Here is a 144,179-nt window from a genome sequence, read left to right on the forward strand (position 1 = left end):
AAGTGATCTGGGGGCCTGTCCACTAATTGCTAGCTAAAAGTTAACATTTCACTAGCTCCCGCTGAGAAGGTAATGGCCAGGCTTCACCCATGGAGCTTTATTATGAGAAGAGAGAGTGGCAAGTGGGGTAAGACGAATTTATCATCCCTGCACACGGTACCTCCAAACACACCTGTTTTTTTCTTAAACAGCTCCTTGTTTAGCATTCTTACAAAAGGCACAATAATGTTGGAGGATCAATGTAACATACTGTAAGTGATAAGAAGTACTAAATGTCAATATTATGACATTTTCAATATCATTCAGTCTATTAAAGGCCTGTTGTGTCCTGGAAGCTGTACTAAAGCCTACGGAAGATGCAAAGAAGAACAAGGAGTGAACCTTGGCCTCAAGAGATTTACAATATATTAAAACACCTAAGACACCAAATGGGAGTGCTTTTCAAAGAGTATTTCTTAGAATCACAGGTTGGTTACAAAAGGAGATTCTTAAGATCCAAAGTAGATGGGACCCAGGAATCTGCATTTAAACTAAGCCCTCCAGGTAATTCTGATCTATACTGTGGTTTGAGTAGCCTTGACCTGGAGCAAATGTAGGCTCTAAGCCTGGGGTATAAAGCCTTCAATTCTGTGTTACATAAGCAGGGTAGCCATATCTTGTAGAAGAGTGTCAAGGGATATTTGAAAGAAGTGTGCAGCCTGTAGGCCTCAAGATGAGAAATATGTGGCAGGTGTGTTTGCAAAGTGGGGAAATTAGCACTGGGAGGTAAAAAATAGCATGACCTTCATGGTGACCAGTGGAATAAATGAATATAATCCCAATGTTTATGGAACGTCTCGTTGAGTTACTGATGTATTCATCATTAGGGTTTAATCCTAATACTTTTTAGTATGCTGTCAGACCAGGGGGGGAAATCCAGAGGCTTGCATCTCCACAAATATTTATCAATGGATGTTTTGGGAATTAAAACATGCCAGGAAATAGGGGCAAAGCACACAAGTGCCTGTCTTTGTGTATGTAGGTTTCATAGATGGGGATATTCACTGGATAGAATAGTTGGTGACCTGTATTTATTTGGGGGTGTTCCTGTTTGTGATGTTGAAGGCTAATTCCTGGGGGAAGAAATTGTGAAATTTGCAAAGAAGAATTTACAGAGGGCCAGTGAGTAGACGGAGGAATGAATGTGTTGGGAGCAGGAGGCAGCTCGGGAAGCTTGGCAGTTGTTCTATTCCCTGGCTGTCTCCTTGGGGGAGTTTCTGTGGCAGAATCCAAGGCATGTTGTCCATCCTGGGATCAAAAGGCTGGGCAGGAGGTATAAGAATGTAAAGCCTAGAAGTAGACCTGTGGCCGAGCAGAATGGTCCCTGCTTTCTGTGACTAAGGAGGCTCAGAGAGTGCTCAATTTAAGCCTAGAGTGGAAATAGAGGAACTTGCTGGAAAGAAGCATGATCCTCTGGTGTTGCTGCAGGAGACTGGAAATGTGAGTACATGGAAGGAAATTGGTTCATGCTGAAAGCCCAAGTCCCGTTAACTGAATTGCAGAGAACAGTGTCTCTTAGCCTAGTCTTGAACCCTGAGATGTTCCTCCACTGCTTTTATGTGACTAGCCATGGGAAAAAGGAGAAATAGAGTCCTAGGCTGGGAGAGTGATAGACTGGGGTGGAAGTCTTTGGACAAATCCTTTTCTTATTCTCTAGGTAGTAATGGGCCATGAGTTGAGGAGTCAATATCAAGAACCCATAGGGGAAGACTTTGCTATGTGTTTGGGATTCTGCTTTTGGGATTTTTAAAATCCTGAGATGAGGGAACAGACTACTGTGAAGGCGTGATGGATCCTGTGAACTGACCTGTTTACTCTGTCCCTGAGACAGTTATAAATTGAATGCTATCCTGGCTGGAAAACAAAGGACACTTAGTTTGCCCTTTTCCTGGCCCCTGATTGGACACTTTGGCTCAAGGTAGACCACACTATTTTTGTTTAGTAGTTTCTCCAGGCTATTCTTTTTGTTACTGTAATAACTAGTTAAAGGTTGTGAAGCATGTTCTCTGACCTGCATTATAACTCTTGATCCATCTGCAGGGCACTGGGTAACCTCATCCTCCTGGTCCTGGGTTTCTTTTTGGCCCCAAGCAAGTGGTGAAGGGATGCTGGGCTCCATCACACCGGAGGTTCAATTTTGCATGGTGAGTAAACAAGCAGAGAAGGCTTAGAAGAATCCCTTTTCCAGGAGTACCTCGCAAGGCTGTTTTGAAGCAAGGCTGGAGCCCCAGAAAGCTGTTCCTTAGCTCCACAGTGGCAGCATCCCCTGTAGGAACCCCTCTGATCCTTTGTGACATTCTTGTTCATGGTCCTGTGAAACGGTGCTCTGTGGGAGACTCCAGTCTGCTAGGAGAGCTCCCTTATTCTCAGCACGGAGAGGGGGAAACCATGAAGTAAGGGACCTAATTTATTTTTCAACAACACAACACACCAGTGCATACTCTTCCAAGTAAGTGAGTGTGAGCCCTTTCAAAGTAGCTCCAAAGTGGAGTGAAAGTCCCCCCTTGCCCCTCTGTCATTTTCTCTGACTGAATTCAGTGAGGAAAAGTCTTTATGCTTGGAAGGTAAATTGATTCTCAAAGACCATCCACAGTCCTTAGGAGTCAGGTTCAGTAAATAAAGTAGGCCTGATTGTAATATCCTAATATTATTTTCTTCATGTAAAATGGCTCTGGAAGCAATGACAACAATAATGATTCCAAAAAACGGCAGCCCAGTTGAAATCATCCTTCAAGATGAATATTTTCATGACAATGTATAAGCCCCTTAGTAATGTGGCTAATTTATTTTTTAAACCTATTTCTCTATTTGCCAACTAATACTAAATTTATAGTTCTCAATGAGAATTGTTTTTTGTCTAAAACAAACTTTCCCTATTTATAAGGTTCTTTACACAAATAAGGTGATTAAAAAGATTGGCTTTGAAAAAACGAAAATGCAGTATGATTTTACTAGAATGAATGCTTTGGTTAGCACAACTATGATGGACTAACAGCTTTTCTTCACTACATGTTGATAGGGTGAGAAGATTTGAAACAAGCCTAATGTACGTTAGCTGGGACACTTACTATTAGTGACAAATACTAAGAGAGAGGCTCTACTTGAACAGGCTCAAACTTAACTTAAAAATTATTTCTGCCTGTAATGGACCTTTTAGTTGCCTGAGCAATTGAGTGCTTTAGATAACCCCCATACATATCAAGAACATTCTAAATTTTTTTTCCTTGGCATTTGGAAATTTCAAGTTAAGGATGTCTGCCCTTGCTCAAGTTACACACTCTTCAACTTGGGCAGTTCAGCAGAATTCAAAAGATAAGACGTGAATGAGTCTATCTATTCATGTCATCACACTTCGCTAAATTGCCAGGCTATTTGATGAGGGGATAGCTCAGTTCTCACTAAACTGCAACTGGGTTTGGCAGATCTTCAGCTGGAATCCACTGAGGTGCTCTCGTTTCTGAACACTAGACTGGGAAACCAGTTGTATTTTAAAAGCTCTGAGACCCCTTTAAATCTCTGTCCGTTTTGAGAGACCCATTGATTTATAGTAAAATATGAATGTAAGAGATGAACTTGTGGCATCATAACTAAGGGCTGTTGGCACTCTGGAAACTTGCTCAGAAGGTAATCAACATACAGCTAGAACCATAGTCTTAGTTTTTGCTGTAGTCAGTCAAGCAAAGGGGAACATTCTACTCAAAAACACATAAATAATTTTGTTTTTTTCTGTATTACGTTGAAACTTCAAATGGGCTTATAAATAGGAAGAGAAAATATTGCTAGATGGGTTGTATTCAGTAGTTATTTTTAAATAAAATAAAAAATTGTGGCTAAATCTATTGCCTAAAAACTGGGCTGTAAAATATGCAAATAGCCTGTATCTTTAAAGCCTTTTCTTTGAGATACAAATAAATGGTTTACAGTCCAAATTCTTCTTTAAGAGTTCAGTTTAATTCTTCAAATTCCTTAAGCTTGAGATAGGTTTTGCAGTTAAATACTCCTCATTTAAATGCTTAGTCAGAAGGGAGTATTATATATAGATTATATGGAATCTTAGCCTATTTACAAATAATGAATGCTACTGAAAATATTCTGTCATAGAGACACATGCATGTGTATGTCCATCACAGCACTATTCTCAATAGCGAAGACATGGAATCAATCTAAACAGCAGTGATATACCAGATAAAGAAAATGTGGTACAATAACACCATGAAGTATTATGCAACCATAAAAAAAAAAAAAAAAGATCATGTCCTTTGAAGAAACATGGATGGAGCTGGAGGTCATTATCTTTAGCAAACTAATTCAGCAACAGGAAACCTAATACCACACGTTCTCACATATAAGTGGGAGCTAAATGATGAGAACACATGGACACATTGAAGGGAACAGCACACACTAGGGCCTATCAGAGGATGGAGGGTGGGAGGAGGGAGAGGATCAGGAAAAATAACTAATGGGTACTAGGCTTAATACCTGGGTGATGAAATATTTTGTACAACAAACCCCCATGATGCAAGTTTACCTATATAACAAACCTGCACATGTACCCCTGAACTTAAAATAAAAGTTAAAAAAGGACATATTATACAAACGATGTCAAAGCAAGCTTTGAAACAAAAGTTACTCATGATCCCACTATCCCAGCATATTTTTTATTTGTATGTATTATCTTCCAATTATTATTCATGTACATTCATATGCTTATGTACTTGCAATCATATGCACCATTTTATAGTCTACATTTTCATTTAGGATATCTGTGACGGTTGTTGGCTATATTATTGAGAATATTCAAAAAATACAAGAAAAATAAACAGGATGTTTGAAACTCACAAGACATGTTAAGCACACATTGCTGTGTAAGCAAGTAGCTCATGTGATACAGGCCAAACTCACTAGCTGTGTTAGGCTTGCAGATAGTGAGGAAGCAAGCAGCCTGTGCAACGTGGGCAGAATTTACGTAGTGGGTATATGTTAAATATAGGTAGTGGGTAACCTGAAAGACATGTTAAAAATGGAATGGAATATATAATGGAACAAATAAGATGAATACTTTTAGATAAAGAAGAAACAGAAAGATGAAGTCATATGATTTGGTCACTTCTGGGATGACGACTATGCCATCCCTAAATTGGCACTCAATAGGAACATCCATTATACCCACTATGGGCCCATGTGTGCTTGGCCCCAAAAATGCAAATAAAAATCTATAGTTGCTCAGCAGACTGTTTGGCATGTTACAGCTATAACTCAGATCTCTGTGGAGTGTGAGCACATCTTAGCTCCAAGCACATTACATTTGCTGGGCCTCTTTGCTCAAACCTCATTTTGGGTCCTTATAACCATATCAGTAGCAGAGGAGACTCGCGTGGAGGAGAAAGAGACAAGGCATATGAACAATCGTGTAAGTAGGAATCAGGCAGTGTGGTCCTCCCAACTGGCTTATCTTTACCTTACCCTAAGTATGCTAACCTAGCCTGTCTAGTTCCCCTTACATCTTGCCATGTGTTTTAAATAAATTTAGTACATTGTGCAATATGAGCATGTTATTGCAAATATGTGAGTCTGTGACTCTTTCTATTCCATGACCTTGGGATAGCCTGCCCAGTAGTGTACTTGGAGGCTACCATATGACAAGGGCTAGCAAAGGAGCCGGGTAGCTTGAAGGGAGGAGAAAGAGAGTTATTAGGGTTTTAAACTGGGCTTAAGGGTATAAGTCAACTGAATAACATGAGACTGGCACTCATCTGAGGTCATTTGTGCCAAAGACCCTTGGCTCTGCAAGCCAAAAAGCGCCGACTAACCAACTGTTTGTTTTCCTATAATGGAGAAAGCCCAAGAGAAGGGAAAGAGGGAAGAGCTGTGTCCTAGAAGTTGTATCTTTAAAAAACAAAATGCTTCCATTAAAGTGTTGTAATTGAACTTACTTCAGAATAGACAGTGTGAACCAAGTGTGATTTGCTGGTTATAATAAACTAGGATAGATTAAACATTTGAAGTTATCTCCTAATCAGGAATGCATACTCTAGGGGTAGTAAGTGAGCATCTGAAAGACCCTAATTTGGAATTCATACCCAGAGGCCATTACCATAAGTAGACTTGAACTAGGCCCATCTAGATCTGCCTTAGAGAATTTGTTAATTCTTATAAGGGATGCTAGACATTTTTTATTGGGGAGCTGAATGACATTCTATTTATGTGTCTTGAGTAGAAATATTCAATTGCATGAACAGAAAACAGGACTCTGGTGAGTCCAAAAGCCTAATACCCTTTGGAGTGGTGGGATACTTGGTTTAGAGCTTCAGTCTAGTCCAGTGTTCTGCCACTTGATAGGTGCTTCTGTCACTTAATCAAAATAGAATATTAGCTTAATCGTGCCACTAGAATATGGCCACATCTACCTCAGGTAAACTTTTCATGGAAAGTGTTTGCTGACATGCTTAAAGGACAGAGAGGTGGGACCTCACCCGTTAAAAGAACAGATTACATGACTTTTTTTTGGCCTGGCTGTTAATAAATGTTTACATGTGTGCTGAAAGGTAGCTTGATACTTATTGTTATTATAATATATTGTCAAGAACTGTGACTGGTCTGAGACTTAACCCTACTTACAAGTTAACAAAGTGGTCTGCCATGGTTTCACGGATGTTGGTAGAAGACATGAGACTCTTCAGTCAGAGATAAAGGACAGTTTATCCCTCACAGCAAAAGCAGTAGCCAGAGTATTAGCATTTTTGTACCAGTTTCTCAAGCCTCAATCCCCAAAGTGTGATGGGAGGACCAGGTGACACCAATACATGGAGTGGATTATGTTACAGGAGATGACCCCTTCATTGAAGGAAACTGGATCTTATATATCTTATAATGGGAAGCAAACGCTGGAGAGAGACACTCTGTCTTCCAAGATTATTCACTATACAAACATTCTTGAAAAGTTAGTCCAGAATAAAGGCAGTCAATGTCTTGCTAACAAGACAGGCAGAAAGTGAGGGAATCGCGGAGAATTGTCTCTAAGTCCATTTTCTGTCGTTTATAACAGAATACCTTGAAACTGGGTAATTTATAAGAAATGAAATTTATTTCTTACTGTTCTGGAGGCTGGGAAGTCCAAGGTCAAGGAGGGACACCTAGTGAGAGCCTTCTTGCTGGTGGGGACTCTGCAGAGTCCTGAGGTGGTGCAGGGTATCACATAGTGAGGGGGTGGAGCATCTTTGTTCAAGTTTCTCTTCCTCTTCTTGCAAAGCCACCCATCCCACTCCCATGCTAAGCTATTTACCCATTAATCCATGAATGGATTCATCCACTCATAAAGGCAGGGCCCGCATGACCCAATCACCTCTTAAAGCGCTGCTTCTTAATATTGTCACGTTGTGGATTAAATTTTAATGTAAGTTTTGCAGGGGACAAATATGCAAACCATAGCCTAACATATAGGCTCTAGGAATGAGGTGCGAGGGAGAAGTCCTATTGCCTTCACCATCTCAAATCCCTGGAGACAACCAATATTCACCAAAAAGAATAAGAAAATTGTGAACAGCCAAATTGTTCCAGGCCCTCTGAGCAAAGGCAGCTGAAATCTCTCAGCAGAAGTGGTGGGAAGTCCCTGGCTGGGAACGTTCTGTTTGGTTCCCCTGCCTAGTTTGAGAATCCTACCCCCTTCCAATGCAGCAAATGGCTGTGAGGAGACTCCAGAGTCAGTTAGCTTTCCCTCATGAGGAAGCTTCAGGGCCAGGGGCAGGCCCTAAGCAAAGCTACCTTGGTTTCCTGGGCTAGGTCACTGGGCAAGAAGGCTAGCCCCTAGGGAGTAGACTTCCAGGCTCTTTGTACTGGATTTTCTGGATTCTGTTTGGTAGACTCAGATACAAACATATAATTATGTCACTGAAAAACGGTTTTACTGAAAAAGACAAAACATACAAAAGGAGTCTCAGTAAATAGAGTGTACAGAGAGTGAACAGAAATCTAAAGTGATGGGTTGGGGAAGTGGGGAAGGAGGCTTCGGGAGAAACTAACAAGCAAAACCAAACCATTTCTTGTCTAATCTTATGTGCCTAGCAAAGGTGCAAACGGAGCTATCAATACTGCAAAAGATAGCAATCATATTGATAAGCAGGGGTAAGCATGTTCTTGTTTTAAGCTTACTTTAGATATCTACCCCCTTAGGGACTGGTATCTTGGAAGAAGCAAGCAGGGCATTTGCCAAAGCTATCGCTTTCTAGATATTCAATACCTGGCTTTGGTAGAGCATGAAGGGGAACATTCCATCAGGGCAAGACTGAGATTAAGAAGTAGAGACCTGATGGAGAAACAGATCAGCGTTTTAACACACCTAGTCAACGGGAAATGAAAGGCTTCCCTAGCTGCCCCTTTAACTGCAAATTCTCAGGCCAACGGGGGGTGGTGGGGGGGTGGGGTGGGGAGGTGGGGCAAATGACAGAAGGGAGAGGCTCCACAAAACACCATTAAGCAGCTGCAAATTGAACCATTAATCTCTGTGATTCGGCTTAAAGGAAAACCAGTTCTCTAGTTGATGAAAATGCTGATAGGCTCCATGCTGGGAAAGTTCTGGTTAGAAGGGTGGCCCTCCCTTGGGGGAGCTCCAGGGACTGGTTGGGGGGATGGCAAGTCCCTGGCAGCACCCAAGCATTTTATTACAATTGCAAACGGGAATGCATGGTACTCCTTTGGAAACACTCTCCTGGAATTTGCAAATATTTTCAGCTCCAGCAACTTGATGGCTTTTCTTAGAAGCACCAGATGAGGAAAAGGGATCCTCTTCTGCCATGATAGTGCCCATTCTTTATGTTGAGCCCTGGGGAAGGGATTGGGAGTCTTGTCAAGTGAAATGTGGGCTATCGCACACTATCTGCAGGCTGCTGCCCACGGAGCACGGTCTGCCTGGGTCTTAAAGCAGATTGTCTTCTTCCCTCTCAGAGCTGGGACTGTTTGTGTAAGGGGTTGCTGGATATGGGGCTACTTTTGGGGCTCCAAGACTTCTCACAAAGGACGTTGCCTCTTTGGAGTCAAAAAAATTAATGGGGTCTCAGGCCTGCTTCAGAACATTCTTGGTATATAGTAATATCTAACAATGACCACCCACTGTCTATGTTCCAGCATCTGCTCTAAGTGCTTTATATGTATTAATTCCTTTGAATCCGCAAAACCTGTGTTCGGTATTGGACACTGACGCAGACACTTTAAGTCACTTGGTCAAGGTGATCCAGTTTAAAGAGGGTAGAACCAGCCTTTGAACCAGGCAGTGAGGTGTTAGCCTGGGGTATACCACTTCTCCTGGTGTGCACCCAACTGATAGTCACTGAATGGTAGGCTGCTGTGGCTGGCGAGGCCTCTGCCCTGCAGAGATTGCCCAGCCACAGCTTACCTGACCGTGTGGCTGTCTGCATGGTACCCACTTCTGCATCCGCTAGTCTGGGCTCTGTTCGCCAGTCTGGACGCTCTGATTCTCTGTCCAGCTGCTTTACTGGACTATTCTTATTATTATAGCCTCCAGTGCCTGTGTTCTATCTGCAGGGCTGGACTCCTTCCAGTGGGGAGGGAGGACAAGCTGTGAGCCCCTGGACACCACAGTTGTCCCTTCTTTGACGGTTAGCTGGGTGCTGCCCCACTGTGTCCTCAGCTCAGCTACTGAACCTGCTGTTGGCTCATGAAGCGTCAGAACTGCGCTGTGCTGGAGTGGAAAGAAGAAAGCTTTGGGGCCTGGTGAAATGGGATTGAACGCTATCTTCCCAATGGATCGGCTGTGTGGCCTTCATAAGGTCACTCCTCTTTCAATCAGGGCTTCCCTCGGAAGAAAAGATGAGCTAACCTTTATGAAAGCACTTGACACAGGACTTAGCACACAGTAGGCGATCAATAAATCTTAGCTCTCCCGCCCTGCCTTCTCCATGTGAAATACAGCTATTCAAAATAAAGAAGTGTTAGCCACAGGCCCTAGGAATTTTACGTGTTTGCTTAGTCCCCCAGGGGAGGAACTGTGAGTGTACATGGGGTCGATGTATGAGCGGGTAGAACTGGGCAGTGTATATACCAGGCCATTAATAATGATGTAGCTCATATGTTTGAAATTCAAGGATATGTTCATACAAGACCTGAGTATGTTTTTATAGCTCCACAAACCATTCATCCACCCCAGCATGACTTTTTTAGTGCCAGTTTTAGAATTTTGATGTTTTCTCTTTTCGCCTTAAAAAAGTGATTTACATTGCAGAGCAGTTTCTGGCCTTGGCGTGCTGTGGAGTTGGTGCCTGGACATTTCTTTTCTTTAACTGTTTATTAAGGATGAAGAATCTAGCTTGGAGATATCTTAAATCCTATGAATTTTGTCAAAAATTCAGCTCCAACTACTTTTTGAGCATAAAAAGAAAATAATTGGTTTTAAAATATGTACATAAATTTACACGTTGGGATCCCTGCCGAGACCTGGGGAGGAATTACGGGAATGTCGGAACCTGGAGAATTCCCAGAAAGGCTGGGATGAGGCGCTCCTGGGGCCCTTGAGGAAAGGCTGATCTGGGTGGGAGCATGAACCCAGCTTGGTTTAGGGTTTTCCAGGAAGCAAAGGCCTTCAGTGCTGTCTTTGGCAGTCCAGATAAAAGGATATTTCATTCATAACTAACTTCTATCTGAACCTGAGTATGCCATGGGAGAAAATTATGGCTTTGTGTTTTTTTGCCAAAGTGATTTGAATTCCATCCAGTTCTGTTACAATGAAAACTGCTCTCCTTGATTGGCTAGATGGTATATTTAACATTCTCGTTACTTGCAGGATCAGGAGCTGCCAAATTTGATCCTATCACTGTGATGTTGGTAACTACTGATGCTCCATTTTCCAGATAAAAAAATAGAAAAATATTTTGAAAAATGTGTAGAGCTATCTATAAACAAGAAGCTGACCTAAGACATACAGCTTTTGACCCCTTGAAGGTTTATTTATTTATTTCACGACTGTCCTCTCTAGCCCATTTGACTGCTGCTAATTTGGACATGGAGGCCAGTGACTTTACCACTGACAGCCAGCAGGACCGGCCTCATGGGCGTGTGACCTGTGTAGTAATCCACGGCCCCATCCTTAAAAGCAGCCCATACCTGGTTTAATGCTCTGCTGAGGATGTCTTGAAATTCTTAATACTTTTTGAAAAAGGGGCCTTGCATTTTCATTTTGCAACGGGCCCCCAAAATTATGTAGTTCGTCCTGATGGCCAGACTTACCCTGTTCATTTGCCTGCCTAGGTGGCAATTCCTTTCTTCCTTCCCTCCCTCTTTGGTCCATATCTGTCACTTTGGTGCCCCTTTGATGAGGAAGATGACTGTTTCACTTCTCACAGCCTCTATCTGCTATCTGGGAGGTTTGGCCAACTTGGGAAGGGTGAGGGCTGTGAGTGCACAATCTAGATTTGAGTGGATGGCAGAATGCTCTGATACTCAGGAACACATGGCACCTCTGCAGGGAACCTGTTGTGTGTCTTGGAGTGAAGACTAGAAGTGACTGTGTCGTCCACAGCTATGAAGATCTGTACGTCCACTTAGGAAGGTGTCAGAGTCGTGGGGATGGGAGTGGTCAGGGGCATTATTTTGAAAGTAAAAGTAAATAGAACGGGATGTTGAAACTGATGAAGCCTGAAAGCTGCAGTGAGTAAAGATCCATCTTGATTAAGTTGCACGTGCAGACAGGGTACATGAAGCCAGGCCTTTTCTCGTTATTTGTTCATATAGGCATACCCTTATTTTTTTTGGTGAGGCCCTTGTTGTTCCTTCATGCTGACGTGTAAGTAAAATTGCTCTGGGTCTCAAGATATAACTGTCTGTCATGCCTCCTTCAGAAAGGATTTTTGGGTAAAATGTCAGGGCCAGTTTGGATTTCACAGTGCCAGGAATCAAATTCCTGGTCAGTGTGTGAAGACTGAGGACTTTGGTCCCATAGTCACACATAAGTGCAAATGAATATGTAAGCACAACTGGATATCAGAGAAATCTGGATTACAGAAAGATGGACAATCGGGACTGAGCTAGGACTGCAGTTTGTAGAGCTAGTCAGAGGGGTGACTGGAGCTAAATCCAGTCTGCATCTGGAGGATGTGTCTGCCCCGAGGTATTGCCTTTTAAACATCCACACAAAGGGGCCAGGTGCGGTGCCTCTTGCCTGTAATCCCAGCACTTTGGGAGGCTGAGGCAGGCAGATCACTTGAGGTCAGGAGTTTTAAGACCAGCCTGGCCAACATGGTGAAACCCCGTTTCTACCAAAAAATACAAAAATTAGCCAGGCCTGGCCGGGCGTGGTGGCTCACGCCTGTAATCCCAGCACTTTGGGAGGTCAAGGTGGGTGGATCACAAGGTCAGGAGATTGAGACCACCCTGGCTAACATGGTGAAACCCTGTCTCTACTAAAAATACAAAAAAATTAGCTGGGCGTGGTGGCGGGTGCCTGTACTCCCAGCTCCTCAGGAGGCTGAGGCAGGAGAATGGCGTGAACTTGCAGTATTCGTGTTAGGGGGCAGAGCCTGCAGTGCGTTGAGATCGCGCCACTGCACTCCAGCCTGGGTGACAGAAAGAGACTCCGTCTCAAAAAAAAAAAAAAAAAAAAATTAGCCAGGCATGGTGCTGTGCATTTGTAATCTCAGCTACTCATGAGGCTGAGACAGGAGATTTTCTTGAACCCGGGCAATGGAAATTACACTGAGATGGCACTGCTGCACTCCAGCCTGGGTGGCAGAGTGAGACCCTGCTTCTAAAAAAAAAAGAAATTCACACACAGCCCTCAGAGAGATTCTTCATCTTGAATTCTACCATAGGATTTAATTAATTTTTTTCTGATTTTAAAGGCAAAAATTGAACTTTGTATAAAAGCTTGAAAATAAGTGAAAAAGAACAATAAAAATGTACTCATAATCTCAGAACCCAGTGATGATCATTGTCTTCTTTTTTTAAAGGATTTTGTAAAGGAGTCCATCCTCTGAGGCATTAAGGGATGACTTTATATACAAATTTTATGTCACATTAGCCTGTAAAAATTCGCCTCCTGTGTATGCGAATAGTCTTAAGAGATGAGTGTCTTATAAAAATGATTTTGTGTTTCTGCAAACTTGATTGTTATTGGAGTCCACGGAATTTCCTTTTTCTTTTTCTTCATTGTGGTGGAAAAAGATGTTCATTCGGTTTGGTCTCCTTGAAACTGAGAACTTACAAGTAAAAATCCACTCTCCTTTTTTTTTTTTTTAGGAGAGAAATTATTATTCAAGTGTTCAAATGAAGTTTTAACTGCGTATGCAGAGCCTCTTAAGCTAGTGGCCTTCCTGTGTTTGTCAAACTAAACTTTGGATTGTGATCGTGGAGAGTTTCCTGTGCTACTCTTATTAATAGATCCTGTGGATAAGGATCTCGCAGACCTATCTTTGAGTGGCCACTGTATTCGTGTTAGGGGGGAGAAGTGATTTTCATATGGTATGTTTTTTCCTTCTTTAGTTAAAAAATCATTAAAGCCTTTTGTGTTCATATGACTTGAAAGGCAAGGGGACCTATAGTTAACTTGAGAGTTAAATTATAACTTCTACCTTCTGTGTAAAGATAAAGACTCCTTTTTAAAAAAAATCAATGACCAAGTTGGTTGGGTGAGGGGTGTTTTCTCAAACCATCTGCTCTTTCTACTTTCACCTGCTATCCCTTTCAACCTTTAAAGAAAAAAAACTTGATGTGTGAATGTGGATGAAAATGACTATTTGGTTTTTGTTTTGTTTTGGAGTTCTAACGTTTATTCAATTTAATTCAGCCATCATTTCTGCATGGATAGACACCTACCTGATGAGGTGGAGGCGGGGGGAGAATGAAATCACAGGCAGAAGACCCACAGTGCCTGACCTAGAGGGGTGTTGCCGCTCCAGCTGGGTAAATGGAATCGTATTCCAAGACAGAAAGGATACAGTTGTTTACAATTTCCTTAACTGAGGAGCGTTTGACAGGGATGATAATAATATTAGGGTAACTGACTTCACTTGCAGTTCTTTTAAGGGTTAAAACTGAACCAGGGGCCTTTGTTAATAGACCTGGATCTATTGTAAAATTACGTCAGGTTTGTTGGGGCCACAAACATAAGGTCCTCTTTATCATTTTGGGGGTTTGGAAGCCAAACCAAGGGCCTTGGTCAGGATGGGTCCCAGGAACATCTAGGTTAATTCTTTCCCCACTCCTTTCACCTAAATTTCCCTAGAACTGTGCAGAGTGTGTATAGGCCTATGACTGACACCTCTGGGATGAGATGGGTCTCTAGTCCTGGCCCGTGGGTGCAGGTAGAGAGATCATAGTGACTGGCTGGGGCCACATCTTCTACTGGGCTCCTTGAAACTGCCACAAAGGGTAGGTCAGAAGTTCCTGACCATCGTTTTAAGTTCTGGTTGGTTTGACCCTTTTGGCTTCTTTGTCCATCTGATGAATGATCACCAAATTGTCACAAAACAGAAGCTAGACCTTCTTTGGAAGTATTATTTTGTTTTGCTTAGCATCCCTTTGGAGTGATAGCTTTCAATTTCTGGCAGGAGAAGTGAAACACAGATTAGATAGCTTGTGCCCATTTAGATAAAGTGTAAGGTTCATTGGGAGTTGGTACCTAAGCCTTTTCATTTAGAGACCTCCATCCTTAGCCTCTGAGCTTACAAGCCTTTTCTTAGCTCATAGGTCTTTTTAAATGTAATCAATGTGTTTCAGAAATGCTGCCTGAGAGAATTTATTTTTGTACAAAGCAATTATATTTTTATAGGCAACAGAGATGCTTTTTCTTTCAAAGAATCAAGTTGTACACTATTTTCTAAAAAGAGCTGTGAATCTCCATTTTATCCTGTACATCAAGTCTTTTCAAGTAGGAAATACATATTCATTAATAAGTAGGCTAACAATTGTGTATTAAAATGATAACAATGTATCTGATAATTATGTGTCTTTTGGAAAACAGATCTTTTCTGAATGGCACATTCTCATCTTGGAAGAAGATATTCTTTAAATGGCGTTTTGTTGTTGCTGCCCTCTGCTCTTTTGACAGACGGTTTTGCCGTGATTGGTAGTATTTTCCTATCACGTTCCATTTTCAAATGTTAATCATTAGTCATTCTTCATGACCTCTCCATGCAGCCGCCAGAATATAATTATTAAGGGCTGCCTACTTGTACAATGATGGGGAGGGGATCTGAGGGTTACAAATGGCCCAGGGTCATGTCCCAGGTCAAAAAAAGATGAAACGTTAGTCTAGTGATCAGCCCCTGGGTCCTGGGAAAGATAGGCCTCTAAGAGCCGTGGAAACTGAGAAGGAAGAGTGTCCGCTTGCACTCAGGGCTCTCAGAGCCCCCTTTGATTTGTTGCCCATTCCACATGATGTTTAGTAATAAACAGAGTTCAATGGCCAGAGTCTAGACAAACAAATCACGGCCTGGAAAACCCTGTGTTTTGATGACATGTTATGTCTTTACAGCATGTAGAGGAAGGAGCCAGCTTTGAAATTCTAATGCATGGTCTTTGTGAGCTTGCAGCAAATCAGAGAGGCTGAGTCGGGGAGTCAGACAATCAGGCCCTGCTCTGGCCAAATTAGAAGGCATTCCCCACTTTGTGGCTTGTGATTTTCCTGCTCTGTCTTCCTCCAGGCATTAGGAAGCTGTCGTGAACTTTAGTGAAATGTGAGAGGTTTAAATATTAATATTTCTGAAGCCCTCAGGGTAGACTCAACACCTGCTTTCCCTGCAGCAGCTGCCTTAAACAGTTTTCACTGGAGAGACCATTTTTCTCTTTAAACAAAATATTTTATCAAAGTTGGTTTTTAATTGAGCCAGGGCGCCTTTGTGTTCACTGGCTAGATTTATCTCTGCCATTTGGAGGGGAAGAGAAATCTCAGAGCTTCCTCGTTTACTCGCTCTTTCCTCCCTCACTCGGTCAATGGAAGTCCAGCATCAAACGGGGATGCCTTGGCAGGCTGGGTATTAGCAGCATAAAAGACAAACACTAAAATCTCATTGCTGTTGGGACGGAAACAGAAAAAATGCTAAGGAAGGGCTGAGCCTGCTGAGTTCCCTGTAAAATTATGCGTGGAGTGAAAACAGCAGCTTCTTCTTCTTCTTCTTCTTCTTTTTTTTTTTTTTTTGAACATGTGCTTCTTATAAATACAGTCCAGGATGATCCACTATGTATACAACAAAGCATGCTTAGAAAACGTGGCTGGTAGTATTTTTCTGTGAATGTATTTGAGCTATTTTCATTTTGAAATAATTCATTTCCAGCATGTACGAAGGGAGGTTCTTTTACAATTATTCAAATACATTTTTCTTTGCAGGCATTGAATTGTTTACTCGATGTTAATGGTTCCTTACAAATATTTACTGAATCTCTTTGTAAACTCTCCTCTAAATTAGACCAGAAGGTTCTAAACTCTAACTCCCCTCTGGTATCCAGCCTTTTAAGGTAATCTCTCTGCTGGTATCTGTACAATTAACTGAGAACATTTTAATAACAGGGAATAATAATTGCTGTTTGCTTATCAACGAGAGGAATTTCCCCCTTGTGAATTTACTTTTAGGAAGACTAGATTGTTGTGTAGCACACGGTGATGCTGATAAGGACTTTAATTACTGTGTGAGAGATTTTGGTGGATGGGGAACAGGAATTTGCAATGTTTTTGCTCGTATTTTATGGAGAATTGAGAATCTTAAATTTCTGTAATTGCTGAAAATGTGGGAACTGCTAGAGTAAAAGGTGTTTATATAGATAGCCATAAATCTACAAAATTGTTTATGTGTGCAACAAAGTGTGCAGAGATGAACAAAAGATCAGGTGATAAAAACCCAAAGCTTACGTTTTTTGCTACTCTTTTCAGAGCAAAAGCTTTGTCATGGACATAAATTAATTCCTCTACAGATTTTTCTTTTGAAATACTGTATTTTAATAGAATGTCTTTTCCTTATATATTTTTGTTAAGAAACAAAACATAGGCGGTCTATATATTAATTTAAATTTTAATTGCAACATGAAAGAACAATACCTGATTCTACTCTAACATTTACACCAGAGGTGACAATGTTCATGTTTTCAATAACTTAATGCCTTTGTTAATTAAGTTTCAGGGATCAAGAACTGTATTAAATAAGCTCAATTAATATATATGCATAAATGTATGTGTGATGCTAGAACTGCAATTAATGGAATAGAAACATATTAAAACTATTTCTACATTACTGCAAATATTCATCAGTTTAAACTCTGCAATTCAAGGGGTTCTTTGTCATCCTTTATGTGGGGAAGTAGATGCAACTCATGTAGCTACAGAATGTCAAAGGTAGGATATTTAAGAGTTCACTAGCCTGATCATATTAATTCATTCATTTCTATATTCATTCAACAAATGAAGGCCCACTGTGTGCTCAGTGCTGGCATCACCATAGTGAGTGAAGTAGACCAGCTCCCTCTCTCCAGAGGTGGATGTTGGGTAAAAGTGACATGATCAGATCTGCATTTTGAAAAGCTCAGCGTCATTTACTTTGAAGTTTTATAGATAATTATATAATTCAGGTAAACTACTGGAATAGAAACTTTTAATTCTAGGAAAATTTAAGGAGTGACGTATTTAGTGATGAACTATAAGTTTCTGAGAAGCTTTCTAATATTACAATGGGTTATATTGTTGTTGTGTGTTGCTGAAGTTGGAAAAGAATACTATAGATACTTCCCCCCGATCCACATTCTTTTTCTAGACTTATCTATTGTTCTGCTGAACATATAAATTCCAAAATGTTTGATGGCTTAATTAATAGTTAAATAATGCATAAGAATTCAAAAACAGTTGAACTTAATCTTTGCTTTGGCACCCCATTCTCCTTGGTAGCTCAAAATTTAATCTTCCAGACTCAAGGGAAACAGTCCACGTAGTGATGACCCAGTCAAATGATTTAGTCATTTGCAGGGTTCTGCTCTCCTCCCTTTCTTAGGGGTGGCATCTAAGTTTAAAGATGGGGAGGGGTTAGTGGCACTTGCAGAATGGGTTTGAGGAATCCTCTGGTTCTCTGGCCCAGGGTTGGCACTCTGCGAGGTGTTTTTGGCCCTTTGTTCTTTAAAGGCTATTGGCCTCAATCCCTCTGGATTGTGCTACTAGGTCCACATGGTCTGACTTAGTCCATTGGGGCTATTGTAAGTAAGCACCCAAAGTGGATGGTCTATAAATAACAGAAATTTATTTCTCAAAGTTCTGGAAGTTGGGAAGTCTAAGACCAAAGTGCTAGCAAATTTGATATCGGGGGAGGGCCCTCTTCCTGGTTCATAGACAGTGACTTCCTGCTGTCTGTGTCCTCACATGGCAGAAGGAAGAGGAAGTCTCTCTTGGGTCTTTTTTTTTTTTTTTTTTTGAGACAGAGTCTTGCTCTTGTCACCCAGGCTGGAGTACAGTGGTGCGATGTCGACTCACTGCAACTTCTGCCTCCTGGGTTCACGTCATTCTCCTGCCTCAGCCTCCCAGGTAGCTGGGATTACAGGCGCCCGGCACCACACCCAGCTAATTTTGGTATTTTTAGCAGAGATGGGGTTTCACCATGTTGGTCAGGCCAGTCTTGAACTCCTGACCTGAGGTAATATGCCCACCTTGGCCTCCCAAAGTGCCGGGATTACACATGTGAGCCACTAAGCCTGGCCTTGGGTCTTTTTTTTTTGGGACTTAATCCCAGTTATAAGAATTCTGTTCTCCGGATTTAATCACCTCTCAGAGGCCCTACCTTCTAATTCCATCACCTTGGGGGTTAGGATTTCAACATAGAAATTTTGAGGCAATACAAGCATTCAGATCATAGCGTCACCTCCACTTACCAGACCCCCACATTCTGCATTCATCTCGTTCCAATCATGAGACCCCTTCACATCTGTGGCCCTTTCTCTGGCTTTCTATAATCCGGTTGTGGGGGGAAGGACTCTCCACAGACACCTGACTTGCTCTTTCTGCTTCTTCCCGCTGGACCCTGGGGAATGAATTTGCTGCACAGGCCGTACTGCTCTGGGACCCTGGGATCTCCTTACTCAAGTTACCTGGGGCAGGGCATGGGGGTGGGGCATGGGGAATAGAGCAGGTAACTCTACTGCTATCCTGCTTCATTCTCAACACTCTACTCCCACTCAGAAAGATTTGTCATCTCCCCTCTCCCCAGTGGAGAGAAAATGATTTTCTAAACCATTATTCATGGATAAGCTTTATATAGCGATTCCTTCAGGGCTTTGGCTCTTGATATTCAAATCCAAGCTTTTAGACCTCAGACAGTCTTTTACTGTTAAAAAGCCTGGTTTTACAAATCAGAGGGTCTTGGTTTTCAAGATGATTGTCTCTACTATGAGTTTAAACAATTGTTATTTGGAAATGTGGTTGCTTTATTTGTTCTCACGTGTTTTGCCCTCTTCCTAAACATAAACTGCAGCCTCACAGTACAGTTTTAATGGGAAAATGGGAGGCAGGGTTTGTAGCGAAGGCCGTAAGAGAAGGAAGGTGAATGGGCGGTAATTAGAAAAATTTACAGGCCAGGCGCAGTGGCTCACACCTGTAATCTCAGCACTTTGGGAGGCTAAGGTGGGAGGATCACTTAAGCCCAGCAGTTTGAGACCAGCCTGGGCAACAAAGGGAGGCCCCATCTCTACAAAAAATTTTTTTAAATTTGCTGGGCATGGCTGCAGTGAGCTATGATCACACCACTGCAGCTCAGTCTGGACAACAGAGCAAGACACTATCTCAAACCAAATCAAACCAAACCAAACCAAACCAAACCAAACCAAACCAAACCAAACCAAACCAAATGAAAACCCCCCTCAAAACCCATCAATAGTGTTTCCCATTGTCAGCTCTGCTGTACTTAGAGGTGGAGCTACTTACTAGAAATTCTTTATTTTGTATTTATTCAGGGTGTGCCACACTCTTCAGAACCACTGTGATGTGCCAGTTGTTTTTGTTTACAACTTTCTTAGCAAGGTCTTTATTGAGGCCAGTTCTATATCTGACCAAAATTTATAACCTAATTTACCCTGAAAACTCTTCTTGCTTCTGCTTTCTATGCCTCTACAGTGGTTTTAAAATTTGCCAAGAGTGAAATCTCACCCTAAAGCCTTTTTCTTGAAAGTGATTCCTAACCCTGAGGAGTGGATGATTTAAATGACTCTTTAAAAATCATTACACAAAATGTAGGATGACAGGAGACGTGAACCGCCAGCCATGAAGCGGGGAACACAATGCCAGGATTTGTAAAAATGAGACTTTCTTGATTCAAACAAAATAACCATTACCAGATTACCACTGGGGGGCAAATAACCTGTTATCCCTACTGCATTTCAAGTCATTGGACACTCCACTCAGCTCCCTAATAACTCCACTCTGAAGAAAAACCAAATAGCAACTCTGTCTTGAGCATGCCTGGCTCAGAGTGGGTGTTTAGAAGCATCTGTTGACTGTCTGATGGCTTCTCACAGAGTGAGCAGAGCTCCTGGAGCTGTGAGCTTTCAGTGGGCATCATCCAACCACCTTGTTTTTCAGGGAAGAACCCAGGAGGCACTTGACATAGGAAACAGGACATGGGATCTTCTTCTATGAGACTAGTGTTAGCCGAACCTTGGCACCTGGATAATGTTTTGGAGATTATAGGAGAGAAAGCCCTGCTCTCCTCATTCTGTGGGACAAACTTTTTCTGGTGTCCCCAAGGATACAGAACCCTTCCCCATTACGGAACCCTATGCACAGCCTGTCCCCTACCCAGACCCCTATACAGAGCCCTTCGCATTTAGAACAAGCATGGAGACTGAATGACAAGTTACAAAACCAGCTACGGCCCAGGCTTGCAGCACTTGCTGCCTCTTTTGTTGAGAAACAATGCGGTCTAAAAGAGTAACCCTGAGTTCAGATGTTATCTCTGCTGTTTCTGCAGTGTTTTTTCAATAATAATAGTTTCTAAAAATATTTTCCAAATATGTAAAGTTACATGATCATATTGAATATGTTTCTTCAAACTATATGCTCCTCATCGTACATTTGTGAGTTGCCCATCCCATGGGGAATCACTGAATTAGAGTTTTATAATGGACCCCCACGCTCATCTGGAGTGGGAGCACATACTGCAGAATATTATTACATAATCAATCTGAATGTCATTACCATTCATTATCTTTAAACGCATATAGGAGACAGCTATATGCTTGGGGCACTGTCTAGATGGATCCACAGCCTTTGATTTCTGGCACCTTGCAAGTCAAGATGGTTCTGCAGTAGTCAGGCATGAAGGAACTGGTATATTGGCAAGATCAGATCGCAGTTAAGACCTTTTCATTGTACACAAGCATAGGGAAGGAATACTTGGGATCGTGTGGAACATATTGAGTAATGCAGAGAATGAGAATTGGGTGTGGAGATGGGTAGAGGTTAGTTAGTCTGGAAATTCTCAAAGGTGGTGATTGGATTTTGGGAGCTGCTCCAGAGAAGGGAAGGACATAGAGAGGGCTTGTCCAGCCAATTAAGGATAAATCCAAGTGGGGATGGAATAATCAGATAAGTCATGATCATTGGATCATGACTAATTTCAAAGGTTAGAAGATCCCTGGAGATCTTCTGATCCTACCAATGAATGAAATATTTTGCATCCATTTTGTTCTGGTTCTAGGCTACAAGGAGAAATAAGATAATTTCTGCTCTCCAGACGCCATCAATCCAGCATTTGTGTGTCAGAGTAAGTACAGTGCAGAGTGTAGTGTGTTCAGAGGAGGTGCACAGCTAGATGGAGGGGCAGGCCCTTGGGGAAGCTTCACAGAGAAAGAGACATTTACAGATGAGGAAACTGAGGCCCAGAGAGGCAAAATAAATTGTCCAAAAACACACAACAGAGGAGTAACAGAGCTGAGATCACAACCCAAACCCCCCATCCCTGGGCTATCATCCTTCCAGGAAATATTGCTGGTAGCTGTGGGTCTGTCTGAGGAAGGAAAAAAATCACAAGGAAGCAGAGAGCCATGAAACACACAGGGAGTGGCTCTGGGGTTTCCTGACAACAAATCTTGAGGTCGGGGCTTGGCTTAGGACACAGAAGACCTGCATTCTTAGGATCTCTTAGATGAAGCTGAGAATGAAGCCCATAATGGAGAGAGTTGAGAAATGAATTCCTGGTGACTTCATTTGACCCTTGAATCCAGCTATGTCTGAAGCCACTTCATGGTCTGAAGCCAGTTCTACCCATGTGTGATAAGGAAGCTTACAAACCTGAGTGGCCTCACCCTGGGAGACATTTTTGTATAATGATGATGGACTGGACTAATTATTAATGATTGGATGGGATTCCAGGAATGTGCTAGCCAGCATCTTTTGTAGTGGTATATTGTTTTGACTTAACAGATCTCTGTTAAAAAACCAGAGGGTAGACTATGATATTCTGAAATATATATTTGGTCTTTGTCCAATTTCCTGACACACAGACCTTAAAATCCTTGGAATCTCCAGAATAATAGGAGTATCTTTTGTATAGAATATCTTTCGCTCTCTTATTACAGAGCTGGTGTCTGGGAGCCCCTAGATGGCTTCAGGATGGGGACTGGTCACAGGAAAGACCAAGGCATGGTTAGAACATTGGGACTTTCATCTCCATCCCCAACCTCCATGAAAGGGAGATGGGTGGAAGGTTAGGTTGATCACCAATGACCAATGATTTAATCAATGGTGCCAGTGTAATGAAGCTTCCATAAAAACCCCGAAGAACTGGATTTGGAGAGCTTCTTGACAGTTGAATCTGTGGAGGTTCTTGGAGGGTGGTGCTCTTGGAGAGGGAAAAGAAGTTCCACATCTCTTCCCCATACCTCACCTTATGCGTCTCTTCTATCTGGCTATTCATCTGTATCCTTTGCAATATCCTTTATCATAAAATGATAAATGTAAGTAAGTGTCTTCCTGAGTTCTAAGAGCTGCTGTAGCAAATTAATCAAACTCAGGAAAGGAGCTGTGGAAACCCCCGATTTATAGGTGGTTGCTCAGAAGCTCAGGTAAAACAACCCGGGGCTTTTGATTGGCATCTGAAGTCGGGGGCAGTCTTGTGGGACTGAGCCCTCAACCTGGGGGATCTCATACCATCTCCAAGTAGACAATGTCAGAATTGAGTTAAATTAGGGGATACCCAGCTGGGATCAGCTGGAGAATTGCTTGGAGGGGAGAAATCCCCACACATTTTGGAGACCAGAGGTTACACAAGCATTCTGTAATGTGAGGGTAAAGTAAGAGAACCTGAGTTTCTTTGTTCTTCTATCATCAGACCATGGGATTTGGCTCCATTCAGTCTGAGTTTATGACATACTGCTCCAGAATCTTGATTAGTGCAATTGAACAGACGTGGCTGCCTTGACAGTGTTCCTCTTCCTGACGTTTTTCGTGGGCTGGCTGAAAGGACACTGTGGGAAGTTAATAGTCTCCCTATGGAGACTGTAGATGTAAAGATGGGGAAAGGAGGTTCGCAAGATGCTGAAGAGGATAAGAGCAACAACAATTGTTTAAATGTGGTTTTTGAAGACTCTCTGGACCAGAGGTAGCCTCAAGGCAGTCTTCTGGCAAAGTGCACTTCAGGAAAACTTGAAAAAACAAGTATGTCACCAAAGCAGTGGAAAATACCCACCCTGTGGTTTTAGGATTTGCTGTTCAAATTGTATGATAGCTAAAAATTCAGAGAGAGAATTAGTTAGGAGTCAGGCTGCCCATACATGCTATTCATGTAATTAGATGATGAGAAGAGAATTCTAAAAGCTTCCAATTCAATTTCCTTCATTTAGGATATTCTTATTTAATTATCTGTGATCCTAAGGGAACAGCCTGAGAAAGCGTTGAAAATATGGGGAACAAAGTGAAATAAGAAAATCTGAAAGTGATTGTAGTTACTCTAATGTACGTACTTTAGGATTTTAGTCAGAGAGATTCACAGCCCATTGGATCCCTTCACATTTCCTTGGTACACTAATAGAATCTGATTTCCTAGTGTCAGAATGAGAAATTCTGCATAACATCAGAAACACATATGTTTAGAGAAGCTGGAATGTGACCAAGTGTAAGCTGACTGCCCATCTGGCAGCTGGAAAGATGAACTAATTTGACTCTTGAGCCCCAAGTTTGGTATGAAATAGCAGGAAGAGCTGGACTAGAGAACATGACTGTAGACGGTGCTCTCACAGGGCGTCATGGGAGGAAATCACTGACTCTGCTGATTCTTTCTGAACAACCTGAGAGGCTTTGTTTAGTGTATCAGATGTTTTTAATTGATTTCAGTAGTTTCATCTCATTTCCTGGATGATCTAACTGCAGAGTGTGAGAGAGCAGAACAGGATGCCATCGTTGAGAAAAGCATTATTCGTGTCACTGGAGAGGAGATTTTTAGACAAAGGAACACCTAGGAGCATGCTCTTGAGACCGTTATCCTGATGGGTTGATGAGAGAAGTCACCAAGTCTCCAAGTCGGAGGACTTCTCTCCTTTAGCCTGAGAAAACTTGACTTCCAGGGTTGCCAGCCTGGTAATGATATGGGAGAAGAGTCTGTAATTCCCATGCCAGTGAGTGTCCTCCTTGAATCTGAGTGTCCAATTTCATTATACTGACTCATTTTTGAGCAAGAGACTCCTGAATATGTAATGTGGCACTATTCTTCTCTTCTATTATGTTGAGCTGTATGAAAGTGAAGATAGTAAACCTTCTTTTTCTAACTTCAGAAATGACAATTTCATATAGTCCAATCTAATATGTCAGCAAAACTCAGTAGTGGTGTGAAATATAGGGGTGCTTTATTCTTCATGAGACTGTTAACGGCCTGTTATTTTCACTTCCTATTGAGCTCTCTGAAATAAGACAAATTGAAGCTCCCTCTTGATTTCACACAGATGGGGCACCAGCTCTGCCCATTCATGCAGCACGATTAGTCTTCAGTGCCTGCCATGGCCCAGGTCCGCTGGACTTGATTTTCTGCTTCTCTGTTTGGGTAGCCAATGTCAGGTTCAGAGATTATGCTTTTGCTGCATGTCTGCTATTATTAACACAGAGAGCTGTCCAGTCATTCCCCACTTGTTTTTAAAGAGATCGTCGTGCTTTCCTTTATCTCTTTTTTTGGCAGAGGGTGGGAGGAAGGTTTTTTTTTTTTTTTTTTTTTTTTTTTTGTACAAAGCTTTTGCTCATATTTTATCTCAGCATCATCAAAAAATTACATGTAAAATACTCATGTAGCTGAATTTTTTTTTCTTTCAAACAGATATTTTCTGGCATTGCTGATGCATATATTGGATATTGTATCACAGCAACACAGCAATGCATATTATTTACTACTTATCCTGTAGCATATTAACTTTGTTCCCGTATCTATGCCTCTAGCATAAACATTAGGCAAAGTTTTTTCTCCATTAAAAAAATTTACGTTTACATTTACATTAAACTAGGAGATGTTACAAATCAACATAGACAATTATCTAACCATATTGCCCCCACCCCAAAAAAGTATACCTTTTGCCAGTATAAAAATAAGGTTCAAGTGGATTAAAGAGCTAAATATGAAAATCAAAACTTAGAAACTTTTAGAGAAAAAAGAGGGAAGATTAACATTTGAAGACATTGGAACAGAAAGGAATTTCTTAAGTGAAACATAAGGAACATATAACAAAGAAGATTTATACACCCGACTACATTAAAATTAGTAAACTTCTGCATGACAAAACACTGTAAATAGAGCTAAAAATAAAACTCACACTGGGAAATTTTTCCATTTCTAAAATTCCACAAACAATAGGTATCAAAAATATATGAGTGATTTCACACCAACAATTTTAAAAATGGGAAAAAGTATAAAGGGGCAGCTTGTAGAGAGGAAGGGCAAATGGTGAACAACAGGTGCAAAGACACTCAACCTCATGAGCGACCAAGGAAATGCAAATGAACTCAGCAGTAGGTACCATTTCATATCCACCGCACGGACAAACTTCAAAAGGTCTGCTAACACCAAGTGTTTGTCAAGGATCTAGGTAAATAGAAACTCATAGTCGTTGTTAGTAGAAGGCAGATTTTGTGGTATTCCTTTGTAGAGCCATTTGGTGATACCCAGTAAGTCCTCTAGGACTTAGTGATTTCACTTCTAAGTATGGTTATACATTGCTTAATGATGGGGATACATTCTGAGAAGTGTGTGGTTAGGTTGTGTGAACATCATAGAGTGTACTCACACAAACCTAGACAGTATAGCCTAATGCACACCTAGGCTATATGGTATTGCCTATTGCTCCCAGGCTACAAACCTGGATAGCGTGATACTGTACTGAACACTGTAGGCAACTGTAGCACAATGGTATTTGTGTACCTAGTCATATCTAAACATAGAAAAGGTACAATGTTACACTAGAAATATAGTATTCTTATTAATTTTTTTGTTTGAGACGGAGGAAATATGGTATTATTTTATAGGCCTAATGTCATATATGTGGTTTGTTGTTGACAAAATGTCATTATGTAGCGCATGACTGTATTTACTCTAAGGGTCTATCACAAAAGCTAAAGGAACTCTGTTTGTTACAGCAAAACAGTGGAACGGACCAAACTCTCTGGTGACTAGAGCAGGGGCTGGGCAAATTAAGCCTCCTGGGGTCAAATCCAGTCAACTCCCTCTTTGCACAGTTTGTGAATAGTTTTTACATTTTTATTGATGGATGGATTGATTGATTGATTGATTGAGACAGAGCCTTGCTGTGTCACCCAGGCTGGAGTGCAGTGGCTTGATGTTGGCTCACTGCAACCTCCACCTCTTGGGTTCAAGTAATTCTCCTGCCTCAGCCTCCTGAGTAGCTGGAATTACAGGTGTGTGCCACCATGTCCAGCTAATTTTTGTATTTTTAATAGAGACGGGGTTTCACCATGCTGGCCAGGCTGGTCTCGAACTCCTGACCTCAGGTGATCTGCCTACCTCAGCCTCCTAAAGTGCTGGGATTACAGGTGTGAGCAACTGCGCCTGGCCAGTTTTTACATTTTTAAGTGCTTAAAAATATCAGAGACAAATATTGTTTTATATTATGTAAAAATTTTATGAAATACAAATTTTAGTATCCACAGTAACGTTTTATTGGAACACAACCACACACATTCATGTAAGTATTGTACTGTGAGGGCCTTGAGGTTCTTCCGATGCATGCTGGAGTTTGAGGACCAATGGGATAGAGAAATGGATAGATTGTGGTATAGTCATACAACAGAATAGTATGCAGTAAAGGTATTAAATCTAAATGTATTAACATGACTAAACCTTGAAGTAAAAAAATTGCAAAAGGACATGTATAGTGATACTACTTTGTACTTCAAACATAATCATGTGGTTCAAAGATACATATATAAGTAGCAAAAGTTATGAAACATGCCCATGAATGATACATCTTAACTACAGAATAATGGTTACCTCTAAAACCAGAGGGAGGGGGAAGAATGAAGGAGGGGTTAGATTTTAGCTGTATTAATGTTTTATTCCTTAAAGGGACTCAAATTAAATATGACAAAACATTAATATCTGTTAAATATGAGTAGTGGATATGTGATATTTATTATAGGCTTGAAAAATTCATAATTAAAGATAAGAAAATTTTAAGCCACACCTTCTCACTGAAAAAATTAGAAATATAAAGAATATCAAATAATTAAATATTAAAAGTGATCTATAATCCTACCACCTGAAGATAATTACTAATAATATTTTGGTATTTTCCCTTTTAGTCTTTTTTTTAACCTATGCATAGTAAAATAATTTTCATCATATATTTATAATTTTGTATCTTTTTCTTTTTATTTAATATTGGCTCTTAAGAATTTTCCATGTAATTATTCTAATTTTTATAATAACCACATATACTTTATATTTATATAGCACTTTTCATAAATATACGCTTGCTATAAAAATTTGGAAAATAAAGTTTATAGAAAAGTGAAATTATCTGTCATTGCAGCACTTTGATGTAATAGTATTTTCTGTATATTTCTCTAGTCTTGATTGTTGTTTTATAGCTCTAATTTTTTTATTTAATGTATCATGAAAATTTCCTCCATGATAATTGTTCTAAAATGACTTTATTTTTTAAAAATTTATTTATTTACATATTTTTTGAGATAGAGTCTCTTGCTCTGTCACGCAGGCTGTAGTGCAGTGGTGTGATCTCGGCTCCCGGCAACCTCTGCCTCCCTGGCTCAAGCAATTCTCAGGAGACCTCATCCTCCCGAGTAGCTGAGATTACAGGTGCCTGCCACCATGCCCAACTAATTTTTTGTGTTTTAATAGAGATGGGGTTTCACCATGTTGCTGAGGGTGGTCTTGAACTCCTCAGCTCAGGCAATCTGCCGCCTTGGTCTCCCAAAGTGCTAGGATTCCAGGTGTGAGCCACTGCACCCGGCCTAAAACATGACTTTGAATGGCTCCATATAATTCTATTATATATGGATTAAGATATGCACACATTTAACGAATTTTCGTCTGTTACCCTTCATGTTCACTCTGCACACATCTGTGAACATGAGAGGGAAAACTGAGTAATCTATTGGCAACATCTGTGGGACCAGAGAGGGAACAGCCAGGCCTGAAGAATGTTGAAGGAAAGACCCCTGTGCTCTGAGGAATGGGTGGGAGGGGTGTTGCCCTTGATTCTCACCTAAAAAGGGCTCTATGTGGGTTGAAGGTGAATGCTTATCTTCCACCCTTACCTTCTTCGGGACTTAGGTATGTTCCTGGCTGACTTGCAGGGTAAACTTTTTGGGGCAACATACTGTGTAGTTCTCACCTTCCGTATTAAGGAGACAAGTGATAACTGTTGAGTGGTATAGGGGAGAAAGAATTTCTGGAAGCCTTCAGAAATGAAGACCCAGAGAAACTGAGAAATCTGTGTATTTTTATGCACAGTCATGCAGAAGTATGAATGAAAGACAAATGGGTATGATCTAATGGCAGTAAACGGAGAGGAACTTAGCAAGGCCTGTTTCTTCTCAGATTCTTCTCTGCATCCCTGTGTCTTTGTTCCTTTCCTCTGGGTATAGGGAGAACCTGTCTATGACGGTCTTATGATCTACTTTAGGGGAAGGCCAGAGAATTCTTTTATGGCCAGCTTCAAGGGAGAATGGCTGAAGAAAGTCAGAACATGCTTCTGCTGTTTTCTCAAATGCCAAGGTGCCATATTTTGGAGTTAGTGTGTTTTAAACCCCATCATTCCTTGTCTGAAACTTCCCCAAGAAGTTTTACAGTCCAGAAACTGGGCATTGGATTGTCCTACAAGTTACTGAACCTGTCTTTTAGTCGTGGGTATAGACAAGTTCAGCTAAACAGTTAACAGTTGTGTTTCATGTCAGGAGTTAGTGTGGCAGGTCGGCTTCCATTAGACTTAGACCTCTATATGGTCTGATCAATCAGGTATTTAAATGAGTCATTTCTATGAAAACAAAGAAAAACAAAAGCTAATGGTTAGAGCAAACTATAAACTCAGTTTCTGAATCCAGATGACAGATAGTCGAGAAGATTTCTAAATTTGAGCTTGAAGCATCTTCAGACGGAGTGAGGACAAGCAGGGGCACTCTGACAGATTTTTCTGGTTTGCAGTTTGAATATCATGAAGGTTGTCCATATGTAAGCTATTGTGGTGACTTCTCTGAAGTCTATATCAAGTCATCTAGCTTCAGTTCACAAGGCTTCAGGAAAGGGGCAGTTTTAATTTCAGTGACTCTATGTCAAAAGGGTGGGGAAACATTAGTCTGGAGAGTTGCAGCCAGATGTTGGAGGAAACTGTAAGAATTTAGAATCCAATCCAGTTTGCAGGTAAATAACAAAACCTCAAAAAACTATGAACAAGGCTAGAATCTAATAACAGCCACACTATAAATTTTTTCTGAAACATAATTTATTTCTCTGTGGTCATCCCCAGGTTTACCAAAGATAACCAAAGTAGATAAATTCACTTGCAAATTAAGTTTAGTCTCATTAAACTTGGCCTGTTTATATACATAAGTGTAGGAAGAGTAATGACTGACCATGTAGGCTCTGTTAAAGTTTGCTTTGCTGGAACTTTTCATAAGGAATCTCAGACTAGATTTTTAAAAGTCTTTTGAGGTTAAGAACCTCATCCAAGGACTTGGCCATCAGACTTCTGCAATACCTATAGTTTTGTTGAATTCCTCTCTTCTCAAAGTCCTCAAAATCTTCTGATGTTCCTCGGCCTGCCAGGAAGTGACATCCCTTACTCACCTGTAACTATGTAAGGGAACCATTTATAAGAACCATGTATGCAGGGTACCAGGTCAGTTTTTTTTCCCCTAAGAGGCTTTATTGGCACCATAAAATCAACCTTAGTTCCTTAAGTTGTCTGGTCACATCTGAAAATATGACATTCCAGTCAATGCCTTCAGAATATAACCAGTGTTTCCAACTGTATCCTGTACAAGGAGAATAGATTTTTATTAAACTTATATAAATAACTATGTTATTTATATAACATAGTTATTTATGTTACTCATATAAATATGTTATTTATATAATATAGCTATGTATATAAATGTTATTTATATAAAAATATAATCCCTGGTATCTTATAATCCCCTTTAACAATTTTGCAATGTTAACATCTCTGGGATGTGACTTACAGTCAAAGACTTTCTAGGGTCAATAAAAATCAAAGACTTTCTAGGGTCTTGGCTGAGCTGGTATCTTAAAGCTGTAGTTTTCAATCCTGGCTAATGCTTTCAATGTTAGAATCATCTGGAACACTAAAAAAAATCAGATACCTGGTCCTCACCTCAGAGATTATATTAAATTAATTGAGATGGGAGAACATGCATCTATATTTAAAAAGCCCCCAAGAGTTGAAACCATTGTTATTTATAGCCTTTAGTGGAAGGAAAAATTATAGTAATCAAAGACCAACTAAGGGTGACTCTTAATAAAGTTACGGGACAACTTGGCTTCCAACATTTAGAGAAGTTCAATAAGGTGTCCTAGACCTAGAAGAAAAAGCATTTGGCTTGGAATCAAAAGAGCTATTCTGGTTCCAGCAATTTCTAGTTTTATGACCTTAGGCAAGTGATGTTGTCTCTTCCAGACTGGGTTCCTTCCCTTGTTTAATAGCCATATACCTACTTCACAAGGTTGTTGTGAGAAATAAACGTGATAATGTAGTAACATACCTACCACATTTCATGACACATTTTTGGTGCCTATAAGCAGAGGTTTTCTTCCAAATATAAATTAAATTAAAAGTAGATTTATTGAGCCTGGAAGAAAAACAATAGAACTAAGTGTGGCTTATTTAAACCTTTTGAATATATTTCTAGTGTTTAGGTCCCCAGCTCACTTACATGATAAAAATAGAAGCAACAAAAGTATAAGGGCCAGTGTCAGCTTGGTTTCTCATTTTTTTTTTTTTTTCTCGAAAAATACTTAAAGGAATTGAGTGGAAAGAACCTATGCTAAGAAATACAAATTTACGTATCCAAAATGTTTCCAAATCCATCCAGCCAGATTTATAGAAGAAAGGGCTGGTTTTCCTTACAGCCAGTGATCACAAATGCTAATATGAAATGTGGGCAAATTTATATGACAGTACGGTAGGCCCCCCTTATCCCTAAGGCACATTCCAAGACCCCCAGAGAATGCCTGAAATCACAGATAGCACCAAACATTATAGCAGCGGTCACCGACCTTTTTGGCACCAGGAACTGGTTTTGTGGAAGATAATTTTTCCATGGATGGTGGAGTGGTTGCGGGGAGGGGTTGGTTTCAGGATGAAACTGTTCCATCTCATATCATCAGGAGTTACATTCTTACAAGGAGCGTGCAACCTAGATTCCTCACGTGTACAGTTCATAGTAGGGTTCATGCACCTATGAGAATCCAGTACCGCCTGATCTGACAGGAGGTGGAGCTTAGGCAGTAATGCTCACTGTCCCACTGTTCACCTCCTCCTGTGCAGCCCAGTTCCTGACAGGACACAGACCGGTGAGGGTCCCTAGCCCGGGAGCTGGGGACCCCTGCTATACAGGCTATATTTGTCCCATACATGCATATCTATGATAAAGTTTAATTTATAAAATAGACACAGTAAGAGATTAACAACAATAAAAGAAAACAATTAAAACAATATATTGTAATAAAAATTATGTGAATGTGCCCTCTCTCAAAATATCTTATTGTACTGTAAACCTGAGCAACCTCAGCACATGATTTTTTTTCTTTCCTTAAGTCAACAGCTTTCACCTTTTCATTTAAAGGAAGCACTTTACAGTTTCTTTTCGGCATGTCAGAATTGCCAGCATCACTACTCCTGGGCTTTGGGCCGTTACTAAGTAAAATAAGGGTTCCTTGAACACAGGCTCTGGGATACCGCAACAGTCAATGGGACAACCAGCTGGCTACTAAGCGACTGACAGGCAGGGAGTGCCGGTAGCGTGGATCTGTCGGACAGAGGGACCATTCCTGTCTCAGTCAGGATGGAGAGGGACAGCCCTGAGACTGTATCACACTACTCAGAATAGTACACCATTTAAAACTTATAAATTAATTATTTCTGGAATTTTCCATTTAATATTTTTGGACTGTGGTTGGGCATGGGTAACTGAAACTGCAAAAAGCAAAACAGTGGATGGGGCAGGGGGATGATGAGGACTTCTGTACCAACATAGACATTATTCTCCATTTTGGGGTTTGGTAAACAGTGTGCTTTAAATTGCATTAAATTTAATTTCTTTATGTATCATAACCGTTTCCTGTGTTTGCTGAAGAGATATGTAATAGTCCAGCCTTTTTCCACTCTGAGAAAAAATATTTTCCAGCTGCATTGCATTTCTGGAAATGGAATCAACCGTAACCACTGGCACCAAATATTTAGCAGTCTGGATGCTAGTGGAGAGAAAAAGGGAGGAGTTTGCACTGCTCTCAAATCGTCTTTGCCACAGGGCAGTTACTATAATGTGATATTCCTGTGCTCTGAATAGCCAAGTTTGCAGCGAAAGCCAACATCCCCAGTGCTCAGAGTCAAACCACAACCTGGAATTGTCATGCCCAGGAGGGCCTTCATCTTGGATGGGTAGGGAAAGCCCTTTTCCATGTATAGCCAATGCTTGATGATCTGCTTCTGTGGATAACTCACTTTATGGATTATTTACAGCAAATTTTAGGCCAAGCCTGGATCCTTTTCTCCCAACTGTCTTGCCACCCACTATGATCCTCTAAACTGTCTCGTCTACTCAGCTGATGTGTGCTGAGGAAATTGGTTTTAACGCCACCACCATGCTTGTATTTATTAAATGCCTATCATGTGCCAGACTTTTCATTAGGTCAAATCTCTATACAATTTTGTAACGTAAGTGGTATTATCTTATTTTCCAGAAAAGACAACAAGGATTTAGAGAGTTCAACATACTTGTCTAGGGTCACACACACATTTCAAAGCAGAGTAGAATGACTTCTAGGTTAACCACTCACTTTTGATAACTTGAGTCTTAGAAACTTCTCTATGGATGAGAGGAATCTGACATGACTTTTACCAATTTAGTGTGGTCAGTTTTAAACCAGTCTCTTTATACATGAAAAGCTAAAGGCATTTAGCAAGTAAATCAAATTCAAGCTGTGTAACAGATACTCTATGATTTTATATTGAGGTTTTTAAAAATAAAATCAGTTTGCTTAAGTGTCTTTATTGCTAGATATTATTACAGGGAGGATTACAAAAGTAGTTAATTTTTTTTGGCCAGGTGTGCTGGCTCCCGCCTGTAGTCCCAGCAGTTTGAGAGGCCGAGGCGGGCAGATTGCCTGGGGTCAAGAGTTTGAGACCAGCCTGGCCAACATGGTGAAACCCCGTCTCTACTAAAAATACAAAAATTAGCCAGGCATGGTGGCATGTGCCTGTAATCCCAGCGACTCGGGAGGCTGAGGCAAGAGGATCACTCGAACCTGGGAGGCAGAGGTTGCAGTAAGCTGAGATTTCACCACTGCACTCCAGCCTGGGTGACAGAGCAAGATGACTCTCTTGTTAATAGTTCTGTTTAAAGCCCATTACCTTTGCTCCTTGTCCTACTGTACACCCTCATTTCCATAGCAATAAGACAGCATGCAGAGGGGGCAGCCACTGGCTCTCGAGATAATGCAAATGCAGTGGAAAGTTCCACCTTGAAAGAAATCTGCAAATCCCTTTAGCATATGATAAACAACAAAGAAAGTGATGCTTTTTTGGGGAGACAGCTTATTTGGTTTTTGGAATGCGCTCATTTTTCTGACAGCTTCTCTGTCTTGTGCTATCTTTCTGGCCTTACTTTGTTGAGACCAAAATAAAATCATTAAAAAACAAAAATCCAACCTGACATTGCATGTGATTCCATGGCAGATGTAGTGATTTGTGCTTCCAGAGATAGATCTTGAGCAGAACGTTTCCAAAGCCTTTTAATTGTGCAATGAATTTGACTCTTTATTAAGTAAACTTGTTACCAGGATATAGCTGAAGAGTGAGATATTCCTCTGAAATAAAATTTCCCGAGTTTTTTTTTTTTTCTATTGAGGACCTTTGCTATTATTTTTCCTTGTATCTTGCTAAAAGATTTTTAATATACTCAAATGCTTAAGAGTATGTACTATTAGCCTATATGGCCTTAACTTAGGGAAATAAGATTTCCTTTATAGAATATTAGAAATAATGTGAATCTTTTTGGATTCACATTACTATTTTTGAGTACTTTCAAAATTGAGTTTCCCAAGAGGGATATCACTGCTGGAATATTCTGTCTTGAGATAGTCAACTGAATAGAATGAACAACATAGGCGTTTATTTTATATTTCAAAAATTCTAGGCCTGTTTTAAGTATCCACTCTTTGTATAACACAAAGCACAATGTAAACATCATGTATATCTTGTAGGAGTAAAAAGAATACAGAAATGGTGCTCCTGTAAAGTTGGGGGAAATGCCTGTATCACCTCACTTTGTGGCCAAATATAGTCACTCTTCACACCTATTCATTGCTATTATTTATAGGGATTGTTCTTAGATATCTTTCCCCTGGTTCAAAATTTCAAGTGATCAAGGATCGTAGAATCCATCTTTAAAATTGTCTAAAGGTAAGAATTAGACACCGTAACACCTCCTTTTAGGCATGCATATAGTGTAGCTGTCACATGTCAGCTGAATGCTCTCGAGTAACACCCTTCTCTTCGAGTGTTTTCGCATACAGCTTCCCGTGGAATCATGCTTGCATATGGGATTTCCACTCATAAGGCCCTGAGCCTTCCCCTTGAGTCACTCACTGCACGCTTTGCTCTACTGAATGAGGCCATTGGCCAGAAGATCTCAAGGTGTAGGTCTCTGGCCACCTGCAGCAGAATAACCTGGAGTACCTGGTACCTGTTAAAAATGCAGAGCCTCAAATCCAGACCTATGGACCCATTTCTGGGGATGAGGCATGATAATCTGAATTTTTAGTATGCTCCCTAATTATTATTGTTATTCCTGATGCTTAAGAAAGTTTCAGAACTGGCTCTCAGCTAAGGAATGTTGAGGGTGGGGGCTGTCTGGTGCGAAGAAAGCCTTCAGGTCTCCATATGCATAAGCAGCCATTAACACCTGCTCTTCTGTCTTCCCTGGTCACTGCACCAACCCCTCTGTGGGCCCTGCCCCTGAACCCATCATCTCCCTCCTCACCAGGTCTTAAACCCTTCTGGTTTCTTCTTGTAAGTTTTTTTCCTTAAAGTGTATAGAGAAATGATGTAATGTGTGAAGCAAATTAAATTGTGCATTACAAATTAACTCATTCCTTGACTTAGGAATGGGTGTGTGTGTTGGGGGACAAGCTGATGTGAGGGAGCGGGAGAGTTTTGTGCTTTTGTGCCAGGGCTCTGCCCTCATAGGATGACCTTGATCACACTGGTTCTTCCTGAATGGTGGGGGTGAAGGTGGGAGTGCAACAGCCAGGGATATTCCATGCAGGCGCTGATATGAAAACATTTCCATTTCCGTTCTTGATTTCGTAGCTTTCATTTTGCACAGTTTGCAGCTAGAATCACACATGATGGAGAGTTTTTCTGGTTATAAAAAAAAAACAGAAAAAAAGTGAGATGCACACTTAACTGGATATGATTTCAGGGCAGTATGGTTATCTCTCTAGTGGTTTGGTTCAGATCTATAAAAACCGCAGCTTGCATTTCCTGAGAATAAACCAAGTTGTGGCTATGGAAAAGTGACCCAGAAGCATTGATGGATATATGGAGAAACCTACTTGGGTAAAAAAAAAAATTCACCGACAATCCACAAGTGGATAATTTTGAGCTGATCTGATTTCTATGTAACCAACTAATGTATCTGAGGTAACATGAGATAAATAAAAGGGAAAACATTACCGCTGGTAGGAAGTTCCAAACTGGGGCCTGTCTCTGAGAATCACAGGTGAGACATTGTTACAGAGTTCTCTGTGGTCTGGGAATGTAGAGAGTCACACTGAGTGTGTGATATGGCTGTGTGGTAGTCACCTTTATTTTCTCTAGGTCTAGGCTGGCCCTGGATTCCCAGGCCTGGTAGCTAGAGTGATATCGAGTAAGTCACCACCCTCACCAGCCCAGGTTTGAAAACTGATAAAAGCTCTACCTTCACTTCTATGCATTCCTAGCCATCCTGTGCCAGAATTGAAATTGCTCTGGAAAATTCAGGGTCTCTAATAAGTGATTGGCAAGGCAGCACTTTTTCTGATACCATAGGGAGTAACAGCTTCCCAGATTGACCAGTTAACACATAGCAGAGATCACACCTTGTAAGAAGGAAAATTAGCAGGGAAATATTACTGACACTTAGGGGACAGGCAAGATCCAGGATGCAGGACTGATGGCAGCTAAATCCAGGTAGGGGAGGAGACAGTGGGAGAGCACCGGGTCTCTGTAGATGGGGAGGGCCATATGAAAAATGTGGAAAGTAAAAATGAGGGCAAGAAAGGATAGTAGTAATCTTGTTACTTGCAAATGATATATGGCTTTTCATAGCCATATGTTCTTTTGATCATTCTGATATGGGAGGGGGGCAGGGAAGTGCTGGGTAGAGAAAGGCGGGGTCCCTGAGGAGGGCTCCACCCTGGGGCCTGTGCCCACAGACCTAAGTGAGAACAGCACTCCTGTGTTCACGCCCAAATGTTGCATTTTCCAAGACCACCCTGGCCCATCATGCCCTGCATCCTGTGTCCATATAAACCTGAGACCTTAGTGGGCAGAAAAACAAGCGGCTGGACATTGAGAGGAGCAGAGGAACAGAGAGGCAGAGAGTGGCAGGGCGGCACAGCAGAGAAAGAGAGAAGAGGAGGGACATCTGGACACCAACAGGAGTTCAGCTGGGGTGGTCAGAGAAGAGTTCGCCTACTGGGGACTTGACTCCAGGGGAAGATCTCCTTCCCACTCTATCCCCTCCTTCCTTCTCCCCATCCATCTCGCTGAGAGCCACCTCCATTACTCAATAAGACCTTGCACTCATCCTTCCAGCCCACGTGTGATCCGATTCTTCTGATACAATGGGCAAGAACTCAGGCTGTCACACTGGTCCCCTGCCCTAGCAATAAGGCAGAGAGTCCATCGAACTGATTAACACAAGCCGTCTGCAGATGGCAAAGCTGAAAGAGCACACTGTAACATACGCTCACTTGACACTTGGGCTTCGGGAGTCACAGACACCCACCCCTAGATGCAGCCATGGGGCCAGAGCCCCAAAACACTCCCCGTGGCCTCTGCACCTGCCATCTGCATGCTTCCCCTACGGTTTTTTGTTTTTTTTTTTATACTTTAAGTTCTAGGGTACATGTGCACAACATGCAGGTTTGTTACATATGTATACATGTGCCATGTTGGTGTGCTGCACCCATTAACTCGTCGTTTACATTAGGTATATCTCCTAATGCTATCCCTCCCTGCTCCCCCCTCCCCACAATATGCCCCAGTGTGTGATACTCCCCTTCCTGTGTCCAAGTGATCTCATTGTTCAATTCCCACCTACGCGTGAGAACATGCGGTATTTGGTTTTCTGTTCTTGCGATAGTTTGCTGAGAATGATGGTTTCCAGCTGCATCCATGTCCCTACAAAGGACATGAACTCATCCTTTTTTATGGCTGCATAGTATTCCATGGTGTGTATGTGTCACTCCCCTAGGGGTTTGAGTGGTGGGGCAGTGAGCCACACCTCCGTCTAACATCCTGCGACGGGGATAAGGGAACCTTTCAATTCCAAGAGCCCTCAAAGTTTGAGGGTGGTTGTTATCCCCATTTTACAGCTGAAGATACTGAGCCCCAGAGAGGTAGTGACTAGCTAGGACTAGGAAGCGTATTTTTGTCTCTTGCTCCATTCTTAAATCTATATCTGTGTCTCCCACTCTGTGTTTTTGACTAATAGACTGAAAATAACCTCAAACTAACTCTGCCTACTTTATAATTTTGCCCCTAATTAGCCTGATCAGGGAATGAGAGGTTAGAGAAAGAGGCATACTTAACAGACTGGACATTTTGCCTAGGTTGACTTCTGCTAGATGATGTTCATGACTGATGGTGTTTGGTTAGGCTAAACTGCATAATGGTTCTTTAATGTGGGTAAGACAAGACCACCCAATTCACTTTTAACTGATGAAGCTGAAACCAGATCTTTAGAAATGAAAGGCATATGCATTAGCCTTGATAATAGATTTCCAGATGGCTGGAGTCATACCTCTGTCTCTGTCTTTGGCCAGTGATATTGACCGATAAACTGCTTTATGTCATTAGATCATGAGATATAGTGAGAGTGAATGTTACATGTAGATAATAGCCTTTATTCAGGATCTTTTATGAAACCATTTAATGTACAATCTGCTTAAAGCTCTCAGAGGGGAAATGTTCCGAGAAACCTTTCTAGGGTGAAAGTTTTTTATGTGATTTTTTTTTTTGAGAGGATAACACATACTAAAGTTAAGCAAGGTGTACTTAGAAGAAGGAAAAAGGTGAAGGCATTTGTGAGTGGTTTTGAACAGTGCTTGTAGCAAACAGCACTGCCTTTCCAAGCATCCTCTCCACAGATGTAATTTTGAAAGCAGTGTTATGAGTGACACACAAAAAGTAGAAGAATATCCTTATGTAACTGTCATTTGCTCGTGGAGAAGCATGATTATTTTCAACTCTGCTTTATGTAATGTAAATGTGTCTCCGAGAAGGTTATTCTCTGCTGTGAATTAATGTAGTCCATCTCAGAAGGGGTGATGAGTCGCCTGCAAGTAAATTTTGACATCCTGGGATGTTTCTTTGACATTGAATTTTGGGAGATTGATCTGGTTAAGGCTGGTAATTGTGCCTCCTTCCTTGTGGGCTGTGTGCATATTTGCATGGGAGGGAAATGAGTGCAAAGGCGGATGCAGAGTGCTCGCAGCACTTGGGAGTTGGCAGATGAACTCTTTTAGTGGTGGTTTTTTAAAAGTTGCTTTGAGTGGTCTGGGGAATACATTAATTTAATATCCTCTTCATATTCAGAATATGTAACACCGTTGTGAGAAATAAAACCCCAAGGTGAACAAGATTGAAAGTGAAGGCAGCACTCTAAGGAGGAAGCAAGCTGACTTGAATGGTGATGTAAACAGCCTTGGAGGCAGGAAAATGAAAAGTGCATCCCAGATATTTGTGTGTCTGTCACATTGGTGCTAGCAAGGGTGCAGAGATGTAAGAGATTTTACATCTTTACTGAGTCTGCAGCAAGAATCAGAATTGAAGGGCAAATGTGAGAAATGAGACAGTTTGTAGGTTTCCAAGAAAGATAGGGTGACAAAAATTGCCTGTCATTCCCATTTCAATACTTGTCATGCTGATCTGAAGAATAACATAACTGATCTAAAATTAGGACAAAATAAAAAATTTTGATAATGCATGGCTCTTGATTTCACAGCTTTCTCTTGCACAGTTTGTAGCTAGAATCATACATCATGAAGACTTTTTCTGGTTATAAAATAATAGCATCGAAATATTACAAATAACCATGCGAACTTTCTTTTAAATTTTGTTATCCATATAATTTAGACATAGATAAGTTTATGTAGTCATGGATGTTCTCTTAACCTCTCTTGTTTAATGGTTTTTATTTACAATATGGACAAAGCATCATTCATTCCTTCAACTCAACAAATATTCATTGAGTGCTTACTATGTGCAATGCTCTGTTCTGAGTGCTTTTCCAGGCTTATCTCCTCTAATTCACACAAACCTTAGGTCAATTCTCCAGAAATCAGACACTGAGGTGGAGACATATGATGTACATGCAGAAAGTCTGTTGGTGAATGCCTTTGTGATCAACACCTGTGGGGAGTAAAGGCAGTGAGACTGGGAGGCAGTGGGAGAGGAAGGAATTGCACTAAGACGTCACTGCAGCAAAGGTCTCAGCAGATCCCACTGGGTGCTTGAGCTGGGAAGGCCTTTGAGAGATGTATCTTCTTTTAATTTATCTTTTTTTTTTTTTTTTTTTTTTTTTTTTTTTTTGAGACTGAGTCTTGCTCTGTCGCCCAGGGTGGAGTACAGTGGCACAATCTTGGCTCACTGCAACCTTTGCCTCCTGGGTTCAAGCAATTCTCATGCCTCAGCCTCCGGAGCAGCTGGGGTTACAGGTGTGTGCCACCACGCCTGGCTAAGTTTTACATTTTTAGTAGAGATGAGGTTTCACCATGTTGGCCAGGCTGGCCTCAAACTCCTGACCTCATGATCTGCCCACCTCAGTCTCCCAAAGTGTTGGGATTACAGGCATGAGCCACCTCACCCACCTGAGAGTTGTATCTTCTTGAGGCAAAGAGAGTAGGCTTTTATACATTCCCATTCCCCACCCACACACCCCATCAATGGTCATTAGATATAGATGCCCCAGCAGAAGGTGTTACCATGGGGAAGACAATTTCTCATCAGCTGACAGCCATCACCTGTCAATATTTCTAGCAGTTGGGGATAGATGCAATAGCACTGAAGTGGGACTGTCTGGGCAGCCCCCCATAGCATTCAGTATGGTATTATCTCCATTTTTACACAAGAAAACAGAGACTCCTAGAGTTTAACCACATGCCCAAGGTCACACAGGTACTAAGTTGAGGTGTCATGATGAACCCCAGACAGTCTGATGACTCTCATGCATCTGTGTTGTACTCATAAGAGTAGACTAATATCCTGTAACAAATACCCTCTACACACACACACTGAAATCCAGGTGCTTAAAGAATAAGAAGTTGATTTTTAATGGCTCACACTTTGAGCTACTGTTTTGTCTCCTCTCAATCGCTGCAAACCAGATAAACTAGTACACAAAAAAGATAATTTTGAAGAGAGAAAAGTGCTCTGAAGAAAATGAAATGTATTAATGTTGAGTTAATATGTTGATGGCACTTTTACTTTCTGCCACCACCAGCTATCACACACACTGTGTGTGTATGGTGGAGACCACTAGTTCTCCCATTCTCCTACCTGGGAACACAGCTGATGTCATTACCCAGTTTCACTTGTAGTGATATGGGCCATTTCCCAGCCTGACAAACAGAGCCTCTATACATCCTTCTCCATGCTCCTTCCTTATGCCTGTGGGCTTTAGTGGCCAGAGTAGTCTCGGAAGCTGGTACAGAGTTATGGCTGCTGTGGTCCTGGCTCTCTCAGTGATTCCATAGAGCAGAGAGCCCTTGACCTAGAGTCTTCACCCTGGACTGCTACATGAGATAGTAAATGTATTCTTTAAGCCCCTGGATTTTAGTATGTCTGTGTAGCAGTATTTGTTACAGGATATGAGTTTAGTCTCATGAGTACTGTGTAGAAATTTATTTAAAATACTTTAGTATAAGCTGTATAAGGTATGAATAGTTATTACTAGGGTGGCATGATAATTTTATTTGTTGTCAACTTGGCTGGGACATAGTACACAGATATTGACTGAACATTATTCTGGATGTTTCTGTAAAGGTATTTCTGAATGAGATTAAAGTTTTAAAAGGTAGAGTTTGAGTAAAGCAGATTAGTATACATAATGTAGATGGACTCCATCCACTCAGTTGAAGGCCTACATAGAACAAAGACTGACGTCTTCCATCCAAGAAGGAATTTTGCTGGCAGATTGCCTTTGAGCTGCTTCTGTAACGTCATCTCTTCCTGGTTCATCAGCAGACTGCCTTCGGACTTGAACTCTAGCTCTTTCTTGAGTCTCCAGCCTGCTGGCCTACCCCATCAGATTTTGAACTCTCCAAGCTTCTGCAATTACATGAGCCAATTCTTTAAAATAAACCTCTCTCTGTCTCTCCGTATACATGACACACACGCGCATGACTCTTGGTTCTGTTTCTCTGGTAATCTCTGACTAATACAGGTAGTTGTTATCATTCAAAGCACCCAAGTGAGGGCTCTCTACTTCAGAGACAGATACAGCATCTTCATAAGATGTTATAGAAATCTATTCGAAAAGGTTTATTAATTAGCATAAAGAATAATATAAATACTTTTTAAAATTGGTGATACAGAGTGTATTAAAAAATGCTTGGCTGGCTAAAGAGATTTTTCAGACACCATTGCCCTTATCAGTATGACTTACGAGAATCTGTCAGGCGCAATAGCATTAGGCAGAGCTCTATTGGGCCAGGCCACATGTCCCCCTGCCCCACAGAGGACTCTACTGAGCCTGATCCAACTAGGAGTCTAGCTGATTCTTCTGTTAGAGTTTCCTTGTGCCTACCTCTGAGTGAGCCTCTCATGCAAGGAGTGTGCTGATGAGCCTGAGGACAAAGAAGAGAGACCTTACCCAGCTTTAAGGGACTGGCTGTATTGGCTATTTTTTTGTGTTTGTTTACTAATCAATATCATATAGGTGGCCCAATTTGATGTGAAAGTTGCTTTCATTCTAACCTAATGTGTCCTTTTTCACTTTTCCTCTCTGAAGGCTGTCACTGTTTACCTAAAGAACTGACCATTGTTGAGTGACGAGCTTGACTTAGATCAGTTCCCCCAGGAAGGAATTGAAGGAATTAAGGCAGCATAGAGCAGCATGGGCAAGAACATGGACGGTGGCTTTAAAGGACCTGGATTTGAGTCCCAGATCTGCTGCTTGTTAGTTGTATGGTCTTGGTCAACACATTCTTCCTTCTCACAGTTTCTTTAAGTACAGTCATCCTTCAGTTTCCACAGGGGATTGGTTCCAGGACCCTCATGGATACCAAAATATGTGGATACTCAAGTCCCTTATATAAAATAGTATTTGCATATAACCTACATATATCCTCCTATAGATTTTAAATAATCTCTAGATTATTTATGATACCTAATACAATATAAATAATATGTAAATAGTTGCTATATTGTATTTTTAATTTGTATTACGTTTACTGCTGTATTATTTTTAATTATTATTTTTTCCAAATATTTTTGATCTGCTCTTGATTGAATCTGTAGATGTGCAGCTTACAGATGTGAAGGACTGATTGTATGCATCTGTTGCCAGGGGCTGTTGGGAAGATCACATGAGTTAGTGTCCATGACGTTCTTAACATAGTGCCTAAATAAGTGTCCACAATAAGCACTAATATTACTATTGTTAAAGAGTGGTTCTGTATATTGGAGGCTTTTAGATAAATGAGGTTAAATCTTTTAAGCATTGTTACAAAAAGTGAAGAGTTTTCATAGATACATTCCTTACTTGGCTTCTTAATAAAGAGAGTGAACATTGAGAAAACAATCCTATTCTAAGTTTACATAAATGTTTACATATTCTATGTAAAAGTCCAGGTGTTTACTCCTAGGTATGAAGAGAGAGAAGTAAGCTAATTCTTTGAATTACCTTGAACAACATTTTCTGAGCTGTTTTGAGAGTTGTCACTGGCTGGGTGCAGTGGCTTACACCTGTAATCCCAGCACTTTGAGAGGCCGAGGCGGGTGAATCACTTGATGTCAGGAGTTTGAGACCAGCCTGGTCAATATGATGAAACCCCATCTCTACTAAAAATACAAAAATTAGCTGGGCATGGTGGTGTGCACCTGTAATTCCAGCTACTCAGGAGGCTAAGGCAGAAGAATTGCTTGAACCTGGGGGGTGGAGGTTGCAGTGAGCCAAGATCATGCCACTGCTCTCTAGCCTGGGCGACAGAATGAGACTGCCTCAAAAAAAAAAAAAAAAAAAAAAAAAAAAAAAAAAAAAAAAAAAAAAAAAAAAATTGAGAGAGAGAGAGAGAGTTGTTACTACGATTTTGGAGACCTCAGTGTTCTGTGTTCAAATAAGTTTGAGAAATACTGGCATATTCATCTGTTTAGGCTGCCATAAGAGAAACACTGTCTGCGTGGCTTAAACAATATAAATTTATTTTAAATTTATTTTATTTATTTTTTATCTGAAAAATTCAAGATCAAGGTACAGGCAGGGTTGGTTTCTGGTGAGGCCTCTTTTCTTGGCTTGAAGACGGCCACCTTCTTGCTATGTCCTCGCATGGCCTTTCCTCTGTGTGTGCACACTCCTGGTGTCTCTTCTTCTTATATGGACTCCAGTCCTGTTGGATTAGAGCCTTACCCTTAAGACCTTACTTAACCATTATTACCTCCTTAAGGGCCCTATCTACAAATAGTCACATTGAGGGTTAGGGCTTCAACCAATACATTTTGGGAAGATGCAATTCAGTCCATGACAAGTGAGTATGAAACAAAGATAAATGTTTGTTATAGGATTTTATTGTCCTAAAGAGACTCTCCAAGAGGACATATGTTATATAATGTTTCCCAAATGTATTTTTCTTTGAGATTACATTTTAATGTTTAAGAGTCACTTATTACAGATTTGGGAAAAACTAAACTATTGTGCTAATCCTGAGTGTGTGCCTTGGTGTGTGCTCAGAGAAGGCTGGAGCAGGCAGGACTGTTGGTTTCTGTGCAAAATATCCCAGTTTATCCTCACCTTCCAGTATTGGTTTTGATACTGGTTTTTATAGCCATCCCCACCAGGGCAGTGAGATGCCACTTTCTTTGCAATAGTGAGTATGTTGATCACAGCCTATCTTCTGTCATCTTGGCTGTTTTGGTTGCTACTCATGGTCAGATGCCCTTTCATGGCTCCCCTGGAAAGCTGAGGGTGTATGACATCTAAATATTAATAAGCGGTACACCATTGTATTTAGAAAGCAGTTCTTTCTCTCCCTGAAAAAAATGGTAATACTAAAATATTATGCTCTTGGATTGACATTGCTGTAATGTGATGTGCTCATTTGTATTCATGCAGAGCTTCAAAACAACTCTCCTAGCCTGCAGATTCTCCTAATTAAATAGCTGGAAAAAGCATCTACCATTATCTCATTTGAACTTACTGTAATTGCTTATTTCCTCCACTGCTTCTTCTTTTTAATGTATAAATAAAGCTTTAGGATTTTAATTTCCCTGTGACTCTTCTTTACCCATAAATACTACCCTTCTTGACATTTTTTTCATCAGTTCATGTAAAATAAAAGTTTATTGCATTATCTTTTAGATGCAATGTCAAAAGGCAAATTGCTGTAATTCTCCATTATGAAGGAATTATTATTAATAAATATTGTGATTCATTGCTACAAACATTAAAGCATATAATTTTCTCCTGTTAAGCTTCATTATTTAATACATGTGAAGCTTCCATATTATTTGGTGGTAGTATTTAGAAACACCATTCTCTGGAGGCAGGATATGTTTTAGAAATGTGGCCTCTGTAGTTGTGGAAACCACTTATTAGCTGTCAGAACTTGCATGATTTATTGAAATCTAGAGGTATCATTTTATGGATCTATAAAATGAGGCTATCTTATAATATTTTTTGGATTTGTGTAGTTGCAAGGATGATAAACTCATTCAAAGGAGTCTTAAAGGGAAGTTTTCTCCAAGAACGTAGTATCAATTGATCATTAATTGACTGAATGATTGATTCATTCAAAAATCTTGAGCACCCAATATATATCACAAGTACTGTTCTAGACACTGTAACTAGTGTCATGAACGAAAACAGGCAAAGTGCCTGCTCTCTCAGCGCTTAGCAGACGGGAGATGGATGGCATCTGCCAGGTGGTGATGAGCACTACAAAGATAATGAGGCAGGGTATGGGCAGGGCTGCTGCTACCCTTCATAACATTTTTGTGCAAATTAGGTACTTTACTGCTGAAAGATGTCTTAATTAATACACAAATCTTTGATGACTATGATGTGAATGGTGCCCCTGGAGTTGTGCAGTGCATATCCTGAAAGCCACATGGCAGCCCTTCAAGTGACAGAACCACTACAGCAAAAGTATTATTTTGCATAATGTAGTCAGGGAAGCCTTCTCTCATAGGGTGATATTTGAATAGGGATTTGAATGAATTAGAGAAAGAGCCTTACAGACATTTAGGGGACAAGCATCCCAGGTGGAAGAAACAATAAGTTCAAAGACCCTAAGGTGGGTGTGTGATTGGTGTGTTCAAGGAGCAGTGAGGGCACCCAGGGTAGCTGGATGTGAGTACGCAGCAGGGACTGGTATGAAATGAGAGCTGAGAGCTGAGGGTGGGAAGGGGAGTGGGACAGGGGTGGGCAGTGGGGCCACATCCTGTAAGGCTTCATAAGCCAAGATAAGAACTTGGTATTCTGAGGGAGATCAAAAGCAATGAGACGGTTTTAAGCAGAAATGACGCGCTCTGATTTGTGTTGGAGGCAAGCGGGGAGGCTAATTAGCAGACCATCCATGTAAATCAGGCGAGAGACATTATGGCCATGGTTTAGACTGGAGGGGTAGTAGTGCAGGTGGTGAAAAAGTAGCGGGACTTTGTATGTATTTCATAGCTAAAAGCCAACAGTTTGCCAACAAATAAAATAGGAGCGTGTGTGAGAGAGGAGTTTGGAAAGACACCCATGTTTTTGATCTGAGTGACTGCTAGGAAGGGTGGCCACTTACTGAATGGGGAAGACGTCAAGAGGAGCAGGCTTAAGTGGAAGATCAAGAGTCTGGTTTCCAACACATAGAAACGCCTGTTGGAAATCCAGATGGAGACCATGAGCAGACGGTTAGATGTAGGGGTCTGGAGATCAGGGAAGAAGACATTGGAACTAATGGAAACCAGGAACAACACAATACTGAGAGGGGCTCCATGGGATGGGAGTTGAAGGTTTACTTTATAGTTAAATCTACTTTCGGGATCAGGAGCAGAAGTGTTTTTCACACTGGGGCTCCTACACCACTAGGATCCAGTATGCTGATGTGTCATCTCTCTTCCCAAAGCAACTGAAGCTTTCTTTTTAAACTTTTAGCTCAAATTTCTAAGAGAGGAATTCTATGGGGCCCAGCTTATCTTTTACCCTTAGGACACAAACTGCTGACTGGTCATGGATCTGCTGCCTTTTGCTGAGGAGCCCATTCCCTGTCCAGTGAGCTGTGACTGCTGTTGCAACTGAGATCACAGGGTAGAAATATGGCTGCCTAGAAATATGGTGTGGACCGGGCAGTAATTCTTAGGAAGGAGTGGCTGATAGGCAGGAAATGGCTGAGATCTCCTGAATATGTTCTGTGTTACAGAGCTGTTATGAGACTAGAAGGGAATAACATGAGAAAATGCCTTGCTGAGTTTCAAACATTTTAATTCATGACCAGAGGGAAAACAACGAAGCAAAAGGGACACACGTTTTCATGCTTGAGGTATACAATCTATGATTAGGTTGTAATTATGGGGAAGAGGCACTTAGAGTTCTGCCTGGCATCCCGTTTGCTGTTTATCTTGCAAACATTTCATTCTTGAAATTCAGTTCAGAAGTGACCTTCCCAGGAAGGCTTTCCTGAGCACTCCATTAGTTGACACTATTTCTGGGTCATAAGTACCTCCTCCCCACACCAGAGGGTTTATAATGTTTTAAAAATTAAAAATATATTTTTCAGGCCAGGCATGGTGGCTCATGCCTGTAATCCTAGCACTCTGGGAGGCCTAGGTGGGCAGATCACTTGAGCCTAGGCGTTCAAGACCAGCCTGTGCAACATGGTGAAACTTCGTCTCTATTTAAAAAAAAAAAGTATTTTCAGCTTATAAAAGGACTCATATTCATTGTATTAATTCGGAAAATACAGACAAATATAAAGAAGTAAAAAGAAAAAAGGTACCCATAATCCCATTACTCAGAGATGGCAACTGTGTGACATTGTACACTACTTCTCCCACTCTTCCAAAGGAGAGAGAGAAATCACTCACGTCTACACAGACTTACAGGGCCATATCTTACTGTTGTTCTAAACTTTATTTAACCATTTCTCTATTTTGAGTGTTTAAATTGTTTCCAATTTTTGCAATTATAAATTATGCTACAATGAACTTTTTGTGTATAAATCTATTCACATTTGTGACTATTTCATTAGAGAAGATTTCTTGATGTAAAAATTGCTGAGTTAAAGTGTATGTACTTAAACGTTTAAGCATATATTTCAAAATTGTTTTCCAGAAAGACAACCCAATTTACCTTCCATAAACCAGCGGTTTATGAAAGTAGACATCTCTCTATACTTTTACTAGTACTTAATAGTGGTATCTCATTGTAGTTTTAATTTGCATACCTATGATAATTAGTGACTGGTAATTAGTAAGGTTATTTTTTAATATTTATTAACCAGATATATTTTCTCGAGAATTATCTAATTGCATATATCTGTCTTGCATTGGTTGCTACTGTTTTTCCCATTAATTTATAGCAACTCTTTACATATTAAGAATATTAAACCTTTATCACATTGTTTGAAAACTGATTTTCCTCTATTGTTTGATTTTAATTTTACCTAGAATATTTTCTGGTAGACAGATGTTTACATCATTTTATGTGCTCAAATGCAAATATCTATTTGTTAAATATGGGTGTTAAATATGTGAGTGTTTATGATACAACTCTTCATAAATAAAACAAATTTTAAGTCACACCTGCTCATTAAAGGTTTCTTTCGTTTATACTTAGAAAGCTATTGCATTTTCCCACTATTTCATGAAAAATTTATTTCTTTTCTCTTAGTTTGCTTCATATAGTGCTGTAATTAACACATCTATTTTCCTACTAGACTATAAATTAGAACTTTGAATCTCTGAGTCCATAATGTCTAGTAGATCCCATTAAATGCTTATTGTATAAATGAAAAAATAATCTCTTGGGGAGGAAGGATCATAAGAAGGATATGTGAGGTTGCAAGCTAAGTGTTGGCTACATCCTCATCCTGAGGCTGTGGGAATGATACAACTTAAAAATAGAACTTCTCAGCAGGCATGACTTGATGCAGATTTCATGGTAGACTTACTGAATCAGTCAGAATATTTGAGACCCCACAGTGAATATATACCAATCCCTTCCTTAAATGCATCCCTTTCCCAGGGTTAAATAGCATGAGCACCTTTGTTGATGATGCTGCCAAACAAATCAACAGTAAGGAAGACAAATATCACAGTGGCCACTCCCATTGCCAAACTCCCACGTTACTTAAGAATGGAAGCTAATTGTTTGACATGACATCTTTTCTTGCATCAATAAAGACTTCCGGGATTAGGCTTGTCTTCTGAAAAGAGGGTGAATTCCTTAAGGGACCTGGCCATGTTAATTTTACCCTATTATCTACAGTGTCCAGCAAATTGCTGAATGCATCATAGATGCTCTGTAAATACCAAGGGATTATAATTGTCTTTCTTTTGTAGATTGCTCTTCTTAGCAATTTTGCATAAAACAGGAGGACTTTTAAAAAATGTTTTCAGTTAAAAAAATGATATATGTATATTTTTAGACTTGGGGTCTTGCTGTGTTTCCCAGGCTAAAGTGCATCAGCTATTCACATTTGCAATCATAGTGTACTACAGCCCCGAACTCCTGGGCTCAAGCAATCCTCCTGCCTCAGCCTCCTGAGTAGCCGTTACTACAGGTGTCTACCACCTCACCAAGTGAAATGGGGAAACCACTGGGCCTCTCAAAGGTCATACTGAGCAGATGATAACAGCACCATGAAAAGCACCCAGCCCTTGGTAAGTTCACAAACCTTCATTCCATATCCCATGTTGAACTGCCCACCCTGCCTACCTCTGTGCCTGGCTTTTTTTTGTTTTGTTTTTAACCTAATGCTTTTTCATATTCAGTTGAGAGTACACTTTCTAAATATAATGTTAAATCTCAATGGAATACACAGGCTATTTTTAAAGCCTCATTTTGAATTCTTTTTTTTTTTTGAGACAGAGTCTCACCCTGTCGCCCAGGCTGGAGTGTAGTGGTGTGATCTTGGCTCACTGCAACCTCCGCCTCCCAGGTTCAAGGGATTCTCGTGCCTCAGCCTTCTGAGTAGCTAGGATTACAGGGGTGTGCCACCACACCCGGCCAATTTTTGTATTTTTAGTAGAGAGGGGGTTTCACTATGTTGTCAGACTGATCTCGAACTCCTGACCTCAGGTGATCCACCTGCCTCAGCCTCCCAAAGTGCTGGGATTATAGGTGTGAGCCACTGTACTTGGCCTCATTTTGAATTCTTATTTTTAAATACTGTCTATAAACATTTGGAATTTCTTTTCTTTTTTTTTTTTTTTGAGACGGAGTCTTGCTCTGTCGCCCGGGCTGGAGTGCAGCGGCCGGATCTCAGCTCACTGCAAGCTCCGCCTCCCGGGTTTACGCCATTCTCCTGCCTCAGCCTCCCGAGTAGCGGGGACTACAGGCGCCCGCCACCTCGCCCGGCTAGTTTTTTGTGTTTTTAGTAGAGACGGGGTTTCACCGTGTTAGCCAGGATGGTCTCGATCTCCTGACCTCGTGATCCGCCCGTCTCGGCCTCCCAAAGTGCTGGGATTACAGGCTTGAGCCACCGCGCCCGGCCGGAATTTCTTTTTTTTAAAAACAACCATGGCTCTCTTGGTTCTTCACAATGATACCAAGCATGCTTACGAGGTGGCCCTGGGGGCCCCTGGACCTTTGATGGAACAGATGAGAGGAAGAAGAGGCAGACAGCAATTCATGTTGCAGCTTACCTTGCTACTTTGTGTCTCAGATAAGATAGCTGTGTCTCCCTTAAATCTGTAAAATAGCTTTTTTTGGGTAAGCACTGCATCTTGCTATCTTTTTCTGCTCCAGGCTGGAGACAGATAACAGAACATTACAACAGACTGGAAAAATTAGGCAACACAGTGTGAGTAAAGCAATTTGGCAAAGCTAAGTAAAACGAGAAGGAAAGCTCTGTGGTCTGGCAGTTGTACGAAAGAGGTCTGACTTCCATGGGTCAGAAAAAGCCCCGGGCAGCACTATGTAGCTGCTTGGAAAGAGATTTTACTGTGAAATCAACAACTAGCTTTGTTGGATGATTATACCAAAAAAAAAAGAAAAAAAAAAAAAAAGCAAGTAATATATGCTTATGTACTAGCATGAGGTCCCAATAGAGAGCACTGAGATATTCATTGTTGACATCCTGTGCAGTTATTTACTTTTCCCAACAGCTGTTGTTTTCTTGGCTTTTCTATTTTCAGCCACAGGTGTAACTTTTTATGACCTTTTCTTCCATTTTTTTTTTTTATTATTGTGGTAAAATACACATGACCTAAAATTTACCATTCTGATGATTTTTTTTTTTTTTTTTTAGATAGAGTCTCGCTCTGTCATCCAGGCTGGAGTGCAGTGGTGCATTCTCGGCTCACTGCAACCTCTACCTCCCGGGTTCAAGTGATTCTCCTGCCTCAGCCACCTAAGTAGCTGGGATCACAGGCATCCGGCACAACACCTGGCTAATTTTGTATTTTTAGTAGAGATGGGGTTTCGCCACGTTGGCCAGGCTAGTCTCGAACTCCTTACCTCAGATGATCCACCTGCCTCGTTTTAAGTGCCCTGTTCAGTGATATTGAGTATGGTAAGTCCTCACTTAATGTTGTTGATAGGTTCTTGGAAACTATGACTTTAAGTGAAATGACCTATAATGTAGCCAGTTTAACATAAGTTAATTGATATAAACAAGAGTTAAGTTTCTAAATCATATTTCTGGTCACAAAAACATCACCAAACTTCTAATATTAAACACTTCTAATATTAAATGTTGAAGCAAATGTGAGCTATACATACATTTAAGAAAGAAAGATTAAAAGCAAGCAAAAATTATATATCCAATTTTTGGTGAATTGGTGAGTGACGGCAGTCGGAGCGATGGTGGGTTACATCAAGGTATAAATGTTTGCAAATCAAAAATTGTCTGGAGTACCTCCTATCACCACACAGTTCAAAAACAAGAACAAATAAGGCAGGCTTGCTGAATGCTTTTGTACAGCATTGTTTATTGTAGTTCATTTGTATGATTATCATATAAATTATAATTTTCTATTTTATAATAATTTGTAATCATTCATTCATTCATTCTTTCTCCAACCTGATTATTTCAGTTCAGGATCACGGGTGGCCGGAGCCTTTCCTGGCAGCTCAGGGCACAGGGTGGGAACTGACCTTGGACAGGATGCCCTCCCATTGCGGGGTGTACTCACACCCACACCCACTCATGCTGGGATCATTTAGACATACCAATAAACCTAACGTGCATATTTTCTGGACATGGGGAGGAGGCTGGAGTACCTGAGAAAACCCACACAGGTGCATGTGCAGACTCCACAAACAGTGACCCTAGCCAGGAATCAATATTTTCCTCATCAACATTGTGATGAAATGACTTTGATCAAAATGATCAAAGAATTCTTATTCAAGAACCTCCTGAATTATATTAGTCAGATTTCTCCAGAGAGACAGAACCAGTAGAATATCTGGAAGGGGCTTATTAGGGGGAACTGACTCATAACAATCACAGAGGGTGAGAAGTTCCACCACAGGTCGACTGCAAACTGGAGAACCAGAGAAGCCGGCAGCATGGCTCCATCCAAGTCCAAAGCCTCAGAACTGGGGAAGCCGACCGTGCAGCTCCAAGTCAGTCCTGACTGCCCTGGGGAGACTGCTGGCCAGTCCCAGAGTGCAAAGATGGAGGAACCTGAGTCTGATGTCCAAGGGCAGGAGAAAAAGCGTCTTACTCCTGAAGGGAGTGAGAAAGCAGACACGATGACTTCCCTGTCCTCTGCCTCTTGGTTCCAGCCAGGCCCCCAGCCAAAGTTATGTTAGGCAGGTCTTCCTCTCAGTCCAAAGCCTCCCACTTCAATCTCCTCTGGAAACATCCTCACAGGCGCCCAGAAGCAACACTTCATCCGCCACCTGGACATCCCTCAATCCAGTCCAGGTGACACCTAAAATTTACCCTCACAAGTACATTCATGGTTTAGTTGGATTTTTTGATACTAGAGTTTTCTCCTCAAGAGTTTTTGTCGTAGGCCCGTGGGGCAACTGGAGAGTGAAAATATTGGCACTTGGCATTGTATAAATTAGCCTGAAGCTTTTATTTGTGTTTAAAAATTTTGGACTAACTCAATTTGGATTTTATTTTTAAAGGGTATTGGTGGTGGTAACAGTTGTACAGCCAAAAATCAAACCTGGCTTTGTTATCAAATATGATGTTAAGGGAACTTCATTCATGTGACAATTCAGTTAAAACATCTTTGGAACCTCAGGAATCAAATGTTTGTCAGAAAATAAAGCTGGTTTTCCAAATTGGTATTCATTCCTGCACTGGGATCAATTTCCTGCTCATCTGACGTGTCTCCTAAAAACAGTGAGTGAAAACACATTGTCTTCCTATACCTCCCATGTTGGTCCTGGGACCAGTCACAGGATTTTAGGAAAGTTATATTCTGTCCTGTACCATGGTTCCTTCTGCAGATAATAGTAGCATTTTTCACATTACTGAAGAGCTGAAAGGAATCATGAGATCTATGAGACTGGCACAATAGAATTTTTAAAATTTCATGTGTGCTAAACCTGCTTTGTTCTTATAAAGTATCTTGTACACCAAGAGTTTTCAATACTTTCTGGATGTCGTGTATGTGTGTGTGTGAGTGTGTGTGTAAGGTTGTTGTGAATGTATGTCATTGCTTTAATGATCCATTTCCCCCTGTTTACTTAACTCCTAGTAGGAACACAGGTATTAAAACAAATGAAGCTGATATTCTTCACTGCTTGCTTGGTAGGAATTCTGTCTTGCCCTATGTAAATGATTATTTGCAAAACAATCTTACAATTGAGAAATAAAAAGAAGATCCAGGTAAGCCCCTGGACAGAGTTGTTTGTTGTTTCAGTAAGACATTTCAGAAGGTGTAGATTTCATTTTCCTGTCTAAGATTCTTGTTACTTTCCCATCTCCCATTCTTGTTACTTTCCCCTTTCCTCTCTTCTTTCTTTCCTCCTTTCTTTCTCTGGTGTTGAACATACTGCCTAGTTAATGTTGTCTTTCTTTGGCAAGTATCAATCTACTTTTTGGTCACACCGATCACACAGGTAACCGTTTCCTCGATTGGAGGTGTATTTATTGGTAAGATCTGAAAAGGGCTGCTCTGTCACATGCTCTGTTTATTACGTTTGCTGAGCTATAGCTAATACATAGAATTCTGCTTTTTGCATCTTGTTTAAATATTGCAGTTTGTGCTCCATAATATCCTGCACTTAAAGAACATGATTACTGCTAATTATCATTTAGAAAATTGTTTTTGCTTGATTAGAGATCTTAGCTATGTGTACTGAAATCTAGTGGGTCTTCATTATGTGCAGTATCTTCTATTCCATACTTGCTTAAATATTAATATATGGAAATTTAGCTTCATCTGTCTTACCTTTTGATGTCAGAAGCATAATCAGCATAATTGGCTTAGATTGTTTTTTCTCCTGTTTATATTTCATATTACCTAATGTCATTAGTGAGTTGACTACTGAGTGGGTAATCTGCATTTCAGAACTGCTTCTAGAGCACATTATTACCATTGATTTTGATTATTTTAATTCCCATTCACCCCAGGCAGGCCCTCAAGCTGTGCCATATTATTCAAAGAACTGCTTTCTTCCATTCTGGGAGCAAGTCTATTTCTGAAAACCCATCAGCATTCTTATAAATACTGATGTTTTTGCTTTGTCTAGTGGGCAACTTGATTTTCATAATATATGGGTGAGGATGGGTAGGTAGCTCAGAACTTGTGTGCCTTTCTTCTGAATGGCAGGTAACATGGTAGCCCCTGTTATGTATTTAGGATCTGGTATGGTAGAAAATAGAGTTAAATATGGAGGAGATTCTAAGTTCCTCACATAGAAACATTCTGATCCATGCCATCTAAGAGTAAAATACCAACACTTTCATGGTAATGTTGAGCTGGTGCCCATGAGGAAGCAGTGTCTGATCCTGCCTGCTTTCAGAGACTGAGCTGGATAACTGACCAGGGGCTCCCCATCCCTAGGACTCCTGTGTAATCTAACTGCTGGTACACAACAACTGCACCTCTCCTTCTCTTCCTAAGGCTTGCAGGTCTGCCTTTTGCCCGTGGAAAATAACGGCTGGACTGACTTAGGGATTGGGATCCAACTTCCTTTTGGTTTTTGAGTGTATTCCAAAACTAACTGTAAAAAGAACCCCACATTAAAGTCTAAGTTTGGCTATGGTCAGCCACAGATTCTGCTAACCCTCTGGCTGGGATACATACACTCGATTTTCCTGGTGGTGGTGATTAAAGTCATTTGTAGTTGTACAGAATCTTGAATGTTACGGCTATAAGAGAATTTAACAGCACCAGTATTCTACTTCTGTCTTTTTATAGACAAGAAAACAGAGGCCTGGAGAGGTGAATAATTGGCTGAGGTCACACAGCTACCAAGTGGCAGAGCTGAGTGGTAAAGAGTCCCCTCTGTTCAGACAGAGCTCTTTACTTCTTAATGGTACCTTGTTACTGGATGACATAGTGTAACAGCATATTGTACACATCTGCTGACCACCATGGTCAGTGTGGGTGATTGACATCTTTATATGTGTATATGTAGCCCAATGTGTTTTTCAGGCCAGAGACTTTTATGAGGGAAATGAGAATACAAAAATAATATAATTAAAAGCACTTGTATATGTGTCTACACACAAGTATATGTTAAGGGGATCAGCAGGGTTTTAAACCTGCTAAATTCTACTTCTGCCTGAATGTGACCTGAATCAGCAAATTAAAAAGTTGTGTTATGGTTTTCCAAAAAAAGCAGAACCAATAGGATATATATCTATATATATCCTAAATATATATATATGTTTATAGAAAAAAAGATTTATTATGAGGGATTAACTCATGCGATTATGGAGGCTGGGAAGATCTGCTGTCTGGAAGCTGGAGGGCCAGGAGAGCCAGTGGTGTAGTTTCAGTACCAATCCAAAGGCCTGAGAATGAGGGGTGCCAGTGCTATAACTTCCAGACCAAGTCTAAAGGCCCAGAACCCAGAGTGCCAAGGTCTACAGACGGGAGAGGATGAATGTCCCAGCCCAGGCAAAGAGAGCAAATTTGCCCATCCTCTGCCTTTTTGTTCTACTCAGACCCTCAACAGACTGGATGATGTCCACCCACCTTGGTGAGGGCAATCTTATTTATCCAGTCTACTGGTTCAAATGCCAATCTCTTCCAAAAACCCCCTCACAGACACACCCGGATATAATGTTTTACCAGCTATCTGGGCACCTCTTAGCCTCGTCAAGTTGACACATACAATTCACCATCACGAGTCTCCCTTTTCTTTTTCCTGTTAGGACAAGCTCTTTGTTCCTGTCGTGCTGGAGAAACACAGTAGACTGGTGCTCCCAGAAGGGACCACATGAGTGAGACCCAACCCCTGGTTAGCACTTTTCTTCACTAATTTGAACCAAGGATTTGGAAGTGGAGGCAGCTTTCTTGGGGAGACTGGAGGGGGAGAATTGGGTAGGACTTTTCTGTTTGAAGTTTCTGTAGTAATTAGTTTAGAACCTACCAAGGTGTAATTCCTGATGAATATTATTACTGAAGAGATTCTTAATTATCAAAGAGGTTTTAAAATGTTTTAACCAAGAAGCCTCCAGGGTGAATATTTTAGAATATGTGACATTAGTTAGCGTCCATAACCAGCAGTTCTTTTAACAGTTGCTTTAAGTTAATTTGGCCTCGTCAAAGGAGGCAAATAAAATTGAACCAGACAATATTTTACTGCACGTGTCTAGAAACAAAAATCTTAATCCTAAACAATCATTTCCTGATGTTTCCTTTTTGGGTCAGGACTCTCCTTGTTTTAATTTGTTGGTTTCTGGTATAGGGATGTGGGCTAATATCTTCCCTTCACAATTGTGTGTGAGAACCAGGTCCTCTGGTACACCTAAAATACACCCGCATCACACCACCTTCCTTTACGATTAGTTGAAAATGCAAGGCAAGTGGCTCAGTTGGCACTGAGTAAATCTTGAACCAGCTGGACATTTGGAGACTGAATTTTTGTATGAGTTGCCAGAGAACTTTCAAATTGAGTGGACTTGGATACTTAACAGACTAATTTACTTAAATGAAAAGGTCCAAAGGATAGACTTGGCTAGCAATTTCTTGATTTTTGAATTTCACTGACCAATAAAATTTCTAAAGTGATTTTGGAGACCAACATAGGATTATTAACATTTGTTCTTTGCCAAGTAAGAGCATTTACAAAGTACCAAAGCACCACCTACTATGAACAACTTACTATGGTGTCCTATTTTCATTTCACCAAAGACTGATAAAAACTGGCATTTGACAAATACTGAGCCAAGTGACCTTGTAAAGTCCCCTCTAGATATAGCATTGGCTTGCATTTAACTTATAATCCACTGTGACCCAAAGATCCTTTTCTTCCTTATTCATTTTTTCCCCTTCTAAGTAACTCCTTTTTTGCTTGAATCATCTTTCTTTCCCCCTGTCACCTGTCCCACCTTCTCCCGCTGGCTCTTCCTCCTCTCTTGTTCTCCAGTGTTTCCCAGGAACTTTCTCAAGGGTTGTGTCTCACCACACTGGGGTATCCCTGTTCAAGGGGCTGGTTTCCCTGTCTACTGGGCAGTGTTCTCAAACCTAGTGAGCATGCTTTTCTGTAAAATATTTATGCCATAGATTAAAATGGAAAATATTTTTGTTTTGCTGACATTGACCTATTCGTAGCTACTTCTTGGATATAATTCTCCAACTACCTATGTACCTACCAATAGTTTTGTGTTCTGAATATTTTTCTTATTAGTTACTCTTGTGTTATGTGAGACTTAATAAAAAAAAATCTTTTTTGAATCAAGATCTATTATGTCATTTGCTTCTCTTCAATCTACTGGGCCTATTACTCTGTCATAGAAATAGATTAATGAGCTGAAAATTTCACCAGAGCTTGTTTTCTCATGAAATTTGCTGATCTGTCTGCTTTTGTTTGGGCCAAAATTTACAGTAACTGTAACTCTGGTTGTTTTTCAACGTTTGGCTTTCCAGTTTCAATAAAATATTTCCAAAGTATGCAAGAGTGAAAGGAAATGAAACTATTTTCATAAATTATACAAATAAACCTGTTTTTGATACTCATAAAATCAGCTGGTTTGGCTTTTGGATAAAGGTTAAGTTAGTGCATTCCTCATTCAAATGACTTCTAGGGAACTATTTTATACAGTTAATATGAAACAAAACACACTTCTTTAATGAGTTATAGTCTTATATTCCAATCATCATGAAATATAAAGTATAGCAGGTATATAGTGGCATCTCAACTTAATTTATTTGCCCAGGTTTGAATGAGAGGACTAGATATCTTTTAGCTAATGAAAAAGAATACTAGGCCAGGAACAGCGGCTCATGCCTGTAATCCCAGCAGTTTGGGAGGCTGAGTTGGCAGATCACTTGAGTCCAGGAGTTAGAAACCAGCCTGGGTAACATGGGAAAACCCTGTCACTACAACAACAACAAAAAAATACACACGCACAAAATTAGCCAGGTGTGGTAGCAGATACATGTAGTTCCAGCTAGTTGGGAGGTTGAGGTGGGAGGATCATTTGAGCCTGGCCGTAAGCCAAGATCACGCCACTATGCTCAGCCTGGGTGGCAGATCATGTCTCAAGGAAACAAACAAACAAACAAACAAACACAAAAAAAACTACACAAATTCTTTAAACTTCAGATAGATATTTCTTTTTTTCTGTCTGTAAAATACGCAATAAAAGCCTCAGTTCATCAGGCACTATCATTTCTTAAAAACATTCTGACAGACATTTTTTCAGAGATGCCTTTGATATCTATGGAGTATTTAGGATCTTGTATGGTAGAAAATAGAGTTAAACATGGAGGAGATTCTAAGTTCTTCACATAGAAACATTCTGATCCATGCCATCTAAGAGTAAAATACCAACACTTTCATGGTAATGTTGAGCTCCTGGCTTAGCAGTTTGGATCTGAGCAGCAGAGTTCCAGGAGAGCATGTGGTTTTTTAAGTTCATATGGGTTATGTGTTTAAAGCATTGAGTGTGTATTGGCTACCGTGTAGGGCTCTGCCCTACCTCAGCAGTAGTGTAGTGGATGAAGTCCTTGTTATGGTTTGGATTTGTGTCCCCACCCAAATCTCATGTCGAGTTGTAATCCCCACATGTCAGGGGAGGAACCTGGTGGGAGGTGATTGGATCATAGGGGTGATTTTCCCCATTGCTGTTTTCTGTGATATTGAGTGGGTTCTCATGGGATCTGGTTGTTTAAAAGTGTGTGGCATTTCCCTTTTTTTCTCTCTCTCTCTCTTCCTCCCCCATGTAAGACATGCTTACTCAGTCTTAGGTAGTTCTTTATAGAAGTGTGAGAATGGACTAATACAGCACTGAACTTGCAATCCCCGGGTTCAAGTCCTGACAGCTCCTTACTAACTACTGACTTAAGAAGGTTCCTCTCTGAGCTACGGCCCCCTCATCAGGAGAATGGCAATACTCTATTCAAAGGGTTATCATGAAGATTAAATGATATAATGTGGATGAAAATATTTGATAAACTGTGGAGTTCTATACAATATCACATATTACAGTTGTGTTAACCCTGTTAGAAGCAGGTGTGGCTAAGAATTGATAGGGTTTAACTACACACATTCCTACCCTCGACATTCTCACCTATCAATGTATGGCAAGTCTGCCCCACCCCTCCTTTTCTGCCCTGCTATGTTGAATTGATAGCAGTTACAGGGCATCAGTCTTATCATGAAATTATATTAGGTCTTGTAATGTCTTGAAGGGACTCCAAGTCAGGATAGGTACAGGCCTAGGGTTCCAGAGGGTCGATAATTATTTTTACTCCAAATTGTGAGCTGATATATTTTTCAAGAACCAGAGGTAAGAAAGACTCAAAAGCAAGAACATGTCACCTGGTTGGAGGTGGAAGAGAGAAAATAACACCCTTGCGGCATCTGAGCATGAAGCCCTGACAGAATGGGGGGCATGTGAAGACCTATGCTTTGTTCTTGGCACTGAAGAGCCAGTCTCTTGGGCTCCTTGGCAGGAATGAACTGTAGCATCTGTTGGAGCGGAGAGAATATTTAAATGGAGTTAGTTTTGATTTCTCAGTTTCTTGTCACTAGGGCTGGGTAAGCCAGTAGTGCTCTATGTTTTCAGAAAGCTTTGACTTATTTTTCAAGCATTTTGGGTTTAGCTAAATTTTACATTTGTTTTGTCAGCTTTCTTTTCTTAATTATTAATATTAAACCCATGTGCATGAATCTGAATGGAAATTTAATAGCCATTTTTATATTTGTTTATACTTAGTTCATCCAAAAACTGTGTTGACTAAAAGCTGTTATATCTTATAAGAATTCCTTGAAATTCACAAGAATTTCTCTTTATAATATGTCACACTAATTTCACTCCTTATGTCCTCACTCCCTATACACAAAAAAATGGATTTGGGGATGGTTATGATGGAATCCCAATTCCAAATCCGTGATTCTTGTGACAAGGTCTGAACAACACAAGTGAGTTTTCACCATCTTTTTCACAGTTGACTTTGAGGCAGTTGTTTTGGTAAACCCCCAAATGAATTTTTTTTCTTTTATTTTCTTGTAAGACGAGGTCTCACTTTGTCACCCAGGCTGAGGTGCAGTGGCACCATCACACCTCACTGCAGCCTTGACCTCTCGGGCTCAAGCAACCCTCCCACGTCAGCCACCCAAATAGCTGGGACAACAGGTGCACACCATCATGCCCTGCTAATTTTTTTTTTTTTTTTTTTTTTTTTTTTGAGACAGAGTCTCACTCTGTCACCCAGGCTTGGAGTGCAATGGCGTGATCTCGGCTCACTGCAAACTCCTCCTCCTGGGTTCAAGAGATTCTTCTGCCTCAGTCTCCTGAGTAGCTGGGATTACCTGTGTGTACCACCATGCCCAGCTAATTTTTGTGTTTTTAGTAGAGATGGGGTTTCACCATGTTGGTCAGGCTGGTCTTGAACTCTTGACCTCATGATCTGCCTGCCTCAGCCTCCCAAAGTGCTAGGATTGCAGGTGTGAGCCACTGTGCCTGGCTAATTTTTGTATTTTTTTTTGTAGAGATGGTGTTTCACCATGTTGTTTAGTCTGCTCTTAAACTCCTGGGCTCAAACCATCTGCCTGCCTCAGCCTCCCAAAGTGCTAGGATTACAGGCGTGAGCCACTGCACCCGGCCTCCAAATGAACTTTTGACAAAGCACATGCTCTTTTAGAAAACGTTATTTCCCATCCCTAGGTCTTTCACACGGTTGTCAGACCTATGAAAAAGTAATTTCCATGACCCAGCATTTTCCCCCCAAGTACAGCACACAAATTGGCTCTGGGGAGTAGGAGATGAGTAAAAAGTAACGGTAATTTCCAAATAATTCTTATCTTCTCCTTGCCCAGTAACCCATCTGTGTCTCTCTTAGGTTTTGTATGGTACTAACTACACCAGCAATGTTGATATAAAGGAAAATGCATTATTTTGTTAATGATAGAATCATGGTATTATTTTGTTATGGTCACAAGGTACTATTCTATTCATAACAGTTTGTTCTTAGATGACAGCTGGAGTTGGACCTGGAGTTACTAATATTAGAGGTGGGGGTGGGAGAGGAAGGAGGTTTAGTGATGGTCCAGTTCTGGGCAGAGAGACCTTTATTACCAGAAGGTCTAAAATAATAAATGAAACAAATATAAACCTGGCCATATGGTAGATATGTAAATGAATTTGAATTAATACATTTAATCTTAAAGATTAAGCATTTTTATGCCTAAAGAATTATAAGCATTAAATTGAATTAAATAGCCAGAAAAATAGGACAGTTGTTTATTCTTAGGTTTTTCTCTCCTGCCCTTTGTGCACAGAACAGAACTGTGTCTCCTTGAACTGAGAATTAATTTTGTACTTTATCTCAGTTAATACAATTTTAAGTGTAAATATTGTACTTTAATGAGCATAAGATTGGAGGGTGGAAAAGGGATCCAAAATCATTAGATAGTTGGTCATAATTTATGAAGTTGTTTGCCTTAGAAGGTGCACTGTTTATTTTTTTATTTTTCTTTTGATAGAGACAGGGTCTCACTATGTTGTTCAGGCTGGTCTTGAACTCCTAGCCTTAGCAGATCCTCCCCCTTGGCCTCATAAAGTGCTGGGATTACAGGTGTGAGCCACTGCATCCAACCTGTTTTTATTTTTTAATTAAACCTTCTATTTTGAGATAACAGTAGATTTACATGCAGTTGTAATAAATAACAACAGAAAGAAAGGGCATTAACAAGATGGCTGATCAGAGGCACCCAGCACTCATCTCCTCCAAAGGCAAAACAACACATAGATAACTGCATATCAAATAGCGTGTCTAGGGGAGAACAGTGGAATTCAGCAATGAAGTGACAAACACCCTCCCTGTGGCTCTTCATATCATCTATTTCTTTACTGTGTCTATTTTCTTCACAAAACTTTTATGTTTCATTTGCTTCACCTGTGTTTGTAATTGCTCATTGAGGCATTTTATGATGGCTGCCTTAAAAATCTTTGTCAGATAAAGCTCTTTGACAGAGGTGTTAGATATCTCTGTCTACCCAATGTTGGCATCTTTTTATTGTCTTTTTAAATTCAGTTTAAGAACTTCCTGATTCTTGGTATCATGAGTGATTTTTGATGGAAACCTGGACATTTTGGGTCTTATGCTATGAGACTATGAATTTTAAACCTTGTGTTTTGTCTGGCTTCCTCTGCCACCACTCAAACAGGGAGAGGGGAGGAAGCACCTCATTATACCAGTCGATGGGGAGAGAAGTTGCTATAGTTTGGATGTTTGTTTCCCCAAACTTCATGTTGAAATTTGACCTGAGTGCTGGAGGTGGTTTCCCTACTGGGAAGTGTTTGGGTCATGGGTGTGGATCCCTCGTGAACAGACTGATGCTCTCCCCAGGATGGGGAGGTGAGTGAGTTCTCCCTCTGTTAGTTCCCGAGAGAGCTGTTTGTTAAAAATAGCCTGACACTTCTCTCCTCTCTTTCACTTCTTCTCTTACCATGGGATCTCTGCACATGTTGGCTCTACTTTGCCTCCCACCATGAGTGGAAGCAGCCTGAGGTTCTCAGCAGAAACAGATGCTGGCATCATGCTTCTTGTAAAGCCTGCATAATCATGAGCCAAATAAACCTCTTTTCTGTATAAATTACCCAGCTTCAGGTATTTTTTTATAGCAACACAAACACACTAAGCAGAAGTCTGGGTTCCTCACAGGCGTCTATTAATACTTGTTGGGGGGGGGGTCTCCTTGTGTTAGTCCATTTTGCATTGCTATAAAGGAATACCCAAGCCTGGGTAATTTATTAAGAAAAAGAGTTTATTTGGCTCAGGGTTCTGCGGGCTGTACAAGCATGGTGCTGGTATCTGCTCAGCTTCTAGTGAGGCTTCAGGAAGCTTTTACTCATGACGGAAGGTGAAGGGGGAGCAGGCATGTCACATGGCGAGAGAGGGAGTCAGAGAGAGAGGTGAGGAGATGCCAGGCTCCTTTTAACAACCAGCTCTCGAATGAACTAATAGAGGTGACAACTCACTCATATCCACGGGGGTGGCACCAAGCCATTCATGAAGGATCCATCCCCGTGATCCAATACCTCCAACTAGGCTCCACCTCCAACACTGAGGATCACGTTTCAACATGAGAGTTAGAGGGGGCAAACATCTAAACCATATCCCTCCTCATAATTGCTGGGCAGGCCTGGGAGCTCCAGCACCCCACCTGGCTTCTCTGACACTGCTTGGCTGGGAGGGGTAGTAGGCATGCTTTGTTATTCCTCCCTATGTGTCTTCCACTGACAGCACAGGAGGGGAGGTAGCCTTGTTACCACTTGTGACAATGGTAATGATGAGCATCCTGCCTCTCCACCAGGTCTATGACAGTAGTCTATCAGGGAAAGAGGAATGCCTTACTGTTGCCGAGTGAGGGTAGTAGTTCAAGTTCCCCATGTGGTCTCTATATTTTGGAGTAAGGGAGGGACATGTGAAAAATCAGCAGGGAAGAAAGTCCTGGTTCCCTTCTTAGTGCATGCTTGTCTTAGTCTGCTTTGTGTTGCTATAACAGAATATACAGACTGGGTAATTTATAAAGAAAATAAATTTATTTTTCACAATTTTAGGGGCTGGGAAATCCTTATAGGGGACCTTGAGTGGCCAGCATCTGGTGAGGGTTTCCTTATTAAGCTATCCCATGGTGTGAGGGCAAAGAGAGAGCAAAGAAAAGCAAGACCAGGAACTTGCAGCTTCAAGCCCATTGATAATCAGCATTAATCCATTTGTTAGGTTGGAACTCTCATGACCTAAACACCTCCCATTGGGCCCCAACTCCCAACACTGTTGGATTGGGGATTAAGTTTCCCACACCACCTGGGATGTGTGGATTCAAGCTATAGCAGCACCGCATAACAGCCTCCAGAGGGTAAAAATCTAGGCTTTCTCTAAGCCTTTGTTGGCATGGCTGAAGCGGGGGACGTATTTTTTCTGTGGTTGTATCAGGGTAGTTATTGTCTAAAAGTCTTCTGTCTTACAAGGCTGTCTGATTCCTAGTCTTTTGGCTAAAGTGAGCAAGCTTTTGTTGGGGTTTTGTTTTTGCTTTTGCTTTTTGCCTGTGATCAACGGCATTTATGGTTGTCAGCTTCTTTATCTCCAAGTCTTGGATATATGAGGCAAAAAGACATCCAAGGAAACTTCCCACCATCTTGTTTTTTCAGTCTCCCAACAGTTCCTAACAGTTCTGTCTTCTTTTCACCTTTTAGAGTCTTCTGTTTGTTTTAGATGTAACGGCCAGGCTTTTTTGTTGTACTTAGTGGGAGGAATAGGGAAAAGTATATCTACTCCACCTTCCCATGTTTACATTTTAAACAGAAAGGGAAAGATGAAATTGATGTCAGGGAAAAAAGTATGTTTTTCTTCCTATTGATTGGGAAACACAAGTTTTGTTTGTTTTTAACTGTCATTATTGAGTCAAACATTTAATAAAACTGTTATTGCCTTCCAAACTCCCTCTACAGCTACAAAAGCTTGCGTGTTTTATTTTTCACCAAGGTTGGTCATTTGTAGCTCTGCACATTTCAGCCAGCGCTAGCAGAGGAAAACACTGGAAGATAATGTCACAGCCTTTGGGAAGGCTCATATTTTCTGACAGCTCCCATTTCTTCTGCTGTCTGTGTCTTCACCCTTCATAGACATTGTAGTTTATCAGCAATTTTGTTTTATCTCCCAACACAGGAAAGGATTTTGCTTGGCAACACGTTTATCATGAATAACATTTCAGGTCCATTAAAAATGATTATTATTGCCAAAGCTCTATTTTGAAGACCGTTTTTTAACTCTGCTATTAGGTTTGCCTTGAAAACTTGCATTTACACATTCACACACACATACACACATGTGGAGGCTCCGACGTAAAAACTGGCAGTTAGCATTCACATTTTATTGAACCAATAAATTGTGAGTTTAACATTTTAGTCAAATTGAATGCCAAGTGTTTCATTTCAGGCTCTAGTGTCCATATTGACAGGACTTTAAATCTACTACGTGTGCATCTGGAGCTTGTTAGATGTTTATAGTTTGAATGGAGCCAAATGTCAATGGCACCTTTGGTCTATGGAGAGACCCAGTGAAGCAGGCAGTTACTCTGCCTCTGTGAGGTAGGAACAGGCACCAAAGGGCCAGCTCCTCACGGATTCACAGTGTGCAAGAAAGGCCTTGGCCAATAGGAGATTGGTTGGGTTTATAGTTACATGTTTCCTCATAATTCATCACCAAGGCACAAGAAATATGCTCACAGAGACATGCATGAGAGGTTCTACGATGGGAAGACAAGCATAGTCTCCCTGGATAACACTGTCTAATAGAATTTAATATGATGATGGAGTGTTCTGTATCTGTGCTGTTCAATATGCAGCCACTAACCACATGTGGCTACTGAGTATCTGAAATGTACCTAGTGCAATTTGTACCTAGTGCAATGGAATTTTTATTTATTTCATTGTAACTAGTTAAAAATTTAATTTTAACAGGCATATGTGACTATTGGTTGCTGTTTTGAACAACCTAACCATAAAGCCAAGCCAGATGTGAAGAAATACTAGAATTAAGTTGGTTTTTGTACCCATAATTACTCAGAGTGATGATATTTTATTCCATCCATCCATCCACCTCTGAAGTATACATTAAGCATTTCTATGGCAAGGCGTCATGATAACTGTGGAAGACACACAGGCACTCACTATTCTAAGCCCTCTTCCTGTTTCAAAACATCCTATTCAAATAAATTTCTCTAGACCCAGAACAATTCATCATGGAAACACACAACTGTGGCATTGGCATACCCATTTACATTTCACAGATGAGGGAATTAAGGTCCAGAGAGATTAAGTGTGAGTGATGATTTTCTAACAAAGACATATATTTGGAATACCTCCTGATCCATTTCTCCTTAGTATTCTGTTTCTCCTCCTTCACTCATAGCCTTTCTTCTTTTAAAGTTGAGTGTGAGTTTTGTTGGCCTTGGAGGGGGATGAAGGGGACAGCCTGGAATACAGGGATTTAGTGCATCTCCTGGGTTCCTTCCTGTCGGTGGCACCTTCCAAGGTAAATAATGTCCACTGCTCACTTTCCCAGCCTCCTTCATAGCTTGACATGGGCAGGACAGTCAGTTCAGACCAAAGTGACCTAAGGACACATTGCTGAGAGCTTTTGTGAAATAGGTCCTTCCTGATGAAAAGAGGGTCTCATGAGCAGAAACTTCTTTTTTTTTTTTTTTTCTATCCTTATTTGGATACTGAAAAGGGAGGCCTTGCTGCCACAGCCACTCTGTAGCCATTGATGAATCTCAGATCTATTATGCCAAGTCGAAGAAGACAAGGCTACATAATGGATGATTCCATGTATCTGTCATTCTTGCACAGGCAGACCCTCGGAAAGCTTGAGGAGGACTGGCCTACACAACAGTTTCCTTTAACTTCTGCCCCGAGTTCCATTCCCACTTAGATTTATAGCCAAGATGTCCCAATGTCCTTCGTGGGAGCCATCACTACTCACCTTTCACTAAAAGGACTCCCAGGCTGCATTAGGAAGGCAGAATGAGCTCATACCTGATTAATCAAAGAATAGCTTTTTAGCTCTCACTCTATGGTAAATAAAAAGCATTCTCAGAAATTTAATACAAAGCTTTCTTTCTTTTTTTAAATCTCTGAACAATCGAGCTTGTAATTTTTCTTCCCAATATGTTCCAAATCTCTCTGACTGCTGGAGAAATTGGATAACGATTCCCTTCTCTCCTCATTTTATCACGTATTGTTTTGTTCCAAATAGTTGGAAACAGCTGGATTTTTCATTCATCTGTGGGAACCTTGGAAATTGCCAAAGGCTGGCGACCAGCTTAGATGTGTGAAATGCGACATTGAGTTCCGGAAGAGACAGCACTGCAGCTCACACGGTATTGGTTCACGGCCTCCTGCGGAGGGATATTTGGCAGGAGGGGGTATCGTGTTTATCGGGGTGGTCATGCTCTCTTTTCTGGGAGAGAAAGTGAGGTCTCAGCTCCCATGCTGGCACCTGAATAATTAGGCCACTCCTCATGTTGGCGTGAGAATAACTAACCCATGTTGACATCGTAACCTAGTACTGGTGGGAAGGACTCAATATTGTTGGAAAGTACATTTCATCACAGGGAGAATAATCAGTTATTCTTGGCACTGCTGAGTTTGTTCTGAAATTGAGGCTAACTCACAAGGAAGATAAGCACACTTCTCCACCCGCTCCTTCTTCCGTAATGCTTTAGGCTCTATGAATTTATCAGCTCATGACACGGTATAGTCATGATTACTAGGTATGTGGATTTGAGAGTCTATGTGATCCTGTTGAGTTGTCTGGAAATTCAGTAATTCTATTATCTAAGAATATTTCCAAAGATGACAAGAGGCTACACAATCTGTTTTAAATGTAGGTGACCATTTTCCTGATCTATCAAGAAAGGATAATAGTGTAAAGTTGAGAAATCAGACCGAAACGGTTAATTGAATGTTTCCCTGTCTTTGAGGTGGTATTCAAACAAACTCTAACCAAGGCCCCATACCTTTCTGTCCCTATCTTTTTTTTTTTTTTTTTTTTTTCTGAGATGGAGTCTCACTCACTGTTGCTCAGGCTGGAGTGCAGTGGCGCGATCTGGGCTCACTGCAACCTCTGCCTCCCAGGTTCAAGCGATTCTTCTGCCTCAGCCTCCTGAGTAGCTGGGTTTATAAGCATGCACCATCATGCCCGGCTAATTTTTGTATTTTTCGTTGAGATGGGGTTTCACCATGTTACCTGGGCTGGTGTTGAACTCCTGACCTCAAGTGATCCTCCTGCCTTGGCCTCCCAAAGTGCTGAGATTACAGGCGTGAGCCACCGCGACTGGCCATTATCATAGATATGAATTTGTTTCTTTTTTTTTCTTTTCTGGAATTAAAGTTACTTTTAAAAAGATAGGAATTTATTAGAAAGATATGGTGTATGTCATGGAAGCTGGGGGCAAGCATCTAGAGGGACATGTACAGTGGGATAATTACTCTGTCTCACTGGGGCCATGTTTTCTCTCATCTCTGACTCTCTCTGCTGGCCTATTCCTTCTGCCTCTTACCAGAAAACTCCCTTTATTTTCTTTTGAACTCACATAGTTGCCCCAACTGCAACTTTATATCACTTCCCAGTTTCAGCATGCAAGAGAGACTGGCAAGACCCCTAAAGCCCCCTAAGACACCCTCTATTTCCAAGTGCAGTTTTCTTGGGGGCCTAGTCTTGACTTGGTTGCTCACTTCTGATTTAAATGACATGACTTGAGACCAGAGTCCCAGGGCCTGCTGTTCAATCAGAGGGGTAGGGTGATCACACTGTCTAAAAGAGACAAAGCCGGCAGGCAAATTGACCACCAGCAAACTCGCTACACTTCCCTGTAAATATTACAGTTACCAATATAAAGTACTAAATGAAAAGAATATTAAACACTGTTCAGAAAGAAAACTAGATTCTAATACAGCTTTGCTTTCTACCCCAGCAGCCGAAACAGACTGAGTGAATCAGGAGGGATCTGCATGACTGCATCAGGTGACCCCAGAAAGAAGGGACCCCGGAGTCTGTCTCTATCATCATTGACTCTGCAGTCACTCACAAAGCTGAATTCATCAAATAAGCTAAACCAGTTTAGTATGGCCATAGTATTCCTGATGATCAGGGTCTGTAGTGCTTGGGAAATTATTATCACCTAAGTTCAGGTGACTAAATGGCAGCCAATGTGCTGCTTTTAAGCTAGCATGGACCTTCCATAAACCAACAAGGAGAGTCTCCTTGTACAGAAAGGGAATGGAGACAGACTTAAGAAAGCTGTTTTCCAACTTAGAATCTGTCTGAGTGAACTTGCCTCTTTCAATAAATTTGTTGAAATAGCCTCATTGTTTCTTTTCATTTCAAAACATTAGCCTCTTCATTCATATGTTTTTTTTTCCGTTTGCACCTTTTCCCTGTTGTGAATCCGTATCATGCATTTGACAGAATAGGGGCTGCCTTTCCTTAACAGGTGTCCTTATTTGTCTGTCTATCTGCTCACATAGGTTGCTGTGTCACCAAGGAGGTAAATTTTATTCTCCCACCTTCCTTTAGAGACAGAATGGGGTTAAGAATCAGCCCATCCAGAGAGGCCAGATCCATCCAGCTGAGTGACAGAAGTTTGATGGTGGTAGGAAAGAATGTCACTGGTCAAGGGGAGAAGTTAGAGTTCAAGCATGGCAACGTGTGTAGGAAGCAGCAGTGGTGCAGTTTTGGGGAGAATAAGTGGAAACACAGACTGAGTGGACTCAAGGAGGAGATTTAGAATACAAAAATTAGATAGAACAGGTGTTCCCTGACCAGGCAAGGGTCCCTGACCTAGAGCAGGGTGTTTCTAGGGAATGTATAGGCTGCGTATAATCTCCTAATGCAGAATCCACCCTTTTAACTTGGTTTTCCTTCTATGTGTTATGAATTTATTAAGGGAGTGTTCTCTGGAGGAACTGGTATGGGAGTGGGAGAAGCGTGATAGCGAAGAGAAAGGCAGGAAAGAGTGCAATTTCAGGAAAAGTTCCCTGGAGAGTGACTTCAACCTGATCATGAAAGGAACTTGCAGGTCAGTTTGTTCAGCCCAAATTGACCTAGAGTGTTGGGCCTAGAGTGTGCCCAACCCAAGGCCAGGAATTCAGGTGTCCATACTCGTAATCCCTCCGTCATTGGCTAAGGGCTTTCCTCATAATTCTAGTTGGTTTTTTTTTTTTTTTTTTTTTTTTTGACAGAGTCTTGCTCTGTTGCCCAGGTTGGAATACAGTGGCACGATCTTGGCTCACTGCAACTTTTACCTCCTGGGTTCAAGTGATTCTTCTGCCTCAGTCCCCTGAGTGTCTGGGACTATAGTTGCACATCACCACACCCTGCTAATTTTTATATTTTTGGTAGAGATGGAGTTTCACCATATTGGCCAGACTGGTCTTGAACTCCTGACCTTGTGATCCACCTGCTTCGGTCTCCCAAAGTGTTGGGATTACAGACGTGAGCCACTGCGTCCAGCCTCTAGCTTGTTTTTAAGTCCACTGTAGAATCAGAGAGGACTGTCTATGAAAAAGCCACTTTGTCCAAGTAAGTGCTTTGGCCCTTAAAACTTGTTAACACAGGTTACATGGTTATTTCCTAGGACTGGCCAATTCATTCATTCATTCAACATACTTACGTGTAGTGCCTGCTATGCATGAGAATTGTGCCAGGCACAGGTGATACAAAAACAAATCAATATTGTCTCTTTTCCAAGTACCTGAGTAGTCAAAGAAATCCCAAATTCTTGTAATCATGGAGTTGTGAGAGCAAGATTCCCTTCTTATTACAGAAGTGCAGCTTTCTTGCCCACTGATTAAATTGTCACACAAAATCATCAGAGAACTGAATTGTCTCTTTTCTAGACTGTATTTTAAATAACATAGAGTGGATTTTCTTAGCCATCTTAATATACTTAAATTAACCTCAGACCTGAAGGACAAGTTTTCTTAAAAAATCAAGGTTTGGCTGGGCACGATGGCTCACATCTGTAATCCCAGCACTTTGGGAGGGTGAGGTAGGCAGATCACTTGAGGTCAGGTGTTTGAGACCAGCCTGGGCAACACAGTGAAACCCCATCTCTACTAAAAATACAAAAATCATCTGGGCATTGTGGCACACGCCTGTAGTCCCAGCTACTCGGGAGGCTGAGGCGGGAGAATCACTTGAACCCAGGAGGTGGAGGTTGCAGTAAGACAAGATTGTGCCACTGCACTCCAGCCTTGGTGACAGAGTGAGAAAAAGAAAAAAAAAGAAAAATCAAGCTTTGGGGAAAAAAAGAAGATATTAATTCTATATTTTGTTTGGTATAGCAATTCTCATAAAGTAATCTTTTCTTTTTGATTTTTTTGAAGAGTGGAATTTTTCTGCTGGATACTTCTGAATTGCCCTAATGTCTAATTTAAATAGGTATATTGGTAGATCAGTAGACAAAGAAATACATACTTAGTGAGCACTTACTATACATCAGGTACTATACTGGATACCAAGGACATATTTAATGCTACAGAAGACCCCCTGGAGGGTCCTTGTTAAGATTAGATTTGGAAAAAGCTTGTGAAAGTTTCCAGCTAATTTTAAAAAATGAAGTGTGTGTGTGTTTGTGTGTGTGTGTGTGTGAGAGAGAGAGAGAAAACCTATCAACAAAGCTGCCTTTGGGCTCTGTGTGTCTTCTACTATCTTATCCCCACTATGAATTCCTTTCAGTTGCAAAATCACAGTTGCTAATGCTATCAGCACACCACTTGGATCCCTTCACTCTGACCACTTCTGTGCACATCTGCCCAAATTCCAGCCTGCCAGCCTCAGGCTTTCTTTACCTAAGAGTTTTGCTGCCAACGACTATGGGGCGGTAAGAATGAGATGCTAGTAAGAGTTGTATCTTATCCGTACCAAGGCACAAGGAATACTGGCATTCCTCACCACAAGACTCCAAAGCAGAAAGGATTCTTAAAGTGCAGCTAGCAGATGGTGGCTGTAGATAGGGCAGGGTACTCCTTCCTTCTTCTGGGCTCCAAAAGAACATTTTCCATAGTATCATGTGAAGATCCAGGGTAGGGAAGAGAGATGACTGCTGAGAATACTGACAAATTCATTCTATACCCAATGTCATAAAAAAATAAGAGAAAGTAGAATAAATTTTGCTTTGGACAATAGACAGAAGGTTACTAAAATCAAGCCTGCACATACTTTATTGTGTTTTTCGGGGCAAGGTGTGGTGAGAGACATTGTGAAAAATTGGTGCTAAGCTATTTTTAAGATTGTAACCAGCCCTTTAATCTTTAAAAAATATTAATGATTATGGAAATGCCAAGAACAGCCCTAAAGAAAATGCTGATCACTAGGCACAATGTCTTTCGATCCCTTCCAGGCCAAACCTGAGGGCACTGAAGAGGGTTGGGGGAATGGCATCTTAATATTCTTAAAATAACTATTATCCTGAACTTGGTGTCTTCAAATCAAATAAAGATGAGTACAGCAAGGGAATAAACAATCAGATTAGTCAAGCAACCTAGATACAGTCTTTGCCTCTGACTATGAGACACAGAAACCTCTGTGTATTGTGGGTAAAATCAATCAGAGTCTGGTGGCATTGTCAGCTGGAGTCAGTTCTGTGTCCAAACTTAGACTGTATGTCTAGAATCTGTGTCTTAATGTAAATTGGCTTATGGCTCCGTCTCCCTCGGGCATAAGCTTCCATAGTCCAGATGGCAGGGTGACCCCGGTGGAAATAAACATATGGTAGGCTCTATCTGTCGCTCACAAAGGAAGAATAAGTACACTATTTGTAAGAGCCAATTAAACAGGAGTCAGTGCCACAAACAGTGGACATCTCTGACAATAGATTAACAGGAAAGTAAAACTTTGGAGTAAGGGCTATCGATAACTGGGGAGGAAAAAGCCTATCATTGGGATGCTGCATGTTGGTAGAAGGTGGGGGGAAAGGAGGGATATAAGAGGCGGTATCAAGGACTGGATATGAATTGTGCTTCGAAATTCTTCTATGGGAGAATTGTTGGCAATTGTTGTCAATTCCCTCATAGAAGACAGAACAGCTACTTGTCTTGTGGCTTTTGGTCAACTTCTGTATTCTTTGGAGAGTGATTGGCTTAGCTGGGGCTTCCCCAGGAGAAGATGCTAAGTCAAAGATCAAAGTACAAAGAGTGAATTTAGGGAACAGCGGTGGGAGAGTGGGGAAGTGAGACAGGAAAGTGAGAAGGTAGGCATTAAGGAGAGTGTCATCAAGCCAGCTACCACCCTGAGGGACTGGGAGTCAATCCCTCTGGGGAAGATCTGGCAGCTAGTGTGGAAAACACTCACTCAAAGTCATCCCACCTGAGGGGCAAGGGAGCACCAACTCTTTTTAGTCATGAGTTGAGGACTATTCATGAGGACATTAATTCCACAATACTTTGCTTGTCTCCAAAGCAGCAAAGTGGGCTTAGGCAACAAGAAAACACTCTTAAGTAAAGAAAGACTCATGCTGGCAGTTGAAATTTTGGTAGATGTTCTCAGAAATTTGGGTAGATGTGGTCAGGGCGAGTGGATACGGGTGGTGTGCTGATAGCATTAGCAACTGTGATTTTGCAACTGAAAGGAATTTATGGTGGGGATAGGACAGCAGAGGACATACACCCATATATTTATGTATATAAAAAGTATATCTGCATTTATTTGTTGTGGAAATGATACCTGAATGGTTGGAAATTGGCACAGAGAAGAATAGGAAAAGGTTATGGTTCTGTTTAAGAAAAAATAAGTAGTACTTAAGACGAAATAAGTTTCCTTCTTCCTGTTTCATCTGTACTGCTTTCACCCTTTTGGAAATGGGATGTAGCAAATGGAAGATGTTGTTCTTATGACCAAATATTATTTGAAGATAGAAATGCTAACAGGAATTATTTGGCAACGTGGAATTTGCTCTAAGCCGAACTGAAGCTTGTGATACATTTTGTGATAACATCATAGGCCACAAAAATCATGAAACCATGCTCACGAACTAGAGCTCATTGTGTCATGCCTATTATAGTTTTATTAGGCAACTTGCTACACTGAATTATAAAGAACAATATTAATTTATTGGGTTTACTTTATGAGCCATTTGCTATAAAGGAGAGTCTAACGAGCATCTTCCCTTGGTGTTGATTGTGTTCTTCTTTTCCCCGCAACATAAATGAGCATAAAACAATGTATTTTCCAATCTCACAGGAGGGAGAAAGTGAGGCAGAGAGGGCTGCATGGAGCAGAGTATCTTCAATTGTTTTATTGGGGATATGGAAATATTCATTCCATTAGGAGGTGTGTTTGAGTCAATGCCTCTTTTCCCTTCTGTGAGGGACAGAAATACGATGGTGCCATGTCGTAGTGCAGGGCCCCGGTCAGTGGCCAGTGAGATTTTCCTTGCTACAAGGAAGATTAGCTGTGTCACAAATATATTAATCCGTTTAAAAATACGGATGCAAATAGGAGAAAAGGAAACGCATAGGAGATAAAAATCTGAAAAAATTGGGGCCACATAAACTATTGTTGATATAATAAGAACTAAAGGTATGCTTGGGTGACTAAGACTTATGTAAAGACCAAAGCTGGTGACCAGCACTGCTCACAAAGATGAGTGCTTAGCTCTGAATGGCTTCTTTCAGGCTGGTTCTATCCATTATGAAATAAAACATATGGCATTATTTTGTAAATGTAGAATATACAGAATGCAATTTTATAATCAAGAATCAAATATTTTGAACGGAAAAGATGTTAAAAATTTTAACTTTCTGCCAGTGGAATCTTGGAAAGGCGACCTGGGAAAGTGGCTCTGCAGCTCCATAACCTCTTTGTCCTTCTGTTTCCTTCTCCATAAGGTGGAAATATCATAGAGCTATTTGTAAAATATTTAACAATGTCTGTCACATAGTAAACCCTACAAGTACTTATAGAATACAATACAAAAACCTTGATGGAAGCCCTTTTTATTATGCTCCTTCTGTATCTCAGAGAGTTTTCCAAACATTTAAATTCAACAAGTATGTATTGAGCACTCACCTGGACTGGACATGCGCCAGGTACTGGTCAGAATGAATTTTTGTGGTCTTTACCCTTCTGGGTGCTCATGAGCTAGCTCACAGCCTTTTCTTTTGTTAATTAGATTTTTAAAATACTTTGCAACAGTGATAAACATATGAAAAAGTATGAAGTGCAATATAAAGTTTTTTTCTTGACACATGTGAGAGTAAGTTGTCATAGAACGCCCATCGTTCCAGAGTACTTTAGAGTGTCCTTCCTACAAATAAAAATATTCTCCTCCATAACCACAGTACAATCTCTAAACTCATGACGGTCACAGGGGCACATTATTACCATCTAATCTTCCAACTCCATTCAAGTTTCAACACTGTCCTTGCAACGTTTTCTATAGCGAAAGGGTCCAGGTTGAGATTACATGTTGAATTATGTTGTGATATTTCTTTAGTCTCGTTGAGTCTAGACTACCACATCCTCAGTCTTCCCTTGATTTTCATGACCTTCACATGTTTGAAATACTGGCCAGATATTTTGTAGAATGTGCTTCAATTTGGGTTTGTCTGATAGTTCTTTCGTGATTAGATTCAGATTGTGCCTTTTTTTGGCAGCGATAAGAGAGGAGTGATTCTGTGTTCTATTCATTGTGTCTTATCAGATAGCACAAGATTTTACATTGTTCTCGGTTGATGATGGTCATTATGATCACTTGATTAGGGTAGTGTCTGCCAGGCTTTCCCACTGCAAAGCTATTCTTTTCTCTTTGTAATTTATAAGCATTTTGTTGGGGAGGTATTTTGAAACTATGTAAATACTCTGTTCCTCATCAAGCTTTCAATTTGTTTGTTTATTCATTTCAGAATAGACTATTTTATTCAATGAATTATAATCTGTTGCTATTATAATTTTTTGATGCTCAAATTATCCCTGATTTGGCCAGTGGAGACTAGTGAAGTGGGTCTCTGTGTCCCTTTGGCATTTCTACCTCACTCTTGTTTATTTATTTCTTTTTTCTTAAAAATTACACTTTAAGTTCTGAGAAACATGTTCAGAACGTGCAGGTTTGTTACATAGGTATATGTGTGCCATGGTGATTTGCTGCACCCATCAACCTGTCATCTACATTAGGTATTTCTCCTAGTTCTATCCATCCCCTACCCCCCTACCCCCTGATAGGTCCTGGTGTGTGATGTTCCCCTCCCTGTGTCCATGTGCTTTCATTGTTCAGCTCCCACTTATGAGTGAGAATATGTGGTGTTTGGTTTTCTGTTCCTGTGTTAGTTTGCTGAGAATGATGGCTTCCAGCTTCATCCATGTCCCTGCAAAGGACAAGAACTCATCCTTTTTTTATGGCTGCATAGTATTCCATGATGCATATGTGCCACATTTTCTTCATCCAGTCTATCATCGATGGGCATTTGGGTTTGTTCCAAGTCTTTGCTCTTGTTAATAGTGCTACAATAAACATACATGTACACGTGTCTTTATAGTAGAATGATTTATAATCCTTTATATATACCCAGTAATGGGATTGCTGGGTCAAATGGTATTTACGGTTCTAGATTCTTAAGGAATTGCCACACTGTCTTCCACAATAGTTGAACTAATTCACATTCCCACCAACAGTGTAAAAGCCTTCCTATTTCTTCCCATCTTCTTCAGCATCTGTTGTTTCCTGATTTTATAGTGATCACCATTCTAACTGGTGTGGGATGGTATCTCATTGTGGTTTTGATTTGCATTTCTCTAATGAAGAGTGATTATGAGCTTTTTTTCATGTTTGTGGGCTGCATAAATGTCTTCTTTTGAGAAGTGTCTGTTCATATCCTTCACCCACTTTTTGATAGGGCTGTTTTTTTCTTGTAAATTTGTTTAAGTTCTTTGTAGATTCTGGATATTAGTCCTTTGTCAGATGAATAGATTGTAAAAATTTTCTCCCATCCTGTAGGTTGCCTATTCACTCGGATGATAGTTTCTTTTGCTATGTAGAAGCTCTTTAGTTTAATTAGATCCCATTTGTCAATTTTGGCTTTTGTTGCCATTGTTTTTGGTGTTTTAGTAATGGAGTCTTTGCCCATGCCTATGTCCTGAATGGTATTACCCAGATTTTCTCCTAGGGTTTTCATGGTTTTAGGTTTTACATTTAAGTCTTCAATCCATCTTGAGTTAATTTTTGTATAAGGTGTAAGGAAGGGGTCCAGTTTCAGTTTTCTGCATATGGCTAGCCAGTTTTCTCAATACCATTTATTAAGTAGGGAATCCTTTCCCCATTGCTTGTTTTTGTCAGGTTTGTTGAAGATCAGATGGTTGTAGATGTGTGGCACTATTTCTGAGGCCTCTGTTCTGTTCCATTGGTCTATATATCTGTTTTGGTACCAACACCATGCTGTTTTGGTTACTGTAGCCTTGTAGTATACTTTGAAGTCAGGTAGCGTGATGCCTCCAACTTTGTTCTTTTTGCTTAGGATTGTCTTGACTATACGGGTTCTTTTTTGGTTCCATATGAAATTTAAAGTAGTTTTTTCTAATTCTGTGAAGAATGTCAGTGGTAGCTTGTTGGGGATAGCATTGAATCTATAAATTACTTTGGGTGGTATGGCCATTTTCACTATATTGATTCTTTCTATCCGTGAGCATGAATGTTTTTCCATTTGTTTGTGTCCTTTCTTGTTTCCTTGAGCAGTGGTTTGTAGATCTCCTTGAAGAGGCCTTCCACATTCCTTCTAAGTTGTATTCCTAGGTATTTTATCCTCTTTGTAGCAATCTTGAATGGGAGTTCACTCATGATTTGGCCCTCAGTTCGTCTATTATTGTTGTATAGGAATGCTTGTGATTTTTGCACATTGATTTCGTATCCTGAGACTTTGCTGAAGTTGCTTATCAGCTTAAGGAGACTTGGGGTTGAGACGATGGGGTTTTCTAAATATACAATCATGTCATCTGCAAACAGAGACAATTTGACTTCCTCTCTTCGTATTTGAATACCCTTGATTTCTTTCTCTTGCCTGATTGCCCTGGCCAGAACCTCCAATACTACGTTGAATATGAGTGGTGAGAGAGGGCATCCTTGTCTTGTGCCGGTTTTCAAAGGAAATGCTTCCAGCTTTTGCCCATTTAGTATGATATTGGCTATGGATTTATCATAAATAGCTCTTGTTATTTTGAGATATGTTCCATCAATACCTAGTTTATTGAGAGTTTTTAGCATAAAGGGGTGTTGAATTTTATCAAAGGCCTTTTCTGCATCTATTGAGAAAATCATGTGTTTTTTGTCATTGGTTCTGTTTGCACCCTCCCAATACTAAACCAGGAAGAAGTCAAATCTCTGAATAGACCAGTAACAGTTCTGAAATTGAGGCAGTAAACAATAGCCTACCAACCAAAATATAGCTCAGGACAAGATGGATTCACAGCCAAATTCTACCAGAGATACAAAGAGGGGCTGGTAGCATTCCTTCAAAAATGATTCCGAATAATAGAAAAAGAGGGACTCCTCCCTAACACATTTTATGAGGCCAGCATTGTCCTGATACCAAAACCTGGCAGAGACACAACAAAAAAAAAAGAAAAATTCAGGCCAATGTCCCTGATGAACATTGATGCAAAAATCCTCAATAAGAGACTGGCAAACCGAATCCAGCAGCACGTCAAAAAGCTTATTCACCACGATCAAGTTGGCTTCATCCCTGGGATGCAAGGCTGCTTCAACATACGCAAATCAATAAACGTAATTCATCACATAAACTCTTGTCTATTTCTACCTCATCTTCCTTGCTTTTTGGCATGATGAGAAATTGTACTCATCTTACACTTTCTTCCAGGTTTGAAATCAGCTGTTTCTCTAAGTAGGCTGATTTCCTTTAGTGAAGAAGAGTATTTAGAATACTGTGAATATCTGGGCACTAGGTGTGCTCGTTGCCACTGTGATGTCATTGCTCCCAGGTCCTAGCCATGGACAGAACTATATTTACTTCTATATTTATGTATGTATATTGAAAACTATTCATGCACATCAATATCCAATTCCAATCCAACAATACACAGGGTTCATTCTAGTTTTCTCCCTTTCTGTTATCCCTTAAATATCTGCTTAACCTCCTATATGTAACCTGTCTCCCAGCTCTGTTGCTACCCCTCTTCCTTGCATCCCTCTTCTATTGTAGCTGCCGGGGCTCTGACACCTCATACTCCCAGCTCCTTCCTTGCTGCATTTGTGCTCTGGCTTTTATCTCCCTGTGGATATCCCACTTACCTGGCTTGGGCTCCAAACCCCATGCCAGGCTGCCGTCCCACGTGAACTCGTTTCTCACCCTGCTCAGGCTTTCTGTCAGTCATTTTCAATCTGACTCCGAGCAGATTTTTAAAAGACTCCTCTTGGGTAGATATAAAATGAGTTTAAGCAACTAAACTCTGAAAAACAAACAAACAAACGAACAAACAAACAAACAAAAAAAACCCAAGCTCAAACCTATTTAATAACATGTATTACATTTTAAAATACGTAGATTAGAATACTAAAATAAAGGTTGTTGATTCTCTTCTCTTACACTTTAACCCTTTAAATGAAAACAAATGCTAGGGCTTAGCTGGGATATGTAGTAGTTGGCTGATGGGGAAGGAAGTGAAGATGATGCTGCCTTCTGGGCTGGCATCTACATAATGATTATACAAGACTAGGGTGAAGGAGGCAACGCGGAACAAGGACAGAAGAGGCAGCCTCTTTTCTGCCCTTATTTTATGATTTGTAATCTTGACTTGAGAACCAGATGTTCTGATTAAAGAATGAATGAGGACTGGGGACATAGCCAAGGTTTTAAAAAGAGGCAATGGACAAAAGATGCTTCTGGTAGACCAGGTGACGTCAGAAAGAAAATTAATCCAATTTGATGTAAGTGAATTTCCTCTTGAACCAGGATAGCAGGAAATGTAATCTTTCAGGAAAGATAGAGTTGGAGATTTCATTTTCTACTTATCACTTTTCCCATGCTAGAGAAACAGTTTTACTTCAAAGGAGCAGCCAAGGAGGTGTTTCCTGTAGGGTGAACAGATTTGCAGAGTGGGCTGGTGCTACTCCCTTGATGAGGAACCTCTGTGTGGGGCAGCCCATCTGGGGAATTAAATCGTTCTCTGGCCCTTGCCTGCTGGGTTGCAGGGCCTTAGTGATGGGGATTGGGGGTGGGGCACTCCTTAGTTCCTATGGCTAAATGAGTGCGCATAGCAGGATTGTCCCAAGCTTTGTTTAATGGCATTTCAATGGGGGAAAATGAAGATCCCAGAACAAAATCTCAAGTTGTTCTTGCTTTATCCTCCTCCTAAATGTGTGTATTTCTGAGCCGAAAGGCAAAGGAAGTAAAACTCCACCCACTTCTTCCCCATCTGACCATGTCAGATCCCAAGCATTTGTCTGCGCTCTAATTAAAGAGAAGCAGATTCTTGATTTCACCCCAGCTCTTGTCAGTACAGAGAGCTCTTAACTTTCCACATGGAAGTAGGGAAATGTAATTTTTGAGGAGAAGTGCTGATTTTTATTGGGCATGACTTAACTCAAGCTGAATCCCTGTTTTTTTTTTTTTTTTCTTTTTAAGAATAATCACTTCAAAATGATTAATGATGCCTGAAGCCTGACCAGTCTTACTTCCTGCGGTGAAATGTGGAACTTTTGTGCATGTCTGGGTTTGTAGGAGGGTGTGCACCAAACTCTAGCAAGAGATAGTTTCCCATACTGTACAAACAGTTGGGTCATTGTTCAGAAAAGCTGACGCTCTGAAGGAAACGTGCTACAGAGTGGTACCATATCCACAGTGGGGAGGGAAGGGCTTTGCTTCAGTTATGGAAGGGAAGTAAACTCATTTCCTTCTTAAGGTGCCAGAACAAGAGAGTTGCTGGGTCAGCGGGAACCTCATTCTGGCTTTTTTGTTGGTGGTGGTGGTAGGAGTTACAAACAATGAGGATGATGTCTTTGAAAACAGGTGGAATTTTTGAAGGGTCACAATAGAGGAATAGGTAGAACAAAGAGTCACATCCTGCTGGGATGCAACCATTCTACTGGACCTCTAGGCTGATGTGGGGGAACAGACTCCTCAGGGGAGTATCCAGCCCTTCCAGCGTTTCCCAGGAGCAGCCCTAGCCTGACTGCTGACTCCTCTTCATTGTGGACCCAGAACTGGTCTGCAGCAACTGCATTTAGCATTTTTGTGAATCCTGTTTGGAAAAGAGCATGGATGATGCTTATTTAGGAAAGCTAAAACTAAATACAGAATACTATTGATAGATTTTTTTTACAGGATTTTGGAAGTCTAATAATTGTGTCATGTATATGTTCTCCTACCTCCTTCCCCACTCCTCCATGCTATCCTTTGCGTTAATATTCTGAGAAGGGTGATTTGGTGAAATAGAATAGCAGACTGTCAGCTTTTCTTTTCTGGAGCTCTGAGGAAGCTCTATAGTGATCTTTCCCTCAATAAGTTGTTTTATAGAGAAGCTGAACTTTCCACTAAGGCAGAGTGCATGGGATAAAAGACTGGCTTAAGAGATACAAAGTCAGGAAGGGGAAAGGGATACTAGCAGAGCTCTGAGTGCTGAGGTTGGTGCGAGCCAGTGTGTGCCTGTGAGAATGCACATGTATGTGCAAGCCTTCTCTCTTCTGAACAAATTCATCCCAATAGGTCTCCATTTCCTCAGGACCCATAACATCACCCGCTTATGGGAGGGCTTTGAAGAACAGTGGGTGATAGCTGCAAAGAAATATTAAGGCATAAATTATTACTTCATGATTATCTTCTGTTAGAAAAGCCACATGTGAGACAAAACAAACAAAGAATTCCTCCCCAACCCCTACAAAATACAAAAAGTCTACACTGGCTGCTCCTGAGCTGAGCTGTTCTTAGGTTACGTTGTGTAAACCAGGCTCTCGATTGCAGAACTGCATTGGCATCAACTGTGTTAGAAACTGTAAGTAATTTTGGGCACAGTGCCCAACGGGTTGGAGCCAGGAGGACTGATCTTTATGTTAACAGGCAGAGCACCTGCCTGAGAAATCTGGGAACACAGGTTTTCTTCCCACGACACCTTCTTCACGCGAATTAATCTATTAGCTGGTATGTGTGTCAGTTCATTTAGGAGCATGTGTGCTGACAATTGGCTTCTGACTGTAAAATATGGTCTTGAGGGAGAAAATGATTAATTGCCTGCTTTAAAGTGTGTGTGTGTGTGTGTGTATGCATATGTGTATGTGTTTGATGACAGTCACTATTAGTATACATGTGTCTATAAAACTAAAGGCAAACTAAAGGTAAATAACCATTAAGACATTGAAATGCGTGAATAAGCAAATATAAAAGAAATAGGGCTGTGAACATCTCAAATAGGTCTTTACTATAATAAACATTTTTTGGGGGGGGTCTCTGTATCTTACTTTTAAAATGCTATATGTATTAGTAACCTCTTCATTCTCATCAATGTGATAAGAATGTAGGAATGGGATTACTTGGTCCCTTGTGGAAATCCAGACAAACAGACTAGATTATATAGTTTCCAAAATACAAAATGTAGGCCATTTATGGTTCTGAACTATTTTCCTAAATAAAGATATGGAAATAAGAAACAAAACAAAATTGCCATTGTTTCATTATAAAAAGGGCATTTTAACACAGAAAGCAGAAGTACATAGTCTCGATAAAGAGCAAAGCCTTGAGTTGAAGATATGTAATGTGATGAAAGGTCACTGCACTGCTTTTATCTTTCTCATTTTGCCGTGGATGGACATTTGGGAACCCCTCCTTTGTATTGGCACTCTGCATTAGAAATGTCATTATAGCAGTGGTGCTCAGAATTCAAGTGAAGATAAATGGGAACAGGAATGGCCAGTTTGAAGGCCAGTTTGCCCAGGATGGAGGTATGACAACACTCAGTAAGTGCCTAAGGCACTGCTAAGTACTTTATGCACATTGCTTCATTTAATTGCTGTCTAGTTTCCAGAAACCGGCCTGAGGATTCTAGTTTCCATTGGCACATGGTCCGTAGGCCAGCTACAGAGAGCTTTTGGAGAGTGGCTGTGACTAGTACTTTTAGAAAATTAACAATTGAGGAGTTGAGAAAACAAATTATTGCTGAGACAAAGAGGGTGGATGAGATGCTGGAAGAGGAAAATGGATCAGCTCAAAACTTAAAAATAAGGCCATCAGATGCTGCAGAGGGGGGAAAGGAGAGTGGGGAATGAGGAGCAGTCAGTAAGTTACGTGATGAGGAAATAATCGAGGTCAATAAAGCAGATCCAGGGGTAGGCTGGCAACAGAAATCAGCTTGCATATGGTGCAGATTGGGTTATGGGAAGTTTGATTAGATAGCTGTTCCAGAAGACAGCAGAATGATCATTTTTTCTTTTTAATTTATTTTTTTAATAGAAAGATTTGGACATTCTTTCAATCACTCAACAAACATTTATTGGGTGTCTACTAGTAAGGACTGTGCTAAGTGCTGAGGATTTAGACGTAAAAGGAACAACCTCTGCTCTTAAAGAGCTCTCAGTCTGGGAACTTTTTGAGGAAGTCTGAGGAACAGACAAGGCTAATTTCATGTGTTAAAAGCTCTGGGAGAGGAAAACCTGGGTCTCTTGCCATGCAGGGCAGAGAGTATTAATGATGCAGGAATTTTTTTTGACCCCTTCATCGGACTTGCAATAGGGGTGCTCCATTTACCAGGCCCACTGTGCTTAACCTTTTGCAGGAGGGAGTGTATGAGCAAGCGAGTGCAGGATCTGGCTGGATGCTTTGGGTGCTGGCAGGAGCAGGTTCCATGTGGCCACATGGTGGTGCCCAGGTGGGGGTGCCTGTGATCCCTGAAGCCCCAGAGGGCGTGTTACAATGCTCTCTTAGCTCTGCCATCTGTGGACAGCAGTGTGTTATCAGCTCAGTGGGCCCCTTGCCTCATCGTGTGGGGTGGCTGTCCTCTGCTAGCAAGGGCAAAGGGCCAGTGTGACAACCTTTTTTGAGTACTCACACTTGGTGGGTCCTGAGCTCTTGTTCAGTGACCAAGAAGAATTAGGTTGCAAGAACACTTGAAGGATGGTGGAGGCAGAGAATTTTTTTTTAGTGATGGAAGTGGCTCTCAGTGGAGAGAGGAGCTGGAGAGGGGACAGGATGAGCAGGTAATCTTCCCTGAAGTCTGGTTGTCTCCACATGGCTCTTCCCTGAAGTTAAGCTGTCTCTCCTCTGAAGTCCAGCCATCCCTCTGAAGCTAAGTCGCCTTTCTCCAGTCAAGATACTTCTCCCTCTCTACTACTGAGTCTGGGGTCTTTTTAGGCACAGGATAGGAGGTGGGGAAGGCCATAGGTAGTTTTGGAAAAGGCAAAATTTGATTGGTAAAAATACATTATTCAGAAAGAACCAGCTGGGTGCAGTGGCGCCCACCTATAATCTCAGCACTCTGAAGGCCGCGGTGGATGGATCACCAGAAAGAACCAATCAGGAGAGAGTGGGCAAACAGGGATAGAAGTTTCCACTTTGGGCTGTGGGTTTCAGGCTTTTTGGCTTGATGGTGGGGTTTTACCAGGGACCCACCCTTGTCTGCCTCTATCATTAACTTTCACTGAAGATGGCCAGTGGTTGGGAACAGCATCACAGAGGTCAATGCTGAGCTAGGCATTGAGGGATGATTAGGAGTTTTCTCGCAAAAAATGGAGGAATGGCCTTCCAGGCAGAGAAAACAGTGGGTGCAAAGGAATGGGGGGGATCTCAGTGAGCTTCATGGCTGGAGTAGAGAACACTATAAGTGTAGCAATGACACGGGAGGCACTCATGAGTTGCATTGCACACTATGCTGAGTAGTTTGGATTTCAACATACCAGTAGATCAAAGGGAAGCAGCCAGTTGAGCAAAGGCATAATATCCAAACAAGAGGGGATGTCACTGAGGGGAAGGGAGAGGAGCTGAATGAGGGTAAAAGTGTTTTTGAGGTGGGAAGGAGGAATGTGAAGGGAGTTGGTGAGGGTCAGCGTTGGTGTCCTCTGCACAGTAGCTGTTGAGGCCATCTGGCTGTGAGGAAGAGATGAAATTGGGAGGGGGTTTGGAGGAGGGTCCTGGGGAATTCTAAAGAGAAGTAAAAGGATTGCCATATTGTCATTATTTGAGATTCACAAAGACTTTCATTAGATATGTAACTGATTCTCATTGACACCATTGCCCCTACATCTGTTGTTCTGCTTTTAAATGAAGTGTGGTATTTCTTTCCAATATCCATTTTCTGCAAAGATATCAAGTGCCAGGCATGGTTGTTCTGAACAGGAGTCAAGGTGCATTGATTACGTATTCTCTGTCCTCTTGTTGAAACTTGTTTATATTTCATAGAGTCAGGCATCAACCATCAGGAAGGACTCTTTATGAAACACCAATCAGGACTACTGGTGGGAGCTTTTTAATAAAGAGGAAAATTAGGACAAGTATTTGAACTCATTAATGTGTATCATTAATGTGTAAATTTCTACCCAAATTTTTTTAATCTGAAAGAGAAGAATGGCAGAATAGTGTGGCTAGGTTAAATAGCACTGGTTCTGGAGTCCAGAGGCTGTGGTTTTTGACCAGGTCATACCATTAATAATCTGTGTAAGCTTGGGTGCAACTTCTTCTTGGTTCCAGTTTAGATTACATTTTTCCTTTTTTCCCCTCACACACCACAGTGATATAAATACTATTATGATAGGAGACTGTAGACTTTCAACACATGATTTTATAGATACCAAGAAATAATTTCAGGAAATAATTCTGAATTCTATTCCTATACCTAACTTACAAAGTGACATTGACTACTGTGTGTTTTATCAGTTTGTGAAAAGTTGAGTCTGCTCATGGGATTCCACCATAAGAGAAAAGGGACTAGAATATGAGAAGATCAGCATGTCAGAATCAGAGTCATTTGCCATGAGAACATTTTGGAGAAAGTAGAAATGGTAAAAGAAGCAGAGGCAGTATAGAAGACCTCTGATGTTTGATGTTATCCACATAATTTTAACATGTAATTTAGATGATTTGTGGCTAGTTTTCAGAAGATAAAGATTTATGAGTTCTTTCTTTGATAAAAATAAAAGGGGGAGATGAAGAAAAAAAAAACCCTTTTCACAGAGATAATGATACAATGATACAACCTATTTACACAAAGGCTTTTTTTTTAAAAAAGGAATTAACTACATGGTAGACAGAATAATGCCACCTTCCAGCCTCTTACTCCCCCTACCTCACTGCCCTTGCCAAGATGGCCATGTCCTGATCCCTGGAACCTGTGAATATTTTACCTTACAGGTCAAAGGGACTTTGCGGATGTGATCAAGTTAAAGATCTTGAGATGGGAGATTGGAGATTGATCACAGATTATTTGGGTGGGCCAAATGTAAGCATCTTATAAGGATCCTTCTAAAAGGAGTGTCAGAATCAGAAGATGATGAGAGCAGGGGAGAGAAGAAGGTGTGATGGTGGAAGCAGAGGTCAGAGTGATGCCATCACTGGACGGAGGCCCTGAACCAAAGCAGCGGATGGCCTCCAGAAACTGACAAAAGGCATGAAATCTCTGCAGGTCCTTCTGAAGGAATGCAGTCCTGTCGGCACTGGACACCTTGATTTTAGTCCCTTAAGATCTGTTTTTGGACTTCTGACCCCCAGAAGTCTAAGATAATAAAGTTGTATTGTTTTAAGTCATTTAAGCAGCAAGAGGAAACTAACACAAACATATTGAGTGGTCCTGATCCTCTGGGTTACATATCGCTCTTGCGTTACGAACTTCTCTGTGCCTTTAATTCACGTCAAACTTCTTTCTCTTGTAGCACTGGCCATTCTTTGTGTAACTGTCCCTTTAATTTTTTTGTTTCCTCACTAGACGTAAGCTCCCTGAGGGCAGTGAATTGGCCCTTTTTGTGTCTCAGTTCCGGGTGCAGAACTGAGTGTGAAGTAAGAACACAATCATGGATTAATAATGTGAACTAATCAAATCAATGCCAGATGGAGGATTTTCAAATGGATGAAAAGGATCACATGGATCAAAGGGAATCATGTCTGCTGCTTGGGCTTGGTAAGATCTGGGTGTCACTCTTTGAAGATACCAACTGAAGGTGAAAATGGCTTATGAGGGAATGTTAGGAAGTGTCCTTTTATCTTAGAACTCCTTGGTTCCAGCCATTTTCTTTTCTCCTTTTCTTCCCTTACACTGAAATCTGGCATGAATAGTTGGCTCCTGTGGTTGACTGAACCTGAATGGGCTGTGAGGCCCTCTGAGATGACCAGCTTAGGCAAAGTCTTTGCCAAGTCTCGTTGAGTTCATACAGCCTATTTGCTGGAATGATCCCCACGTGTACCAATCCACCTTTAATGCTCTGTGCTGGGTCTCTTGGGACTATAGACCTTCTGGAGACTCCATTTAACATCTGCTCTCTAGGCCTGGGCTTTGATCCAGCCTTCAGATGCTCATTGATCTCTGGGGCAAGGAGAGTCTTTTCTGTCTGGATGCTGGTTGCACCTCTTCAGTTTGTGGCCAAGTTCTTGTGAGACTTGTCATCTCCATGGGAGATATTTTAACAGAAACTGGGTTCTCACTAGGGATCTGCTTCCTATCTTTCCTGTCTGGCCTTGGCCAAGTTTCCCTAGAGGCTCCACTGTACATTCCGTAATTTTGGCTACTTTATATCAGCAACTCTTGGGTTCCTGTGCCTCAGGATCCTAAAGAAGGCCTGGTCCTCACTCCTACACAAATCCTGTCTGTCCTTTATCTGGGAACATCTATTTCATTTTTTCTCTTACTGTCCATCCTGGATATCTTTGTTTATCAAAGGAGCTCCCTTCAGTCTTCCCCAGCAGCCGTGGGTGGTCCTGAGACTTCTTTCTCCACCTAACCTGGCCATCTTTTCTCCTGCTACTGAATTGCTGTTTCATCCCATACATTCTCACGGTGAAGATAGCCTCCATCTTTTTTCAAAGAAGCCCCAGACATTTAAAAATTTATAAAATAAAGAAGTATTAAAGAAACAACATGAGTGTGTTCAGGCTGCAACTCTTGTCTTGCAACTCTACTGATTTGCCAGAGTTGGCTTAGCGAATGGAGATGGGGAGCTGCCCACTCTCTCTGTCACCAGACTAACCACAACCCTCAAAAATGCATTCTAGGTTGAAAGAATGGTCATCTTTGGATAGAGGAAGGCATTTCAATAAAGAAAATTAGAATAACATGGGGGCATATACCCCCAAAAATTGAAAGCAGGGACTTGGCAGATATCTGTACACCCAGGTTCATAGCAGGATTATTCACAACAGCCAAAGGTGGAAACAATCCAAATGTCCATCAACAGACATGGATAACAATGTCTAAATGGATAAACAAAATGTAATACAATAACATATTACTCATCCTTAAAAAGGAATGAAATTTTGATACATACTACATTGTGGATTAACCTTGAAGACATTACGATAACTAAAGTTAGCCAGACGTGAAGAGACAAATATTGTGTGAGTTTACTTATATGAGACACCCAGAATAGTCAAATCCTTAGAGACAAGAATTAGAATGGTAGTTACCAGGGGCTGGAGGAGGGGAGAATGTGAAGTTATTATTTCATAGGTGCAGAATTTTAGTTTGGGAAGATTAAAAAGTTGTGGAGATAAGTGGTGGTGGTAGTTGCATAATGATGTGAATGTACTTAATGCCACTTAGTTGTACACTTAAAAATGACTAAAAAGGGCTGGTCATGGTGGTTCATGCTTATAATCCCAGCACTTTGGGAAGCCAGTGTGAGAGGATCACTTGAGCCCAGGAATTTGAGACCAGTCTGGGCAACATAGCAAGACCTCATCTCTAGAAAAAAAAAAAAAATTAGCTGGCTGTGTGGCATGCCTCTGTGTTAGGAGGCTGAGGCAGGAGGAGCACTTGAGCCCAGTAGGCCAAGGCTGCAATAAGCTGCGGTTATGCCACTATACTCCAGCCTGGGCAACAGAGTGAGACCCTGTCTTAAAAAAACAAAAACAAAACAGGTTTAAGTGGTAAAAATTATGCTATGTATATTTTACCACAATAAGACATATATTATATCATGGAAACTGCAGTTTGGTGGTTTTTCCACTCTTCATATTCACTTTTTGGTCAAGAATCTGCATAAAAAAATCAAAAGATGTGCAGAAATTATTGGAAGAGATTGTCTATTGATGTAGTTTTCATTTGTGTGTCTTCTTTCCAAGTAATGGTGAGAAAATCTTATTTAAACAGCACTCAAGGACATTCTCCTACTAAGTAATTTTTTCCTGTGACTTTTGCACACTAATATACAAAAGAAAACATGCTTAATGAATCAAATGTGTATTTGCAATAGTTACCCAATAAGCTTGCTGATGGTGGCAACTATTTGTAGTTGTGCTGGGTAACCCAGATTTTGCAATTCATCCCCACACATTGAATAACACTTTTTGTCCTGGGATCTTTTACTTCACATAGGAAGTATGTGACCTCCAGGTACGACACACTCTGAAAGAGAGCTTTGCTTCAAACAAAGTAAGCGGTTGGATTCCTCTTCATTCAGGTAATTTTTGTGGCTGATAATTGTGTTGAATTTTTGAAAAACAAACACCACCTGCTTGTCCTGAGAATGAGAGTATGGGTGAAATGAATACAGATTTGATGGCCAGATGCCCTGAGCACTTGGTGGGCTTATAGGGTGATTTCTAGTGAGTCATTTTGCCTGCCTACAATGGTGCAGTAAGGGTTTGAAGTGGTCCACATGATACCTTCCAGGTCTTCCCAGGTGAATCCAGGTTACATTCCTTTTTCTAATTTGGGGTGCAGGCATGCTGAGAATGGAATCACCTCCTCTAGCATAATTTTAAATGAAAACAATATTAAACCATAAAAACTGTATGAGGAACTTCAATGAGATTCTAGTATTCTTGCTCTGATGACTAATTGGGAACAGTTTTGAAATATCAAATTGAAATGATCTCAAAGTGTCTAACTGATAGGGTTTGGATCTGTGTCCCCACCCAAATCTCATGTTAAATTTTAATCCTCAGTGTTGGAGGTGAGGCCTGGTGGGAGGTGATTTGATCATGGGGGCAGATTTCTCATGAATGGTTTAGCACCATCCCTCTTGGTACTGTCCTCATGATAGTGAGTTCTCATGAAATCTGATTGTTTAAAGGTGTGTTTAAAGCATCTCCCCGCTCACTGTCTTGCTCTTGCCAAGTGATATTTCTGCTTCCCCTTCACCTTCCACCATGACTGTAAGATTCCTAAGGCCTCCCCAGAAGTCAAGCAATGCTAGCATCAGGCTTCCTGTATGGCTGCAGAACCATGAGCCAATTAAACTTCTTTTCCTTATAAATTGCGCAGTCTCAGATATTTCTTTATAGCAATGAGAGAACAGCCTAGTATATCGACCTTCTTATTCTTCCCTTCCCCTTCCCTCCTCTTTCCTTCCCTTCCCTTCTCTTCCCCTTCCCTTCCTCTTCCCCTCTCCCTTTCCCTTTTCTTTCCTTCACTTCCCTTCCCCTCACTTCCCCCATCCTTTTCTCTCCCTTTCCCTCCCCTTCCCTCCCTTCCTCCTCTGCCTCCTTACCTCCCTTTTTTCCCTCCCTCCCTTCCTTCCCTTCTTCCTTATTTCCCCTTCTTTCTTCTTATCTTCGTCTTTCTTTGCTTTTGTTTTGCAATTCATGCACCCCAGTACTATTTATTTCACCTTTTGTGTAATCCAATGATGCAAAAAAAAAAAGCCGAATAAAACCCTATCTGTCCTACCATACTGTAATGTCTTCAGACAAAGATTATAGGTGGCTACAAGAATATATAATGGGAGATGTAGGAGGAGATGTAGGGAGTTGGCAATAAATGATTGGTCAAAGATATCTCAAAACGGAAAAGACAGGGAGGGTGTGGGGTCAACCCCCAGCCCCAGCTTTTTCTTTCTTGCCAATACCCCTCCCCAACTGCTGCACGCAAAGCCTGAACTCTGACCTCTCCTAGGAGAAAATGGATGGGAACCAAAAAGAGAACAGGAAGTGATGTCATGCATATGCTTTCTCTTTGGGACAGGCAGGCTGTGTGGGTGGTGCTGAGGTCCTGTAGTTTTCTGTTGGAGACACCTTGTCTCTGAAGAGCCAGACAGTTGCATGAGGCTGGAAGGTAGAGATCCCACGAGCTTCCTCCCTGGGGCTGTTGTTATTAGACCCAGAACTGGGAGGAAGAGGACCCTGCAGTTTCTTTCTAGGTTGTTCATATGACTCAGATTGGCCTGATAGGATAAAGGGAAGACATGCTGTCCCTGAGCAAAGATGATGTATTTGACAGGGCCTTTTCCTGATAACCTGGAAGTGTAGGTTAGCTTGAAGTAATGAAAAACTCCTCTGGTAGCATGTGAAGTATTGCTAAATATCAATCATGGTACTAAGTTATATCTTTTAGCCCAGCTAAGTGTTTTTATTATATCATTTCTTTTTCAACTTCTGATACACTGCTATTTCCGTTGTTTTAAACATGTGAGACAGGTAATATTATTATTATCCCTGTTAAAAGATAAACTGAGGCATATTAAAATTTTGAAGAGTTTATTTGAACAGACTGGGATTCTTGAATCAGGCAGCTCCAGACTGCAGACGGTTTGGGGCTGCAACAAAGAGGGGTTGGGCGAGGCTTTTATAAGCAAAACTAGGAAGCAAGGCAAAGAAAATATTTGACTGGTTAAAGTGGAGCAATAACCTCCAAGTCCATAGTTAGAAGATAGTTGTTGGTTTCTAATTGGTGAAGTCCATATTTAGAGGCTAGTTGGCAGTTTCTGATTGGGAAAACATAGGTTTCACTTTCTCAGATATGGCAGTTCACATTGAGTTGAGTTTGGGTTCGCTTACATGGGAACCTGGCACTAGGGCTACCTCAGTCTAATGGTTTCCCAATTAATTATTTCAATGTTCCATTTTAGATATTGAAACTGTCATAAGAAGTTATTTGCTTAAAGACAAGGTGACTAAGGGGCAGTACTTACTACCTCCTTTCTTTACTCTTTCAACACTGTTGATTCTTATATTTTACTTAGAAATAACTCTGTGTGACAGGAAACAAAGTAAAATCTTATTTGAAAACCATCTCAGGGAATTTGCTGCAGGTAGAACAGAGAGAACAGTGGTCTTCTCTGAGCCAAGCTAATTGCCAGCTTCAGTAGGCAGTCCTTCCCACAGCCTGGCTACTTTGATGGCTTAAAACAGGCATGTTATAATTTAATTGGCATGAGGGAGTGAGAGTAAAAAGAAACCGTGTTGAGGTGTGGGCTTCTTGAGGTGACATGGAGATATATAAAGTTTTTTTTTCTTTTAATGGTGTTTTAGTTTGGTCAATAATACAGGTTGAGCAATTTTGCATTCTGAATAACAGGAGAAGCCAACAGTCTAGTGTTAACTGAGGACACAGAGCTACCAGTGCCAGTGACAATGGCAGATGAGAACCACCGGCTGAAGGGATGCCACCTTAGGGCTCCAGGGGACCCAGACCCCAGTGGGAAGCACTCTCTGGCTGGGCCAATTGTTCTCTGCTCCTTCCCTGACTCTCTGCTCTGTGCTCTGGAGCCTGGACCTTGAGGACTGCATCTCCTGGGCCCCCTATCTTCTGGTTAGTTTTGGCCAGTGGAAGATGCCAGCAAGAGCCTGACAGGCAGGTGTGCAGACAGCTTGGGTTATTTCTTCTGTATTTGCTCCCTGCTCTGGGGATGCGTCTACAGAAGTTGCTGTCTCCTCTTCAAAGACAGCTCTACCGGGCTGCCCCTCCTCCAGGACTCCAGTGCAAAATGGACTCGGGTATCACAATTTCTCCTGTATATCCCTTCAGCCTCAGGTCTTGTAATGGCTTCAGCTGTTGCTGGTCCAAAGGTTCCTCCCATCCATGGTTCATCTACCTCTTGCCGTATCCCACTAAGCCGTCCCTTCATTGTCACCTCTCCATTCACTCCACCTGAGGTTGACATCTATTATTTTTTGCCAGGACCTTGTGTGCTTCTCAAATGGAATGTGCATAGGAGTTGCATGGGGATCTGATTAGATGGAGGCTCTGATTCAGTAAGTTTGGGGTGGGGCCCAAGACACTGAATTTCCAAGAAGCACCCAGGTGATGCTGAGGCTACTGGTCTATGGACCTTACTTTCCTACTCACTGTATGGTCAGAATTGCTGGTAAATATGGCCCAAGAAATATAAAAGTTGAGCCTCATTACAAAACACTGTAAGTAAAAATGTAGGCTTCCCCTTATCCTGAGAGTCAGGAACAGTTTTTTGTAAAAACAACAAAAAGCAGAAGACATTTTGCTGTTCAAGTTTGGCTCTCCACTCCCACCCTCCCCTGTGTGTGTGTGTGTGTGTGTGTGTATTATAAACGTAGGCAATTGAGGGATTTCCAGGTTCACTAATGGTTGAATGATTGTGGATCATTTTAGAAAATCTGAGCCTGAACACAGAAACAGGAAGGGTGGTATGGAGATATAGAGCTTGTTTTTTTCTTTTTTCTTTTAAACCAGGGGCAGATTAAGGCCCATAGGCCAAAGCCAGCGTGTCATCTGTAGTTGTAAATAAAGCTTTATTGGAACACAGCCATGATCATTTGCTTTAAGTATTATCTATGGCTGCTTTTGCCCTAAGTCGGCAGAGTTGAGTTGTTACAACGAAGACTACGTGGCCATAAAGCTTAAAATGTTGACTACCTGGCCTTTTACAGAAGAAGATTGCTGATCCCTGGCTTAGGTTATTGTGCAAAGTTTCTCGATAATTAAGATCTTTGAGCAAAAAAGAGTCTTAGGAATCATCTTGTCTCACTTCACAGATGAGGAAATGGATAGTCACATTCTCCCTGCCAGCTTCAATCTGTATTTTTAAAAGACACAAGGAAAAAACTGGAGGGAATCTGGAGGAAAAAAAACCCAAGTATTACACGTCCTTTGAGAAAAACCAAACTCTAATGATAGAAGCTGAAAAACAATAGATGTGACAATAATTACTTCTAAGTTATTAGAGAAGCAGGCCGAACTGTTATTCTCCATTTCCACATAGGAAAGGTTTTTCCAACTTTAAATGGGTCAGATGTTGGAATTATACTTCCAAGGGAGGCCAGGGCCTGGATATCTTTAAAACAGATAGGAACAGCTGCTCAAAATGACTTAGGCTAAGATAGATGATATTTCCCAGGCAGCACCCAAACTTGCCATTCATTCCTTCACTACCAAACAGTCAGGAGGAAGTGAGGAGGCCCAAGACAGGATTCAGGCAATTAGGCACGTGCTCTCACACACACAGAGGACTCTATTCTCTACACCTCTGGCCATGTTAAAAATCATCTCGAGGCTAATGAGACGTCAAACATTTATGTAAGCACTCATCAACTGGGGTGAAGGATGCCTTTGAGCTTAGTAATTCTGGGAATAGAATGATGGTATTAATACCTTAGGCCCTTTAAAAATATCTTTAGTAATAATTTGTAGCCCTTGTAGATACGGGAAGAAAATGTGCAAAATTTTGATTTGTCATAGTACATGTCATGGGCTGAGGCAGTCATTGCTAATGAAAGTCAGCTACAAAATTATTGGACTTTTTTTGTGTAAAATCTTGCTTTGGGATGCTTTAAGCTCTTGGGAGACTCACCTCTCTCTAGACTAAATAGAGAATGCACAGTTCTCTTGTTTTAATTGTGATCTCTGAAGATGTAAGAACTATACAGTAATTTGTGTATTTTCAATCCTTAGTGCAGCCTTGAACACTATAGGTACAGAATAAATGTTTATTTCTTTTATTGGGGTGGGGATAGAGTATATAGCAGGTATACATTAAATTATAGTATTGAGTCTCTCAGAAAAGCAAGAAAAGAGATCACGGTGAGCTACCAAGTATGGACAATGAAGACAATTACATTGGCTCTGAGAAAATGTGCTTCTTGGTCTCAGGCACTCCTGCCCTTCCCCGGGTGTATCAAGGTCAGTCTGGTTTAGATCTGCTGACAGGTAGCAATTGCCTAAGCAGTACATTTCTGTTAATTCACACTGAGATCTTGACAATAATGTTTGGAATTTATATTGAGTCTTTCATCTTTGAAGTTCAATGTTCTAACTCTAATCTTTATGACTTCCTTGTGAGGTAGGAACTAGCAAGTTGCTTTTATTTTATTTTTACAGGTGGAGGTGGGGAATGTGATGGACATATAGGTTCAAGGACCTGCTTAAGGGCTGTGAATGAGTCAGGGCCAGGGTGGGAATGGAACTGGACATTTTGTAGCCCAAATAAGCAATAAAATATTTCTTATTTTTTTTCTCCCAGTGAAAAGTTGGGTAAATGCAGTATGCCTTAAAAAAAAATCCTTAGGAGAAATACATTTGCAATGAATCTTATGTAGCTTGTTTCAAATATGTTTAGAGTCAGAGAGATGGAAATCAAAGAAACTGCAAAGTCTATATTTTCTAAAATTTCTTCTAAAGCACTCATAAGGTCCTTGGTTTAATTGTTGGATTTCATTTGAAGCTTAGAATATAGTCATCATCCCTACTTTACCATTCAGCCCAGCTTTTCTTCCCAGATTCCCAGCTGATCTTCCTTCTTTAAAGTAACTATTAAACTGTCTCTGTTTCAACTCACAGGCTCATTATGTCTTGGTGATCATCATTCAAACCTAAGGCTTAGGCATATACCTTTTCTCTGATCCTAATACAGTCCCTGAAGATCGACTCAGCAACGACAGTTGAAAAATGCAAGGCTTTATAATTGAAATATGATGATTATTGGGAGGACAATATAGAGTTGCAATACTATTTAAAAACTAGTCTTTGTAAACAATAATAAAACTTAAGGTGATTAATCAGACAGATGGAATAATACACGTTAGGTAAACAAATAATATCAGTTTCCTTGACACATCTTATTAGCATTTATCAAGTAGTTAATAGTCCCCAAACTCTTGACAGTTAATTAATAGAACATCCTTTGTAGATAATTAAATATTCTGATCTGAGCTTTGCAGAGGAGATACACCAAGTGGCTCCATGACTTGACCAGAAGGCAAGATGGGACGCTGCGGTTGGACTGGGCATTGGAAGACAGGAAGGCAGGGTTGGACTGGGCATTCAATAAAACCCTGTCCTTTCAGAAAGATAATGTTGAGAGCACTGCTCTTCAAACTTTATTCTCTTTCACAGTTGCAAATTAAAATCCAAGCAAGAAGAAGAGCTATTTTAATTTTAACAAGTTTATATTTAATCAAAATAGAAATGTAGTTAATTTACATCAGAATTAATCCTTGCCTGCTGCCAGCCTTATTCGTGAAGCAGATTGCCGCTTACACTGGGTGATTTCAGAGGTACAGGAACTTCTCTGCTCCTTCCCCTCAAGGATGCTTATGATCCTTTGACATTTAAGTGTATTTGCCTGAGGTAAGACTTTGTACCAAAGAACATCTTGTTAGATGGCCTAGAGTAACAATAAGATCTTGGAAAAATGGGACCCATCTTGTTGCAGCCAGAAAACATTGTCTAGTAGACATAGTTTCCGTCCCTGATGGCCATTATGCCATGTTATAGATGTGAGGTGTTGCAAAAAGTATTTTAAGATAAAAGGAACCATTTCTATCTTTGACTAACTCATTCTATGGCATTTCTTCCCCTCAAAAAACTTCTTATTAAATGATATTTTACATTGATAACACAGATAGATTAAAACAGATTTCGTAGAAACAAAGCATGTATTGAATCAAGATATAGGAAATATATTAAGGTTTTAGATTAGTAACAGGAGATGATTATTTTCTATATTGAGAAAAACATGAAAATTTAAGAGACCTTCTTGTCCTACAGCTATTTCTACTCAAAGGCTCTTTACATTGCTATACTTTAAAAAATGTCAACAAAAAGTCTTATGTGATATAAAACAACCTTGGAGACAGAATTCTGTGAAAAGATCCTGACCTTAGTAAATACAAGATTTCTTAAATTATTATTTTCTGCAGAGTGGGTTGCTTTTAAAAATTCAATTCCTGTAATATCAAGAAAAATATGTTCACTTTGATCATTTCTGACCATACAATGACAGGAATAATATTGGCTAATTCTCAAGGGTCAGCCATCGTTCTAAGAGTTTTACATTTCTACCACAGTTAATCTTCATGATAATCTTATAAAGAAGGTAATGTTATTATCATCCTCATTTTGCAGACAAGAAAACTGAGACTCAGATTAAAAAGTATTGACAAAGCCATATGACTAGTACATGGAGAAGTCAGGATTTGAACTTGGGTAATCCAGCACAAGAGCTGTTCATAGCAATCACCTAAGCAACTGCCAAGAGGGAGGCCTTTGGTCCTGGGGTGAGGTATTAAAAGCACATCACACAATAATGGGAAGTTTTAAGGAAGGCATTCCTAGTGACGAAAATCAAACAGAATTTGAGTATAAATCAAACAGGCTTTGAGTATAAAATATTTACAATAAGAATAATGACTTACGGTCAGAGATAATACTTTGACTTAAGTTTATTATGAAGTGTAAATGATTGGTTTGAGATTCTTTCATTAAAGCTGGCTTTGACAGTCAAAACAAGAGAGAAGAGGGAACATTAGCAGAATGATGAAGGCAGTGTCATCATGCTCTCCCTAGACCTGGACACCTGATACTCTGCTTTAAAACGCATAAGATCTGTCTAAGTCAGTGCTCCTACTTTTAACGTACATGCACTATGTTCAACTGTGTTGAAGACAGTTTCAAATTCTTGCATCCTATACCTCTCTGATGTAATAATGATCGTTGTATTTGAAATGAACTGTAATCAGTTATTAAGAGCTTATTTTAACCATCCTTTTTTAAAACTGCAGAGATAGACTTTTGAAAGGAAAAAACTACCCTGAAGTAGAAGCTGGGTAGAATTTGAAAGCGAGCCCAGTTGGCGTCTCACTGTTTAAGTCTTATCTATTAGAGCCAGGGATGAAAGGCAGAAAGACCAGTCAGTCTCTTTCCTGTTTGTTTATTTCCTGGCCCTCTTGTCCTGTCTGCAGCTTTGCCCCCAGAGCTCCTCATCTGTATTTATTTTCCATCTGCTTCCTGCTCTCTAGACAGTCTGAGACAGTCTGCTCACCAGCCAGCAGTTCAGACAGAGAGGTATAAATATTGTAAAGTGCACAAAGACCGTGCTAGGCAGGGAGGGACAACGAGCAGACATAAAGATGCTGGCATTGCAGAGAGATTGTTTTAGGTGGGATTAAGAAGCGATGTTCTTTGGAGTTAGGCAAGACTGCTACCCATGCTGGAAGATGAGCTCAGGCTTCATGGTGGGAAGGCTACTGGGGACATGTGTTCGCTTCATTTCAGAAGGAGTTTGTGATGAAGCCTATTGTTTTCCTCTCTTCTGCAGCTATTTCTTACGGTCCTTTACAGCAGACCGTATTATCTGAGCCAGCTCTAAAGGGATTTTTGTGGTTGTTTTGTTTTAGTCTTTGGTCATTTTGACCAGTGGTTTCAGACTTCTGGATATCACAGACTTAGTTCTAAAAAAAGCTAAAAATATACATAAATAAAAGCAAATCTCTGTGTGTGTAAAGGGAGGGGGCAGATCGCTTTAGGGTTGCCAGTTTTCATTTGTGCCAAGAAAGGATATTGAAAAAAAAAGATGATCATCTCTTCTCATTGCTTGTCCTACGAAAGGACAATATACCCCTAAAGAGTGGGAAGCAGCACCATCCTTCCCAGGAAACGGTGCTCAGCAACTTTAAACCCATACGTATGTTTAGAAAGATACATGTAAAAATTTTAAATGTAGAAAAATCATAAAGTAAAATTTTAGTTTATCATGCCACCTTCTAGATACTTGTTTTATTGCAAGTTTATCAGCTTAAAGATTTCTGCTCTACAATATGAAGGAGAGCCCAAATGTTCAGCTTCTGGGAGTGACATTTTAAAATCACATTCAGTGCTAAAAATCCATTCTCCCATAATTACGTTGATGCAGATGAAAACATCATTTCTGGTGTTACTTCACTGCATTTGGAATATCCTGGGCAGGGCAATACTTGCAGGTGCCAGAGGCTATGAAATAATTTGGAACTACCTTCACATTGGGAATACTTAGATTCCACATTTGTTAAGTGGGGTGGTGGGGGGTGCTGGTGGTAGTCACTGAATAGAGGAAGGTCAGAGATGGAAAACTGGTAGAACTCAGTTTTGCTTTGACTGATCTGAGCAATTAAATGTTGCCCCCAGCCCTGAAAACCCTACTCTACAAATCCAAAATCCTCTAGTTAGCAGAATCTGTTCTCCTATGAAGACAACAGAGAGACATATGTTGTTATTTGAACATGCTCTCAGAGGGCTGCGCAGTCCCACCTATGAGGGAAAATACAGTTTTCTTGGTTACTTCAGTTTTAGCGATTTTAAGAGCTCCTGTGTTATCATAGGTTGACACCAAGGAAAGGTGTTTTATTGACCCACTCTTTACCAGGGCCCGTATCGTCTGTGAGCCAAGAGAAGTGGACAAACAGCGGCTTCCCCCACCCACTACTTCCTCTACCCCCTCCCTGGGTTGGGGGGAGCAGGAAGCAATAGACAGCATGTCTCGGCAGTGGGGAGAGGTGAAGGGATCAGGGAGGTCTGTAAGAGACAGGGTCACACAGTGTGGCCTACAGCAGAGCAGAAAATACTTGATCTGGAAGAAATTGATCCGAGAGGGAGGTTGCAGCTCCCATCTGCTTTGGCCCTAAACCAGAACTGGGGAGTGACTGATTTAGATACAACTTAGTTGCTATGGGTTGAGTTGTATCCCCTGAAATATTATATATTGAAGTCCTAACACTCAGTACTTCAGAATGTGGCCTTACTTGGGACTAGTCATTGCAGATGTACTTAGTCAAGTTGAGGCAGGTGCGGTCATGCCTTTGACCTTGTTTTCTGGGCAATCGGTGGCCATCCTTTTCATTTTTTATTGCTGCTTCTAGGTGCTCTGCTTGCCTGGCTATAAAATGTCTCTAGACCAGAAGGATACTCTGGGAATTGGCAAGAAAAAATGAGCACTACTCTCTCTACTATTCGTTAGAATTCACAGCTGTACCAAGAGACACTTTTGATTGGTCTAAAGGTCACCCAGGACAAATGTAGAGCACTGTAAATGAACTTTGAGTTCTCATGGTAGTTGATCCTGGGAGAATATTGCAGGCATAGTATGATTAACTGAAGTTCCCATGAGTCTAGCAATAGGTTCAAATAAATGGGAAGAAAAAACTGCGCTCAGAGTTGCTCCTTTTTCCTAGGAATTTTTTTTTTTTAATGGATGCATTAATTGGACTTAACCCAGATGCAAAGCTTATGAATTTAAGAGTATGGCAAACCTTGGTTGATTTCCTGAACATGCCTGGGAGCGATATCCTTGTTATCCTTGTTCTCTAGAAAGGCACGTGAGGCAGGAAGGTGGATACTGCATGAACTCAGTGTGCCATGCTGCCAGAGTCAAGTTTCCTAAACAGGTTTTCTTCCATTCTTCATGCTTTCAATTGTTCTTCTCAGTGCCTAATGGAGACACAGCAAGTGCAGAAGTGAGAGTTAAGTGGGAGGAGGAGGACAAAGTCAGAGTGGATTGTTAGACCAAGACGCAGGCTTTGGAAGTATCCAGGGGTAACTGACAACGTGGCTCCATCTTTCTCTGAGGTTAGCATCTTTAATTATTAAACACAGAAGCTTCATCAACATTTGGACTCCTTGGAGACAACCAGCAATTATCTCAAATTCTGTTCCCACTGCCACCCCTCCTCAACTTCAAAGGAAACTCATTACCAGGCCCCAAATTCTTCAAATTACTTTCCCATCATCTTAAATGATGTTTATAAGTAGTTCATAATGAGAGTCTAATCTCACCCTTCAGATTACTAAAGAAGCTCACAGTAGATAGACTGTGATAAAATTATTTCAAGTCAGGGTGATTATCTTTGGATCATTCTTCACAAGAAGATTTTATTCACTGGTTTGTTAAAATTTTAGAAGATATTTTATGTACATATATTTACAAAAATAATTTATACAAACTTCTTCCAGACTTTTATTTGCAAATTGACATCCAAATGAGACTTCTTTTCAAAATGCAATATTTTATGTCTTGCTGATGAGTCATTAAGAAACATATTAAATTGTAATGAATGTAATGAGCTTGTCTTTGAGGTTGCCAGTAAAATATAGTCTTTGTTTTCTAGAAGATTATCAACTATGTCTTTGTTTTCTAGAAGACTGTATTTCATGTAACAGAGATCAAGACGTGCCTGAGATTTCAAACCTATATTCATAGTCAGAAAGCCTAATTCATTAATTTGAAAAGTGTTCCTATTTTGGTTTATCCTTGACATCAACAAAAGAAAAAAAAGTAAACAGAAAATAGGCAGGTAGAAATGGATATGAAGTTGTCAGGTGTCATATTTTGTTAACCAGGATGTTTTTCAGTGACTATTTCCATTATTATTTCTTAAAAATTTAAATAGATACTAGATGGTTAAAGTAGATGCTAAGATTTTTTTTTTTCTGGAAATCATCTTTATATTGAACAAAAGATTCATAAGTACATCAGACTGCCCTTGCCTTCCTGAAGTCTTTCTTCTTCTCTACCTCTTGTTTCCCTTCCTCACAGTTGCCTGCATTCTCAGACAGGCTCTCCCCTCTGGCAGTGAGGTATCTATTGGCAGCTAATCATTGTGTCCTTCCAGGCTGCAAAGGAGCAGATGGCCTTGGGGGAAGGTATGTGAGGGGGAGAAGCAGGAGTCTGCCTTTAAGAATTTCAAGATTTACAGCGACAGATAGCTACTGAGTAACAATTACAATTATGATACAAAGTGATATGATCAGTTAGGATATGCAGAGGTTGCAATGGCAGCATGAGGAAAAGGTATCTGATACAACCGGAGGAAGCCTAAGAACATTAAGTGGCATCCATCAGACAGACAAATTTGCAGAGTGGGTAGACCCCGGGGAGTTGTCAATAGCATGATGCCCACTACACGTGTAAAAAAGATAGTTAGGCAGTAAGTAGACGGAGCGATGGATTGATGGATAGATAGAATCTATAGCTCAGCTTTTTGTAGATCCCATCCTCAGAGGATCCTTGCATCCTGACGCAATCTCCTCATGCTTATGGTAGTTCTCTTATGCTTTACTTCTTGTTCTAATTCTATATAAAGTCAGAAAAGTCATTTGGGGAGACAGAAGCTGGGAAAGGTTGTACTTTACACAACTGGAAAAACTGCGATTAAAAAAGTTTTAAAAGATGGTATAATACCCATAAATCCTTGTGCATTTCTGAATATATCTGATTACCTGTTTAGGATCAGGCAACATAATCAAAATGGAAACATTGCTATGTGAACACGTTATTTTTTATCCCTGAACTTATGGCACTAAAGACTAAATCACTGGATACAGATAGGAAATGCAGAAGTGCTTTAGAAGCATAAAAGACTACTCCCAAGGAGGAAGTCAAAAGACATTCAAAAGGGAGAAAGGCAGACACAGGTAAACAAGGTAAAAGGCAGGTGGAGGGCAGTCATCATTTCTCCCTATCCTCTGACTGCTCATGTGTGAGCAGCCTACTATGGTCCTGGGCAGCCCAACTAAAAGGGGCGTTGTAAACAGATAGGAGGCCCAAATAGATGAAGTGGAAGGAAACATAGAATGGAAAGAGGTGAGAAATCTTGTCTGGCAAATAAATTATAAAGTAGTTGATGATTCGTTTCTCTAACAGTGCGTTTAACTGAGGTAATCCTACTGTGATTCTTGCTATGGGGTCCCCATTCTACAGTAGAGAACAGCAGCCATCACAGGTCACTTCTTAGCCACTGCAAATAATTCAACCCAAAGAGCCCCAGTTACAGAGACATAGGCAAGAAGGAAGAGTAAAGTGTGTTTGCATCGTGCACAGACAGTAGTATCATTAGCATGATTATTGTTTGAGGAAAACCAAACAGAGCAAGAAGAGCCTGTATTTTTTCACTCTTTATGGAATGCTTTGCTAAATACAGACACAATTGTAAATCCTTGTGCTTCTAGGACATTTCATTTTGTTTGGATCCTACTGGTTTCCTGACCGGTCAGAGAAACCTCTTGCAGTCTGTGAATTAAAACACAGTATCACCTCCCTAATTGGTCCTGATGGTTGTAAAGAGCTGTTCGAATTCCCAAAAGGGCCTGAATAGCAAAAGAAATGTAATTCTATTACTTTAATGCCTCTGTAGTAACTCAACTAATGGCTATAAAATGTTGCCAACAGGGGGCCCCTAGGGACTTGGAATTATCGTTTTATCAAAAAACATTAATGGACGTTTGTATATAGAAGATTAAAAGAAAAATGTACTACATGGCTAAATTCTATATAGATAAGATTAATTTGTTTAAAATAAGCATATTGGTTGAAGAGGAAAATACATCCTGCTACATAGTTAGACACAGTCCACTCCTACATGAAATTTGAAAATTTCCTCTTCTTCCCCAATGTTTAAGATATTTACATTACTTTTCTTAAGCCCTTTTGGGGATCGTCAGGTTCTTCAAACTCCACCTTCTTTCTTATTGCAGAACACAAAATATTACCCCGTTTCTCTTTCTTCCACCAATAATCCACTCCATGACTTTGTTGTGTTCTTCCCAATAGGGTCTGTGGAGTAGGTTTTCATCTAACCTATTCCTCATGTTCTCTGAAGACAAATGTGCAATCTCTTGTCATGTATTGATTTTGAAACAGACAATAGCTGAAATTGCAAATGTGGGAAAGTTATGAAAGTTCAGACACATAAAGTTATTCAGATCCCAACCCCAAATACCTTATTTTCTCAAACAGCTCTCATAAGCTCTCTAATAATGTTCTTTTTTTCCTCCCTCAATTAATCTAGGGGTCCTCAAGGAGAGGTTTGCAAGTGTCCCCAGGCCCTCCTGCCTAGGCATCTGAGCTGTCCCAGGCTACAGCTCCTCTTTCCTGTTCTCCAACCAGGAGTCACTCTTGCTGAGTGTATTAGGCTTGTCGGGCAGGGCGGGCTCAGTTGTGATCACTGAGTGCCAGTGTTAGCCATGGCCTCTGGCAGAGTCAGGAAGAAGGGCTCCCGTCCTTTTGTGTCACACTGTGTTAGATGTGGGACATGAGCCCAGTGGTCTAAAGCAGCTATTGAAACAGTTGCTCAAGTTTTGTTATGGTGCCTCTCCCGAGGACCTAACATGTGGCCTGAGGGACTGGGCTGGGCATTGAGTAGTGACCACTAGCTCCATGTAGATTCCTCCTACACCTTCTTTGAATTCTAACATTTTGTTACTCAGCCCTATTCCTGGCTTCTTCCTCTCTTAGAATGAGCTGTCTCCTGGGGATACCTGCGTCTTCCCTGAGAGTGGAATTTTGCCTGGTACACCACTAGACGGTAATGTGCCCAGATCATACACTTTCCAGCATCAGGTACAACGCTGGCTTGTTCCCAAGAGGCTGCTCATTCCCAATGCACTAGACCTCCATCTGGCCCAAGCCACTAGCTTAGGCCCAGAGAGGCCTGGACCCTGCAAGTGGATGGCAGAAAGCCAGGCTCAAGCTGAGATCCTCTGCACAGCGATGGTCTCTGTTTCCTCATTTTGAAATAGTAATGGAAGACCTGGCTGTTGGCCCTCTGTTGTTCATTTTCTTTCTGAGTATAGGGGTCACCAAACTCTTCCGAGATAAAAAATATACATTTTGAAATATTGAGTTTTGACTCTCTGTGAAGGCCTGCAGGGGGATGTCAGGGATACCTGAATGGTTGCTGTCTGTTGCCTTTGGCCTCTGCTGTGTCACAGCCATGACCCTGCTTGGGCATTACTGGACAAATCTCAGAAGCATAGTCTTCTACCGATTCCTGGTTATCTTGTGACAGATTCAGAATTTAGTGTGATCTGAGTTGATAAGATTTTCCTAATTTCAACTTTCACATCAAGATGGTATGCAGCAAATTATATGTGATAATTATTAAGGATAGAGCAGATTTCAGCTTTGCGACTAGAAAAATACAATCCAGGCTATTCATATTTGAAAAATCTTGAGAAATTTTCTCCTGTGCAGAAGAAACCAACTTCAGAAGTCATGAACGTGTTAGACAAAGATAAGAGCCAAATCTAAGCTCAATAAAATATTTACTCTGACAGCTGTCAAGTTTGCATTTGTTTAGAACCTGAAGTTATCTGTCAGTTGTCTGTGAAATTCACTGCTTTGGCTTTCAGCTCCCCAGATTCTCTTCTATTTGTTACCATTTTTTTCTAGCTTCCTTTCTTCAAAATTCACCCACCATCTCTCATAGCCCCACTCCCATTGTGATTTCATCTTTCCCTGTGTCCTCAGAGGTTTCAGCAATCCAGCAAGACAGTGTACAATCCAGCAAGGTTGTACAGTGCTTGGTGCCATGGAGCATTTTTTACAGCAGGTTCTGTAAAGTTGACTGTAGATGTAAAGCAACCTTTACATCCTATCTGAAGCGAGTTGATGTATGAGTCAATGTTTGGTAAGTACTCAGAGATCCTTACATTAAATGCAAGATCCAAGTGCACCGTATTATTGCTTCACTTTATTTGTCTTTTGTAAAGCACCTGGTACCATGACAATATTCACTAAATAAATAATAAATGAAACACACTTCCTTCTCTGTTTTAATAATGTACTATTCATGCAATTTTTTTCTCAGAACAAAGAATCATTGTAGGAAGTTGCTCTGACAATATTAGGCTGATATCTTATTGCAGGCAGAATGAAGAGATAAAATGGCATGACACAGGAAAACTGATAAAGTTTCTTTTCAAAACAAAGGAGAACAAGGCAATAACACAAAATATGATAAGCCAATAAATGATTCAATGGAATTAATACAAATACGAATGTAGTTCCTTTGATATTTTAATGCTTCTCTCAGTTATAGAACAATACCCACATGCCCAGAGGAAAATTCAAATTATAGTTTCTTGATCAATTCTATGTTGTTTTTCTTAAAAGAAAAATCTGTTGTCTTCTCTGTTATGATTCTGTCCTTAGAGAATCATGCCAGAGATGTTTAACAGAGAGCAGAATCATTGCCAAACATTTCTAGTGGGAACTGAGCTACCAAATATTTCCCTCAAATTATAGAAAATTGCCATTTGTAAAGTCCACATTATATTTAGCTTCTTAATTTAGGATTAAACATCTGTAACTTATTGTTAGAACATCCGGAGAGTTTGCAAAATTCTATAATAGGAATATTGTCTCTTTCTTTAGTCCCATGGTGTCTCCAAAGAAAGTTGTTTTGGTCCCATTTGTAAAGATTTACTGATGGTCAAAGGAACCACTATGTAATTTTAGAGTAAAAAATTGCAATGTAGTGTTGACATGTTTTCACCCCAAATTGCCACGAGTTGACCAAGGAGTCTGATAGTGGTCACTGTTTAAGCTGCCTCATGTACCCCAGCTGGGATCCAGTGAAACAGAAAGGGCAACTTTATCTCTCACTCCTTGGGCATCAGCTGGAGACCAAGATGCTGCAGTAACACAAGCCTTGGAGGAATTTAGGAATGGCCACGATTTCCCCCTGTAGGCTCCACCAACAGTCATCTAGGAAATAGTATGACTTATTCTTAAAACATTAAAGAATGGACAGTGATCTTTTAATGACTAAATTTAGCCAAGGGGCTTAGAATTTCTGAAGGATCAAGGGAAATGTAATAGAACTTGAGTCTTGCATTTACAAGCTTTTCAGATTAGCTTTAGTTCAGTTTCTTCAAATATGGTCAAGGAAAACTTCTGAGAAGACACCACATTGAAGCTGAGCTTTGAAGGATGATGAAGAAGACATAGGAATAAAATTCAAGAGGAGGTTTTCTGGCTAAAGGAGTAGAGTGGGTGAAGCAAAGAAGTGGGAAGGGACATGTGGGCTTAAATATTCGTCAGAGCTCCCCAGTGGCCCTGGAGGTACAGATGAGGCTAGAAACATGTTACAACACTCTGTTCTCCCAAATTATTGGCATTGATGTTATTTTCCCTGGAAAGGCTTATCTGACACTGGAGCAAGTGCCCTTTCTCTGCTTCTAGAACCCTCTGCCTTTGCTCCAATTTAGTTCTTAGAGCAATATATGCATTTATTTATTTTTTCTTATTTGACTTCCTCTCTGTTTTAAGTTCTTTAGAGAAGGGTCCTTGTCTTCACCACTTCTGCCTTCTTACTGCCCTAGACAATGCTTGATAGGTGCTCAACGAATATTTTTTGAACTGAATAAACAATGCAAGCTGTTCCTTAAATGCTGCTTTAAAATGTTTTAAATTTTGTTCAAAGGCCTTAGACTAATTGTTTTAAAGGCATAAACTAATGTATTAATAATGAATGTGAATATATTTTATAGTTAAACTATTAAAATGAACTTACTCTAGACCATTATAGAGAGAACAGAATGCAATACCAGATGAGTATCTTTTGGATCCACCTGAAGGATTTCAGCTGTCAAATTGTTAAAGTACCTCTTTATAAAGGAGTTTAATCTATGTGATAAATTGCTTATATAAGGGACTATTCAGATAGCAGTACAGTAAGTCCTCACCTAACATTGTTGACAGGTACTTGGAAACTGCAACGATAAGCAAAATAGTGTATAATGAAATTTTACCATAGGCTAAATGATATAAACAAGAATTAAGTTCCTACAGCATATTTTTGGTCTCAAAACATCAAACTTCTAAATAAACACCAAAATACTTTGGATATTAAACATTGAAATAAATTTGAGTTATACATAGATTTAAGAAAGATTAATACAAACAAGCAAGATCATTGTTCAACTGCTTATTCCAGTTCAGGGTCGACAGTGGTCAGAGCCTATCCCAGCAGCTTGGGGCACAGGGCAGACACCAACCCTAACGGGACACTTTCCCATTACAGGATGCACTCACCCACACTCACTCAGGGACAATTTAGACACACCAATGAACTGAATGTGCCTATTTTGGGGATGCAGGAAGAAACTGCAGGACCCTGAGAGAACTCATACAGACATGGGGAGAGCATGCAAACTCTACAAAGACAGCGGCCCTGGGCAGGAATCTATTTTTTCCCTTCTCATCAACGTTATAATGAAATAATATTGAATGAAACATTATTTGAGGACCTGCTGTGGAAGTGGGTAGAGTCCTTATAATCTGCTTGGGAAAGACTGTGTTGGAGAGAACTAGGACATGGGGTCAGAAAACATGAGACAGCTCTGGAAATGGCTGTGGGAACCTGAGAAAGCTATGCAATCCCTGATCTTCAATTTCATATCTGCACACTAAAAAACAGCACATCAGCTCTGCTTGGTTTGCAGAGTTGGGAAGATAAATTAAGATAATGTAGACATGAGATAATAAACTACAAAGAATTCTCCTTTTTCTTACCATAATGGTGCAAGAAACAAGTTGAATTGATATACCAAATCCCAGGATGTTTTTTATTCACAAGTTCAATAACATATTCCAGACCTTAGGACTTTTGATTTGATATGGAATCCATTGATTGTACCCTCACCTCTTTCTAACCTGATAAGGAAAGGAATATAAATCACCAGCAGAGACCAAGATGCTGCAGTGACACAAGTCTTAGAGGAATTTAGGAATGGCCATGATTCCCCCCTGTAGGCTCCACTAACAGTCAACTAGGAAATAGTATGACTTATTCTTAAAACATTAAATAATGGACGGTGATCTTTTAATGACTAAATTAAGCTGAGGGGCTTAGAATTTCTGAAGGATCAAGGGAAATGTAACAGAACTCGAGTCTTGTATTTACAAGTTTTTCAGATTAGCTTTAGTTCAGTTTTTTCAAATATGGTCAAGGAAAGCTTCTGAGAAGACACCACATTAAAGCTGAACTTTGAAGGATGATGAAGATGATATAGGAATAAAATTCAAGAGAAGGTTTTCTGGCTCAAGGAGTAGAGTGGGTAAATGTAGGGTTATAAAAGTTTATCCTTGGCAGAACACTGTATACGCTCTGGTATTTAACACCAAATCTCAGAGTCAGATTCAGACTCCAGGTAGTTTTTATGTACAGCTTATTAATAACTGCATAGAAATATCCAATGGCAGGTTCTGGCCACAGTTATGTTGAGTGCTGGCGGGACAGATGAGTTCTATTCTCCAGAACATTTCTCCCATTTTCTGCTCCTTTCCAGGCTGTCAGGGGGTGGCTTTTACCAACATGCTGAAAGGCCTGGCCAGTTTTCCTTCAATGCTGCTCAGACTAGGTTACAGGGAGGGTTGGCGTGTTCACCAACTCTATTTCTACACTGACTGTTCTGACAAAATTTAAACCTGATAGGGATTTGTCACTCCCTGGTGGCCCTTTGCCTTGGTTTATGACAGGCTTATTATCCTTGATCTTCCAAACCCAGGGAGTAGAGGATAGGTGTTTGATTTCATATACCAGGTACTATTGACTTTAATTATCTTCTTGAAATCAGTCCAGCATGCAGGGATGAGGAACTGAAGTCCCAAATCACCCTGTAGTTTGGACAGTCTCTAAAACCACAATGTGCATATAAAGCTTAGTTATGCACTATTTGTCAGGAAAATGCCATATTTTGCTGAGTTGTGATTTTCTGATATGCCCCATTTTAAATTAGACCTTTTCGTGTGTGTGGCAGATTTATAATTCTGATAGAGAAATAGCTATAAAATATAAAATATATAACCAGCCAGGGCTGGAACACAGCCATATAATTTCTCCATTTGCTCTGCTGAAATTGGTCATATGTAAATCCTCTTCTTTGCTTGGTGGCAGGGTCCATGGATGGGAAAACTGGAAGAACATTGTAGAGTGGGAGTTAGTCATATCATGTTTAACAGCATTGAGAGTCAAATATTTTTTCTCAATTTCAAATAATTTCTCTCTTAAATTTTGGTTAGTTACTTGGGTCCTGCTTAGTATATCGTTTAGTTCAGTCAACTGTGGAATTAGAGCTTGATAAAAAAATATATAGCCAGGTGGCCAGACACTGTGGCTCATGCCTGTAATCCCAGCACTTTGGGAGGCCGAGATGGGTGGATCATGATGTCAAGAGATTGAGACCATCCTGGCCAACATGGTGAAAACCCATCTCTACTAAAAATACAAAAATTAGCTGGGCATGATGGCATGCACCTATAGTCCCAGCTACTTGGGAGACTGAGGCAGGAGAATTGCTTGAACCCGGGAGGCAGAGGTTGCAGTGAGCTGAGATCGCACCACTGAACTCTAGCCTGGTGACAGAGCAAGACTCTGTCTCAAAATATATATATATATGTGTGTGTGTGTGTGTGTGTGTGTGTATATATATATATATATATATATTAAAATGGTGATATCTGTCCTATCAGCCTCATGGCCAGGGAGGGGATTCTATGGTGGGAGGGTGTAGGGGGTAGGGTGTATGAAATAGAAGGCTCTCCAGAGACTGTGATGTTCTATAACTGTAGTGTATTGTCATCACTCGGCCCACAAATACAGATATTTGAGAAACTGATAAAATGCTGTTGAAAAGAAGGCATTGTGTTGTGCCCAGAGACATCCCGTGGCTCATGGGGAGAGGATCGCCATCATGGGCTGACATATGGACCTCAACTTATAGGCCCCCATGGGGACAGAAGTCATGACCTCGATTTTGGAGATTGGTTCAGTGTAGGAAACACATTCAAAAGTCTTCCATGTATAAATTCAGAGAAAGTGATGAGCAAAAACGTTAGAAGCCGGTAGAGTGATGATTAGACATGCATTTATTTGCTTTACTTTAATGTGGGGTTTTAAAAAACCGGTATACTCTAACAACTTTTTCAAGATGCCCATCCCAACTTAAACCATTCATTTCCTCTTTCTTTATCTCTTACACTCCAACTGTGGAGCAGCCTGTGGCTTAGCCGGCAGCCAGGCATGGAATGGGGGTCGGGGGTGTGGATGTGGGAATGAGTGTGCCTGTCTTGGAAGCTGGAGTCCGGGGCTTGAGTCTAGACTGCACCTCCACTGAGTAACTCGGAAATCATGGACTATCTCATCAATGCAGTTTGCCTACTTCACTGAGTTATTGTGAAGCTCTAAGCAAAAGCTCTACAGAAACTGTAGACTCAGCCATGTAAACTATTTTTATTATTACTGTGTACATCAATGTGCATGAATGTGTGTTTATCAATGAAATAAGCAGAAAGGAGAAAAGACGCCATATTACATTTTTACAAATTGGCTGCCTAATTTGCGTCTTAGTTAAGCACATGTCAGAATGCTTGGCTGCCTAGTTGTGGTTGTGAAGGATGTGTCTAGAAGTTACTGATCAAAATACATCCAGGAGCTCTGCCCTGGCTGCAGAAAGGGAGGCAATCTTCCACTGGTGATTTTCACATTTTATATTGAGCAAAAATAACTCTTTTCAAAAGTCTGTTTGATTGTCAAGAAGCTTTTCAAAAACATCTTCTGTAGGAACAAAAAGACGAAACCTTCCTGCCTGCCCACTTCTGCCCATAGGCTCTCTCTCTCAGTTATTTCTTCCCCTCCTCCTACGTGCTTTCTACCCCATTCTTCCTTTCCTACACGCCTGCTTACTGTGTATTTGCAGTCCAGAAGAGGCAGCTGCCCACACAGATGAATTCAGTGGGTCAAGGGAGACACTGTATCCATAGGAACCTGAAAAGAGCCAGGCAGCCTCTGCTGTCCAACCCATGTGTTTGTGGTGTGGCCAGACTGGTTGATGAAGGAGTTTTGCTCCAGTTATGACACTTAGGAATAGACAGGGCAGAAACTTCCAGCTTTGATCCAGACCCTGGGATGTAAAATGTGCCCAGCGGGAGCCACTGTGGGCAGCTGTCAATCACTTCCTCTTAACCCGCTCCTGGGATCCTGCCTCTGGCTCCAAGCTGAACACTCCCAGCCCCTGGCCAGGCTGGCTATAGTAGGTAAACTAGAAGAAAACCTGAACTGGGAGCTTATTCTTTCATTCCACAATGATCAAACATGTACTAAACACCAGATACTGTGTAATAGTATATAGTAGTAATAGAGGAAATAGTATATAATAGTAATAGAGGAAAACCCAAATAAATAAGATATGGTTCTTCCTTTTAAGAAGTTGACGGTTGAATGGGAAAGACAGAAATGTACACAAATAATTATAATGTGTGACAAGTGCTAATTCAGGACCAAGCACTGTGGGAACCACTGGAGGAAGTCACAACCTCTGCCCAGATGCTGGGAAGGCATAAGAGAGGTGTTTTTTGGCCAGAGTTGTGAAAGATGACTCAGATTCTTCTACATGGAGGAGATAAGCATGGACATTTCAGGCACAGGAATTTGCAAGAAGAAAGGCAGGGAACCAGGAGGATGTTCGAGGAATTGTGAGTGTCCAATGTGGCCGAGGCAGAGTCTTCAGTGCGGGTGGGTGGGGCAAATGAGAGGGGACTGGTTGAATGAGTCAGTTTGGAAAGGGGCTTGAGAGCAGTGCTAACGGGATTGAATGGAAAAAGAAGCCAAGGCAGATATTTTAAAAATACCTTTCATAATGAAAATCTAAGCCTGCAGAAAGTCCACTGCCGGTATTTATGCTAGTGACATCATCAAGTCTGTGTTTTGGATGGGAGCTCTGGGGCAGTGTGGAAATGTACTGTTGAGGGAGGATGGAGAAGCTGAGTCAGGGAGGTCCATTAGATGGCTGTTGAAAAGCTATAAGAAAGAGGCTATGAGAAGCCACAGTAAGGCAGAGTCAGGAGGACTGAGGAGGAGCAGCTTAGTGGGGTGTTAGACATAGTAAGGCCCCAACTGGTTGGGGAGAATGGTTTGGGAGTCAGCAATGTTCTAACTTAATGGATGAGGTGGAGGAATAGGAGTGTGAGTAACCCATCTGGGGAGCCCAAGCCCAGGAGGAAGCTGCTGGGGAGGATGGGAGAGCTTCCGACTCTACTTTCCACTTAAGACAGCAGTTCTTTGTCAGCTGTTGAGTTCAAGGGCTCTGAGTTGGGAAAGGCCAGGGGCTGAGTTCAGCAGGCCTGTGTCTTGGGACTAACCTTTAAAATATTTGAAAGCAGCTATTTAGCCCTCCCTTGGCTTTCTTATCACTAGAATAAAGCCATCTCAATTCCTTTAATCTTCCTTCCAGGGCCTTCAGTAATTTGGGTTGATCTGTATTATTCCTCTCACTTAAAATGCAAAGCCCCAGGGTAAGATAATACATGAATATTTCTCAAGTTATAGATGTAATTATATTTTTTATGTTTGTTGTGTACTCCTAAGTGAATATTACTTTAATTCCCAGCTTTAACACTTTATACTTATTAAATATCTTCTTTTGCTAAGAAAAGTTTAAAATTTTTAATTTATTGTTTTTCACCTGCTCACCAACTATTTCATCCCAACAATATGCTTATCAGCCCTCCCCTTGGTAATCAATGTCTTCTCAGGAGCCCCTGTGGTGAGCTTCCTCTTCTCATGACCTATTATTACAGAATTGCTACATTGACATTGAAAGCAATGGCAAAAACTGCAATTACTTTTGCACCAACCTAAATTTGGGTAAAGTTCCAGACTCTGATTTCATTAAGGAAGGACATCCCCCTGGCCAAACATCAAATGAAGGAACAAACACAGCCTGTCAGTACAGTGGTGGTCTGGGGAAGTCTTCTAGGAGGTCCAAAGACTGAGTTTGCGCTGGAAGAAGGACTGTGCTGGTATCTTGGAGTTCTTTGTCAACACAGAGAGAAAACAGCACACACTCTTAACGATGTTGCAGTTGGAAAGCATTGACTGAACAGTATCTGGCCTAATCATTTTAGGCCTTCTGAATACCCTGCCTGACAGGTGAAAGAAAAAGACATGGAAATTTTAGGAAGTCCTGAGTTTCATTCAAAGATATTAATGAAGATATTCCCCAACCCAGAGAATCCTTAATAGTTGGTCCCGCAGGTTACAGCTTGGAGGAGTCTCCTTTCAGCCAGCCTTGCTCCTTCCAGAATGGTGCTGTCACTGACTCAAAGCCTCCTGGGCCAGAAGAAGGTGCCTAAGAAGCACCTCCTGGGTCAGAAGAAGTTTCCTCCCCTGGGTCTTGCTACCTCCCTGGGCTCTACCAGCTCAACAAGGCCAAATTCCTTCGCCACATGGCCTTGGCATTCTGCTGGTTCCCTGGCACCTTTCCCTTTGCTGTCCAGGATTCTTTGGTGCCTTCACTTTCTTTTTTCCTTTCTCCTTTCCTACAGCCAGGCTTTCTCATATAAACCATGTAACTCAGAAATATATATATTTTTAATTCTCCCAAGGATGATAAGTATCACTCTAGTTTATAGAAGTTAATTCATTTGATACAATGGGCATTAAGGCTTAATTCTACCATGGCAGTTTGGTTGAGAAAAACTGTTGGGACTATGGAATATTTTTCCACCCTGGGAGTGGAGAAACTCTAGTCCCCTCAGTCCCACTTCTGTCACTGATGACATTTGTCTCAAATATTCTGATTTTGTTGGGAATTCTCTCTGATCTATTAATACCAAGGGCTTAGGTTTTTATAAATGTTAGGGAGAAAGAGACTCTCAGTGTTCCTCCCATGCAAACTCCTGCCCTGATGCAATGGGCTCAGGATTGTACATCGGGGAATTGCTTGAATTGAGGAAGGACCAAAGAGGAGAAATACTAAGGGAGAAGAGGGTCAAGAGATTGTCTTCTTATTACCTTTAGATGACAGCTATCTTAAAATACATCAAGGTCTAATAAGTGAGACAAGAAGTAGTAGGCTTGTCATACTTCAAAAGATACATGTGTTAAAGTTAAAATACTAGTTACTGAAACTGATGCCTCTCAAATTTCAGTCACTAAACAAAATAAACATTTATTTCTTGTGCACATCACAGGGAGGATGGGGATGGGGGTGTGTCTCTCTTCCACACAGTCATTCAGGGATCTAGGTTTCCTCATCTTGGCCTTGCCCTCTCCCTGCCTCCAAAGTCCCTTGCATTCAACTGGCATATGAGAAAAGAGCAAGGATCACATGTGGGAGGATTTTATGGACCAAACTTGGTGAGGTATGTAACACCTGGCCCACATTCCACAGGTCAGAGGCAGTTATCTGGCTCCAGCCAACTGCAAAGGAGCCTGGAAAAGGTAATCCAGCTGTGTGTCCATGAAGAGGAAGAGGATGTGGGTGTTGATGGTAGCCAAAGTTTGGATGTTTGAGGATCATAGATTTTGGTTCAAAATGAGATGCTAATTACTTGTGAAAATTAATAGGCTCAATGGCAGGCAACCTCATGAAGTAATATGCTTGTTGTTACTAGAATGTTGGTTGCAGAACAAATTCCTGCCATTTCCACTTTGGAGTCATGTAATTACAGTTCCCAAACAGCATAGCAATTCTTCCTACTCTTTTATTTCCACTTTCCCTGTGGTGCAAAATGTTTGGTTTATATTACTGACCAAAGAGTGGGCCACATGGTTTTACCTCTTCTGGGGAAGGTCTTTTTAATTTTTCTCTTTTTTCTTTTCTATGATTACAAGCTGGAGTATGAATGTTTAGGTGGCCTTGGTGGTCAGCAGGCGGGGCCCAGGGGAGCTCTGTGTGTGGGGAGGGTAAGCCTGCTCATTGCTGGTATACATGCCTCTGGGGACAAAAGTTATCATGGTCCTTTCACATCAATAGAGCATAAGTAAAGGAGAGCATAATTACCATAAGGGTAACATTCCAGGATCCTAGTATTTTAACATTGGAAGATATATTAGAATTCATAGAGTCGAACCCTTTGTGTGCTAAATTTGAAAAGGAACAGAGGGGTCAAATCCTTTGTCCTCAGGGTTATACAGCTAGAATGGACAACACACAGTTAGAATCTGGGCCTCCTGGCTCCTAGGCTTCAGCTCCAGCTTGCTCCTCTCACCAACAAAATGTCAGGATTTTCCTGTCTTGAGGATATTGGTTGGTGCAAAAGTAATTGCGCTTTTAGCTGTTAAAAGTAGTATCAAAAACTATAATTACTTTTACACCAACCTACAAGTATTATTCAATCAACCTTGTCCAGATCCTGGTTAGAACCATATAGAGACCCGGAGCCATGGGAGGCGGGAGACAGGAGATTTGGTTCTGCTCCCAGCTCTGTGTGACCTTGGCTGTGTGGAAGGCCCTTAGGTTCCTCAGATATAACCCAAATAATTTGATTAGATCAGTGGTTTTCAAATGATTTTCATATAGGGAGGCCCAGTGTCTTCTGGAGCTCCCTTAGTAGCTATTTTGGCGAACAGGAATGGAGTTTTGTTGACTTTCATTAGAAGTTTCCATGACTTTAAATGGTTTGGAAACTCCTGGAGGAGATAGTCTCTGAGGTTCTTCCTGTCTTTAAAATTTTATGTCTCTTCTAAGTATACTTCATGCATTTCATAATTAAGGTACTTCATAGAGAAGCTGTTTAATTCATGAAAGAAGACACAAAGCTTTGAGTTGTTCAAAAACAAACCAAGGTTTTCTGTTTGTCACAGTTGCAGATTCAAATGCCTTTGGGATCAAGCAGGTAATCTAAAGGAGGAAGGACTGTGTCATGGACTGAGTGTGTCTCCCCCAAATTCACTTGTTAAAGTGCTAACCCTAGTACCTCAGAATACGACTGCATTTGGAGATAGGGTCTTGAAAGAGGTGATTAAGTTAATGCAGATTCTTTGGATAGGCCGCAATCTGTATAACTGATATCCTTATGAGAAGAGGGAATTTGGATGCAGGCATGCACAGAGGGAAGATCATGTGAAGACATGGGAAGAAGAGAGCCATCTACAAGCCAAGGAGAGAGGCCTCAGAATGAAACCAACCCTGGCGACACCTTGATCTTGGACTTCTAGCTGCCAGAACTGTGAGGAAATAAATTTCAGCTGTTGAAGCCACATAATCTGTGGTGCTTGGCTACAGCCGCCCTAGCAAACTAACACAGAAAGGTGTGTGTATGCATGTCAAGGAATGGGGAGTTGGAGGGACCCCGGCAGTTCTGAGTGAGCTCATCTCGGTTGAAAGGGGAAGGTGCTCTTCAGCTGGGCTGATTGTTGCCATCTGGGAATATTGGCTCAGAGGTGCCAGATGTTCTGAATTTTCAAGTGAGGCAAGACATTTTTTTTAAATGTGAAATTTCTCAATTGTTAAGATATATGACATGGGCAAATAAAACATGTCTGTGGGCTGAAGTTGACCCACAGACCACTAGTCTGTGACCCCAGGTTTGAGGAAACAATTTAAGTGACCTCATGAAGCAGGACGTAACTAGAGAGTAAACATTAAGAGCTGGAATACTGAATTAGAAGCCAGGACACCTGGCTGGCTTTCATGGCTAGACTATCTTGCTGTTAGACCTCGAGCCAGACCTCAATTCCCATTCATGTCAGATGAGGAGGCTGAACTCCCTCCCAGCAGAGGCCATCGGAGATTTCAAGTCTGAGTGCCATATTCTATAAACATCAGAGAATTATGGCCAAGATAATTACTCTCCACCTGGCTATTTCTAAGAATAAGTGTCTGATTTTCTAAAGTCAAAAAGAAAGAGATGGAATGGAATTAAATATTTAAGTACACAGGAGTAGATAAAATATCCCCATGTCTCAGAAAAGGCTACTCAAACTGGGAAAAAACAAAACAACAACAACAACAACAGCAGCAAGAAAACAGGAGAAATTGCTTCAAATGACTGTCATTAGAAATATTGGCAAAAGAGAATAAGAACTTCTGCCGTTCCTTATCAAAACCTGCTATATGAAGCTGTGTTCCTTTGCTCTTGTATTGGAATTGTCACTGCAGGGTTTTCTTGGCTCATTTTTTTTTTTTTGGTCAGCATTCCAAGGACAAGGTATGGTAGACATGAACTAATAATAATAATGACTGAGCCCTTACTATTTGCCAGGCACTTTACATATACAGGCATTTCTTCTATAACATAAAATTACACTTTCTAAAAAACGTTGCTGTCTGCAAAACTTGGCATAAAAAATAATAGGACCTATGGGAAAAATAGGGCCAAGGTAGACCATTCAAATCTCATGCAACTGTGATTAAGGAAAGCAATCACTGCTACCTGGGGAGATCGTTTGGACCACCTTGGCAGCAGCTGAGAGGCTAGAAGCCCCCACATGGGTATTAAAATGCACAAAAGCAATAAAGATGAAAAGCTGGTAACCCTTTAATTAGACTGGCACTGGCAGGGTCTGGGACAGGGCAATGGAAATGTAGCTTGGAGTCACAGGGCTGTTGTTAAGGAGCACACAGGAAGCCAGACAACCTTCCACAAGCTGAGAGCTCACGAGGCTGGAGGTGCACCTACCTGAGGAGGTAGCCCTGGTGGCAGGTACTCATTTAAACATTTCCTGGAATACAGCAAAAAGATTTCAGCTGCTGTTGCAGCAGCCAAACCTCAAGCCTTTTCCTTCCCATTGAAGGTTATGGTTCTACACCTGCTATCTCAGGACTTCTTGGTTAGTAAAAATTACCTACGAAATTATGGAAACCAGTGCAGTTTTCATATTATACTGATGTCATTTCTCCGTGATCAATCTCTGATGGGCTAATTCATACTGTGGAAATGGTAGCAGAACAGAATGTATTATCTTATTTAATTCTCACAATTCTATGAGGTATTGGAGGGAGCGGTGGTTTCCACATTAACATGCATCAGAATGACCTGGAGGACTTGTCAAAACAGATCCTGCTGTTCTATACCCAGAGTTTCTGATTCAGTAGGTCTGGGGTGGAGCCCAAGAATTTGCACTTCTAAGAAGTTCTCATAAGGTACTGATGTTGCTGGCTGGGGGACCACATTTTGAGAACTACTGTATTACAGGAAACTGATAATGGGCAAGATTTTATGACTTGCCCAAGATTGCTGCGGGAATGGACCCAAGGCAGGCCTAAAACTTGGGCCTAATGAGGGTACTAAGCATGAGAAATAGACCTTTTATGACCTATAAACACTTAGGAATGTGCTGAGGTTGGTTTCAGTAGTTACTTGCACCTAGTTAGCAGGCAAGTATGCAGCTTGGGCAACTGGAGGGATGGGTTTGTGGTCAGCAGCAGCTGTATATTTTCATGGGGACTGGGAGACCTGGGGGGTCTATACCTCCACCTGCTGGCATGCTGTGTGGTCTCCTGTTTTGTAAGACATGTCCCTTAGTTTCTGTATCACCTGCTGTTTAGGAATTTACTCCTGGTGTGTGTCTGTTAGAGTCCCACCACCCGTCACATGACCTTTCCCTGGAGGCAGCCAGCAGGCACCCGGCCCCAGGATCTCTGACTCTAGCACCCAGGAACTCTTGACTCTCGCACCTGTGTCCTCCCCTGCTATGGTCTGAACGTTTGTGTCCTTTCAAAATTCACATGTTGAAATCCTAACCCCCTGTGAGGAGGTGGGGCCTTGTGGGAGGTGATTAGGTCACCAGGGCCCAGCCTTATGAAGTAGGCCCAAGGGAGCGTCTTTGTTCCTTGCATCATATTAGGACACAGTTGGAAGGGGCCATGTATGAGCCAGCAAACAGGTCCTCACCAGACACCAAATCTGCCCATGCCTTGATCTTGGACTTTGCAGCCTCCATGACTGAGAAATAGATGTTTGTTGTTTCTAAGCCACCTGGTCTATGGTACTTTGTTGCAATAGCCCAAACAGACTAAGACATCCCCCGGCTGGTTGCAGTGCTCCCTGGAGACTTTTGTGAGAGCTTCCCAAAAGAGAGAAGGGAGTTTCCCTCTGACTGGCTTATACCCCCATTGAGTGTGACTTGCTTCAGGGAGACATGAGACAAGGTATTCGAGTGTGGTCGCTCTGTGCGCTTACCAGATCTCTCAGTAACTGACTTTGCTTACTTTGTTTTTCAGGTTGTAAAATTCATGGGGCAAAGGTGGTATAGAGTAATGATAGGAACAAGAATGCTGTCCATTTTTACTGTGAAAAAACTCCCTATTTCAGAAAGGTATATATTAGGGTTGTGAGGTTGTAGGCTGAATTAAGATTGGAAGAAACTCGTTGATTATTATTAAATGCCTCTCGATATTTCAGAAGACATTCCCCCACCCTGAAAGTATGTGATAGAAAGAGCTATGGAGTTAGGCAATGTGTGATTTGAGTTGTGTGATAATGGGAAAGTTACTTGTTTAGTCAAAGCCTCTGTTTCCACTTCCATCAAGTGGGATAATAATATGTACTTCACTAGGTTATTGGGAGGAGAAATGACCACCAGTACTGCAGATATGTTTCTGATACCCACAGCTTCCTGAGCAGGGTATAGATTAGCTATATCTTTGGTTTCCCTGAGGTAACACAACGGACCCAATAAAGTTCTTATAAAATGTGTTGTTCTCAATTTTGCACTTGCTTTGAAAGAACCAGAAACTGAGGTGTGGTGCCATCTTGAGAAGACAGAAGCAGAAGCCTGCCAGAAACTGGCTTGGTTGAAACTCTGGTTCAAAGCATCAGGAAGCTCGCCATTTTCCCTAACTTCTCACTAACATATATACAAAGTGATTTTTTAAAAAGATAACATGTACAACACTGAAAAATGAAAAATGACTAACAACCAAATTCCAGCATTTTGAAGAAACTGACGTTAATTCTAAGCCAGATGGAGAGAACCAAGAATAACCGGTGTAGCTTTCCTCATATGTCATACCTCTCCTTTGCCTCCCCGATTTGAAGACCTGATGCCTATATCAAACAGAAAACTTTCCAGTTTTGTGAGGAGAGCAGAGTGCCTCTCTTTACATTTCTCCCACAGCCACCTGCCCCTCTGCCTCTTGTCCCCACTCAGGCTGCCTTCCTGTCATATTTAGACCAAGACCCCAAATCTCAGAAAAAAGGTGATCAGGAAGTAGTGGTGGGCTGACAACGGTCCAAGGCCTGTGAATGGGATGGATACACCCTTGAACAATCCCCTCCCCTTGAGAGTGAGTGGAAACTGTAACTGACTTCTAGCCAGTTGAGTACGGTGAAGGTGATGGATGTCACTCCTGTGATTATGTTACATTATCTAAGAATTGTCCAAGTGGGCTGTAACGAGAGATTCTTTTGCTGGCCTTGAAGAAGTAGGCTGCCATATCATGAGTGGACCTGGGAGAGGGCCACATGCAAGGAACAGAGGGGTCCTCTAGATGCTGAGAGCAGCCCTGGCTGACAGCCAGCAAGAAAGCAGGAACCTCCATTCCACAGCTGCAAGAACTGAATTCTGCCAGCAACCCCATGAGCTTCGAAGAGGATCTCAAGACCCAGAAAGAAATGGGTCTCAAGCCAACACCTTGATAGCACCCTTGTGAGACTCTGAGCAGAGGACCCAGCTAGGCCATCTTCAGACTCCTGCCCTCCAGAGATTGTGAGATAATAAATGTGTGTTGTTTTAATTTGCTAAGCCTGTGGTCATTTGTTATGCAGAAAAAAATAAACAAAAAAACCAGTACAATGAGTTATAGTCTTCATGATGTAAGTATTGTGGCAGGAAATAAATAAACTCCCAGGAAGCAGAGCATGCTGGAAATGAGAATGATTAAATGGTTTCTCTGGAAGCAGAAACCAGATAGTGGAGGTCAGGGGAAGGTGCCACCTCAAGAAGACTGAAGGAAAGTCTGTGGGAAGTGAAACTTTGCCTGAGAGCAATAGATATACAAACCTGTCTTACAACTGTAAATCTGATAAAGAGATTCCAACACCCTGCCTGTGACCAAACAAGGGGTGAGAAGGGCCAGAGAAAATCAACTTTTCACAAACTTACCAAGAAATATCCAGGAACAATAGGAAAAGAAACTTACAAAATCCTAATGTGAGACTAAAGAGAAGCCTTCCTATTGAAAATATTAAGTTCTTTTTCTATAGTTTAATCTATAATTTAATGCCATCCCAATAAAAATCTTAATGGCATTTTATTTGGAATTTGACCAAATAATTCTAAATTATTCAGAAGAATAATCCCTTAAGAATAGCTAATATATTTTTGAAAAGAATAATAATGAGGGCGTCTTTTTGCCTTATCATAAAATTAAACCCGTCTTAAATTCATAATGATTATAATGTATATAGTATCAGCTCAGGAATAGGAAGGCGGGCTAATGGAACTCAACATAAGCCAGAACATACCCAAGGCTATGTATGTACCCTTGTGTATTTGTGTTGTTTTGGTATACAATAAGAATATTATTTCTAATCAGTTAAAAAAAAAAAGACTGGATAAATCTATAAATGGTGTTGGGAAGAATGATCAACCAATTGGTACAAACCATTTATATCACTACCTCATACATGACACACACACACACACACACATTCAATCAATTAATAATTATGTTAAATTAAGTTTAGCTCAAAGCTATCTCCTTACCTATGAGACTTTTGGCCTAAAGTTTCCTCCATACATAGTGAACTGAAACCCAGCTGGATGTGTAAACAGACTGCAACCTACTCTTGTACAAATCACCAAGCTTTAGCCAACGAAAGGCAGCTGATAGTTCATACCAGGTTCAAATAAGGCAAACACAGAGCTGTAACCAATCAGGCTGTTTCTGACATCACTTTTCAATTCTGTCTGTAAATTCTCTTTGATCACATGCAATGCTGGAGTGTCTCTGAGTCTATTCTGGTGGTGGGGGAGGTGCCTATTTGCAAACCGTTCTTTGCTCAATTAAACTCTGTTAAATTTAATTTGTCTATAATTTTCCTTTTAACAATTATAAAAGATAAAAATGTATAGGTTAAATAAAATATGAATGAATAATTTTGGTGTTTTTGGGGGTAGAAAAATCATTTCCAAGCAAGATACCAAAGCCAAGAATCATTTAAAAAAAAAATGACTGTTATAGTTGATCTCACAAACAATGAGAACTTCTATGTGTCATAAAATTTCACAAAAATCTTGAAAGGCAAACAAATAGAGGGGAAAAAAATGTGACATAAATGCCAGGTGTTGTTAAGCTTTGAGCTTTTACTAATCAGTTAGAAAAAAATAACCAGTTGAAAAAATGAGCCAAGGCTAAAAAGAGGCAACCACAAAATACAGCAGCCCATGTGTTTGCTTAGCTCTGCATACTTTTCTTTTCCCCCAGAAATTGTGATTTCTCGGGCTTCCAGGAACAGCACTGTTGGGGCACTGCACTGCTCCCCAGCCTCACTGTATTTTTCAGGAGCTGTCCAGTACCAATCATCTTTCTGTCAAGGCTGGTTTTCCTACACATTACCCAGGAATTTCCAGTAAATGACTAGACCATCCTTCTATTAAATGATATCGCTAAATGGAGATTTTATACCCCTCCACAATTTCACCCTAAAGAATGGATCAATTACTAAAGCCTATTTTATTAAAATAATTATATTTCAAAGTAGATATGGCTTTATCTTTTTATGATTATGAAAGCAATTCACACTTCTTGTAAAAACATTCCTGTTTTTCAGAAAGATATAAAGAAAACAGCAAAAATACCCTTCTCTTGTTGTCCAAAGATAACTTCTGTTTTTTTGTGTGTGTACACATTAATGCACATACATTCATGTGAGCATGTGTTTACTTATATTTTTATAAAAATGAGATCATACTTTCTTCCCAGTTCAACCTTATATCATATCTTCCCTCGTCAGTAAATGTAGATGTACCTCATCATTTTAAATGAATGCTTATTATTTTTCAAAATGAATATGCTGTAATTAATTTAACCAGTCTCCTACTGATAAAATTTAGGTTTTTTTTTTTTTTTTCTTAACCATTATCAAGAGCTCTGTAATTGACTCTTTATGCATATTTTTGGCCATGTGTCTGGCTATTTCCTAAGAATAAGTTCCTAGGACAGAGATGATTAGTCAGTTGTCCTAAGGGAAGAAAGAACCAGACAAGATAATTTGATGCAACAGTAAACTATGATATTTGAGGAAGAGAAGAGATACTGAGTTGATCACAGTCACTATCACTTGAATCTGTGCCCAGCCCAGCCCTGTGGCCATATGTTTGGGTCCTAGGGAGAGGAGGTGCTAGCTGCACTGTTTTCAGACCCTTGAGACAGTGGGTGCATAAAGGAGAGAGGGTTGCTCCTCCAGCTCTGATCCAAGCCATTATGTAGCACCGGGTCAAGCCAGAGCAGGGGCAACCCCAGTGGGATGGGGATTGTTTGTATGCACTTTTCTGGACTTCTTGGGGACTCCCAGAAACACAAAGCAGAGGCTGGTAGAGACATGTGCCAGGGAAGTTTGAGTCATTCCTTTTGCATGATTCTATCTATACGTAGCAGCAGGGAAGGCCTGGAGAAATTCAGTTTATACTATGGTTACTTGTGGGTATAAACCAACTCTGTATGCTTAATGCTATGAGAATACTGAATGTACACTCTATTTTTAAGCACGTACACAAGCCTTGTCCTTTCTGTCATTTTACAATCTTAGTACCTTGGGGCTTGTTTTGTCTCACCTGTTGTGTACTCATAGCCAAAGTCAGGCCTCTTGGATTCTCTTGACAGCCATTTGCCAACTCAGCCATATGTCACTTAAGTTCTTTCACCTCTTTGTTTAAAATTGGGTATGCAATAGGTTCTCTCAAATGAAGTCTTTCAGTAATTTATAACCATATAGAGATTATGGTTTTTTTCTTTATTCCCACTTCCTAGCACAGTGCCTTCCCACAGTTCAAGGGAATCGGGTATTGAACAATGAAGAGTAACCCAAAATCCAAAGTAGGGGAGTGTGGCAGACACTGTCTATTGTCATCCAACACTCATTCCCCTTCCTGCCCACTCTCCTTTCTCATTAAAAAAAAGTCTAATTTATTCAGGAGCTGGGTAGAGGCTCATTACTTTCAGCCTTCTTTCCAGGCTCCCAATATAAAGCATGATTAGTTAAAACCAGTAACCATCATCTCACTTTGCTTGGCCTTTCGTTGGGTGAAGGATGAGGGTGTGATCCTGTTTTGGCTGCTAGTGAGATGTAAAGGACAGTCCAGTGAGGTGAGTGTATTTTCCCAAATGGAAAAAGGCAAAATCCCCCAAGAAGGCATTTTTCTCCTACACCTTCTACCTCCCTGGAATGGGGAGGTACTATCTAAAACAGCAAGGACCATGACATGGTAGGCATGAGGATTCTAAGATGATGGATCAGTGGAATTGAGAGTCCCTGGGTCCCTGAGGGCATAGAGAGCAACTGAACCCCCCAGCAGTTGCTTTTCTCCATACTTGCTGCTCAGTGAGAAAAATGAATTCCTACTTTTTTGTTTGTTTGTTTGAGATGGAGTCTCCCTCTGTCATCCAGGCTGGAGTGCAGTGGTACAATCTCAGCTCACTGTAACCTCCACCTTCTGGCTTCAAACAATTCTCCTGCCTCAGCCTCTGAAGTTGCTGGGATTACAGGCATGCACCACTATGCCTGGCTAATTTTTCTATTTTTAGTAAAGACAGGGTTTCCCCATGTTGGTCAGGCTGCTCCCCAGCTCCTGACCTGACCTCAGGTGATCTGCCAATCTTGTCCTTCCAAAGTGCTGGATAACAGGTGTGAACTACCACACCTGACCACATGAATTCCTATTTTTAAGAGTCACTCTCAGTTGGGTTTTCTGTTACTTGCCACCAAAGCATTCCTAAGTGATATCTAGAATAAATAAAACAAGAGTGATGTGACTATCAAGGAGCATATACTCTGGAGACAGAGTTGCTGTTTTGAATCAAGTTATTTTATTTGCTAGTTAATTTGAGACTTTGGCTGTGTTAGCCTCTCTGTGCCTCAGTTTCTCCATCTGTAAGATAGAGACAATAATAGCACCTACTTAATAGACTGTGCATGATAGTCCAGAATAAATCCCAAAATGTCAGCTTGACTTCTTTTTGCAGCTATCACAATATACAGATATCAAGTTGGAAAATTATACCTATTTTTGATAAAAGAATGTAATGCATTTTTTAACACATCATTTGAAGTAAACTTGGATTGGGAAATGGTTTGTAAATTTTTTTAGCCCTTCTCATATTTATTGTGGCCAAATGTAAAATTGTTAGTCTCTGGGATGGCCTAGAATAAATATTTATGGTTTTCCACTCACATAAAACAAAAGAGTAGAGCTATTCCACATGTGTCTTAGACTTAGTTGGCTCTAAGGAGTGAAACTCCACCTTCATAACTATAACTCCTACCAAGTTTGTATTTCTTTATGTGCCCATCTTTCCTCTTATATTATTCCTTTATATTATTCCTTTATATAAAAGGAATAATAATTATATTATTCCTTCCTAAGTTTCTATTTTTTTCTCAGAAAGTTTTGAAATCTGATGGAGTTTGCATTTCTGCCTCTTTCTTCTAGTTGTCTTTTTAAGAAAACCAACAAACAATGGTTTATGTTAATGAGGTGTCAAGAGAAATACAAAGGAAGCAGATACCAGTCTTTGCTCTTCTACTGTTTATAGTATTGTATATCAGGGTATGAAGTCACCTGGTGTTCTGCTTTTACAGGAGGGTTTATTAAGTATGAGGCATTGGGCATTCATATCATGGTTGGCCCTGAAACTTGGAGATATTCCTCTGCCACTGCTGAAGAGCAGGTGGTTACTGAAAGAGAACAAGGGGAAGGCCCATTTAAAATCGGGTCTCAAATACATTTGAATACCTTTGGAATTGTTTGTTTGTCCGGGCTTCTGATTTCAAGTGAGTTGTATGTGTTTGTCAGGTAACACTATGGCAATGGGAGCGTTAAATTAAGAGGTAAATAGGACATTCTATCTGTGGGTGCTGCCCTCTTGACTTGGAGGAGACAGGCAGGTCTGATTCTGGCACATTTGGGAATATGGGAGCAAACACATGCCAACTCCTCCAGGCTGCTAATCTTAGCTTGGATGTCGTTTGCCTCAGGCAGCCACAAGGATTTATTAAGCCCCCATGTGGGGCATGGCGTTGGTTTAAGCACTCAGATTCTGTTGAGGTTCCAGCTTTGGAATTCAATCTTACACTTTTGCTTGAGGTAATAAAACATTCACAGTAACCTCATTCTTCTGTAATGCTCTGATGATGACTAAAGAAAAAATCATTCCAGTGAGCCAACATTAGGTATACCATCCTCTGGCACAAATAATCAGGAAAGAGGTATTTAAATAGAGCAGAACCACATTAGTTTGAAATTCAACGACCTGAAACCAGGCAGTCAGAGATGGAATCAGAGAATGTGAGAATCGGAAGGTAATTTAGTGATCACCTAGACCACTGGTTCCCAAACGTTAGCATGCATTGTGATCACCTGGTGGGCTTGTCAAAATAGAGACTGCTGGACCCTATGCCTACAAACTATAATTTGGTAGGTCTTGGGCCTATCCGAGAATTAATAACTTAATTGGGTTGGATCCAAGAATTTGCATTGCTAACCATAGGGCATAGAGATGCCACTGGTTTGGCTACCTCATCTTGAGAGCCACTGAATTAGAGGACTCCTGTACTTTACCAGTAAGGAAGCTGGAATGGAAAAGTTGATGAACTGTTCAAGGTAACAGTGCAGAAAATGAAAGGGCCAAGGCTAAATCTAGTTCTTCTGAGTTCAGGTTCGTTGTTCTTATTTCTGTTCCACCACTCATGACATAAATTTACTATGTCTACAATAACATATATTTTCTTATAATAGGAAACTCCCAAAATCTTTGCACTCCCACTTGGTATCAATTGACTTTGGGAAGTCATGTAACCACTCTACTGTTTCAGTTTCTGTAAAGTGGGAAAAATAATAATAATTGTAATAATAGGATGACAATCCTGTCTGATATGATGGTTGTGAGGATTGACATACAATATTATAGCTATATAGGTATATATGTCAAATATTTATAAAGTTCCTAGAATAGTGCTTTGCAAACTGCTATTATTGTTACTAAATATTAACTATTTCTAATTATTTTGAAAATATTTTATATTACCAAGATTTCACTCTATCTGGTCAAACTGGTTGATACAAGAATAGTACAGGTGTCTAAGAGAAAAAAAGTCAGAATATGGCTAATCCCAAAACAGATGATTTAAAATAATTGGATATTAGAGTGAGTGTGATATTCTAAATTATCTCCTCCAGCCTCTCTTCCTATGTAGGAAACAGAGAAGTCACAGAGAAATTAAGCGATGTGTCTAAGCTTTTATAGCTAATTAGCCATACTGCAGTTCTATAACTCAGTTTAATCCTATGCTAGTCAATATTTTTGAATGTAGCATTATAATATTGTCTTAGTCCACTTTCTTTTGCTCATAAGAGAATACCCGAGACTGGATAATTTATAAGAAACACAATTAATTTTTTATAGTTCCGAAGGTGGGGAAGTCCAAGGTTGAAGGGTCATATCTTATGACAGCCTTCTTGCTGAGACCCCGCAGAGTTCCAAGGTGGCATAGGGCATCACATGGTGAAGGAGCTGAGCACGCTGGCTCATGTCTCTTTCTCTTTTTATAAAACCACCAGTCCCACTCCTGTAATAAACCATTATTCCATTAACCTGAAAATCCATTAATCCACGAATGGCTCTACCCTCATGGTCCGATCACCTTTTAAAGGCGTCACCTCTCAATACTGCCACATTCGGAATTAAGTTTTCAACATGATTTTTAGAGGGGACCTTTAAACCGTAATGAATATCTTCTTACAGTTTTGTCTCTATTTCCTAGTGCTATGAATTCAGCTGAACTGTAGAGCTGACAACATACCACTGCTTCAGTATCTTGTCCTGTTTGTTCTGAATGCTTTTTCCCCAGTGCTTTATTGTTGTTGCTGTTGTTGTTGTTCCTGCATAGGGCAAAATGAGATGCCTTTATTTCTATTAAGTTTCAAAAATACTCAGAAGGATATGTGAAGCTATTTCCTACCTGCATATTATTCTCCTGTGTTTCCCCTGAAGCCTTCCATGTCTTGAGATGAGTCAATGCCTTGGAAAGCAAATTATTATTCAGTTTAAAAATCAAGACTCATTTAAAGTATCTAAATTCCAATTTGGACAGCAAAAGGTTAATAGTGCATAGAAAAAAATTCCAGCAGCCCACAAATCTAAGCATAATTATGTATGAACATGAGGCTTTTATTGCTGTCAAAATTAATCACTTTTCAACTTCCAGCTGTTAAAACCCTTCTGGCAGTTCTCCAAGCAATTCCCCTACAGTTACTTTTCCTTCAATTAATTTCTGGTGCAGTTCACAGGCTCCTGTTACATAAGAAGCAACTGAAAAGTTGACTTCTCGGGCTTTCTTTCTTTTTCCTTCCTTTCTTCCTTTGCTTAAAACTAGAAAACGACAGAATATGAAGCTTACTACTTTTACTCTTTCAGCTTGACTCTTAAAATCTAGAAACAAGCAGTGTGGAATTAAAGTATTAATGTTTATTATAAAGCACTTTATGTGTGTGAAGTGATTTGTAATAATTTTTATTAGCCATTTCTTTCCACTGTCCTCTGAGGTACATGAATGTTGTCATGTTTGCACTCTACAGCCCCACCCACTTTTCTCCCCCAGAAACTTTGCAGGAAATGGAATTTACAAATCTTCAGCACTGGGTTTAACCCCAATGGTATGCAGCATTTATTTCTGGGATGGTGGTTACCTTCGCCACTCCCGTAGGCATACAGGTTTGTTGTGGTGGGAATTGTCTCAGAAGGAGAAGCCATGAGGTGCTTGAAGTTGCCCAGTAGCCTCAAAGCTCTCATGGTGGACTGCACCCCCAATCCCTATTCTAGAAGCAGCTGCCAAGAGACTGGTTGAGTTCTGAAGGGCAGAGGCCTATGGCAAACTATGCCATTGTGTTGGATAAATGATCACAGTGTATGATTGTATGAAAGTCTGCATCTTTGCATTTGCTTGGCACAGACCGAGTGTTTGCACATGAGTACTGGGTCAGATGTGCTGTCTTTCCAGTCTTCCTGGGATTCCAGAGGAATAGTCCTTGCATCCTTTCTCACTGCTGTAGAGATCGGAATGAAGGCTGAAGCTGTGCTTCCTAGGGACGGGGAGTTCTAATTCCTCTCACCTTGCCTGTGATATCAGGGCATGTGCTCCTCCACATCTGAGTGAGTTGAGCCAGTTTCATTTCCCTGGTTTGTCTCTCCCAGATCCCTCCAAAGTTGCCTGCCCTCTTCACATCTGGGGTGGAGGGCGCCTTCCCTGGGCACCCTCCTCCTCATCCACCCTGCTTCATGCTGTTCCATAATTGCACGTTAAAATGCTGTAATGAACAGATGCTTCTAGTGTGTAGTCTCTTTGTAATTTCTGCTATCATCCTCCATTTTCATGCAAAATTAACATATTTCCAGATGCTGATTCCTGAGCCTTTCTACCTGATAGTGACAGGGCATGAGGTCTGAAACTGGGCAAGGGGCAGAGGTAAAAGGTAAAGAGGTCTTGCCTATTAAAAAAAATGTAAGAATGCAGCAAATACCTTGTAGTGCCTGTTTGTTTTATCATGAATATGCAGTTCTGTGCTACCCTATATTTATGTGGTTGGGAGGAGAGACTGCAGATACAGAGGAAATCTTCATTCCATTCTTATCATCCAGACTCTAAAGTGGCTTGTCATTGAAAATCTGGGCTTTGAAAATTCAAGGCTGTCATAATTTAGGCTATGGAGCAAGATTTCTTGCCCAAACAGGAGTCTTGCTGGTCAGTGGGTCGGGGAGTGATTTGTGTGAATTTATCTCAGCACAAGGCCCCTGAGGCTGGTTTCTAGACTGCCTTGGTTAAAAATAGGCTGCTGATGAAATCGCATCCTAGCTCAAATCTAGCCCAAGGAAATGGCTCAAGGCCCCAGCACCTTACTGGAATATGGAGCAGAGAAAGATTCACCAAGAAGTCATCAGATTGTCCCTTTACTACAGTTTGCACTGCAGTGAAAAATCTGTGTCAACCTCTCCCTCCTCCTTTGAAAATTAGCTGGTTAGCTTCTCCTAGGACTGCATTGATTGACTCCAGTCAGGGTAATTTGGACAAAAATTACTGAGCCCCGAACTGATGGCCTAGAGTGAACTGAGTCAGGATTAAAACTTTCTCTGAGTCTGAAGACCAGAGGCCAAGACTCTTCCTTTAGGAAGCTGCCAAGACATCTAAGGGACAGGCTGGAGATCATGTTGAGAGCACCAAGGCCAGGAAGGACTGCTGACGAAGTTTTGCCTTTCTGTTCAGTATTTAATGTACTTCCTATTTGTAAGACATTCCTTAAAAATTGCCACAGGCACAGTTTTTGTTAATTGACTTACATAACATGCGTGAATATTATTTTTCACTTAAAACACCTTTTTGTACATTATGTGCTTGTTTCCTTAATTGGATACTTTGTGGGTGGTTTGGCTAGATTTGGTGTTCCCTAGACCTGTAGATTCTATCATTCAAACTCCAAACATCTCATCAAACTCTATCAAGTGTAAATTAAAAACAAATATGTATGCAGTCAACAAGTTGGGGAGAAGAAGTTCTGTTTGGCGTTAGAGTCACTTTGCAGTTGGCAAAATACAGTTACAGTAATTTATATTGCTCTTATTCCATCTGCTTTCTGGCTTAAAATGTCCTAGATTGCCTCAAACTCTGTATATGCAATATTTTCCATTTATAAAATTTTCCTGCATAATCCATTTTATTTTTCAGAGAACTTTTGAAAAACAACATTGGTTAGTTTCACATTTCTAGAGCCAAGTTTTATGTGATATGATTTTTAATCTTATAAATGGATGATAAAGCCTGAAGAGATAATCCAGGGAAACTTCTAGAAAGTAAATGTTTGTCCCATGGACTCAGTGCAAATTCTGCCAACAAATGAATAGTTCACAGCAGCTGGACTTTGTAGAGGCAGAGCCCACGTAGTCTCAAGTAAATTCCTTCTGAGGCCTGCAGCTTTCTACTCCCACCCCCTGGTTATGCTTAAATACTTTCTGCCTCCATGTCTCTTTGGAACTTTGAATTTTTTTTTTGGAGCCATGGAGGCATGAGTGTTTATAAATTATCTTCTTCACTACTCAATTATGAAAGGGCGGGTAGAAATGAGTGCACATGGTAAAGATTATAGGAAAACACATAAGTTTCAAAGTCTCTATGATTCTGGGATAGGGGAATGGAGGTGAGGGGATAGTAGCCGGTCCTGGGATTTGACACTCCTGTCTATTCATTTGCCAGGAGTTACACTCACCCACTTCTGTGTACAGTATTAGGGAGGGAAGGTAGGGATGGAAATCATAGAGTAAAGAGGCTCATCAATTCCAGCCACATCACCTGAGTTTTCAAGTGATAAATAGGATTGTTTGGAAGGCATTGGCAGGCTCTTTTCATGGCATAAGGTACTATTTAGAAGAAAATGATTCGAAGTTCTCTTCTTAGTTGAGAAATATTTGCAAAGATTTTCTGTTTTGCCTCTTTCAACATATAACACTATTAATTAGTTTAGTTTTGTTGTTGTTGTTGTTTGTTTGTTTCCTGAAACAGGGTCTCACTCTGTCACCCAGGCTGGAGTGCAGTGGCACAATCCTGGCTCACTGCAGCCTTGAACTCCCTGTCTCAGGTGATCCTCCCACCTCACCCTCCAGAGTAGCTGGGACTACAGGCATGTGCCACCATGCCCGGCTAATTTTTTTTTGTATGTATTTTTTGTGGAGCCGGGGTTTCACCATGTTGCCCAGGCTGGTCTCAAACTCCTGGGCTCAAGTGATCTGCTGGGCTCGGTCTCCTAAAGTGCTAGGATTAGAGGTGTGAGCCACTACACTGGGTCCACTAGTTTAGCTTTTATCCTACAAAACTCTCTTCAGTTGAATTATAACAATGCCTTACATTTGAATTCTACTGTCTAATTTTCACAGACATTATTTCATTCAATACTCCTGTGATCAAGACTTTTTTTTTTTTTTTTTTTTTTGATACGGAGTTTCACTCTTGTTGCCCAGGCTGGATTGCAAAGGTGTGTCCACCTCACGGGTTCAAGTGATTCTCCTGCCTCAGCCTCCCAAGTAGCTGAGATTACAGGCTCCCACCACCACACCCAGCTAATTTTGTATGTTTAGTAGAGACAGGTTTTTGCCGTGTTGGCCAGGCTGATCTCCAACTCCTGACCTCAGGTGATCCGCCCACCTTGACCTGCCAAAGTGCTGGGATTATAGGCGTGAACCTCTGTGCCCAGCCCTGTGATCAAGACTTAATTGGAGCCGGAAAGGAAGGTATCATTAATTCACTGCTTTGGGCATGGAAATTAAGAGAAAAGTAACTTGTCCATGGTCACAGGGCAAGTTGGTGGCAAAGTGGGGACTGGAGCCAAAGTCTCCTGGCTCCTAGTACAGTGTTTTCTATTGGAAAAAGCAGTGTTTAGTGATGCGTATTAGCTTCACATTGGCATCCTTCATGAAGATGGTAACATCTCTAGTCCGTCAGGAGGGAGGTACATTGTGCTTTCCTCAGTAGATACTCACATGTAGGTTGTTCTTCAGTTTGTAACTGCCCACAGCACCTGTTATGCCAGGTTATTCTTACCTTGCCTGATGGATTTTCTGAACAATCCATAACCTTTGCTAGAAAGAAGACTGCACATATTCTATTTCTGGAGCCTCACCAGTCTGCCAGCAGTACTCAGGTCCCCAAGGTACCTACCTATTTCAAGTTGCTTGAAGCTGTGCTCCTGGGCACCTGGGAAGTGCGTTGGACCCCTAGAATGTACCTGCCCTGGCTAATACTTAACACAAAAGTTGCCTCGTTACTACTGTCCTTTTCTCCTTATCAGCTCAGTACCCAGGGAGGTGTTCAGGCCTGGACATTGCTCCGCAAATGATAGCTTGGCTTCCTTCCAGGAGCTTTCGTTGTTACCGTCTTATTGGCTGTTATTTGGAAAGCTTAGAGGTGAGGCTGGTTTAACAGGTCAAGGGTCACTGTGAAATATCTCAGTTTTGCTGCCCTGTAAAAACAGAATACGTTCTCTGATTTTGACTATGGTAAGGAGCTTGATGCTGGATTGATGCTAGAACAACTTCAAGGAAGTGCTGGCTTTCCTGAAGGTACAAAGAGTTGAAGCTATCACCATTTAGCTTTTAGATAAGCTGCACATTTTGTTCTTCCCTCCTGCTCAATTGCCAGAGTTTAATAAGGATGCCTTAGAATATATACTCTTTCCTTGCAATTTAAATCAATCACCCATTAATTGACACATAAACCTCTCTAGAAAGAGCTCATCTTCTTGGTTTTTGGGAATGTGACCTGGTTCTCTGCTCAGGTATAGGGTCACCTTTATTCTCTCTGTATTTCCCAAGCTTTAGGTAAAATTTCTAACCAGGGTCTTCAGCTCTATTTAATTCATGTCAGAGGCTTCTAGTCTCCTTTAGATCTTTTCCTTTCTCCCTCCAAACTTCAATTTGAAAATGAATTCCTAATGCAACAATATTAAGGCTGGGGCCTTTAGGAGGTGATTAGATCATGAAGGCTCTGCCCTCATGAATGGAATTCGTGCCTTTATACAAGCGCTTGAGGGAGTCTATTTGTCCCTTTTCGCCCTTCCATCATGTGAGAACACAGCATTTACTCCTTCTGCCACATGAGTTTGCAGCAAAAAGGCTCTTACCAGACAGTAAATGCTGGTGTTTTTATCTTGGACTCCCCAGCCTCCAGAACTGTAAGAAACAAATTTCTGTTTTTTATAAATTACCAAGTCTAAGGTATCTTGTTGTAGTAGCAGAAATAGACAAAGTCTCATGCATAGACTGAGTGCTTTCCAGCTGCTCAAAATTATTTGCTGAGCAGTCCTAACTGGGTTCGTGTTTGATAGCATCTGTGGGTCATTACAAGGTTCTTTCCCTCTCAAAATTCTCCTAACTTCTCTTGGAAGCCCTGCCCTTTCTGTTTGTAATAAACAACTTCTCTTTTTTAAAAAATAGCCATTATGATGATTACTATCAACACTATTATACCAACACCATTACCTCCTACTCTTTGCCAAGCCGCGAGAACACACGAAAAGACGAAAAGGCTCTCTGCCCTGGGAGAGTTTCTAATCTGGGTTCAGGAATATCAACAGTATTGATCACAAGTCAATTCCTGTGATTTGGAAATAGGAATAGGAAATATAAGAATAGGAAATATAAGGAAGTTATTTATTTATATATTTTTATTTTTTTACATCTCCCAAGTCTCCATCATTCACAGAAAGACAGGAAATATAAGAGCATGATGCCTTAGCCCATGGTACTTTTGAAAGGCCAATGAGGAGATGTTCAGAAAACGTAGGGACCCTTAAAAAATCATATCACATCAATGGGTGTCCACAAAAGCCTACCTTTAACCTCTTCTCTATCACCTGTTTCCAACTGATGGCCCTGTGATCATCCATAGTGAAACCACACAGGGTGTACTTGGGGGTGGCCTTGTTTGTTGCGGGGGTGATTCTGTGAGTGTTGCTGTAGCTCACCCTAAATTACTCATGTCCATCCTAAAGCACAGTGGAAGAGATGTACATGACTATCAGACCAGAGCTTCTGCCAAGCAGAGGCAGGATGCAACAAGACACATGAAAGCAGAAATCTTCCTGTTTCTGTAACATTTCCAGCTGGAAAACCAATCAGAGCCACACATTCCAGCTACACTTGGGAAACACTGAAATATCCAAGTAGTAATCACCTAGGTATGTTGCTAACTGGAACTCAAAATAATTCTGGGGTTGCCACTGCCATGTGCCTTATAGGCTTCCAATTACCTGTGCTCACTTCTCTCTTTTCTCCAAGACCAATTATTGGGGGAATTTGGCATTCCTCCTCCTCTCTGCTTCAGCCATTCAAAGGAAGGTTGTTATACATCAGAATGTCTGACCATTTTAATTAAGCCAGTCAAAGGTAGGTGCTGAAACAGTTTAGCCTCTGAAGCATGGATTAAACACTTAAGGTTGAGGAACATAGAAGTTAGTTAGTGTCAAAGAGTTGGAAGAGACCCTAGAGTAGGATGATCATACATTTCAGTTTAACCCGAAATTCCCTGTCTTGGTGTAATTATTATCACTTTTTTTCTCTCAAAAGTGCTCAGTTGAGACCAAAAATGATATAGCTACTTTGTCTTAAAGATTATCTAGTCTGCCTTTCAGTTTGGTTCAAATTTAATGTAGAAATTGTCTTTCTGTGAATGATGGAGACTTGGGAGATGTAAAAAAATAAAAATATATAAATAAATAACTTTCATTTTATTTAAACCTATTTATTTTTATTAAAACCTTTCTGTTTTCCTTCCAAACACATGGTCATCTGTTTGCTATTAATCACCAGTAATGGGGGACTCATACTTTGCAAGGAATCTCTAATTAGTGAGTTCTTAGTTCTGCATCAAAATCTTCCTTCCTCTGGCTTCACCCTTTGATTCTAGTTCCTTCTTCTGAAACAATCTAGAGTAAATTTCTTCTCTCTTCTACAAAATATTTTCCATTTTGGTGTATTTGTGGTGTCTTTTTCAAGAAAATACTCATGTTTACTTACTTTTTTGAAATTCGAAAGAAACTGATCCGATTTTGGACTGATACACTTTATTTTATTTTTTATTTTTTTGAGACAAAGTCTCACTCTGTCACCCAGGCTGGAGTGCAGTGGTGTGATCACAGCTCACTACAGCCTTGCCCTCCTGGACTTAAGTGATCCTCCTACCTCAGCCTCCTGAGTACCTGGGACTACAGGAGCATGCCACCATGCCCAGTTGATTTTAAATATTTTTAGTTAGCAACTAGCTCTTGCTATATTGCCTGGGCTGGACAGGTCCTGAACTCCTGAGCTCAAGCAATCCTCCCAAGTCAGCTTCCTAAACTGTTGGGATTACAAGCATGAGCCACCTCACACAACGGGACTGATATATCTTAAAGACAAAAGCAAGAATTTTGCTAAGTTCTATTATGGAACTCCTAGGTACGTACATGCCCAATTGTTTGGGGATTGTAGGTAAGATCATGCAGGAGTTACCAACACAGTAACAACGCCAGCATCCTGTAGTGAAAACTTCTTTATGACATTATTTTATGAATGCAGGTGCATGACCTAGATAATATCTCTAAAACTTTACAGGCAGGACATAAGCATAATATGAAGAAACAAGGCTCTCTTTAAAGACTTTTCCAAGCTAATGACAGAAGCAAGATTCATCTGTTTTGTTTAAAAAGAAAATGCATTTTACTATTGTAAAAATAATGCAGGATGATTGTTGAAGATTTACAACACCTCAAAAAAAAAAAAAAAAAGAAAGAAAAAAAAGAAAAAGAAAAGACCTACTTGTAATTCTACCATCGGAGATAATATTCCATGCCCAGTTGATTTTTAAAATTTTTTTGATGTGTGTCCTTTTATTCTTTTCTCTATGTGGATATACTTGATAAATAATTTAATGAGAATCATATTGATATAGCGTTTGCTCTACTTTTATATTAATATTAGATAATTATTCCACTGCACCATTAAATAAGACTTACAATTTGCTTTTATGATTGCAAAAGACTCAATGATGTGTATTTTGTACTTTTCCAAACATCTGTTGTTAGAGATTGAGGTTATTTTTAACTACTCCAGTAATGCTACAGGCTACATCTTCAATCCTTGCCTGCTTCACTGATTACTTCCTTAGGATAGACTCCTAGAAAGAGATTCTGGTTAAAGAATCATATTAGTTTGTTTGGGGTGTCATAACAAAATACTGCAGATCTGGTGGCTTAAACAACAGAAATTTATTTTCTCACAGGTCTTGAGGTTGGAAGTCCCAGATCAAGGTGCCAGGTCTGGTGAGGGCTCTCTTCTTGGTTTGCAGATGGCAGCCTTCTTGCTGTATTCTTACATGGTGGAGGGACAGCTCTGGTATTTCTTCCTCTTCTTATATGACCACCAGTCCTATCAGTTAATCAGTTATGGCCCCACCCTTATGACTTCATTTAACCTTTATCACCTCCTCCCAGACTTTGTCTCCAAATACAGTCACATTGGGGGTTAGGGCTTTAACATGTGAATTTCTGGGGGACACAAGGCTTCAGTCCATAACAAAAATATAAATCTCTTTAATCTCCTTGATCTATAAATATCAAATGTAAGGTTGAACAAATTTAGAGTCCCACCAGCAAAGGAGTGGGATTTCAGTACACTTTTCTCAATGTAGAGCATCGTGATTAAAGAAAGAAAAACTATAGCTAATTTGTTATTGGAAAAGTTGTAACTCATTGCTTTAATTTGGATTTCTTTGATTCCTAATGAGGCGAACATTTTTCATATGCTTATATGCTATTCATAGTTTTATTTCATGAATGAACTCATCACGTTTTCAGTACTTTTATTTTTTTCTATTTACTAATTTGTATGAGCTATTATAGAGTAATAATAAATCACAACTGATGTTACTTAGCATTTACTATCTACCCATATTGAAGCCAAGAAAATAACATATAGGTGCTCCTTCAAGTATTCATAAAACTCTCTGCATTATGCTTTAAACCCCCACACTTTAAAGACAACAGTCCTGAGACAGAAAAATTAAGTAGATTTCTTAGAGAAGTTTATGTCTACTACATTCAGATTACATCTGTGATCATTGCTGTGGTCCTACTGTGTTTTGGTTCTTTGTCTTGGTAACTTGGTTCTTTGTTCTTGCCTTTGGTAACACCTATTATTTGCAGATTGAATTTCCTTTCTTTGTGCTTTACAAATATCGTCTTCCCATTTGCCTTAAAAAATGACACATTTTTTTTGCCCTCCCTCCCCCTTTTATCTTCTGTCAACTCCATTCTGCATATTACTGGTTAGATTTCCCAAGGTCCGTTTTACTGCCCTCAGTGCTGACTTCATTTCTCATATTGTAATTTCAGCCTCCTTATCTCACCCAGCTTCCTTTTCACCTGGGTTTATTGTCTTTACATTCCATGGCGTTGTCTTTTCATCTCATCACGTTCTTTCAGTTCAGCTTTTTGGCTTTCTGCTGTTTCAGAGAGGCCATATATTCTTAGATCCTACTGAAAATAATAAAAATATTTCATACTATTTTCTCTTTTTTTTGAGAGTAAATCATCTTCAAAGGTGTGTTCATCTTCTTGATCTTCGGGATATTGTTCCCTTTCCCCTGAGGTTTCATACTTTTTTTCATAGGCCCTCTATTTAGTTTGTTGTTTACTAATCCTTAGATTAGACAAGTTCCTTCTGCATTCAGTGTTTGCCAACACACAGATTTTGTGGCTCTGCTGTAGAGAAATGAGATCTCATTCTCTTTCTTGATTATTTGACACTTTGAACTAAGGGAGTTGGTGGAAATTTAGAAGCCCAGCACACACTGTTGTTGGATTTCTTAGAGTCTTTTTTCTTGCTTATGTAGCTTCAATATGAGGGCTACATCCCCTAGGATGCAGAGCATGAGTCTAGACCCTGACAACTTCCTGCTCATTGCTTTCAGTTCACAGATGCGATAGAAAATGTGAGTGGGGTGGGGTTAGTGGGAGAGGACGCGGTGGAGAACAGGTGATTGGTGTTTTATTCTGGCACCTTAGAAATAAATATGTGCACAATAGAACTTACTGTTCAGCACTGACCTGGGCCTTTGAGACAGGGCAGACAGTGGGAAAGGACCAGAAGCCACCTCACTTTCTTTTCCATGTATGGGCTTCCCTGCTTCAGGAGAGCACCTGTAGCTTGGCCACTCACTGTTTCTCTGAATCCACCTTCCTCTCTCTTGAAGTTGGTAAAAATGTTTCTCCATATTTTGGCAATTCCATTTCTGTATTTATGCTAATTTTGAATTTAATTATTTAAAACATGTAGTGGGGAATGTATGTATATTTACTGGGAAATTGGGAGAGGTTGAGTCATGGACTGCCAGGCAGGTGTCATTTTAAACTGGAAGTTCTTCGCACTGCTGTTTTTTTGCTTGACAGTTTACTCCCAGACACTGAGCTTTGTCTGGATGTGTATTAGTGGCACCATCAGCATCTAATCATTTCTTGACACCTCATTCACCCACTTATCCATTGCCAGGTGTTTTTGCCATTGGTCTTGTGTCTGTGGTCTTCTTTCCATCCTCACCACTTCCACCGTGGCTCAGGCCTTCACTGTTTGCCATGAGGTCGTGTGCTTGCTGGCTGCCTGGACTGGCAGTCATCAGCCTCACCTCCTTTTCCATGCTTTGTATTACTGTTAAACACACTCTTCTTACTGCCTTGGGACAGTATCATGGGTTCCTAAAACCACTCAGTGGCTCCTCTTTGTGATTCTGATAATTTCCAGGTTGAGATAGACATTCTAGGTACCTCATGACCTGTACCCAACCTACCTTACCAGTCCTAACACCTTTACTCTATTCCTGTACCCTTTGCTCCTACTAAACTGGCTTATCCTCCATTTACAAGCATGTTCTATATTTCTCTGCCACCACCCTTTTACTTATGTCATTCCTTCTACTGTGCTGGGATCTGCTTCTCTTTTATTTCTCTTTGCAGCAATCTGACCCATCTTCTAGAACCTCATTAAATGCAATCTTTTCCGTGAGGCCTAAATGCAATATCTTTCTCTGAGTTCTGAAACTGGATCATCTATTGAATACGTTCTGCTTTGTGTTGGAGTGTGTGTGTGTGTGTGTGTACTACCTGCTACCTCCCCTAAGAGATTGTAAGCTTCTTGAAGTGCCCCATCATATTTTGCATTGGTTAAGCTATTCTATTTTGCTAAGCCTTAATTTCCTGATTAAAGTGAGCATAATAGAAGTGCTTAACTTCTAAGTTTGTGGCATTATTAAATGGAATAAAGCATCTAGAGTGCTGAGCAGAGACCTTGGTATACAACAGGTCCTCAACATTTATTGGTGGAACAAATAAATGAACGAGTCTTCTTGTTTTCTCCTGAATCCTATATTATTGCAAATGCAGAACGTTTTCCTATCCTAAACTTTGCTAAATTTGCAGGGCCCTCAGTACTAGTTGCATTCCATATTTTTCTTGAGCATTGCCAGAAAGTTTAGGGGCAAGAAGGGAATGATCAAATATAACTACCATTAGTGAAAACCTCAGGCACTGAACAGCTGGATAATGTGAACAGACAAGTTCAGCTGAACCTCCAGAAATGCATCAATCATAGGATGATGGCAGCTTCTGGGGAGAGTTAAGAGATGCTTGAAAAGGAGCCAGAGTGTGGAAGAAAAAAGATGTTTAGAGTTGGGTTTTCAAAACCGAAGTCTTCATCATGGCCAACAAACTATGGGAAGGTGGCAAATGTGTGTAAAAAGACCTTTTCATTTTCTTGAGTTCTTTAGAAAATTGGAGAGTTTTGTTTTGTTTGGTTTATTTATGTGTTTATTTGCAACTTAATAATAGAAATTGCCTCAGGGATGGCGTCTGCCATTGCTTTACAAATGCAATACTGTTCTCCCTCGGGGGATTGTGCTGCAGGCTCCTAGAGTGAATATTGCAAAAGCCACTAATAATACTCCTTCTCAGGTAACATTTTCTGGTATAAAATATCTTGGCTTAATATAGTCTAAATACATTGAAGTGTAATGTGGCCAGCATGATAACTTTCTGAAATGCAATACTATTGTCCTTTCTTCTGTCTTGGTTTCTGTGGTGTCAGAGGCCCAAAATGAATCAAGATGACAAATCCTTAGCTAAGGCAATGTAGAAGCCACCATGGTACTGTACAGGAATTATAGTCTCTTATTTTTCCCAGGAGAGAGAGCATGGGATAATGTAAAGAACACTGGATGAGTGTCAGGATTCAGCTTCAGGAGGCAGAAGCCAATAGACTTGGGCCCAGCACTTAACCACTGTGCGCCTTATCTCTTAATTGGAAGGAATTGAGCTACAGAGGCTTAAGAGTCTTTCTAAATATGAACTTTTCAATTCTGAGGTTTCTTCTGTCTGGAGAGGAGCATATCATGATGGATCGGTCTCTGGAATCAACAGGCTTGGTTTTGAACTAAGCTCTTTTGTAGCTAAGAGATCTTCGACCAGTTGCTTATCCACCCTCCTTTTTCTTCTATAAAAGATGGGGATAGTCATATTACTTGTATCAGTTTGGATATGCAGCCGGTGTTGATTTGTTGATTCAGCTGCTCAACAGGAACCCATGGTCTTTTTGACAAGTTCACCATCTTTAATTTCATCTTCATGTTTGTTGCCTCATCTTATAAGAAGGCATCAGCCTCTCCAGGTATTAAGTCTTCATTCCCAGCAGAAAGCAGGGGGTGGAAGTGGGAGGTGATAGCAGGATTTTTTTTTTTTTTTTTTTTTTTAAGTATATGCATGGGGAAAGGGTCTATGTTCTAGGGCTTCTTCCTCCTTTTCTCTGAAAATGAACAACTTTTCCAAAACTCCCACATGACTTCCCATTGTATTTTATTGGCCAGAACAGGACCACAAGACTCCTCACCTGTGAGGGAAGTTGGAAAAGTCTTTTTCAGCTTCTGTGATAGTGGTTAAGGGCGAAAGGGTTGGAAGTCCTTTGAAGTCAGTCAACAAACAGGTTTGCCAGACTGCCCCAAGTGACGTCAGAATGTCATGAGCTACATGTAGTGGTTAATGCTGGTTGAGTGCTTAACTCCCCGGGTCACAGCTTGACCCAGGGCCAGCACTGGATAACTGTTACTTACCCTTCTCTAACAGTCTATTCTTCCCTTTGCACCTGATTCAACCTCAGTGCAGTAATTTTCAACTTTATCATATGAGAATCCAGAATCCTTGATATTTGGCTCTAGAAGCCGCTTGACTTCTTTCTCTTCTAGTAATGCAGTGCTTTCCTGTGCACTGCTCATGATAGCTTTAGTGTTTTGTCCAGGAGTGTGTGTGTCTTAAACTGACAAAAGGAAAGCAGGGTCACAGAGCAAGGGAGGTTGAGATTGTCCTGTACAAGGTGTTTTGCCTGAACAAAGTTACAGGCGATTCCTTATGCATGGGGTGCCATGCTTTGCACAATGACCCTGTTCTATTCTGACCTTAGCAGTCTGGTCCAGAGCATGGTGCCTGACTCAAAAGGCAGCTAGTGAGAGGCTGCAGTGAGATTTCTGTCCAATAAGAGAGGTCCATAGAGAGTAGTAATTAATGGAACTAATCATTCTCTCTGTCTTAGTGTCACTAAGTGCCATTCAAATATGCCAGATTCTAGAGATGTGCATAAGCTAAGAGGACATAGAGACAAGTAAGCAGATGGCACAAGAAACAGAAGCTGTGAGAAGGCAGAAGCCATGAGATGAATGAATTTGTTGAAGAGGCCGTAGCATCTGAACAGAGAATGGTTGACCTGCCATTATGGGAGCAACAGCGCATGCTGTTGAAGGACAAGATCAGATCTCTGGAGCTGCTGCTTTGCCTAGGGTGTTGCTATGGACTACCCTGGCACGCCCCAGTTCTCCCCTGGCTGGGCTGCTGTCTTTCTTGCTCCTCCTGGGCCCCTCTGTGAACCCCTTATTCTGAGAGGATATGCAAAGATCTCCAATCTTGGTAACTATGGAGCCTGATTTACAAAGGAATTCAAATAATTTAGGCACAACTGTGTTGTCCTGTTATTAATTAGAGTAAGAGAGGGTGGCTGGTGTGCAGACTTCTTCCGCCCGGCTGCCCCTCATGGAGCAGCCACCCTCATGGTGGGAGAAACCTACTCAGCAAGGATGAGCTGTGATTCTGTTCTGCGCAGGCCCAGGGCCCACCAGCTGGGCACCAGAGCCCTGGCCCCCCTTTGCTGGCCAGAGAGTCTCTTCAGAGCGGAATTCAGAGGAGCCTGCCTTGCCACCAGACAATGGCTCCATTTACATAATCCTC

This window comes from Chlorocebus sabaeus, chromosome 4 (assembly GCF_047675955.1).
Source record: "Chlorocebus sabaeus isolate Y175 chromosome 4, mChlSab1.0.hap1, whole genome shotgun sequence".
Lineage (NCBI taxonomy): Eukaryota > Metazoa > Chordata > Mammalia > Primates > Cercopithecidae > Chlorocebus > Chlorocebus sabaeus.